Raw genomic sequence first — 132,890 nt, 5'->3', positions numbered from 1 at the left:
TGACCTCAGTCTTTTGTATCTTTTACCTGACAGAAAAAGGTGGAAGACAATATGTCTGGGGTGGGTGGGGTCCTTAATTATGCTGATTTATTTTCCGAGGTAGCGGGAAGTGTAGACAGAGTAACTGGATGGGAGGCTGGTTTGCGTGATGTATTGGGTTACATTGTAGTTTCTTGCAGTCTTGGGCAGAGCAGGAGTCATACCAAGCTGTGATACAATCAGAAAGAATGCTTTTTATGGTGCATCTATAAATGTTGGTGAGAGTCGTAGCTGACATGCCAAATTTCCTTAGTCTTCTCAGAAAATAGAGGCGTTGGTGTGCTTTCTTAACTATAGTGTCAGCATGGGGGAACCAGGACAGGTTGTTGGTGCTCTGGACACCTAAAAACTTGAAGCTCTCAACCATTTCTACTTCGTCCCCATTGATGTGGATAGGGGCATGTTCTCCTTTATGCTTCCTGAAGTCGATAACTATCTCCTTCGTTTTGTTGACATTGAGGGAGAGATTATTGTTGCCGCACCAATTCACCAGATTCTCTATCTCATTCCTGTACTCCGTCTCATCATTGTAAGTAATCTCACAACACCAGTCCAACAGGTTTATTTGGTAGCACGAGCTTTCGGAGCATTGCCCCTTCATCAGGTGTCTCATCTGTCTCATCATTGTTTGAGATCCGACTCACTATGGTGGTGTCATCAGCAAACTTGAAAATCGAGTTGGAGGGGAATTTGGCCACACAGTCATAGGTGTATAAGGAGTATAGTAGGGGGCTGAGAACACAGCCTTGTGGGGCACCGGTGTTGAGAATGATCGTGGAGGAGGTGTTGTTGTTTATCCTTACTGATTGTGGTCTGTGAGTTAGGAAGTTCAGGATCCAGTTGCAGAGGGAGGAACCGAGGCCCAGGCCACGGAGTTTGGAGTTGAGTTTCGTAGGAATAATGGTGTTGAAAGCTGAGCTGTAGTCAATAAATAGGAGTCTGACACAGGTGTCTATGTTATCTAGCTGTTCCAGGGTTGAGTGCAGGGAGATGGCTTCAGCTGTGGACCTGTTGCGGTGGTGGTGAACTGTAGTGAATCCAGGCAATCCGGGAGACTGGAATTGAGTTGCGCCATGCCTAACCTTTCATAATGATGGATGTCAGAGCCACCGGCCAATAGTCATTAAGGCACGCTGCCTGGCTTTTCTTAGGTAGTGGGATGATGGTTATCTTCTTGAAGCAGATAGGGACCTCAGACTGTTGTAAAGAGAGGTTGAAGATGTCTGCGAATACCCACACCAGCTGGTCCACACAGGATCTGAGTGCTCGTCCGGGTACTCCATCCAGGCCAGTCGCTTTCCGTGGGTTGACCTTCACGAAGGCTGCTCTGACATCTGCAATGGTGACCTCAGATACAGGTTCATCCGAGGCTTCTGGGGTGGAGGGCATGCTCTCATTGACCTCTTGTTCAAAACGGGCATAGAATACATTGAACTCATCAGGGAGGGGTGCGTTGGAGCCGGCGATTTTACATACCTGCATCTTGTAGCCTGTTATGTCTTGCAGACCTTGCCGTTGTCGGCAGGAGTCCTTGTGGCTAGCCTGGGACTCTAGCTTGGTCTGGTACTATCTTTTGGCAACTTTGATGGATCTTCTTAGATCATATCTAGCTTTCTTGTATAGGTCAGGGTCGCCTGACTTGAACGCCTCAGATCTGGACTTCAGCAAGCAGTGGATATCCCTGTTTATCCATGGTTTCCAGTTGGGGAACATATGGATTTGCTTTTTGGGCACACAGTCTTCTACACACTTACTAATGAAGTCAGTTACTGTAGTGGCGTACTCGTTCAGACTGGTGGCAGAGTTTTTAAATACTGACCAGTCCACTGACTCTAAGCAGTCCCATAGGAGATGATCCGATTCCTCAGACCAACATTGCACGACTTTCTTTGACAGAGCTCCCACTTCAGTTTTTGCTTATAAGCCGGGAGCAGGTCTGATTTGCCAAAGTATGGGTGAGCGATAGAGCGGTAGGCATGTCTGATATTTGTGTAGCAGTGGTCTAGAATGTTTGGGCCTCTGGTGGAACAGGAGACGTGTTGGTGGTAACTTGGTAGCTCTTGAGCTTGGCCTGATTGAAGTCTCCAGCCACAATGAACAAGACCTCGAGGTGTTTTGTCTCAAGGCTATTCGTAGTGGTGTATATTTCATCCAGCACAATGTTCACATCTGCATGGGGAGGGATGGAAACTGCAATCAGGATAACAGAGGTGAACTCCCACGGAAGCTAGTAGGGGCGGCATTTTAGCGTCAGGTTTTCTAGTTCCAGGGAGTAGAAACCCGCCAGTGATGCTATGCCTAGGCACCATGAGGTGTTGAATAGGAAGCAGACCCCACCTCCCCTCGCCTTGTATTGTAGTTGTTGCTATGAAAGAATGTTTCACTGAGAAGCAGGCATTCCAAGAGAGTTTTCTTAATGGTCAGAATTTTCCAGTCATTCCTGCTGGCAGATCTTCCGGCCCACTCCTGGAACATGCGAACACGCAGGTTTCCCAATGGTAATGGTGGTGGGTGTCCTTACAAGAGAAACCCCTGTTAACAACAGGGGGACCAGAAGATCCCACCACCGGCCAATGACGGGCCACCTCGGCTGTGGTGAAATATGTAGCAGGGGCGCAAGGAAAATCCTGCCCATGAGTGTAATGTTCAACATGTTTTTATCAATTACTAAACCATGCAACTAATCATGAGCTATTAATTACTATGTAGAGGTGATTAAAGGGAACTGGAATAACAATTTGTTTCCAGAAAACTAGTAACTAATTTGCTGCCAATTTAAGATAATAGACAAGAAAACCAGAGTGGAGCCAAGGATTTTTTTCATGCGGCAAGTACATTGCCTGAATGGATGGGAGAAGCTCATTCAATCGTAATTTTTGAACTAATTAGATAAATACTTGAAAAGGAAAACATTGCAGGCTACGGAGAAAGAGCAGGGCGATTTGGACTAATTGGATAGCTTTCTAAAAGAACAAATGCGGGAAAAATGGCCAAGTGGCCTCCTTTTCTGCTGTATTCCAGCTAATTGTTGCTTCCTATTATTGCTGCAGGATCATGTAGGCATATTTATACTTAATGAGGCAATTCTTCAGTGTAGTTTCGTTAATGCTGTTTGAATGATATTGAATCCCTTTGAAATGCTGTAACAAGTGTTTGCTTTCTTGTATTCTTTCATGTGATGTGAATGTCACTGGCAAGGCCAGCATTTGTTGCTCATCCATAATTCCCCTTGAGAAGGTTGTGGGTTTGGAAGGTGCTACCAAAGGAGCCTTAGTGAGTTGCTGTCGTACACACTGCTGCCACTGTGCTTCGGTGATGGAAGAAATGAATGTTTATGATGGTGAATGAGGTGCCAATCCAATGAGTTGATTTATGCTGGATTGCGTCAAGCTTGTTCAGTGGTGTTGTAGTGGTACTCAACCAGGCAAGTGTTTTATCACACACACAGTTTTTGCTTTGTAGATAGTGGACAGGTCTGGAGAGTCAGGAGGTAAGTAACTCAACACAGAATTCCTAACATATAACCTGCTCTTGTAGGTGTTGTCAGTAAAAGGGTGAGGATTGTCAGGAGATGGGTAAGTAGCAAGGCAACATTTGTTGAATGTAAGGGAAAGGTAGTCTTGTCAGGGATATGGGAAGAAGGTGAGCATCATCAGGTGGTGCAGGGGAGTGAGCATTGTCATTACAGCCCTGATTAAAACATGGGCAAAAGTGCTGAACTCCAGAGAAGAGGTGAGAGTGACAGCCATAGAACCATAGAAAATTACAGCTCAGAAACAGGCCTTTTGGCCCTTCTTGTCTGTGCCGAACCATTTTATGCCTAGTCCCACTGACCTGCACTTGGACCATATCCCTCCACACTCCTCTCATCCATGAACCCGTCCAAGTTTTTCTTAAATGTTAAAAGTGACCCCGCATTAACCACTTTATCCGGCAGCTCATTCCACACTCCCACCACTCTCTGCGTGAAGAACCCCCCCCTAATATTCCCTTTAAACTTTTCTCCTTTCACCCTTAACCCATGCCCTCTGGTTTTTTTCTCCCCTAGCCTCAGCGGAAAAAGCCTGCTTGCATTCACTCTATCTATACCCATCAAAATCTTATACACCTCTATCAAATCTCCCCATAATCTTCTACGCTCCAGGGAATAAAGTCCCAACCTATTCAATCTCTCTCTGTAACTCAGCTTCTCAAGTCCCGGCAACATCCTTGTGAACCTTCTCTGCACTCTTTCAACCTTATTTACATCCTTCCTGTAACTAGGTGACCAAAACTGTACACAATACTCCAAATTCGGCCTCACCAATGCCTTATATAACCTTACCATAACACTCCAACTTTTATACTCGATACTCCGATTTATAAAGGCCAATGTACCAAAGGCACTCTTTACGACCCGATCCACCTGTGACGTCACTTTTAGGGAATTCTGTACCTGTATTCCCAGATCCCTCTGTTCAACTGCATTCTTCAGAGTCCTACCATTTACCCTGTACGTTCTTCTTCGGTTTATCCTTCCGAAGTGCAATATCTCACACTTGTCTGCGTTAAATTCCATTTGCCATTTTTCAGCCCATTTTTCTAGTTGGTCCAAATCCCTCTGCAAGCTTTGAAAACCTTCCTCACTGTCCACTACACCTCCAATCTTTGTATCATCAGCAAACTTGCTGATCCAATTTACCACATTATCATCCAGATCATTGATATAGATGACAAACAACAATGGACCCAACACCGATCCCTGCGGCACACCACTAGTCACAGGCCTCCACTCAGAGAAGCAATCCTCCACAACCACTCTCTGGCTTCTTCCATTGATGTGGAGATGCCGGCGTTGGACTGGGGTAAACACAGTAAGAAGTCTCACAACACCAGGTTAAAGTCCAACAGATTTATTTGGTAGCAAATACCATAAGCTTTCGGAGCACTGCTCCTTCGTCAGATGGAGTGGAAATGTGCTCTCAAACAGTACACAGACACAGAAATCAAGTTACAGAATACTAATTAGAATGCAAATCTCTACAGCCAGCCATGTCTTAAAGGTACAGACAATGTGGGTGGAGGGAGCATTCAACACAGGTTAAAGAGATGTGCATTGTCTCCAGACAGAACAGCTAGTGAGATTCTGCAAGACCAGGGGCAAGCTGTGGGGGTTACTGATAATGTGACATAAATCCAACATCCCGGTTTAGGCCGTCCTCATGTGTGCGGAACTTGGCTATCAGTTTCTGCTCAGCGACTCTGCGCTGTCGTGTGTCGTGAAGGCCGCCTTGGAGAACGCTTACCTGAAGATCCAAGGCTGAATGCCCGTGACTGCTGAAGTGCTCCCCCACAGGAAGAGAACAGTCTTGCCTGGTGATATCACCTCTATCAAACATGACCTACCACGCACAAAGCCATGTTGACTCTCCCTAATAAGTCCCTGTCTATCCAAATATTTGTAGATCCTATCCCTTATCACACCTTCCAATAACTTGCCCACCACCGACGTCAAACTTACTGGCCTATAATTTCCCGGATTTCTTTTGGAACCTTTTTTAAACAACGGAACAACATGAGCCACCCTCCAATCATCCGGCACCTCCCCCGTGAATACTGACATTTTAAATATGTCTGCCAGGGCTCCTGCAAGTTCAACACTAGCTTCCCTCAAGGTCCGTGGGAATACCCTGTCCGGTCCTGGGGATTTATCCACTCTGATTTGCCTCAAGACAGCAAGCACCTCCTCCCCTTTAATCTGTAAAGGTTCCATGACCTCCCTACCAGTTTGCCCTATTTCCGTAGACTCCATGCCCGTTTCCTCAGTAAATACGGATGCAAAAAAACCATTTAGTATCTCCCCCATCTCTTTTGGTTCCATACACAGTCTACCACTCTGGTCTTCAAGAGGACCAATTTTATCCCTCACTATCCTTTTGCTCCTAACATACCTATAGAAGCTCTTTGGATTTTCCTTCACTCTGTCTGCCAAAGCAACCTCATGTCTTCTTTTAGCCCTCCTGATTTCCCTCTTAAGTAGCTTCTTGCACTTTTTATACTCCTCGAGTATCTGATCTGTTCCTTGCTGCCTGTACATTTCATACAACTCTCTCTTCCTCTTAATCAGTGTTACAATCTCCCTCGAGAACCAAGGTTCCTTATTCCTATTTACTTTGCCTTTAATCCTGACAGGAACATACAAACTCTGCACTCTCACCTGCCTATTTGGATGCAGCCCTTGACATTAAGGCAGCACTTGACTGAATGTGGGATCAAGGAGACCTAGCAAAATTTGAGTCAATGGGAATCAGGGGGAAAATTCTCTGCTGGTTAGACCCATACCTGGCACAAAGAAAGGGGTTGTGGTAGTTGGAGCTCAATCATTTTAACTCCAGGACATCACTGCAGGAGTCCCTCTGGGTAGTGTCCTCAGCCCAACCATCTTCAACTGCTTCATCAATGACCTTCCCTTCACCACAAGGTCAGAAGTGGGGATGTTCAATGATGACTGCATAATGTACAATATCATCCCTGACTCCTCTGAGACTAAATCAGTCCATGTCATGCAGCAAAACCTGGACAGTATCCAGGTTTGGGCTGAGAAATGGCAAGTACTTTTCATGCCACACAAATGCCAGGCAATGATCATCTCCAATAAGAGAGGATCTAACCATCACTCCTTGACATTCAATGGCATTACCACTGCTGAATTCTCCACTATCAACATCCTGGGAGGTTACCATTGACCAGAAACTGAACTGGACTCGTCATATAAATACTGTGGCTACAAAAGCAGGTCAGACGCTGGGGATTCTGTGGTGAATAACTCACCTCCTGTTTTCCCAAAGCCTGTCCACCATCTAAAAGGCACAAATCAGGTGTGGAATAGAATACTCTCCACATGCCTAGATGGATGCAGCTCCAACAACACTTGAGAAGCTTGACACCATCCAGGACAAAGCAGTCCATTTGACTGGCACTCCTTCCACAAACATTAACTCCCTCCACTATGGAAGAACAGTGGCAGCCTTGTGTACCATCTGCAAGATGCATTGCAGGAGTTCACCAAGACTCCTTAGGCAGTACGTCCCAAACCCACAACTGCTACCATCTAAAAGGACAAGGGCAGCAGATACATGGGAACACCACCACTTGGAAGTTCCCCTCCAAGTCATTCACCATCCTGACTGCGGTTCAAGAAGGCAGCTCACCACCACCTCCTGAAATGCAATTAGGCTTGGGCAATAAATGCTGGCTTAGCCAGCGATGCCAATATCCCCTAAATTATATATTTTTAAATCCTTTATCCCAAAACTCAGAAGAGACATGGGGTCAGTCTGCAGAGTTACACTGACAAGACAACAGCTGCAGAAAAAATCTGTGCCTCCTTTAACTTTAAGAACCTATGAAGCTCAAAATTCTTTCAAAAAGCTTCTTGGCCTGATTCTAAAGCTCCAGGTTTACCTCTAAAGAACTCGGACTTCCCGATATGATGGCCACAAGGGCCGCTCCACTCAATCAGCTGAACAATCTTCTCTTCAAAGGAATCCAGATATCCAATCCCAGCTATCTGAATTTATCTGACATACAAGTCAAAAGTTGGAAAAAGTTTCCTTCTTCACTGGACTCTCTGAGATATGTGAGCTATTGACTATTCATTTGGTTTAATACTTGTAGAAGTGCACTACCTTCTTTAATTTTAGTTTTATCTTTCTTGATTGTGTGGTGTGTGACTGATGTAGCATTTTGATTTTTCGGGGTGCATGTGTGAATAAATAATCCTTTGTTTAAACACACAAAGTCTGCTGGTACCTTTTTAAATTCACCACACACTAATGGGGCTTTAGAAACACACACACCTACATTTTCAAAAATGAAGCATATTGATTATGAACAGAAGAGGAGGGAATTGGGGGTATCAGGTTTTTTGATTTGATTTGATTTATTATTGTCACATGTATTAGTATTCAGTGAAAGTATTGTTTCTTGCACATTATACAAAGTATACCGTTCATAGAGAAGGAAAGGAGAGAGTGCAGAATGTAGTGTTACAGTTAGAGCTAGGGTGTAGAGAAAGGTCAACTTAATTCTTATGTTCTTATGTAATGCGAGGTAGGTCCATTCAAAAGTTTGATGGCAGCAGGGAAGAAGCCGTTCTTGAGTCAGTTGGTACGGGTCCTCAGACCTTTGTATCTTTTTCCCAACGGAAGAGGGTGGAAGAGAGTATGTCCAGGGTGCGTGGGGTCCTTAATTATGCTGGCTGCTTTTCTGAGGCAGTGGGAAGTGTAGACAGTGCCAGTGGATGGGAGGCTGGTTTGTGTGATGGACTGGGCTTTGTTCACAACCCTTTGTAGTTTCTTGTGGTCTTGGATAGAGCAGGAGCCATACCAAGCTGTGATACAACCAGAAAGAATGCTTTCTATGGTGCATCTGTAAAAGTTGGTGAGAGTCTTAGTGGACATACCAAATTTCCTTAGTCTTCTAAGAAAGTAAAGGCATTGGTGGGCTCTCTCCTCCCCTCTCAGTATCAGTCCTTAAACTCTTTTTTGCTTAGATGAAAAGACAATCTTTGAGATGTTGCAGAGATATGGAAGAAAGGGGATCACATTTGCTACTTTCCAATTCTCTGGCACATAAGTCATATCCAAGGAAGAATGGATGATTTATGATAAGCAGCTCAGCTAGGGGCAACATGGTGGCATATTACAGCGGTGCAGAGGGAGGACAATTCAGAGGGGTCGTGTAACGAGTCACTATGGGTGGAGCTCAGAAACAGGAAGGGCGCAGTCACTATGTTGGGGGTATACTACAGGCCTCCCAACAACCCAAGGGAAGTGGAAGAACGGATATGTCAGGAGATAATGGATAGGTGCAGGAAAAATAGGGTTGTTGTAGTGGGAGACTTCAATTTCCCTGGTATAGACTGGAAATCGCGTAGGGCTGGGAGTCTGAATGGGGAGGCATTTGTAAAATGCGTGCAGGAAGGTTCTTTGGAACAATATGTAGATAGCCCGACTAGAGAGGGGGCTATACTGGACCTAGTACTGAGGAATGAGCCCGGTCAGGTCTTCAAAGTTTTGGTAGGGGAACATGTGGCAAATAGTGACCACAATTCTGTTAGCTTTAGGATAGTGATGGAAAAGGATGAATGGTGTCCCAAGGGTAAGGTGCTGGATTGGGGGAAGGTTAACTTTAGTGGGATTAGGCAGAAATTGGCAGCTGTTGATTGGGAGAGGCTGTTTGAGGGTAAATCCACATCTGGCATGTGGGAGTCTTTTAAGGAACAGTTGTTAGAGCTGCAGGATAGGCATGTGCCTGTAAAAAAGAAGGATAGGAAGGGTAGGATTCGAGAACCGTGGATAACCAGGTCAAAAAGAAAAGAGTGGCGTACGTTAGGTCCAGGCAGCTAAAAATGGAGGGAGTTCTGGAGGAATACAAAGAAAGTAGGAAAGAACTCAAACAAGGAATTAGAAGGGCAAAAAGGGGTCACGAAATGTCCTTGGCAGATAGGATTAAGGAGAATCCCAAGGCATTTTATTCATACGTTAGGAACAAAAGGGTTGTCAGGGAAAAAATCGGACCACTCAGGGACAAAAGTGGGGAATTATGCTTCGAGCCCAAAGAAGTAGGGGAGATCCTAAATGAATACTTTGCGTCGGTATTCACAAAGGAGAGGCATGTGTTGACTGGGAGTGTCTCGGAGGGGAATGTTGATCCGTTAGAGAAAATCTCCATTACAAGGGAGGAAGTGTTAGGTTTTTTAGGGAATATAAAGACTGACAAATCCCCAGGGCCTGATGGGATCTATCCAAGGCTGCTCAGGGAGACGAGAGATGAAATCGCTGGGCCTCTGACGCAAATCTTTGTCTCATCACTGGACACAGGTGAGGTCCCAGAGGATTGGAGGATAGCTAATGTGATCCTGTTATTTAAGAAGGGTAGGAAGGATAACCCAGGAAATTATAGGTCGGTGAGCTTGACGTCCGTGGTAGGGAAGTTGTTGGAGAGGATTCTTAGAGATAGGATGTATGCGCATTTAGAAAGGAATAAACTCATTAACGATAGTCAGCGTGGTTTTGTGAGAGGGAGGTCATGCCTCACTAATCTGATGGAGTTTTTTGAAGAAGTGACCAGAATGGTTGATGAGGGAAGAGCCGTGGATGTTGTCTAAATGGACTTTAGTAAAGCGTTTGACAAAGTCCCTCATGGTAGGTTGGTGCAAAAGGTTGGATCTCATGGGATAAAGGGGGAGGTGGCTAGATGGGTGGAGAACTGGCTTGGTCACAGAAGACAGAGGGTGGTAGTGGAAGGGTCTTTTTCCGGCTGGATGCCTGTGACTAGTGGTGTTCCGCAGGGCTCTGTATTGGGACCTCTGCTGTTTGTGATTTATATAAATGATCTGGAAGAAGGTGTAACTGGGGTGATCAGTAAGTTTGCGGATGACATGAAAATGGCTGGACTTGCAGATAGTGAGGAACATTGTCAGAGGCTACAGAAGGATATAGATAGACTGGAAATTTGGGCAAAGAAATGGCAGATGGAGTTCAATCCAGATAAATGTGAAGTGATGCATTTTGGTAGAACTAACGTAGGGGGGAGCTATACGATAAATGGCAGAACCATAAAGGGTGTAGATACGCAGAGGGACCTGGGTGTGCAAGTCCACAGATCCTTGAAGGTGACGTCACAGGTGGAGAAGGTAGTGAATAAGGCATATGGCATGCTTGCCTTTATAGGACGGGGCATAGGGTATAAAAATTGGGGTCTGATGTTGCAGTTGTATAGAACGTTGGTTCGGCCGCATTTGGAATACAGCGCCCAGTTCTGGTCGCCACACTACCAGAAGGACGTGGAGGCTTTAGAGAGAGTGCAGAGGAGGTTTACCAGGATGTTGCCTGGTATGGAAGGGCTTAGTTATGAGGAGAGATTGGGTAAACTGGGGTTGTTCTCACTGGAAAGACAGAGGATGAGGGGTGACCAAATAGAGGTGTATAAAACTATGAAAGGCATAGATAGGGTGAACGGTGGGAAGCTTTTTCCCAGGTCGGTGGTGACGTTCACGAGGGGTCATAGGTTCAAGGTGAGGGGGGGGAGGTTTAACACGGATATCAGAAGGACGTATTTTACACAGAGGGTGGTGGGGGCCTGGAATGCGCTGCTGGGCAAGGTGGTGGAGGCAGACACACTGGGAACGTTTAAGACTTATCTAGATAGCCACATGAACAGAGTGGGAATGGAGGGATACAAAAGAATGGTCTAGTTTGGACCAGGGAGCGGTGCAGGCTTGGAGGGCCGAAGGGCCTGTTCCTGTGCTGTATTGTTCTTTGTTCTTTGTTCTATGGGTAACACTACTGCCTCATAGTGCCAGGGACCAATGTTCAATTCTAGCCTTGAGTGACTGGCTGTGTGGAGTTTGCATATTCTCCCTGTGTCTGCGTGGTTTTCCTCCGGGTGCTCCAGTTTCCTCCCACAGTCCAAAGATGTGCAGGTTACGTGGATTGGCCATACTAAATTGCTCTTTAGAGTCCAAAGATGTGTAGGTTAGGGGGACTAGTGGGGTAAATGTGTGGGGTTGCAGGGATAGGGCGCTTGGTGGATCTGGGTAAGATGTTCTTTTAGAGAGTCAGGGCAGACTCGATGGGCTGAATGGCCTACTTCTGCACTGTAGGGATTCTATCTGCACCCTCACTTCCTTTAGCAAACTTGGATTTAAGTCATCTTGGTCCGATGACTATTCCACTCTAAGCACTGCCAACCCTTTTAGTGTATCCTATCAATTTTCACATCTAAACCTATCCCTTGTTCTTCCTCAGTGTGGGAGACACTCTGCTACCTAATTAAGTGGTTGCTGTTTAGTCAGAAGTTTGCCTTGGCTCCTTGCATCACAGAAACCAATAAAAAATGGCAAGTCTGTTTATTTGGTCTGTGCAAGAGTGAATAGCTTAAGACTTTGCAGGACTCTACAAAACAACAGTTCTTGCATGAGTGTTGCAGATGTTTCAAAATTGAAACAGTGTATTTGCCCAAAATGAAACTGGAATGTTTGGCTACCAATTCTAGTTGGAGGCAGTTCCAGAAGTTTCATCAGCCAAGCTCCCAGGCCCAAACACCCCACCCAGTCACTCAGCCTTTTTGTTGCCCTTTTCTACTACTTTTCATTATCTCTAGTTATTAGTTAATAAATGTTTGAAGAAAATTAAAAATACACTTTTTTAAATGGCTTTATTGTTTTTCTCACGAGATTACTTACGGCAGGGTGCAAGAAGTTAATATTCAATTCCTGAAGATGCCAGGAAAATCTTGGAAGCTGGTAATTCTACTAGGAAGATGTCTTGGGCAAAAGTTCCAGATGAAGCAGTTTCTGTTGAAGGAAACATCTCAAAACAACATCAAATCTGCATAATCCATTGATGATGTGGCTGACCCATACTTTCTGCATTTAGTTACTGGTCTTAGGCATTATTAGGGAGCAGGTTAATGCTACTGTCTGAGAGAGAATGCTGGAAAATCTCAGCAGTCTGGCAGCATCTGTAAGGAGAGAAAAGAGCTGACGTTTCGAGTCCAGATGACTCTTTGTCAAAACTACAGATGCTGCCAGACCAGCTGAGATTTTCCAACATTTTCTCTTTTGGTTTTAGATTCCAGCATCCGTAGTAATTGGCTTTTATCTAATGCTACTGTCTGTCTGTGAGGATGTTCAACAAATAAATTTCAGGACTCATGTTTTACCAGAGGTACGTTTTATAGTAATCTTTTAGGAATCAACTTTCACCTCTAAATCTACCCCCTGCTCTTCCTCAGTGCAATGAGAGTTTTAACAACACCAGGTTAAAGTCCAACAGGTTTATTTGATAGCAAACTGACCAAGATGACTTAAATCCAAGTTTGCTAAAGGAAGTGAGGGTGTAGATGTTGGATGGCATTTGCTACCAAATAAACCTGTTGGATGGCATTTGCTACCAAATAAACCTGTTGGACTTTAACCTGGTGTTGTTAAAACTCTTACTGTGTTTACCCCAGTCCAACGCCGGCATCTCCATATCATGACTTCCTCAGTGCAGCAGCAACTCTGCAATCCACTGAAGTAATTGCTGATTAGTCAGGGGTTTGCCTCCTTGCATCATAGAAACCAATAAATGGCAAGTCTGCTTCACTTGGACTGTACAAGAGTCAATAGCTTGCAAGATTCTACACATTAATAATTCTAACTTGAGTGCAGCAGATTTATTTAAAATATGAAATAATTTTTTCATCCAAATGAAATTGGAATGTTTGGTTACCAACTGGTTGGATGCAGTTCTGGAGATTTCATCATCCAACCTCCCACGTCCAATTACCCCACCCAGTCAAACAACCTTGTTTACCCCTTTCCTACTATTTTTGTAACTAGAATCCATGCAGTGCAGGAGGAGGCCATTCGGCCCAACAGAGCATCCCACCCAGGTCCTAACCCCATAACCCTGCAACCCCACATATTTACCCTGCAAATCCCCCTAGCCTACACTCAGGGGCAATTTAGCATGGCCAATCAACATAACCTGCACATCTTTGGCCTGTGGGAGGAAACCGGAGCACCTGGAGGAAACCTAGGAAGACACAGGAAGAACATGCAAACTCCACACAGACAGTCACCCGAGGCCAGAACTGAACCTGGGTCTCTGGCACTGTGAGGCAGCAGTGCTAACCACTGTGCTAGTGTGCCATCCACTAATAATGAACAATAAACAAACGTGGTCGAAGAGAAAATACACTTTTTAAAAGACGCTTATATTATTTTTCTCCCAAGATTACTTAAAGCGGGGTACAAGAGACTAATCTTTAATTCCTGCAGAAGCCAGGACAAGCCCAGAATGTTGGCAACCCGACTAGGATGCTGTCTCTTGCACAAATTCCAGATAAAGAGGTTTCTGATTAAGGAGAAACCCCCTCAAAATGTTAGGCCCGGTCTTTCCTGTACAAGATGTGGAGATGTCGGCGTTGGACTGGGGTGCACACAGTAAGAGTTTTAACAACACCAGGTTAAAGTCCAACAGGTTTCTTTGGTAGCAAATACCATTAGCTTTCGGAGCGCTGCTCCTTCGTCAGATGGAGTGGAAATGTGCTCTCAAACAGGGCACAGAGACACAAAATCAAGTTACAGAATACTGATTAGAATGCGAATCCCTACAGCCAACCAGATCTTAAAGATACAGACAATGTGTGTGGAGGGAGCATTAAGCACAGGTTAAAGAGATGTGTATTGTCTCCAGACAGGACAGCCCGCAAGTCCAGGAGGCAAGCTGTGGGGGTTACTGATAATGTGACATAAATCCAACATCCCGGTTTAGGCCGTCCTCATGTGTGCGGAACTTGGCTATCAGTTTCTGCTCAGCGACTCTGCGCTGTCGTGTAGGCCGCCTTGGAGAACGCTTACCTGAAGGTCAGAGGCTGAATGCCCGTGACTGCTGAAGTGCTCCCCCACAAGAAGAGAACAGTCTTGCCTGGTGATTGTCGAGCGGTGTTCATTCATCCGTTGTCGTAGCGTCTGCATGGTTTCCCCAATGTACCATGCCTCAGGATATCCTTTCCTGCAGCGTATCAGGTAGACAACGTTGGCCGAGTTGCAAGAGTAAGTACCGTGTACCTGGTAGATGGTGTTCTCACGTGAGATGATGGCATCCGTGTCGATGATCCGGCACGTCTTGCAGAGGTTGCTGTGGCAGGGTTGTGTGGTGTCGTGGTCACTGTTCTCCTGAAGGCTGGGTAGTTTGCTGCGGACAATGGTCTGTTTGAGGTTGCATGGTTGTTTGAAGGCAAGAAGTGGGGGTGTGGGGATGGCCTTGGCGAGATGTTCGTCTCCATCAATGACATGTTGAAGGCTCCGGAGGAGATGCTGTAGCTTCTCCGCTCCGGAGAAGTACTGGACGGCGAAGTGTACTCTGTCCACCGTGTCCCGTGTTTGTCTTCTGAGGAGGTCACTGCGGTTTTTCGCTGTGGCGCGTCGGAACTGTTGATCGATGAGTCAAGCGCCATATCCTGTTCTTATGAGGGCACCTTTCAGCGTCTGGAGGTGTCTGTTGCGATCCTCCTCATCCGAGCAGATCCTGTGTATACGGAGGGCTTGTCCGTAGGGGATGGCTTCTTTAACGTGTTTAGGGTGGAAGCTGGAGAAGTGGAGCATCGTGAGGTTATCCGTGGGCTTGCGGTACAGTGAGGTGCTGAGGTGACCATCCTTAATGGAGATGCGTGTGTCCAAGAATGCAATCGATTCCGGAGAGTAGTCCATGGTGAGTCTGATGGTGGGATGGAACTTGTTGATGTCATCATATAGTTGTTTCAGTGATTGCTCACCATGACTCCAAAGGAAGAAAATGTCATCGATGTATCTAGTGTATAGCATCGATTGAAGGTCCTGTGCAGTGAAGAAGTCTTGTTCGCACCTGTGCATGAAGATGTTGGCATATTGAGGTGCGAATTTTGTCCCCATGGCTGTTCTGTGTGTCTGGATGACGAACTGGTTGTTGAAGGTGAAGACATTGTGGTCCAGGATGAAGCGGATGAGTTGTAAAATTGCATCTGGAAACTGGCAGTTGACGGTGTTGAGTACTGAGGCCGTTGCAGCAATGCCATCATCGTGGGGGATGCTGGTGTAGAGTGCCGAGACATCCATTGTGACGAGGAGTGCTCCTGGTTCAATTGCTCCACATGCGTTGAGTTTCTGTAGGAAGTCTGTAGTGTCGCGACAAAAGCTGGGGGTTCTTTGTACAATGGGTTTCAAGATGCCCCCGATGCAGCCGGAGAGGTTCTCGCACAGGGTCCCATTGCCCGATACGATGGGACGGCCGGGTGTGTTTGCCTTGTGTACCTTTGGGAGGCATAGGTAAGATCTGGTTGGTTGTAGGGATCCGCATTCTAATCAGTATTCTGTAACTTGATTTTGTGTCTTTGTATGCCCTGTTTGAGAGCACATTTCCACTCCATCTGACGAAGGAGCAGCGCTCCGAAAGCTAATGGTATTTGCTACCAAATAAACCTGTTGGACTTTAACCTGGCGTTGTTAAAACTCTTACTGTTTCCTGTACAATCCATTGATGATTTGGCCAATCTTTTTAATTCATTTTTGAGATGTCGGCATTGTTGGCTAGGCCAGCATTTATTGTCCATTTTATTGCCTTTGAGATGGTGATGGTGAGCTGCCTTCTTGAACCATCCACAGTGCTGTTAGGGAAGGAGTTCCAGCATTTTGACCCAGCAACAGAGCAGTAATTTCCAAGTTAGGATGGTGAGTAGCTTGGCAGAGTACTTCCAGGTGGTGGTGTTCCCACATGCCTGCTGCCCTTGTTCTTCTGAGTGATAGTGATCATGGGTTTGAAGATGGTATCTGAGAAGGCTTGGTGAGTTCCTGCGGTGTATCTTGTAGATGGCACACACAGCTGCCACTGTGTGTCAGTGGTGCATTTTGGTAGGAAGAGCATGGAGAGACAGGATATAAAATATGGGATAAAATTTTTAAGGAGTGCAGGAACAGAGGCACCTTGGTGTCTATGCGCATAGAGTACAAGAGCAAGGAGATTAGACTGAACTTATACAAGATACTAGTTAGACCTCAGCTGGAATATTATGTACAGTTCTGGGTGCCACTGTAGGAAGGATATGGATGCATTGGAAACAGTGCAGAAGAAGTTTACAAGAATCGTTCCAGGTATGAGAAACTTCAGTTACGAGGTTGGATTGGAGAGGTTGGAACTGTTCTCCTTGGAGAGAAGAAGGCTGAGAACAGATTAGATAGAGATGTTCAAAATCCTGAGGGGACTGGACAGAGTAGATAGGGAGAAAGTGTGCCATCTTGTAAAAGCACAGTAAGAAGTCTCACAACACCAGGTTAAAATCCAACAGGTTTATTTGGAATCACAAGTCCAATCACCTGATGAAGGAGCAGTGCTCCAAAAGCTTTAACCTGGTGTTGTGAGACTTCCTACTGTGCCCACCCCAATCCAACGCCAACATTTCCACATCATCTTGTAAAAGGATCAAGGACGAGGGGGTACAGAGTTCAAGTGATTTGCAAAAGAAGCAAATGCGATGTGAGAAAAAACTTTTTCACACAGTGAGCGGTTTGGATCTGGAATGCACTGCCTAGAAGTGTGGTTGAGGCAGATTCAATCAAGACATTCAAGAGGGCATTAGATGATTGTTTCTATTTAATGTGCAGGAGTATGGAGAAAAGGCAAGAGAATGGCACTAAGCCACGATGCTCATTTGAAGAGCTGGTGCAGACACAATAGGCCAAATGGCCTCCTTCTGTGCTGTAACAATTCTGTGATTCTGGAATTCCCCATCCCACCCTCTCTCTAAGAGCACTGTGGATGCATCTACACGATGTGGAGATGCGTTGGACTGGGGTAAACACAGTAAGAGTTTTAACAACACCAGGTTAAAGTCCAACAGGTTTATTTGGCAGCAAATGCCATTAGCTTTCGGAGCACTGCTCCTTCGTCAGATGGAGTGGATATCTGCTCTCAAACAGGGCATACAGAGACACAAAATCAAGTTACAGAATACTGATTAGAATGCGAATCTCTACAGCCAACCAGGTCTTAAAGATACAGACAATGTGAGTGGAAGGAGCATTAAGCACAGGTTAAAGAGATGTGTATTGTCTCCAGACAGGACAGCCAGTGAGATTCTGCAAGTCCAGGAGGCGAGCTGTGGGGGTTACTGATAGTGTGACATAAATCCAAGATCCTGGTTTAGGCCGTCCTCATGTGTGCGGAACTTGGCTATCAGTTTCTGCTCAGCGACTCTGCGCTGTCGTGTGTCGTGAAGGGACACACGACACACGACGTGGAGAACGCTTACCCGAAGATCAGAGGCTGAATGCCCGTGACCGCTGAAGTGCTCCCCCACAGGAAGAGAACAGTCTTGCCTGGTGATTGTCCCCCCACGGTACAGCTCGGGGTTAGATACAGAGTAAAGCTCCCTCTACACTGTCCCCCATCAAACACACCCAGGACATAGGGCGGCACGGTAGCACAGTGGTTAGCACTGCTGCTTCACAGCTCCAGGGTCCTGGGTTCGATTCCCGGCTCGGGTCACTGTCTGTGTGGAGTTTGCACATTCTCCTCGTGTCTGCGTGGGTTTCCTCCGGGTGCTCCGGTTTCCTCCCACAGTCCAAAGATGTGCGGGTTAGGTTGATTGGCCAGGTTAAAAATTGCTCCTTAGAGTCCTGGGATGTGTGGATTAGCGGGTAAATATGTGGGGGTAGGGCCTGGGTGGGATTGTGGTCGGTGCAGACTCGATGGGCCGAATGGCCTCCTTCTGCACTGTAGGGTTTCTATGATTTCTATGACATGTACAGCACGGGATTAGATGCAGAGTAAAGCTCCCTCTACACTGTCCCCATCTAACAATCCCAGGACAGTACAGCACGGGGTTAGATGCAGAGTAAAGCTTCCTCTACCTACTTCCACTCCATCTGACAATGGAGCAGCGCTCCGAAAGCTAATGGCATTTGCTACCAAATAAACCTGTTGGACTTTAACCTGGTGTTGTTAAAACTCTTACGATGTATCTACACCACAGGGACTACAGTGGTTCAAGTGGCAGCACACCACCATCTTCTGCTAGGCAATTCTGAATGGGCGATAAATGCTGGCCCTGCCAGTGATGCCCACATCCCGTAAATGAATTTTAAAAAACTGTGTTCCCAAAACATACATTGAGCAAAACGAAAATCACTCTCCCATAAAAAACACAAAATAAGGGTGGGTTGTGTTCAACTTGTAATTTTCCATTAAAACCTCTTGGCTGCCTTGTACTGATCGATTAACATCCTCTTCATATTTACTAATTCTACTTAGATCCTTCTGCTGCTTCCATCCTTTCCTCCCCTAAACTTCCCATTCGCTGCCTCCCCAACACACCAATTCACTGCTTCCCTTCTCTGACCCTCCTACTCACTGCATGCTCTCCTCACTCCTGCTGATTTCCCCTCTCTCCACCCCCGCCCCTCCCTTACTCCTTTGTATATTCCCTCCCATTCGCAGTCCCTCCCCTGAGCCCCTGCTCACAGCGAGAGGTTGGGACAAGGGCAGAGAGTGGGAAGCAACAAGGCTGCAGGACAGGAAAGTGGCGAGTGGGAAGGTACAAGAAAGGCAATGAGCAAGAGGGTAAGCGTAGGGAAGTGGCGAGTCGGAGGGTTGACAGAAGGATGCAGCGAGTAGGAAAGTAGGCAGGAGGAAGCTGTAAGCAGGAGGGTAGGCAGAGGGAAGTAGCGAGTAGGAGGATTGGGGAGGGAAGCAGTGGGTTGAAGAGGGTAATGGCAAATGGGCAGGACGGGTCAGCAGAGGGACGTGGCGAGTGGGCGTACAGAAGGAAGCGGCGAGCAGGAGGATCGGGGGAGGGAAACCGTGGGTCGGAGAGATAACTGGTGAGCAAGAGGGAACTAAGGGATGGGGAGAGTAGCAAGATGAGTCGCAGTGTCAGAGTCATAGAGGTGTATAGCACAGAAGCAAGTCTTTCGGCCCATCGCGTCGGCACTGGTCGAAGACAAACCACCCTAACTATTTTAATCCCATTTTTCAGCACTTGGCCCTTACTTAGCCTTGTCACCACAAATGCACATCTAAAAACTTATGAGGGTCACTGCTTCCACCACCCTTTCAGACAGTGAGTTCCAGGCAGACTCAGTTCCAGATTCAGACAAAGTTCTTTCTCATGTTTTTGATCATAATTCAAGTTATCCAAGTCTTGGGTTAGCTACAAATGAAATGCTGCAATTCCGTCAGGACTCTATGATTCGGATGGGAACATTGGTGGGAAATATTGAATCAAGCATCAGAGCTTATCGTGCTTTCATGTCAGGTCCTCCCCTTAGTTGGCCACTTGGCTGAACGCCAGCTCCCTCTGATCCTCAGTGCTTCCCAGGGTCCTGCCGTTCATCATGTTTTCCCTTGTCTTGTTTGTCCTACCCAAGTGCATCACCTCACACTTATGCGGACTGAATTCCATTTGCCATCAATCAGCCCCTCTGATCAGTCCCTCTATATCCTCCTGTAATCTATGGCTATCCTCCTCACTATTTACCATCCTACCAATTTTTGCATCATCCATGTGTTTGTTAAAAATAATGAGTACTTGTAGTAACTGCACTAAAACTAAAATGGAGTCAGTGTTATTTGAGGAAGTTTCCTTACTTAGCAATGAAAACATACCATTAAAACGTGCTTTAAACAGGAGATACCCAGACATGAGAAATGGGAGATGTACCAATGATGGATCCTTGAGAGGGATGGCAGGGAGATAACTGTCTTAAGAGTGGGGAAGAGAAGCCATTTCTCGAGCTAGAACTGAACGGAGAAGAATGGAGCCAGGTGAGTACACTCCCACCCAGTGGACAACAGGTGGAGAGGTATTGGAAGAGGATGGTGTGCTCAGGCAGATCAAGAATGACAAGACGAGAGAGTTAACTTTCGTTACAGCTGCATGGGATGTCATCTGTGGCAGGAATGTAACTTGATTGGGAGGAATTCAAACATAAGAATTCCATTAAAAATGTGCACAGATTTGTGAATCAACTGCACATTCAAGACCTTTGAAGAGAAAAGGAAGGTTGGAGAGGAAAAGAAGGTTGAAGATAGGACAGTAATTGCAAGGACAGAGAGATCTAAAGTTACGTTTTTTTGAGGAGAGGGAGTGCTAACAGCTGAAGAGCCAGACAGTACCTGAGGTGAGCAAAATATTAACAATATCAGCTAATATGGAAGATAGGAAGGAATGTTTATAGGGATAAATACTACTCTTGGAGATGCCAAATGAGCATCAGTGACTTCTATGTTTTCTCAATCAAACAACAATAGTACGGAATCAGCATGGTAAATAGCACAAAATCAACTGGAACACTTTTTATACTTTAAGGGGATTCTCACAGTAACTTCATTGCAGTGTGAATGTAAGCCGACTTGTGACTAATAAGTATACTTAACTTTATAAATACAAAACATAATTAAACAAATGATCTGAAAAGTTTTTATTTGTTTACACTGTCCTATTTCAGTAATATTTTATCTTGTAGTGTGTTTCCAAAGCCCAATGCAGAGACCTTGGTCGCACAATAGCAGAGACAAGCTGGCTCAGCACTGATCAGGAACCTGGAGTGTGTGGCTTAGTTCAACGTCTATCCACCGAGTCCTTATTGCAAAAAGGCTGTCAAGCAACATTCCTTCTAGGATGTGCTAGTGTATGGCTGCTCAGCCTTTCTGGTCAGCGGCAGGAGTTACAGTGTCAAATAAAATAACCTTTCCAACAAAAGGTTTTCGACCTGACACGTTTATTCTATTTCTGTCTCGACAGACATTCCCTGACTTGCTGAGCATTTCCAGCATTTTTGGTTTTCATTTCAGATTTCCAGCAATTTTCCTTCAACATAAAGTAACTCATTTTTAAGGGGGAATGAACGATAAAAGTCAAATTGTAAATTAAGAAAGGAATCTACAAAAATAAACATTATGTTATTTAATATTATTTCATCGAAGCATGCAACATTCTAACAGGGTAGAATGCAGGAAGGATGTTTCCCTTGACTGGGACGTCTACAACTAAGGGGCACAGTTTCAGAATAAGGGTTAGGCCATTTAGGACTGAGATGAGGAAGAATTTCTTTACTTGGAAGGCAGTGAATTTTTGAAAATCTCTACCCAGGTTCAGTCATTATGTTCAGGGTAGAGATCAATCGATTTTTAGATATTAAAGACATAAAAGGATTGTTGAGGTGGGTCCAAAGCGAATGCACCTGCAATATATATATTCTATTTCATACTAGTAGTATATGATACTAATCAAAATGGAGTATAACAGTTCGAAAAGCATCATGGGGCTAGCTGACTTGACCACATTCCGGGGGTATTCAGTAATACAGACACAGAAAACAGCTCACTCAACAGAGTCTCCAAATTTAGTTGACCACAGGCAACTACCTCTTTGTAACTGCTAACAATTACTAGGCAGGGATGAAGTTGAGACAAAGGAACCTATGTCTATGTATATAGAGAAGGCCCAAGGACAGTTGATAAGGGGGTGTGGGAAACATGAGATGACATCTATCTAATCATGAGCTGATCATGCAGCCTCATAATGCCCAGTTATTAATTTTATTGGATCTATATGTAATGTATGTAATCTGTAACCTTTATAATTTAATGGCGTGTCTAGCTGGGATGAGCTGAGTAACTGTATAAGATTTGACAATTTTCTTTGTTCAGTGGAGTTGCACACGGTCGGGTCCAGTGACTTCTCCCCACTGATGTAATTTAATAAACTGTTTGTCCATTGAATCAGGCTCAAGTGTTTAAGTTATTCATCTGAGTTCATCCTCCCTAACAAGGATACTGCAGCAAAATGATCTCAAGGTAGGGGATCAGCCACCATCTAGTTGAATGGCAGAAGAGACTGGAGACGCTGAATGGCCTTATCCTCTGTTCATGGTGGCCCGCCTCACAGCACCAGGGACCCGGGTTCGATTCCCGGCTTAGCTCACTGTCTGTGAGGAGTCTGCACATTCTCCCCGTGTCTGCGTGGGTTTCCTCTGGGTGCTCTAGAAAGACATGCTGGTTAGGTGCATTGGCTATGGTAAATTCTCCCTCAGTGAACCCGAACAGGCGCCAGAGTGTGGCAACTAGGGGATTTTCACAGTAACTTCATTGCAGTGTTAATGTAAGTCTACTTGTGACACCAGTAAATAAGATTATTTTCCCTGAAACCAAACCACCAGACAGCAAGTCATCTATAATCACACACTATGAGACATTGATCCTCCCCTTCTGTGCAGCACAATGGGATGCACTGACGCCTCGCGTGAGCCACGGAAGGCGTGGGTAGGTCGCAGCGCGCTGACGTCAGTACACCGGCGTGTTTTGGTCCCGCCGGAAGTGCGCAGACGTCAGTGCCCCGGCCTGCGTGGATCCCGCCGGCAGGCAGCGCGCTGACGTCAGAGCCCCGGCGTGCGTAGTTTCCGCCGGCCAGCAGTGCGCTGACGTCAGAACCCCGGCAGGCGTGGGTCCCGCCGGCCGGTAACGCGCTGACGTCAGCGGCGGCGTGCGTGGGCCCCTGCCGGCCGGCAGCGGGCTGACGTCATCACGCCGGCCTCTGGCGGGCGGCCATCTTTGCGAGTCGGAGCAACGACTGATGCGAGGGAAGTAGTGGAGCGGGGCAAAGAAGAAGGAGGAGGTATTGAAGCGGCGAGAGAGACTGACTGACAGCTTCTTCCATCGCCGGGCCTCGGGCCACATCTGCCTTCTTCACCGACACGCTTCTCACGACATTTTTTTCCTTCTGTGGGAGGGAGAATACAAGAAAGCGGGCTACCAGCGAGCGCCGAGGTAAGAAGGCGAATGCGGCCTGGGCCTTGGGCCAAGCGCCTGAGCCGAGTGCGGCGGGTGCCCCCAGACCCGCGCCCTTTCTCTCTCCCGCTGTGAGGCAGCGGGCATCTTATCTTCCCCGGGAGGGGCGGCCCCTGCTCCTTCCTTGGTTGTGTGCCCGCCGGTGGGCTGACCATCCATCCGCCCGCCCCGCTGCCGTGATTTCTGGTGCCGGAGGCCGGCGAGTTGCCGCAGTGCAGCTTTCGCGGCCCTCTTCAGCCCGCAGCAGCCGCCGGCCTCTCAAACTTTACACCGAGGCCTGCTCGGCTTTCGGCGGGGAAATTATATACCTGGGTTTCCTCCGGGTCTGCGTTTTCTACCCTCTGCTCAATTTCCAAGCGGCGGTGGGGCTAACAAACCCAAAAGGGCATTTCAGGTTACATAATCTTTGTGAGAGAGGAAGGAGGAAGATGGTTCTTTTTGTGTCTACCCCCCCCCCCCCCCATTGCAGCAATGCAGCAGAGTTTTAGATTGATTTTCTTTAACGATGGGCTTTATAATACAAATCTGGATGAAAGATCTTCGGTTGTAGATTTTGCCAATCGCTCGGTTCTAACGCTCCCATCATGTTGAGGATGCCTTTGTCCCCGAGGAAAGGCAGAGTTACGGAAGAGGAAGCGTGATTATGTTGGGGCCTTCTCAGCAGGATGCAGCATGCATCTGGATATTTTAGTTTGGGTGATCCAGATGTGCTGCATAACTGGATGAGGCAGAGGATATGACTTAGCCTTATTTTTAAGGGGTCTTTCTCTTAGTTGGTATTAATGTGCAATTTTGTACCGATTGTTGCTATCAATTGTTCTAGTGACTAACGTTTCCCTACAGTGATTATCCAATATCCTCTCTGAATCAGAAAAAACACTAAAAAAAAACCTGCTTGTGCGAGTGGAACTTTGAAAGATAAGATCTTTGAACTTTTGGTGCTTTGACGCAGCCACTAAAACATTGTGTACAGCATGTTGGCTTCAGAACTATTTTGGAAATCTTAGCGTATTTTTATTATTTCAATGGATAAGCTTATGAACAATGCCAATCCCAGTATCGGTGCTTAAAAAGATTGTTCTCTAAATTCTGCTGGAGTAAGCAATGGGGAAATAGTCCAGGAGGATTTTCTTTAGAAGACATTGGTAGAGTTCAGAATCGGACGCCATTGTGATGTTTTCTGGTTGAATGGTCTCGCTATCGAGGCACACATTTGGACGAAGAACGCTATTTGTTGCATCGAGTCTGGATCAACTCTTCTGTTTTTCTGCTCCTTGCCAATAGTATTTAATTTTTTTCAATGCTTTAATTTCTCCTTTGATGTCATGGTTTTATTTTTTAATACTTTCATGGGATGTGGGCATCACTGGTAAGGCCAGTGTTTGTTACCCATCTCTAATTATCCTTCAGCTCCATGACTTGCTGGGCAGTTGAGAATCAACCACTGCTGTGGGTCAGGAGTACATATAGAATCCCTACAGTGCAGCCCACCTAGCCTGCACCAACAGCAATCCCACCCCAGTCCTATCACTGTATTTACCCTGCTAATCCCCCTGACACCAAGGGTAGGTACATTTATGGCCAATCAACCTAACCCTCACATCTTTGGAGTGTGGGAGAAAACAGGAGCACCCAAAGGAAACCCACACAGACGCGAGGAGAACATACAAGCTCCACCCAGTCACCCAAGGCCGAAATTGAACCCAGGTCCCTGGCACTGAGGCAGCAGTACTAACCACTGTGCCACCGGTCAGATGGGTTTTTACAACAATCAATGATAGTTTTAATGCTCACCAGATTTTTATTCGTGGTTTTAATCCAGATTTGTGAATTCCACCAACTGCCATGGTGGGATTTGAAGATCTGGATTACAAGTTCAGTGACATTGCCACTATGCCACCATCTCTCCAAGGGAAATATTCATTTGTGATGATACATTCCTCATCATAATAATTAGACCAGGAGAAATTCATAACATCTGACTTTTTCTTCTGGAACAAATCTTGAGTGATGGTACTTTGTACATTTACTGACTATAGGAATGTTATAATTTTTACACATTTATCATGAAATGATACTGAACGATGCCATTTGGCCCATTATGCCTATGCCTATCCCCTGCCTTTATAGCCCTGCAAAATGTCCCCCCTTCAAGAATTTATTCAATTCCCTTTTGAAAGCTATACAGGTTCTCTTCCCTTTGTCTCCTGAAAACACAATTTTAGTTTTGAATGGTGATCATATTTGACTATTGTTCTAATGATTCTTATAATGCATCATTACAATCATTCTGTTTCCTTTATAGCATGAGTTGCCCTAAACTAAAACCTAGCCAACATATTCATTGTCACTTCTTGCTTTTGTATCTGCTTTTAAATATATTGATCCAATATCACTTCTTGCATTTCTTTGAACTGATTTTGAAGAATAAATCTGTGTCCATGGATCTTTTTTACTTCATATATTTCAGTTATGTTCCATTTTCTATTAATTCATATTCTCCATGCTTCTAAAGTGACCATAACCATCCCGTTAGCAAAAGTGCCTATAACCATCCCATTAGCAAACTGACATTGTATTTTGTATTGGGCATGGACCATGGGTATTTTTTGCATGATCATGTACCATATCTACTTCATTTTTACTGTAGGAACAGGCATTAGCTATTCAGCCCATTAATCATGTTCAGCCCCATTCAATTTGAGCTTAGATGATCTGTACTTTGTATTTGTACACCATTGTCCCACATCCCTGATAGTCTTGCCTTTCAAACCCTTATTGATCTCAATCTCCAAAATTTCAATTCACCCAGACTCAATGTCTTTGAGAGGTCAGTTTAAAGTTCCAAGTCCTTTGCTATAGAAAAATACCTATTTGAAAGAGCTATGTGTTCTCTGCTCATTTCTTGTAGCCTTCTCTTTTGAAAGTAATTATCCAATTTGCTTCCACCTCCTTTCAGGCTGAGCATTAAAGATCATGTTTAACCCACTGCATTTATTTAACAAGAAAATTCTCATCTCTCTTTTGGTTCTTTGCCAATTCTGTTAGATCTGTGTTCTCTAGTCGCCAGCAGCCTACTATTGGAAGCAATTTCTTGTTATTTACTCTGTATCAAAGCCCTTCATGGTTTTGAACACTAAGTTTAAATATCCTGTTCAGCTTCCCTGCTCATGGGAGAACCATTCCAGTTGCTTTAGTCTCTCCAGATAACTCCAGTCCCTCATCCCTTGTACTGTTTTAGTAAATATTCTTTGAACTTGCTTTAAGACTTTGCCATCCAAAATTATGATGCCAAGTGAGCATGTTACCCAGCTCAGATCTAAACAGTAATTTTATAAAGAATTAACATACATCCACTATTATGCTCTTTGCTTCAGTTTACATTGTCACTAGTACCATATGCTTTTATTAAACAGCCATTATGTGGGAAAAGTGCCTGCCTAATCCTGTAATTTGAGGTTAAGCCCCATTGTTCTGGATTCTCCTGCCAAACATTTTATCATATGTTTTTAAGCACCTCAAATAGATCAACCCGAGCCTTCTACAGTAAAGAAAATATGAGTCGTATTTATGGAGCCTGCCCTCGTATTTTAACCACTGGAATTTGCACTGTATCCCTTCCATGGGACATTTCCTGAGTGATCAAAATTGGAATCCACAAGATGCCAGATTTGGGGAGTGCAGAAATTTGGTGTAGATTATAGAGATAGAGGATTGAGGTCATGGACAAATTTGAAAATAAGGATGAAAAGTTTTAAATTGAGATATTGCAGGACTATGAACCAATGTAATTTAACAAGCACGGGTGATGGGTGAATAGAACTTGGTATGAGTTAAGAGAAACAAGGTTTGAATGAGCTTAAGTTTCTGTAAACTGGGAGGTGAGAGGGCAGCCAGACTAGCTTTGAAATATTGCAGTTAAATCTACAGATAACAAAAGGGCATTGATGAGGGTCGAAACAACTGATGGAAGCGGAGATGGGCGGTGTTATTGAGGTGTAAGAAAACACTTTTAGTGATGGCATAGATGTGTGGCCGCAAGCTCATTCTGAGGTCAAATACAGTAACAAAGTTGTGATCAGTTTGGCCCAGCCGCAGACAAATGATGGGAGAAGATTGGAGTCAGTGGCTAGAGAAGGAAGTTTGCGGTGAGACTAGATCCAATGGTTTCAGTCTCCCTAATATTTTGGAGGATATTTCTACTCTATCAATGTTGGACAAACAGTGAGACAGTGCAAGCAAGATGGTGGTGAGATAAAGCTGGGCAACATCACATGTATGCTGTTTTTGAATAGTGTCAAGACACAGCAAGAAGATGAGTGTTGATGATTGCAAACAGGTTGAGAAGAATGAGAAAGATTAGTTGCTATAGTCATAGTTATGCAGAATGTCTTTTTTGACTTTGATAGAAGCTATTTCAGGACATGGATTGAAACATGAATGTAGAATTAACAAATGAAATTGTTGCAAAGGTGGGCCCAAGTTTGGGAAGCATCGATACGTTCCAGAATTTTGATAAGGAAAGGGATGTTGGAAATGCGGGACATTAGTTTGTAAGGAAAATGATTCAAGGTAGATTTTTGAGGCAGGGTGATGATAGCCAATTTGCAAGAGTGGGGATTAGTATTTGAGGAGAGAGGAAACCATTAACATTGAACAGGGGCCTGGAAGGAAAGTTGTGTAGTGAGCAGTTCAGTGGAATTAGGGTCACGGGTGCAAGATGAGTTCAGAGAGCATTAGAGAAGGATGTGAAAGCAGGATGGGCAAGCCATGGGTTATTTTTGCAATCCATGATCATCCTTGGAATTTGAGTTTTGGCAAACAGTGACAGGACCTGGTGGTACTTCGTGTGGTCCAACCTGTTCTGGCAATGAATGGATAAGCCGTGTTTCCAGCATGGATTTTCAAGTCTGTTCACTTTGGATTTGAGAAACTGGAAATGAGGACCATATTCTGGGAAATGGTATGGTGAGAGAGAGTAACGATCTAAATGGTGACAGGGGTATCAGTGGTGAGGGTGTGATCGAGCAAAGCAGTAGCCATTATTCCAACCACTGATTGAAGATTTGCCAATGCAACACCCTGGACCTGTGGAATCATCCCTCCGACTGTCTCTACCTAACCTTTCACACGAAGACTGGTGTTATTAATAGACCAATACCCGCAGAAGCATACCTTGGGAATCACTGCCAATAATTCTAAAAGTTGCAGCTCTAGCCGCCATTGCTTAGAATGTCAAATTCTCCTATTTTATCACTAACCTTCAGTGTTACTTTTGTGCAAAGCATCCAAGCCTGATGAACTTTTTACAGCTGCTAGCCTTTTAATACATTTTCTATGCTCTTTTTGCTTGCTTCTGATGTAATGTAGGAGCTCCCTTCATACACCAAACCTTTGGGCCACATGCCATTGTTTTCTTTGTCCTGTAGCAGATCTTGTTAACTGTAATGTTGGCCATTGGTGTCTCTCCATATTTCTAATTCTTTGAACATGTTTCTTTGGTGTCCTTTGAATATTTCTCCTGCATTTCTTCTCTGTTACCCACATAACTTTATTATGTGCCCTAACTTTCAGATTTATTCTTTGTTTAATGTGGTACTCCAGCTCTTGATAGAACATCTTCAATCCTAGTTGAGATGTTTTTACTGTGTACTCTTTCTATTTCTCAGTATTTCTCACTGCTCTCCTTATCTTTTGCTTCTCTTTTATTTCTCTCAACTTTGTTTTCTTCCAGTTCAGCAATTTTGTTTTTGATTATTATATCCGGATACTAATTGATGTGCTTGGGCGTCCCTCAAGTGATTTACTTTCAGGTTGCTGACTTGCCCTGGTTTGTTCATCAAGATTAAAAAGAACAGTTTTCTGCAGTTACTCATTCACCCCTGGGCTATCTAGATCTTTTTTCCAAAAGTCTCCCTATTTCATGCCTTTACTAATCATGTGATTTATTGGTTCAATTTTGTTCTCTATTCCAGTTTCACTATTTCACTTGCTTCACTGGATTGTTGTTTATTAGTTTTGGGCACAAATAGGCCGCATAAATTGGAAGTCCCTGTTTGCTTCCACCTCATTGGCTGGCACAATGGTGTCAGCAGATACTCAATTTTTAATGTGCAGGAGTACAACTGGAGTTTAAGTAGATATAAACTGCAGTTTAATAACACTGCAATTTGTATTTATATAATGTCTTTAAAATAGAAAATATTGCATAGTACTCAGGGGAGAGAGATAAGACAGGTAATATTGGGATAGTTAAGGGGTGACCAGCAGTGGTTGGGAAGGCCTTTTAAAGGTGAGTGAAGTGATGAGGCAGTAACAAAGAGAGGGAACTCCATAGTACAATCCTGTGTTGACTGAAAGATCTGCCTGGGATGAAGGGAGTGCATGACATACCAAAGACTAAAGTTGGAGTTTGTAGCCATCATGTGATAGGGCTGTGAAGGGATTTGAAGAAGGGAATTGCAATTTTAAATTTGCATGCGTTGAGGGATGGGTTGTTGTTTGACTGGACTAAGTCCAGAACAAGAAACGAAAAATAGTTTTGACAAATTGGAGCTTTTGGGAAATCTGAAGCCAGTTAAGAAAAATATTGGAGCAATTAAGCTGAGAGGTGGCAAAGCATGGTTGAACACTTTAGTGTTGGCAGAAGTTGCGGGGGGGAGGTTAAGGTTTTTCCCTCCATAAGTGCTTACATTTCAAAACATATATTTATTGGGCTATGAAGCAGTGTTCCTTTCAAAATACTGGTGTTCTGTGCAACCAGTTTTTCAGTGTGCAGTCCCTTTATTTATTTATTTTTGCTTGGCCGTGCACATTCAGTATTTACATGAAACAAGCCGCTCAGTATCTTCCAGGCTGCTGCACGGTCATGTGCACTTTCATCTTGAGGACATGAAAGGACCTATGTAAATTCGTGTCTGCTCTTTTCTGCCATAGGAATTTGACTCTCTTCCAATTAATTATTCAATTTCAAGGAATTCAACTTGGAGTCTCACCTCTTCCTTCTTCCCTCCAAATTCCCAAATTTCATTTGTGGTTTGATCCAGAACTAACCAGGGCAACAAGTACCAGAAACTCCTCTTAAGTGGTAAGGAGTGTGATAAGAATGTACCATAAAATTAGTGTATTGATAGCATTTTTCTGACTACATCATGAAAGCAATACACTGCACAATGTGATGGTTTCAGCAGTAAGGGATCTAGACTTTAGCAATTGCTAGTTTTTCCTTGTGTAATCTGACCGTGGTGTATGATGTAACCCTGGATATGTGACTATTATTATCTACTCCTGCAGGTAATGCCTGTTATATTTCAGAAAGCTAGGTAGTGAAGAATATAACTTGAGCACTTCTTGTACAGTTTTATAAAACATTAATTTACAGAGAAACACAAGACAAATTTGCACCTCAAAAACCCAATCGCCAGTTTATTTCTTCCTATTTACAGCTCCAGTGAATCTCCAGGTAATGGCCACTACCTGGGTGCAGCTAAATACAATGACTATACAATTAGCAATGCCTCCAATGGCTGTCATCCCAATACTTGAATTTCCACATCAGCCATATGACGCATGTCAGCCTTAGCTTAATTGAAGGTCCCAAGCTGATCATGTCAACCTTTTTGATCTATAATTTCTAGGAAATGATTTGTGTTAATTATAAAAGGAGCATTTAAAAATTATATACAGCAGCACAAACTTCCATGTTTCCACACATAATTTTATCGACTCTGTCCCACATACCTCTAATTAGAATTATGCTGATGCCATTAATGTGCATACCTTATTCTGCAAATTAGAAAATTCATGCATGTAATAATTAACCTGATGTGAATTTTGATTAAATATTATTGCCGCTGGGAATTTTGATATTTTAAAACCTCACAGGAAATTAGTAGCCAATGAAAAGCTATTGTTAAAATCTTTTGGTTCATTATTTTGTCATAGCTTCAAACATTTTATTAAATCTAAACAATTTAAAATATTATTGATACAAAAAAGCTCAAAATAGCATTTTAGATTGGATCAATTTGCAGTTGCTGGTGAATTCTGAGCATTAAAATTGCACAGCAACATTTTCCATGGCTTTTTAGGTCAATACACTGGCATGGAGAAATCTAGTTTCCTGAAGTAAAGGTTTTCCATTAAAGTACAGATGGGCACAAAGCCAAAAGAAGTGCTACCTACCTCTGCTATCAATAGTGTGAGGACGTGGTAAGATCGCAAGTATTTTGATCTAGATCCTAGTCCAGGGGTGAGTAACTTTTTTTTACCCAAAATGCATTTTTAAAAAGAAATGTCCAAAATAAAAATATTGGCGTCTACAAGACAAAATGGCATTTCTAAACCAAATAGATGGCAAATTGTCAAGTGTCTTTGGGAAAATGCATATTTGCAGATATAAAATCATGTATTGATTTTGTACAGATTAGGAAAAAAATCAAAACTTAAGTTTGAGTTATTGTGTTTTGAGTTTTAAAACTCATTTGGTCAATTAAGTCTTTTAAAGCACTTTTAAATGTTTTTTAGAAACATTTAAGCGGTTATTGGATAGGCACATGGAGCACACCAGGATGATAGGGAGTGGGATAGCTTGATCTTGGTTTCAGATAAAGCTCGGCACAACATCGTGGGCCGAAGGGCCTGGTCTGTGCTGTACTGTTCTATATCAAGCATTAACTAAGTAGAATTGAGACATTTTTTAAAGCTATTCCTGTGACCTAATAGCACATTCAGAACAATCATCACGGCTATAAATCCTATTCCTCAACCAATTATGGTGTAGCTATACTGCTTGTGCAGGTTTGTTTAAATGATATTTTTAGTTAAAATTATTATTTGAAATCGTGAACTGCAGAACAATGATTAGCTTCTTAATAAAATCATGGCTCCTACTTTTCTTAACTTTTAGGCTTTTTTCATGTTAATGTGATCCAACTGGAAAAGGTTGGGAACCATAAATAAGATATTAAAGAGGTGCAAGTTGCAGACCCACATCCTAGTCATTTAAACATTATTTGATTTATTCTTGATTTATTAGCATATGGTGAAAAGTATTGTTGCGCACTATGCAGACAAAGCATATACCGTTCATGGAGAAAGAAACGAGAGAGTGCAGAATGTATTGTTACAGTCATAGCTAGAGAAAGATCAACTCAATGCAAGTTAAATTGAATTAAAGTATTGTTAGAGAGTTTAAAAGAATTGGTGAAGTTTTAAAAACATAGAAAGAGAGTACAAGATAGAATTGGAAGGTATGCTGGGCACAGCTTGCAAGAAGTCACCTCGTTCCGGTGCCACCTTGGAATCATGCTAGATGTTTTTTTGGACTATCCCCTCTTCACTATAGAATGGGGAAGACATTCTAAAAATTAAATTATGTTCCTCCTCTTTTATCATAAGCTTTTGTTGTTTGCAGCTGCTCAAATTCGTGGTGTTTCACTTCCAAGTACTAAGATTTTGCATGAAACTTTTTTATATTTTTCTATTACTGCATCTAATATTGTTTTCCTTTTCAACTCAAATTGCTTTCACTCATATTGTAATTTCTAATTGAACTAGGATGGTAATCCCTGAATTTGAGAAATTTGATTGATGTTTTCAAGATACGGGGGCCTGATGCAGTAGGCAGAAACTATTTCTGGTGGTTTCTTCCTAGCCCTAAACTACATATGGTCCAAAAATTCGAACCAGGTGTTTTGGGTGTGGAGTTAAACAATTCTACATGTAAAGGCTGCTCAAAGTTTGGAATTCATGGCAATTGGTGCTGGATTAATTGTTAATTCAAAAATTGAGATTAATAGATTATTGTTGACAAAAGTATTGAGGGATGTGGATCGAAGGTTAGATTCGGAAGTTGGGACAACGATCAGCCATAATCCCATTGAAAGTGTGAGGATCACGTGAGGAAGGGTGAAATGCCCCCCTATTCTTCTCCAGGTCTGACAGTAGCAGAGTTTTTTCATGTGAATTTAGAGAGGATGTGCTTTGCTAATACTACAGGAGTCCCACTAACCACACGTTCAGATTGCATAGGATTATAAAGATAGGCATTTTTAGGTTAGAGCAGCGGCATGAGAGGAGTAGCGTGAGGGGGGAGGGGTTATGGTCGCACGAGGAGTCCGGGGGGAAGGGGAGGGTCGTGCGAGGAGGAAGGGGTAGAGTTATGCGAGGAGGGGAGGGTAGCACGAAGAGGAAGGGAAGGGGGAGGGTCGTGTGAAGGGGGGGTGGGAGAGGAGGGAAGGGTCACCTGAGGAGGGGGGAGGGTCATTCGAGGAGGAAGAGAGGGAAGCGGAGCAGGGGGGGGGCTTGCAGAAGGAGGAGGAGGGTCGCGTGAAGAGGAGGAGGGGGGAGGAACACCAGTTGGGCGAAATGGCAAGGCCTGAGGGAAGGAAAATTACATCACACTTGGAAAATGACATTGCTGACAGGCAGATGATCAGTGGATGATTTGTGTTTCAGTTCAGAGTCTGGTGTCCAGTCGTTTCAGATTTCTCTGCCTCTGGGCCAAGACCTCACTCCGTTCGGACCTTTTGATGGTTGATGTGCAACGACTGCCCCGCATTAAAAAATTCCAAGCACGGGCATCTTCAACCACCCACCCACCCAAATGAATTTTGGGACCTGGAATGTCAGGACCCTTATGAACTATCCAAACAGCAACAGACCTGAACGTTGCACTGCCATCGTAGCCTGGGAACTCTGGTGCCACAGCATTCACATCACTGCCCTGAGTGAGATATGACTGGCAGGAGAAGGCCAGTTTAAAGAACAGGGTGGCAGATACACCTTCTTCTGGGAAAGGCAATGCAAAAGAAGAACATTGTCTCTATGGGGTTGGCCTTGTGCAAAAAACGAATTGGTTGAATGTCTCAATGAGCCCTCCCGCAGGGTGAGCGAACACCTCATCCTGCTTCAGAAGCAGCACATCAGTGCCTCTGCCCCAATCCCAGATGCAACAAGACAAAAGAGGCACTGTACTCCAGCCTCAACCTATCACTGTCCCGCATCCCAAAGGGAGATGAGCTAATTCTCCTCAGCGAGTTCAATGCTGAAGTCGGGAGGCACATGAACCTTTAGTGTTAGGCAGGGAAAGCATGGGGAAAACAAATGCCTATGGAGTGATCCTCCTGACAAAATGTCTAGAACACCTTGTTCTGCCAGAGGGACAAGCGGAAGACTTCATGGCAAGCACTGCGCTAAGCACTGGCATCTAATGGGCTATATCATCATCCAAGCAAGGGACCACAATTATGTCTGCATCACCTGTGCCATGACTGGAGCCAACGGCACCTGCTGGACTGACCACCGGCTAACCCACTCTACGATCTCCTTCACCCTGGCCCCAAACTGGCAGAGGCCAAAAAACCTCTGCTATGGGAGACTCAATGACGCTGGACTCAAAGACCCTGAAAAGAAAGACTTCCTCAATCGGTGCCTCACAACTAACCAACGGGCCAGAGCCACAGAGTGCCCACAGTGCCTAGTCCGCCTTAAAAGTCGCCATAATCAGCACCTGCGAGGTGACACCCAGGCCCCCGACCAGGAAATGCCAAGACTGGTTCAATGTGAACAATCAGGCATTCCTGAACTGGCAGCTCCACCAAAAGTCGAGTGAGAGGAAACAAGCCTACGGGCAAAAGAAGGCCAAGGTGCATCAAAGAACCCGATGGTGGGTGGAAAGAACACAGGAGATTCAGCAACAGGGCAACACTGAAGACGTGCGCAGCTTCTTCAAGTACCCAGGGACCCACATTTGACAAGAATCCATAGTTTGGTTACCCAGAGGGCATGCCAGGAGACCCCAGAGATGCCTTAATTGCGACCGTCTTCAAGACAAGGGTATGGGTCTGACTGCAGAAATTGCAAATTCCCTACTCTCCACCATGTGGAAAGGTCATCGTGAGAATCTTCCTCAACCGCCTCCTCCCAGTGGCTGAAGAGCTCCTCCCTGAATTTCTGTTCTGCTTCCACTCAGCAAGAGGCACAATGGACATAATCTTCAGTGAGCAACAAATCTAGAAAAAGTGCAGGGACCAGCTTCACCCTCTGTATATGGCCGCCTTCAATCTTGCAAAGGCCTTTGACTCTGTCACTTTTCAGGGTTAAGTTGATTTAAAAAGGTGATTTGACTTTGGCACCAACATGATGGGCCAAAGGCTACATTGCTCTGACTCTAAATTCCATCTGGCACTGATCTGCCCAACCCATCTATATTTTCCTGCAACCCAAGGCCATCTTCCTCACTATTAACCACCTTGCCGATCTTTGTGTCATCCGCAAACATATCATCCCCCACACATTCTTAGTTGTATCATTTTATATATAAATGATACAACTAAGAATATATTTAATCGTAAACAATAAGGTATCTCTGGGTTACCAGGGGTCATCTAATATGGGGCTCTCATCGGGTTCTTTGAGTGCCTCTGTTGCTTTTCCTGCGGAATTGTTTGTTGATGTTGATCATAGAGTGGGTTAGATGGTGGTCCATCCAGCACCTGTCAGCTCCTGTCATGCCATACTCCTGCCCCCAACTGAATAGAGACACCGAGAAATCAAGCCATCTCTGAATATAAATTAAACCTGTAACACTACATTCTGCACTCTCTAGTTTCCTTCTCTATGAACGGTATGTTTTGTCTGTATTGCACGCAAAAAACAATACTTTTCACTATGTTAATACATGTGACAATAATAAATCAAATCATCATGACATTAAAATTGAAGTACCAACAGTTGACCATGTTTGGTAGTTGGCCAAGAATCTCAAAACTAATGTGTACGTATCATTGAAAACCACTGAGATGCATGGGAGTATTGTTTTAGGCTGTAGGAGCTATGTAAAGTTTTCTTTGAGAGCATGAATAATTAGGCGTGGCTGTGAATGGTAAGTGAAATCAGGTGATGGACTTCATCTTCAGACTACTTGATATCTTTGTACTTCATATCTTAAAGATATTCTGAAGCAGAGTTATGTATAGAAATGGTGGATTTATTTTGACAGAGGCAGAGCAGTAGTTGGCAGCTGGGTACACTTCTAAAGAATTATCCTTTTTACAGCAAAACAACCCTGTATGGTCGTCATTCTGAACCTTGTTGGCTTATTTTTACTGGGTAAAATTGTACTTTTGATATATTCACTGGAATGGTTATAGATTTCAGCTATACAGAAAACAAAAATAAATAAATGATGTCAACACTCATAGCTAACTTTTCAAATAAACTTGCATTGAAGTGTTTGAATATGAATATGGTGTGGAAAAGATCACTATAGTTGGCATTACCACTGTGCTGAAATCTTTTCATCTTGAGGTAGAGAGCAACGAAAAACCATTTGACTTTTCTAGTAGATGTGTTCTCAAATATCTCACCATCTACTTATTGTTTCAGCTGTATTTGTGGAAATTACTCAAATCTTTAACAGGTGCAGATAGGCAAAATGTGTAGATATGCAAAATGTCACTGCAGTTTAAAACTGATAACTACCTACCTTTGATGAGCAGGTGTCTGATTTTTGGAGATTCACTATTGGCTTACAATGTAGCAATTCATAGTAAACATATTTGCTGCCCTGAGAAATTTTAATACAATTGGTGAGTTCCTTCGTAATGCATGGACTTGAGAGGACCTAAAGTGTCAGATTTCCAAGTACCTGAAAATATTTTTCTGAGACATTAAAATGATAGGAGACCGTGGTGGGTTTAGGAAAGGCAAAAAGGGAACATGCTTCATAAGAGCGCCATACCAGGCTTTCTTCTTTAGATCACAGTCACGTTAAATCCATTGTCAAAATACCATAAACGTATTAGCCAGAATTTTGCAGTCAGCAAAGTGCTTGTCACTGACTTCCAAGAAAGCTGCCAACAAAAATCTGATGATCTCTGGTATGGATTTCACCTTTCCTAAAATTAATTTGAATCTAGTGCCACATCAAAGTGGTCTGCAAGCCAGAAGGGATAGTGATGTTAACTAGCGTGGTAAGTGGCCATTCACATGAAAGTGTTTCCATAGATAGCAAACCAACAAATGAGTTGCACAAATCATCCTTCATGCTTTATAACTGTCATAGAGAGAAAAATAAATGATTATGGCAAGCACATTAAAAACTGAAATAACAAGCTTTTTAAAAAAATTTAAATTTGGAATTGTAGAGGTTGGGAAACAAAAATGGCCGTACAAAAATGTTTTCCAGAGCCAGAGTGTTTATTCGGCTTAAATTATGACTTGGTATATTATTAACAACTAGGTTGCACTTCATTAGCAGAGCACAACTATTTGGGGGAGGAGGCCTTGTTTAATTGTAATATTACAGCATGAAAGGAGATGTTCTCGTCAACTCAGTGATTTCTAATTGATTGCAGTCTGCGAAAGACTTCAGCTTACCATATGAGGAAGCATTGAATTGCTGTTTGCAACTTCTGGGTTTCCATGTTTAACTATGCATGTGTGGAATCCAAAATTTGCTGTCAATTTCAGGGGAGTAATGATGGTGCACAATGACAGTTTCATCAACATTACTACTGCAATGTCAGCCCTTCTTTTGATACAAATTCTAAAATTGTGTAAACAGTTTCCAGCAACTTCTGAAGCAGTTAAATTCTAATATTTATTGCTAGCTCTTCATAATGTTATTGTGCTAACTTGCCATTCAGCCAACATGAAACTGGAGATAGTGATTCATGGCTGCTTTGTGAAAAATGTTTTTGAGTAATAATTTGAAAAGTAGCAACAATCATTGCATTCCATTCATGTTTTAGGTGCAATTAAATATTTTATAGAGTCTTCTAATTAGTGGCATTTACAATTGCTGTAACCACTATTGTGAAGTGTCAGAACACAGCACAGGGAAGAAATAAAATGTGTGTAGCAGATTGGAAAGCAGCAACATTCCACCACATTTTTTTGACAGATATTGAGGATTGCTACATTATATAGAATTTGGGGGTCTCAATGGAATCTCCTGTAAAGGCAAGTTCCTAACAACTAATGCCAACTTGTATTTGTGTAGCACCTTCAGTGTAATATAACTTCTCAAGGTGCTTCTCAGGAGCGTTATAAAACAAAGTGTGATACTGAACCCCAAAGGAGGTATTAGGTCAGATGACTAAAAGCTTGTAAGTTTTGAAGAGTGTCTTTGAGGAAGAAAGTAAGGTAGAGAGGTTATAGGAAGCAAAGTAGGGAAGTTATTGGGGAATGAGTTGAAACTATAGTACCTGACGTAAAGCGAGTGCAGGAACTAAGTGACAGAAGCAAACTGGCACAAATCAAAAGCCTTCATGTACATCAAATATGTTGAGGCCAATCTAGTTTAATAAAAATGATGGCTTCTGATTTACAATGGTGCTGTCCCTTGATTTGAGAGCGTGGGGCCTAGACAACTGAAATATGACCACCAATTGTGGAGCAGTTATGATTAGAAATGTGTGCGAAGCCTGAATTAGAGGCGCACAGATATAATAAAGGGGTGTGGGTCTAGAAGTGCTTCATATATTAGCATTAAAACAGTATACCTAATTATTTTCAGAATAGATTCAAGAACATCCCAGTCACACTGTGGTATCACAAGTTGTATTTGAGCATATGAAACAACCTACCATTCAGGTTTATCAAAGAAATTGAACATGTAAATTTGTTAGTGTCAGATAGCCAAATTATATAATGCAATTGAACCTGAAGCCAGGTCATACAACCAAGATCTGCAGTTTGAGAATTGGCCTGTTGAGTCATATGAAGACCCATGACACAAACCCCCATCTCTGAATAGACATCACCCTTGAATCGAGAGACAGCACCGCTGTTGACCTCAGGCCATCTTTTTATTAAATTAGATTGGCCTCAGTATATTTAATATATATTAAGGCTTTTTTATTTGTGCCAGTTTGCTTCTGTCACTTAGCTCCTGTACTTGTTTTACATCAGGTACACTTCTATGGTTTCAAGTTGCTGTCCAATACCACCTTTAAGATTATTCCTGTGAGTTTAGTCCGAGTTGGCCAGCGCTTCCCTCAGCTGACTCCAGTTAAAGTTTTGCCTACAATTTATAGCTTGTACAAATGAAAAATGATCAAAGAAAACCTTTGGTCGTCTCTCCCTCAACTGACCATGCCTGCTAACAAGGTTGGTCATGTAGCAAAGGAAAGATTTCACTGTTTCAGAAATGTGAAACTATTTGAAATTCCAATTGGCCATTGGAGAGGAGGCAGTTTCTTCTCTGGTTGGCTGGCCCCACATGTGGTAATTTATTCTGCTGAGATTCAAAGTTTCTTACTGCAATTTTTGAAATTGTCAATCAGTTCTCCACTCCCCCACTCCAGCCCAAACTGCACCCCAGTACCACCAAAGTTCTCTAAAGACAGTGAATCATGCAGCTGTCTTTGCCTGGGAGCCAGCAGCTCACTTGTGGTGTTCACCCACCCAAGTCACCATATGTGAGCATACTTGTGTGTGTGTAAGCCTCAGTGGTGAAGATACTTCAACTGAGTTCCTGTTTCCGCTCCTAATCATTTTCCGGAAATTCATAGTGAAATGCAGATGTATCTGTTTGTTGAAGACAGGATTGGACTTGGTTGTGATTCATCCCGAGTTTCTGTTTGGTGAGGACAGGATTGGACTTGGTTGTGATTCATCCTTAGTTTTAGTTAAGTGAGGACAGAATTGGACTCGAGTTGTGATTCATCCTTAGTTTTGGTTTGGTGATGGCGGGGTTGGACGTGGCTGTGATTCACTCTAAGTTGGACAGCCTGACACGTGGTACCAGGGTCCATCCATACAGAATAACTTTTTGGCTGGGAGTCTGGAACTGTATCACAGCAAGAATTAAACACTTGCAAGATAGGTGGAGTATAGAGAAAGGTGGCTGAAAACCTTACGAATGAACTAGCACTCCTGCAGTATCTCTTCAAATAATTGCAAAATTTGCTGTTTATTCTTTATTTGTCCAAACAAAAGGGAACAAACTCCTTAAGTGCTGCAGAAAACTTTTTATTCAAAAGTACCAATACCTCATCCTTTTACTTGGTGTGCGGATAAGAAAAAAATGACTTCCTCAGAAATGATGACAACCCTCAATTCTTGTGTCTCTATTCCACTTGGGTCCAGACTAACATAAAAGTCTGCTCGAGTGCACATTCTAGCAGATAATTTCTTGCAACTTGTTTATCGTCCTTGCAGAGTCACTCTAAATAGCTTTCCCTTGATGAATGGCCTCTTTAGATGAATAATTAATTAAAGAAGTTGGTTTAATTCATAATGGTGGAACTGAGGCAGTCTGTGTGTTGACTGGAGTAACAGCGTGTTTCTGATTTGTAGTTGAGCTTGTGTCAAATGTAATTTCCTGTTAAATCTTGTTTTTAAAAAAACTGACTTTCCTTGCAGGAGGTGGCTGGTTCTGAGGGCGATCCAGGCTGTGCCAGACTCGATGAATTTCCATCGAAATGTCCGAGAGGTCAGGCCAGAGCACAAAGGCAAAGGATGGGAAAACTAAATATGCAACACTCAACCTCTTTAACACATACAAGGGGAAGTCAATAGAGACTCAGAAAAATTCAGGTGAGGCTATGCAGTTTTGTTCGTGCCGTTGTCAGTATTTTTGCCCTGTTTGCCTATGCTTTTTCTTGGGCTGTTGAGAGGATAGGTTGATAAGCTGCTCTCATATCTTATGGGTGCTGCTGTTCAATTGGACATCTGGACTATATTCATTCACCTACTCATTTCTACTTGGGCGAAGTACCTTTCTTCCCAGTTCTCCTGTTGCTACAGTGGAAATCGAGAATATACACACCATACTATGAAACCATATCTTCCTGTTACTTGAATTAACACATTGCAGCAGATGTGGTGTGCTGCCCAACAGTTTTCATAATTGGTACCTTAAGGCAGTTCATATAATTTCTTGAAAATTAAAAAGTAACTGAAAGCATTGGACCACAGTTCAACTTTTAGATTATGTTTAGATGTTATTCTTGATATGAAAGAATTATAAATTGTTGCAGAGCCTGACCTAAGTTCAGATTTTGCTAAAGAGAAGCATCAATTAACATTCTTGTGGCCAAATAATGCTGGCAGATACAACTAGTTCTGAGCAGAAGCCTGCACTCAGTTTACTAGTAATTTAGTTACGACACTAAGAGAAATTGTGTGAAGGTAGTTGTGTTTTATTACATACCGATTACAAATGTGAAGTCAGGAGTGCAAAATGAAGTCTCCCATCCTTTAGATCTTCAGTGCTATGCTCTTGTCCCAAACTATTATCTGGTCATTGTCCACAGTTGCAGCACGCCATGGGTTGCAGAGCCTGGGAAAGGTGGCAAGTTCACGACGCATACCGCCGCCTGCCAATCTACCAAGCCTCAAAGCAGAGAACAAGGGAAATGATCCCAATGTAAATATCATACCAAAGGATGGATCAGGTTGGGTCACCAAATCTGAACAGCAAGAGGAGAGGTACATGATGGTGTCTTCATAGAATCTTATTTCATGAAGTACACAAACTATAGAAATTAACGTGTATTCTTTTGATTCCAGTTTGTAAAGCATGCTAATCGATTTACTATCAAAAAGGTTTATTGTGCTTCATGTTACAAATGCAGTTGTGTATGCAGCCAAGTGTAGCATCCTTTAGGATAGGCCATTGCCACCTGAAGAAGGTATATCACTGACATCCACTATTTTGTTCACCTCAGAATAAATTAGTGGGATTGACAATAATTTTTAAGAAAAATCATGAATAATATTTTATGGTGCAGAGTAATCAAGAATTCTGACAAAGCTGTTATTTCAGGATGTTTTTAATCTGTAAATATGAACCTAGAGATTTTACTTTGAAGTAAGATAGTTGAGAAGTCATTTATTTGCGGCCAATACTATAAACGTTTTAAATTTGCCATTCTTAAGGAGAGCTTTAAATAAAACTAAAGGAAAATGGCATATTTGGCCAAAGCTATTGTAGTAATTGTCAGAATTAGTGTAATTTGTTAAATATTTGTCAAGCATTTAGTGGAATAGACTTGAAATTTCCCTGCTATCATTTGTTTTACATGAGAGAACTAATAATAAAAATTGTGATTTCAGTAACAGTACCACTGAAGCTCAGGTGCAAGAAACGCAGCCGCCTAGTTCAGAACCCCCAGCTCCAAGCGTACAGGAGGCACCTGTTGTGAAATCCTGGGCCCAGACCAATAACAAACACACTGGACAAGGAGACGGTAAGCATCTGCAAGTTGGAATGAGTCAATTGCTGACTTTGGATCGTGTATATTATGTTTGTTGATTAATGTGTTGAATAATATTAGGAGCTTGATGAGTGAATGCTTGTGTCAAAGTTTCAAAGTATTTGCAATGCTACAGTATTATTATTTGTGATATAGGGGTGGTGGAAGCAACCTCTTTCTCTCTTGCCCCCATCTAACTGATCAATTTGTTCTTGATCACCTGTCTCATTCTTCAATCAAGCACTGAGAAATGTACAGCAACAGCTGGTGGCACCTGTTCCTATTTTGCCTCTCTTATGCTCCTGTGGAAGTTGTCTGATTTCCACTGCTGAGTAGAACATCCTACATGGATCACCCCATTGATCCTTCATCAGCCTACATCACTTGTATTCCTCGCCATCTGTTTACCCTTGTAATATTGAAATGTTTGTTGTATGAGGTGTGGAAGAAAGTAAAACATTAATTGGCCTCCTCTTGCTCACATATGCAGTGTAATATCTTCCCCTGATTGACTCTCCCTATGTTTCAAACTAATCTTTTGACCAACTGTACATTGTTGTACACTCTCTTTTCATAACTAAACTGTACTAAAATCTTTTACCATTTCACATTAGGCTATTGCTTTCTGCAGAACCTGTCTATTAATTAAAGTTGTTTTCTTTCAATTGGGTTTCGAAACGGACCAATACTTTAAAATAAGTCTTAATTTAACAGACCACTAGTTATTGCATCTATGTTAGACATGCAGGCATGTAAAATAAACCAGACCTGTCTTATAACTGACTTCACAAGAATACCAATGTCAGGGGAAACAACAGTTTTATAGTGTGTGAGAAAACAGTGCTAATTAGTTAGCGAATGGACTCTGTTAGAGGATTGCCATGAACATTGGTGACTGAGAGTTAACTGCCAAGCATTGTTTGAAATTTGAACCAGGCAGCTTGACTCTTAATTGATCAAGGCATTGCCTTAAGGAATGAACCAGAAAATGGCTTTCATCTATTTTGATGATCTGAAACAGGCTAAATGTGTGTACATATTTTTTCTGTCTATAAAGAACAGAGACCTGTGAATTAATATACACAGCTTCCAGTATACGCACTCACGCCATACTGAGCCTGACTGACAATCTTAAATTGGATTTTAGCACAACTTTTAGCTCACTAAGGATTATTTGGCAAGTATTGTCCAATCGCATCTAATGTTGGACATTGTTTTGAGTCTTGCAAGTATGGACTGGTTGGATACAGTCTGTACCTTGCTTGCCCTTGAAGCATGGAAGGGACATGTTGCTTACGCCACCAATCTTTACAATGTACAGGTACCATACCTAGCCTGATACCGGCACCTAAATTCATATATCACATTCATTTCCGATATAAAGTCATAGATGTATACAACACGAAAAAAGGCCCTTTGGCCCATTGTGTCTGTGCTGGTTAAAGACAAACTAAGCTAACTATTCTAATCCCATTTTCCAGCATTTGGCCTATGGCTTTGTATGCCTAGATATCGCAAGTGCACTTCTGAACACTTAAGTGTTATGAGGACCTCTGCAACCACCACCCTTTCAGGCAGAGTTCCAGACTCCCCATCCTTTGGGTGAAAAAGTTTTTCCTCACATCCCCTCTGAACCTCCTGCCCCTTACCATAGATCTATGCCCCCTAGTCATTGATCCCTCTACCAAGGGGAAATTTTTCTCCTGTCTATCTATGCCTCTCATAATTTTATACATCTCATTCATGTCCCCTCAGTCTCCCCTGCTCCAAGGAAAATAACCCCAGTCTATCCACTCTCTTTTCATAACTAAAACTCTCCATCCCAGGCAACATCCTGATAAATCTCCTCTAAACCCTTTCCAATGCCATGTGGGTGATATGTTTGCTAGATTTAAATCCATAGCAACATGTAATAATTCCCTTGCATGTCTTAATGGGCTCTATCCTGCGCTCAATTTCACCTTTGAAATGGAGCAGTCAAATGAACTCCCTTTCCTTGACGTACCAGTTGAGGAATCTGCCAGGAGTTTCTGACCATGGTATACTGCAAGCTTACCTTCACTGGTCATTGTGCATATAGGGATTCCTACCATTCCATGCACTATAGAATTGGCCTTATTGGCAACTGTCTAAATAGGGCCTGAGCCATTTGCTCACCATGGAAGCTTGATGATAGGATGCATCAATGGCTACCCTGCTCCGATCATTTTGTGCTGTAAATCACATGAGCGGGCCTAAGACAATTACTTTTGGCCCTGGAAAGTGACCAGTCTACCTCAAATTAGCCTAGAAGGGCAAGGTATTAAAAAAATATGAGCAACAAGTGAAGCTGGCTTTTTCATGGTGCTGCTATACAATAGCAGCACAAGTGGTATTAGCCACTAACAGGATGCTACCTGTCAAGCCAAAAAAGCATTCTGCCTATCAGAAAGAAATGGGATAGGATCTGTATCCTTAAATATGTTGACGACCTAATTTTATCTGACCGGGCATCACCCACAATTCCACGGCTATTTATTCCATTGTGAACTTTTGACCCATTATCATAACAGGAGGAAAATAAGAGTCCCATCTTTTTAGATCCTGATATTCTTGCTCTAGGTTCCACCCATCTCCCTGCCTGTCCACTTCAGCTCGACCAAGCAGTTCATAATCTCGATATACTATTCAGTCTAAGCAGAGCATCAAGTTCTAAATCCTTGCTCCACAACTAGTCTGCCTTTTCCCAAGCAGACAAGACAAAGGAACTACACCACCTACATGCACACCAAGAACAGGAAACTTGAGAAACTCGGCATCACCACCAGCAGCAACCAAGCCTCCCCCGGTACCACAGTAGAACGGCATCTCCACATCTTTTCCCATCTAGCCCAAGTTGCAGATGAAATCCTTTTTTGTGCAGGTTTTCAAATCCTTTATGACCTCACGCCATGACTTTGTAAATCAGCTTCTATCTTTGATTCCATCCAGTAAACATTGGTCCTCCAAACACTGGGTTTTTTTGCATCTTCTCCTCAGCCTAACTCAGCATTCATCCACTTCAAAACAAGAAGTGCCTCCTAATTATCTTTACAATGTTACTTCTCACAACATATTTACAAGCTTCCTCCAAACTTCTCCTTTTTTGACTCCGTTCTAATCTTTCCCAACCTGTTTTTCTCCTCTGTGTTAATGGCAAATGCCTTGGGATATTTTGCTATGTTAAAGGCGGCTTGAAAAATGTTGTTGAATTTCAAGTTCACTGATATAAATTTTGCTGCACTTGCCTATTGGATCATGGAAATTGGAGAAAGTCTATGCAGAAATATGTGTGCTCCTGGCTCCTTATTCTGTGATTTTTTTTTTTTAAAATCAATTCAGGAATCCAATGTTTAAACACACACTTTCAGCATGAGTTCCCCAGCCTGCAGGCAGCTGGAGATCAAAAGGAGATACCTGATGACCCGCATGGATCTGGACCTAGCTTGCGTCCACAAAGTAGGTCTTCGATTTGTACCTTTTTGAACTGTGACCATTTGTTAAATCTCTCACTTGCAGTTTTCTATTGTTACATAGGTACTCTTAGCCAGTCGGTGCAGTATAGTCTCACATACCATCGTACCCTATGCCAGTTATCAATTTTTACGACTATAAAATGGGTGGGGGCCCTAAATTTAGATAGGATTTGTCTTTACTAGCGTGTTCCTGTGTTAGAGTTCCTGCAGCTGTTGGCCGAATATATAATAGATTTTGTTATCTGGCATTGCACCAATCATAATGTTCTATTAACTAGAATTTCTGATGAACACAAATCATCACTTTATCAACCAGAAGGGTTGGTAACTCCATCGAGGGCGGCACGGGTTAGCACTGCTGCCTCACAGCACCAGGGACCTGGGTTCGATTCCCTACTTGGGTCACTGTGTGGAGTCTGCACATTCTCCGTGTCTGCATGGGTTTCCTCTGGGTGCTCTGGCTTCCTCCCCAAGTCTGAAAGACGTGCTGTTTCGGCGCATTAGCCATGCTAAATTCTCCCTCAGTGTACCCAAACAGGCACCGGAGTGCGGCAACTAGGGGATTTTCACTTAATTGCAGTGTTAATGTAAGCCTACTTGTGACACTAATAAATAAACATTAAAAAGAAACCATTCTGAAGCTAGCCAGAACCCAAAGATTTTGCAGCACTGTTGGGTCACCTCAGTACGACTAACCGAGCTTTCCCACAGAGGTACTGGTAGTCCTTTTTGTTAGTAACCACCATTATAATTTGTGCATTTGATATTGTATTGTGCATTATTGTGAATTATAAACGCCATCCTGACATGGCATCCAATAAATCCATTGGTAAATATAACTCCCCATTAAACAACACTTTTGATCAACCAGTATTTCCCATTTTCATAGCATGCTGGATAACTGTTTTACTGTATGTCAAACTATGCCGAACAGGCGCCAGAGTGTGACGACTAGGGAATTTTCATAGTAACTTCATTGCAGTGTGAATGTAAGCCTACTTGTGACTAATAAATAAATAAACTTTAAACTTCAATAAACTATTGAAATGCAATGTAGGAGTGAAAACAGAGGAACAGGAGTAGGTCATTCAGACTCTCAAATCTATTCTATTCAACTGGATCATCAGATCTGTACTATACCTACATTCCTGCCTTTGGTCCATATACTTAGGATTTCAATTGACCCAGCATCCATAGCCTTATCCCAGAGAAAATTAGAGATTTCTATAATTCTTTATGTGGAGGCCATTATTTCCTTGTTTTACTGCCGAATGTCTGGTTCTCCTTATTTCCCCTTATCTAATCTTTCATTATTTCATTTTAAACTCAAAGAAATATAAGCAAATAGAAGAGCTCTGCACCAGACCATAAGGCCTTTGTCTTAAGCCAGGAAAGACTAAGTTGCAATATGTTTGCTTGGATTTAGGAGTGAATAGGTACGCTTTACAAAGTGACTTACAGCGCCAGGTACTGTACCAAAAGATTTTTGGGTTGGTGAATTGAAGATTATCAGAATAATGCCACCTGGTGGCCTGAAGCTTTAACAGCACATTTTAAAAAGCAATTTTCAATTTTAAATGCTATACAGTACAGGAAAAGGCCATTCTGCCAAACTTGTCTGGGTGGTGGTGTTAATCCACACAAGCCTCGTACCATGCAACTTTATCTAACCTTTACAGAATATTCTTTGTCTCCTATCTACCTCATGAAAGTTGCAGTAAGTCCTCCCAGGGATCAGTATTTGGACCATTTCTTATTTCATATAAATTACATAGGCTTTGGTACAAAGTGCACAATTTTGAAGTTTGCAAATGATTCAAAACTTAGTAACCTGAATAGAATGGGCCTCTATTCTCTGAAGGTTGCAATAACGAGGTGTGAACTTATTGAAACTTGGAAAATTCAGGGACGGCACTTGACAGTATAGATGCTAAGAAGCTTTTTCTTATTGGAGAGAAAAGAACTAGGGTTCATGGTCTCAGAGTAAGGGAGTGGCAGTGTGGATCTGAGATACCTCTGCACTCTGTTACAAATCCTTTATATTTTCTGCCTTGGAGATCTGAGAATGTGCTGTATATTGAAGACGGAGATTAACTGGTTTTTGAGCACTAAAGTAGTCAAGAAATATGGGGTTAAGGTGAGAACATGGAGTGTGAGTCAGCCATGATATTATTGAATGATAGAGCTAGCTCCTGTTATGATCTTCTGTCTTCTGTAGTCAATATTGAAAAGGATAGTAACAGACTTCATTTGGACAGAGATGGACTGATGATATGGACAGAACAAAGACAAATGCATTTAATGGGAATATATGCACTTCAGGAGGAAACAACATGGAGAGGCGCAGTAAAATCTAAATGGTATTATTTTGCAGGAAGGTGGAGGCAGTGAAGAGAGATTGGGGTACAGATTCAAAGTGGCAGGGAAAGTTAATAAATTGATTAAGAAATTGAATGGGATACTTAGTTTTGTAAGTGGGAGCATTGGATGCACAGACAAGGAAGTCATGCTAAAGCTTTCAAATTTCTGGTTTGGTCTCGGCTGGAATATTGTATACAATTGTGGGCGCCACAATTTAGGAAAGGATAAAGAGCTTTATTACCATTATACCAGAGAGAGGGACTTGGGTTATGTGAAGAAATTAGAGAAGATTGATCTCAACATAGCTCATCGAAGATCTAATAATGGTATTCAAAATTGGGGGGTTTTGTTAGAGCAAGTTGGGGGAAGACCGTTTCCTCTGGTCATCAGATAGTAAATTTAAAATAGCTGGCAAAAGTTCTAGCGGGGAAGTGAGTTTGTATTTTCAGGGTTAAGGTCCAGAACACTACCTGAAAGGGTGATGTCATTCCATAGGAACTTTCAAAATTCAGCTGGATGTGTAAATTATAATTTCCAGTGCTTTGGGGGAATAAACTGGGGTGTGGAACTAAATTGGACAACTCTTTCAAAGACACTCGCACGACAGACTGAATAGGTCTCAGTGTAAAAGATTAATGAATTCTTATCTCGCTACTCTTAAATATATCAATGCTATTTGCCTCACCTATTCTCTGTGGCAGCAAGTTCCACTTGCTAATTACGATCCTACAGATGTTTGCCTGAATATCTGAATGGTTTTATTATTCATTAATAATCATATATTTATAAACCTTCATTTTGAACTGCCCCCAATTCCTCATCTCCTCGAATTGGAAACAACTCCACACCTGCCCTTTCAAATATCTTCATAATTTTAGAGGCCAGGAGGTCACTCCTCAACCTTCTCTTCGAGAATAATGCCCCAGCCTATTTAATCCTTGTCTTGAAAAGTGCAACAGAACATATCGTCTATCGCTACATAATCTGACCTTTAAAAGTGGTCCACTGGCTTTGGGAGATACCTTATGGTTTGCATTAAGAAATCATGTAAATTTAAGCATGTTTCTTCTTTGATCATACCTTAAAGTAGGATAGTATATTAAAACGGAAGAAAATATGGCATCACTTCCAAAAAAATACTTTACTGTAGTGGTTTGTAGAATGTTGATTGCTAAAAAATGCAACATGTAAACCAGCTGCAAACTAAGCCTGTGTGTTGGCAATCCCGTTGATGTATTCTGAAGTAATTTAATATTTGCATTGCTTGAGGTACTTTGTAAAGCCCACACGTCAGATCTAACCAGACCATCCTGGACCATAGTAAATACTGACCTGATCAAAGACTTGGTCGTTGAAAACTTGATTAAACCTTCTCGAATGCAATTCTACACCAAAAGCATTATCGGAATTACAAATCTATCGCTGCCACTGTTGCCTTCACTTCTCATCGAGCGCCCCGAATGAGTGTTACAGTAAAGGTGGTTCTGATAGATTCACGCTATCACAACTGACAGGAGCTGAGAGTTGAAAAGAGCATGCCATTATATTTAAGGTTGCATAGACAGAGTACTGTTTATGTCAGAGCTGCTGCCTATGGAGAAGGATATGAAGGATAGGGGCTAGAATTCTGCCTTGGGAAGATCCAAACTTGGGAGACCTTTGTGGCTGGGATTGGTGGAGAGGACTGTCTAGAAAATCCATGGTATCGTTTTTGTTATGTCTGCTATTCCAACGAGTAATTTGTAGTTCATATCAACTGTGACTCAACTGTTAATTTATGTTCATTCTAATTCATTACAAAATAAGAGTTACACAAAGTTTTGTTTAGTAATTTCTTGATTTGGGCATCATTCAGTAAATTTGGTTCTTTTGGTTTGCGGAGTTCTGTGAGGACCATAACAAAACATTATTCCTGAAAATAATGTTTTGTGATACAGTACATGAAAGCTGCAGCATAACTGGGAGAGATGGTGATCTCGGACCAATGATTCATGAACCATTCTACCGCTGTTTCCTCATCGCATATTTGGATCTTTCCTATAACAATTGATAAAACATTGATCGCTGCAATTAATCACCGTTATTGCATCATGCAATGAGCAGGATGATGGTGGAAGATAAACTATATGAACCTTGGTCTTTTTGTTCTCATCGAGCAACTCCTATATTGCTTTTGAAACAACAAAAGTATTTGTATTTAATCTTTTAGATTGAGGCATGAAAATATTGAAAATAACCAAGTATTAGGGAGACAAAAAAGCAACTTACTTGTATTAAGTTTCCAAAACTGTAGTCATTAGAGAGTAAATTTTGTATGTGTAAAGGCCTGCAGTATCAGCAAAGTGTATCACTGCGTTGTCAGTCATGTTTCTGTAAATTCACAGCACAGCAATTGATTTAGAGTGGCATACCAGTTGGGATCAGGTACTGCTTCTGATTGCAAAAGAGGAAATGCTGGAAAATCTCAGCAGGTCTGGCAGCATCTGTAAGGAGAGAAAAGAGCTGATGTTTCGAGTCCAGATGATCCTTTGTCAAAGCTAAAAGGCAGAGAAAGAGGGAGATATTTATACTGTAGGGTGACGGAATGAAAGATGAGTCATAGCCACAAAAAGGGGAAAGGCTGCTAATGGCAGTTCCTTAGAGAGAATAAAAGGTGTGAATGGCCAAACGGCAGAGAAGCTGAAATCCGAGGGGGGGGGGGGGGGGGGGGGGAGAGAGGTGGGTGAGAGAGAGGTAAAATTGAGAAAAAGGGGGAGAAAAGGTAAAGTAAGGAAAGGGAGGATAAAATCAGGGGAAAGAGTGGGGGGGGGGGGGGGGCTGCTTCTGATTGACCCAACATGAAAGCATATATGTAAATATGTTTTTCGTTGAACTATACAGATGTTTCTAGCTGGCGAGATGGTGGTGGGAAAACTCTTCCCATTACGCCTGGTGGATCCCTGGACCAAGATGGTAAGCCTTTAGAAGATGGAGGGACTGCCACACCAGAACAGAATGAAAGCCACAAAGGTCATGAGAAGTTGCCTCTGACTAAGATAAATGGACAGCTGATTATTCCACCTGCACCACAATTTAGAGGAATATTGCCACCTTATGTAAGTAATTTATTCAGTTTTATATAGCACATTTCACATCCTTTTTACATTCCAAAGTTCATTGCTTGAATGTGCTTACAATTCCTGTGCCATGTGGGGACCTTAGGCTGTTTCATGTGACCTGCAAAACTGTGCATAGGAAGCACCTCAGATTGCTCAAACACAAGCAAAACACAGTGCCACGGGTGAGGGACTTCAATTATGAGGAAAGGTTTGGTGATTTGATAGAGGTGTTCAATATCCTGAAAGGTTTTGAGAGAGTAAGGACAAACTGGCTCTGGAGGCTGAAGCTTCAGCAGCAAGGCAATGATTTTTTTACACTTAGCAAATCAGTTTCTTTTTTGAGACTCTATTCAAAGCTGTTACAGACCACGAACATCTTCATAATTTGCCTTCATTGTTGCCTGAAGCTAACTCTTAACTTAGTGTGCATTTAGATTACTAGGCCCCAAGCTCTGAAATTTCTTCGCTAAACCTCTCCATCCCTGTCCTGCTTTAAGCTGCTTCAAGCCAGCCTCTTTGCAAACTCCTGGGCCCCACACTGTCATCCTCTGTCAGTTTTTGTCCATTTGCACTCCTGTGAAGTAGCTTGAAAGATTTTACCAAGTCTTAAGGCACTGTATAAATTCAACTCATTCTTGAAATCATCAGTTAAAGCCACTCGGGTAGCAATTTATAAAGGCAACCGTAAATGAATGCCATAGAAACTTGAAATTCTATGAAACAATTTGAAGAAAAAACTAAATTTCCTATCGAATTTATAAATCACGAGTCGATCAGTTACGTGTGCTTTTTTCCCCAATTTTCAGATGGCTCACTCTTCTAAAATGCAATTTCCACACCGACTACAATATCCTGCACCAAATATTAAGTAAGTACTATAAATTCTGAAAGTGATATATACTACACATTATCCAGATGTCTTCATGCTTCCATTGATATATATTTTCACTTATTTTCATAAATCCCTTTTAGGTCAGTTAATTTAGAGAACTATATTGTCTATTTGAACATTTCTGAAGTGTAACACGATGCTGGAATTGAAGTTGTAAAGAGTTATTTTCATTTGTAATGCGTCCTCACAGAAATGGCGTACAGTTGAAATTAAGTTTGAATAAGTGTCTGTTTTTAATGAGCACTATCTTATCCCCAGGCTGCACACAACTGAATACAATATAAACCTTTATATTAACAGATTCTTAACTTTTTCTTTTGGTTTGTATTTGAAAAACATTGTACAGCTTTTGGCTCTTCCCCCTTTCTGCTTTTGAGTTTTCATTTCTGTATTTTGCCTTTATGGTTGAAATTACTCCTAAATGTTATGTCTCCTTAATAATTTTTCCAATTAATCCATATTTTCTACTAATTTACTTTCTCCCAATCTTTCCAATACTGATTAGGAACCAAAGTAGTTCCTTAAGGCAACAACATTCTCAATGGTGTCAAGATCTTCTTGAGCGTCCCTCCATTATTAGTGCAAATGAATTGAAGGAGCTCGATAATCTGGACACAGAAACTGATGATGGCTGGGCAGGTAAAATGGAAAAATTTTAGAGTTCAGTTTTCATCGAAAGTTCAAATGGAGGCATTCAATTGAATGTTTTGTGCATTTCAGGAGCACAGTCGGAGGTGGATTATACAGAGAAACTCAATTTTAGTGATGAGGATGAAGGAGCATCTGCGCAGAAGGCAGATGGTGAAAGCTGGTATGGTTTAATTTTTAAGTGATACGTTATGCAATTGTCAAAGCTATAAAATCTGTTTGCTCGGCATTGACTTTCATTATATTAAAAGTTAGGGCATTTTAAAAAATAATTTGTCTCCAATTCCTGGTGTATCTAATGGTGTAGTCATTGACATCCAAAGTTTGAATCCTTGACTAATGTTTAAATTTGGCTACTTCTGCATCAATTTTCCTAATTTTGAAAGTACTAGGTTCGCAGTAGACCAACCTGTCAGTTAATTGCATTTCAGGCTTGCTTTCAGCAATTTTTCTTGTGCAGATAGCTTGATGTCTTCCAAACCTGTGTACTTTTCTTTTGTTTGTCTCAATATAGTCCAATCCTAACAGTTGACACTAATCAAAGTATCACTTGCTTGAAATATCACCTATAATAATAGAATATTGATCGAGTGTGGTAGGTAGTAGTCGTGTTTTCTTGTCCAAGTTTGACCTGATTCCATGAAACCTCAAGGGATCTAGAGTCAATGCTGAAGGCTCTCAGAGCCAGTCCCTGCTGACTCTCTCATTCAGCTGCCACCTTTGGCAAGTTTGTTGCCTGTGGGTTAGGGCATAAATGTTTAAGATGACACCCATTCTCAGCCCCAAAAATCATGTTTTTTCATTTACTTGGCATATAAATCAATCCTTTTCAGCCATGACATGCTATATTCTCATTAGTAATTCGCTTTGATTTTTCACCCCACAAATGGGTGTCTTGACTTGTAATTGGGTGCAAGGGCAATACGGGTAGTGTTGCAAAGATGCATGGGAATTTCAGACACATCAACAGAGATCAGATCCCGCATGGTCAGCAACAAAAGCGGCGTCCATCCATGCCTACACTGGCAGTTCACTTTTATACTCGGCGTATTAATCAACCTCTATTTATCGAAGCTTCAAAGGTCGACTTACATGCTAAAGTCTATAGATACCCAGGGTTGGTGATAGCAGAATCTGTGACAATGTCTGCAAGCAATGATTGAGTGTGTGAATATGTCAGACTATTGTGCTACTAGTCTATGGGACAGACTCTTGTTTTGGAACAAGTCCCCAGATGTTTGTGAAGATGTATGTGGATGTTTAATGTTCTGAGAGGGATTTGTAGTAAAAGTTCCCCAGGAGACCATGTTGGGACTCTTGCTTTTCCTGAGGTACATTAATGAACTGGATCTTGGCGTACAATGCCAAAGTTTGCAAATAATATGAAGCTTGGAAGCATTGTAAACAGTGAGCAAAATAGTGTAGAACCCCGGGGGCAAAAACAAGTTGGTGGAATGGGTGAACAATGCTCAATGTAGAGAAATGTGAAGTGACTCATTTTGCTGGGAAGTATGTGGGGAGACATTATAAAATAAATTGTACAACTCTAATGTGGGTGCAGGAGCTGAGGGACCTGGGTGTATATGTGCCTAAATCCTTGAAGGTGGCAGGATGAATTAAGAGAACAGTTAATAAAGCATAGAGTATCTTGGGCTTTATGAATTGGGGCATAGAGTACAAGAACAAGGAGGTTATGTTGAATTTGTATAAGTTATGCATTCAGCCTCTGCTAAAGCATTGCAGCCGGTTCTAGGCACTTCACTTGAGAAAGGATGTGATGCATTAGAGAGCGTGTAGAAAATGTTCACAAGAATGGTTCCAGTGAAGAGGAACTTCAGTTATGGAGATGGATTGGAGAAGTTAAGAATGTTTCCCTAGAGCAAAGAAGGCTGAGAGGCAATTTGATAGAAGTATTCAAAATCAAGAGGTGTCTGGACAGAGTAGATGGGGAGAAACTGTTCCCACTCGTGAAAGAATCAAGAAGACACAGGTTTAAAGTAAGTAGTAAAAGAAACAAAAGTGATAGGAGAAACCTTTTTACACAGCGAGTGGTTAGGGTTTGCAATGCACTGACTGAAAGTGTGGTGGAGGCAGTTTCAATTGAAGCAATCAAAAAGGGATTTGACAGTTATCTGCAAAGGAAGAATGTGCAATGTTATGGGGCGTGGGCAGGGGAATGATACTGGATGAGTTGCTCATTTGGAGTGCCAGTGGAGGCACAATGGGACAAATGAACTTCTGCACCATAACGATTCTGTGCTTTTGTGGGGACTTTGCAGGACCAACTGAATGGTATATCCTTGTTTCTGGTACTTGAGTCAATGCCAGGTCGTCTGTCCAGTCTTTTGATTTTTCAGATGCGGTTTGGTACAATCAGGTGCCCTGTGAGGCCATTTCAGTGGGCAGTGGGGCAGCTACTGTGGGCCTGGAGCCACATATAGGGCAGACCAAATTATCTTTGGAGGACATTATTGAACCTTGTGGATTGTTATGACAATCTGGTAGTGTCAAGGGGTCTAGTTTTTATTTCTGATTTATTTATTCATTGAATTTAAATTCTCCCAGCTGCCTTGGTGGAATTTGAACTTGTATCTCCAGAGCATTTGTATTACAATCCCATTAGAGACCAATAACCTAATTAAAAAGATGATTTTTCCAGTGACTGATGGAAATCATTGAAGTACAGGATTTCATGCTTTAAGACTTCTAATGTAACAAGCAAACTACAATCAACATATATCAAACATTACTTAACAGGCAACTGATACAACAAACTAAAAAGATACTTTTGTATTAACTAACTCAATCCTGTAACCTCTTTTGCAGTGCACTGCTGTTGGAAGTGTAGCATTACAAAAGCAGGTCCAAAGTTATTCCCAGCTTTCCAGCAACTGAATTCTCCCTGTTGAAACTTCCAGGGTCCTCTGAAAACCATTCCACTCAGCCCAAGCCTTCCAAATCTGACTCTCATTGGCATGGCTCATCCCTGTGACTTCCTGTTCCTTAAATCTCCAAGTTTCTTGTCAGTTTGGTCCCCTTTTTGACTAGAACACAACCCTCATCATTCTACTTGGTTGTTTACACATAACAATCATCTGCTCTTCACAGCAGCAGTTGTTTTGCTTCTTCACACAGCAGTAATTCCATTGTCGCTCTCGCTCCATTGTCTCTCTCGCACTCTCTCTCTCTCCCCTGCTCCCGTCTCATAAAACAGGTGTTCCAGGTGTGAAGACTGTGTCACTTGATATTCCAACAGGTTTCTATTGGAGTTTCTTTCCCTTTGGCAGCCAGATCACAGCAGAGGCCTTTAGTATGGCCTCATCGTATCCTTTTCCAGAACTTTCCATTCACCTCAAATTCAAGGAGACATTTTAAAGCATAACTGTCTTGTAAAGTCCAGCATTTGTAAAAATTATTTTGGGCCTCTGCGTTACTAGTCTAGAATCATTGCCACCAAACTACCATTCTCTATTCAACCTTTCCATAAGACATAGGAGCAGAATTAGGCCACTCGGATCATCGAGTCTGCTCCGCCATTCAATCATGGCTGATATTTTTCTCATCCCCCATTCTCTTGCCTTTTCCCCATAATCCCTGATCCCCTTATTAACCAAGAACCTTACTGTCTCTGTCTTAAAGACACTCAATGACTTGGCCTCCACAGCCTTCTGCAGCAAAGAGTTCCACAGATTCACCACTCTGGCTAAAGAAATTCCTCCTCATCTCTGTTTTAAAGGATCGTCCCTTCAGCCTGAGGTTGTGTCCACTGTTTCTAGTTTTTCCTACTAGTGGAAACATCCTCTTTACATCTACTCTATCGCAGTATCCTGTAAGTTTCAATAAGATCCCCCCCCCTCATTCTCCTGAACTCCAATGAATACAGACCCAGAGTCCTCAGCCGTTCCTCACATGACAAGCTCTTCATTCCAGGGATCATTCATGTGATCCTCCTTTGGACCCTTTCAAAGGCCAGCACATCCTTCCTTAGATATGGGGCCCAAAACTGTTTACAATACTCCAAATGGGGTCTGACCAGAGCCTTATACAGCCTCAGTACATCCCTGCTCTTGTATTCTAGCCCTCTCAACATGAATGCTAATGTTGCATTTGCCTTCCTAACTGCCGACTGAACCTGCACGTTAAAGACCCTTTTTAACCTTTTTAAACTCTTCCTCAATTGCCTGAGCTTTTTGTTCTCTTCTGGTTCTACTTTGAAGTTGCGAGGGTATATTACCTATAATATTTAAACCCATAGGTTATTGTTGGCAATATTAGCAGATAACTGAAGATATTCTTCTACAATTTTAACAAGGCTGTTGACCGATGTGTTGAACATTTGTTGTTGATACTGCAAACTGTAATTTCAGGCTTTAATACTGAATGCATTTAAGTACCATCTTTTCTAACTTGTATAGCTTAAGCTTTTCTATTCCATTTTCCCTTTTTGGTTGAAGTCTCTATTGCTGCTTTTTTGTGTGCCCTTTTTAAAGTAAGAACACATTTTTGTAATGTGAGTCCATCTTGTAATTTTGTGGCCTGTAATTTCTTTAACTTTTGTGAAACTTTGTCTAAAAGTTTCTGGAAGTCCAAGTAAGTTATATCATAAGGAATGGCACCAATGACTTTTTTCCTGTAATGTCCTTTAAGACTTGTTGATCAAGATCTTCTCCTTAAGCCCATGCACTGTTAATCAATTTTAACTGTTTTTGATCTCACTTGGAAAGGCTAAGTAAATGGGCTTGAGCATGGCAGATGAAATATAATGTGCAGATGGAGTGTAATGTAAGTGTGAAGTTATTCACTTTGGACAAAACAGACAGAATATTTCTTAACTGGTGAGAGGTTGGGAAGTGCAGGTGTGCAAAGGGAGCTGGGTGTCTTTGTTCATGAGTCACAAAGTTAGTATGCAGGTGCAGTAAGTAGTATGTGGGCCTTCATCACAAGGGGATTTGAGTATAGGAGTAATTACAGATGTTCCTTTATCGCCTGCATTTTTAATTTCCTGTTTAATGCCATTCCCAACATCACCACTACAGTTTGAGGGTCTATATACAACCTTCACTAACTTTTTGCCCTTGTGTTTCGCAGCTCTACCCAGACACATTCTACAGCATCGGAGCTAACATCTTTCCTCACTATTGTTAATTTCCTCTTTAACCAGCAATGCAACTCCACAGTCTTTTCCTTTTTGTCTGCCCTTCCTAAATACTGAATACCTGGATGTTCATTTCCCATCCCTGGTCACCCTGCAGCCATGTCTCCTTTAATTCCGACTATATGACACTTGTTTACATCTATTTGCGCAATTAATTGATCCGCTTTATTGTGAATGCAACATGCTTTAAGGCACAAATCCTTAAGGCTTGTCTTTTTAACATTGTTTGTCCAGTTTCCACTCATTTTCATGTGGCCCTGTTTGATTCTGGCCCTTGATTTCACTTTTCTTATTCCCCTTATTGTTTTTTTGTTCTTGTCCTCGATTCCCTCTCCGCTGACCTTTTGCATAGGATCCCATCCCCCTGCCATTTTAGTTTAAACCCTCCCCAACCACTCTAGAAAATACTCCCTTGAGGACATCAGTCCGGGTCCTGCCCAGGTGAAACCCGTCCAGTTTGTACTGGTCCCAATGTCCCAGGAATCTAAAATCCACCCGCCCCCGCCCACACACACACACACACACACCATCCCTTCAGCCACATATTCATCTGACATATCCTGCTATTCTACTCTGACTAGCATGTGACACTAGTAGTAATCCTGAGATCACTATCTTTGAGGTCCTATTTTTCAACTTACTGCCGAACTCCCTATGTTCTGCTTTTAGCACCTCGTCCTTTTTTACTGATGTCATTTGCACCAATATGTACCACGACCACTGGCTGTTCACCACCCCTCCAGAATGTCCTGTAACTACTTTTGAGGCATCCTTGAGCCAAGCACCAGGGAGGCAACATACCATCCTGGATTCTTGAATGAATCCATTCCCTGTGCAGTTGAATTCCCTATAACTATTACATTGCCATACTTCACATCCCTAGTTCAAGTAAGATGTTAATTTGTCTCATATCAATCATATATTTTGCTAACTCAAACTGTTGATTTACAGTTTTGACATTTCTTTCCCCCGACTTCTCATCCATTTTCTTCCCCCAATCAGTTAATCTGGGTTGGGCCTCATTTATTCCACAAAAATTGGCTAATGTTCGGCTCTGCATTTCATCTTGGAATTATTTTATCCTTTATTTTCAATGAAGCATGTTACAGTGAGCTTCATTTGGGTAAATTCCTTTACATTCAAAGTTTATCTTAGTTGAAAATCAAAAAGCAGTTACCAATATTTGGAATTGTAACTGATACACCATTGGAGGGGAAAGTTTGGATGTGAAATAGTCACATTACTTCAGTTTGTTGGGATGCCATGTTTTGGAGATTGCTGAAATTCACTTCTAATTTCTTTTGGTGGTGACAGTGAGCAAACCAACAAAGCTGAGCGCCTTGGGTCAAAAACTTCAGAGAGTTCTGACGGCCAAAAAGAAATCAATGAGTGTCCCAGCAATAAAGGTTCATCAGATGAGAGTGCAACATTGCAAGCAGCGCCGCAGTCACCGAACAAGAGCCCTTTGAACAGAGGCCTACACACTGACCGTCAGGTAGACTCTCAGTTTTGATCTCAATGTGACACTATGTTAACAATAGAGCACTCTTTAGAAAGAAAAATATGAATTTCATAGTGCTTTTCACAACTTCATGACATCCTCACAGCCAAGGAGACTTCATTGGTCATGACGTTGTTGAAGTAACTGTCAGTTGTTCTTGACTTGTAAAGTTTCTCTTTGTGTTTCCTTGTATTTACACTTTCCTGATTACATAAAATAAATTTGAAAAATCGTGTTAAATGTGGAAAATGCTGACGTGCTAATGGTTAATGATAGGTTGTTTCTCCACACATAAAATTGGTCTGATTAATTTTGACTTCACTGCTTTATTTTGTAAATCTCCCAGCACACTTCCATTTTTTTATGTTTCCAAATCAGGATGTTGAGGGGGAACTTGCAGGTGGTAGTGTTCCCACGTATCGGCTGCTGTTGTCCTTCAAGATGTTAGTGGTCATGGGTTTGAAATGTAGTGTCTAAGGAACCTTGGTGAGTTCCTGCAATGCTGCTTATAGAAGGTACACACTGCTGCCATTGTCCATTGGTGGTAGAAGGATTGACTGTTTGTGAAAGGGGTAGAATGCTAATGGGCTTCTTTGTCTGAGATGATAAACTTCTTGTGTTGTTGGAGCTGCACTCTTCCAAGCAAGTGGAGCAAGTCTTCCTCTACACCCCTGACTTGTGCCTTGTAGATGGTGGACAGACTCTGGGGAGTCAGGAGGTTGAATTACTCATCATAGGATTCCTAGCCTTTGTACTGCTCTGGTTGCAACAGTATTTATATGGCTAGTCCAGTTCCGTTTCTGGTCAGTGGTAACCCCAAGATGTTGCTAGTGGGGGATTCAGCGATGGTAATTTAATTGAATATCAAAGGGTGATGTTTAGATCCACTCTTGTTGGAGACGGTCATTGCTTGGCATTTGTAAGGTGCAAATATTACTTACCCCATGTCAGCCCAAGCCTGGATATTGCCCTCTTCCTGCTGCATTTAGAAATGAACTGCTTCATTATCTGAGGAGTCACGAATGGTGATAAACATTGTGCAATCACCTGCGAACATCCTCACTGGAAGGAAGGTGATTGATGAAGCAGCTGAAGATGGTTAGGCCTAGAACACTACCCTTTGGAACTCCCGCAGTGATGTCCTGGAGCTGAGATGACAGACCTCCAAACATCACAGCCATCTTCCTTTGTGTCAGGTATGACTCCAACCAGTGGAGAGTTTTCTCAAATTCCCATTGACTCCATTTTGCTAGGGCTCTTTGATGCCGTACTCGGTCAAATGCTACCTTGATGTCGAAGACAGTCACTTTCACCTCCCCTCCGGCATTCAGCTCTTTTGTCCATGTTTAAACCAAGACTGTAATGAGACAGGAGCTGAATGATCCTGGCGGAACCCAAACTCTGTCAGTGAGCAGGTTATTGCTGAGTAAGTGCTGCTTGATAGTACTATTGGTGACCCCCTTCCACCAGTCTGCTGAAGATCGAGAGTATCTGAGTGGCATGATTGGATTTCTCCTATTTCTTATGTGTAGGATATGTCTAGGCAATTTTCCACATTGCCAGCTAGATGCTAGGGCTGTAGCTGTACTGGAACAGCTTGGCTAGGGGCAGGGCTCAAGTCTTCAGTAATATTGCTTGAATATAGTCAGGACCTATAGCCTTTGCAGCGTCCAGTGCTTTCAGCCATTTGATATCGCGTGGAGTGAATCAAATTGGCTGAAGGCTGACACCTATGATTCTGGGAACCTCCGGAGGATGCCGAGATGGATTATCCACTTGAATTTGTTGCAAATGCTTCAATCTTATCTTTTGCACTGATATGCTGGTCTCTTCCATCATTGAGCATGCGGATATTTGTGGAGCCTCCTCCTCCAGTGAGTTGTTCAATTGTCCACCACCAATCCAAAAATGCGTGGTTTAGATGGATTAGCCATGGTAAATGTGTGGGGTTGCGGGGAGAGGCCTGGGTAAGATACTCTGTCAGAGATTCGGTGCAGACTCGATGGGCTGAATGGCCTCTTCTGCACTGTAGGGACTCTATGATTCAACGGTGGTTGTGATAGGACTGTAGAGCTTAGATCTGATTTATTGGTTGTGAAATTGCTTTTTATTACAATTTATTACATGCTGTTTATGCTGCATGTTTATTACATGCTGTTTATGCACGTGTGTAGTCCTATAGCAGTATTATTGTAGTATTATAGCTTCACCAGGTTGCACCTCATTTTTAGGTATGCCTGGTGTTGATCATGGTGTGCCCTCATGTCACTCTTCTTTGTGATGAATGAAACTTCTACTGTACAAAAGGAAATTGATTTTCCTCAACCTTGCCTCCCCAAAGATGCTCTGAATTTGTATTGTAAATTATACTTTAAGCATAAGACAGGGCTAAGGACATATTAACAAATGAGAATATACCCCCAGTTTCTCTCAAAATAAATTGGATGGTGTGTGGAAAAGTATAATTGGCACGCATAATTGTGTGTAATTGTTTGATATTGAATGCAAATACTCCAGTCTCAGTCCTAAAAGTCATTGCCGTTCTTGTAACAGACAATGAAGCAGTGGTTCCTTTCAGCTATGTATAAATTCTTGAATTGTTGGCCATGTTAATTGAAATTGCTTTGGGGTGTAAAGTTTAGAATAACAGGCTGATATCTGTTTACACTTTAGGATTCGGCAAGGGCATCAGTGCTAGCTGCGGTACGTGAATTGCGTGGAACAGGAAATGTTCCTGTGAATCAGAAACCAGCTCCCCAGGTAATTTAAACAACAAAAAAATCAGTTCAAGAAAGACTAAATTAACGCTACCTCACACCTTTATTTAGTATATCTTTTGGTAATTAGGTCAATTTATGTATATGATTAATAACTTGATCAAACAATTCTTTACTTTTCTATTCAATTAAATCATAGCATGCAACTCCAAATCGTCAGATTGGACCTGGAAAGTATGCTACTACCAAATCTATATTACCAAGTGAAGGTGATGAAGCTTGGAGGCAAAGAAGGAAGCCATCAATGTCTGATGTTTCAGCAGCTGTTGAAAGAGCTAGAAAACGGCGTGAGGAAGAAGAGCGACGCATGGAGGAGCAGCGTTTGGCAGCCTGCGCAGCAAAGCTGAAGAAACTTGATGAAAAGTATGGCACTCAATCAAAAGAAAGAAAGGAAAAAGCAAAAGAGAAGGAAAAGACAAAGAGCAATGAGGGAGTAAACACCAAGGAAATTGAGAAGGAAAATGCAGTAGCAAATGAGAATGAAAAAGCAAAGGAAAAAGAAAATGAAAAACCGAAAGAAACTGAGAAAGAACAGGAGATGGAGAAAGAACAGAAGATGGAGAAAGAACAGGAGATGGAGAAAGAACAGGAGATGGAGAAAGAACAGGAGAAGGAGGAAGAACAGGAGAAGGAGGAAGAACAGGAGAAGGAGGAAGAACAGGAGAAGGAGGAAGAACAGGAGAAGGGGAAAGAACAGGAGAAGGAGCAAGAACATGAGGGGGAGCAAGAACATGAGGGGGAGCAAGAACAGGAAAAGGTGAATGAACTGCAAAAAGAGAGGGAAAAGGAACAGGAGAAGGAGAAAGAAGAGGAGAAACTACAAGGACAAGAAGAGGAGAAGGAGAAAGAACAAGAAAAGGAAAATGAGGAAGAACTAGAACAAGAGCAAAAACAAGAACTGGAAAAGGAGAAGGAAGATGCAAATGAAAAAGAGCCAGAGATGGAGAAGAGCCAGGAGGAACCACGGAGTGAGTTTGATGATTTCAAAGGCCAAAATACGGAACGCAAGAGCAGCATTAAAACTGATGCAGGTATTTAATTTATGAGAAATAATTTTGTAGATAGCCAGATTATTCCCTGCAGAGGGTTTGGATTCTAACTTCAAGCTTTATTTCAGCCATATTCCAATTTTTACTAAGTCACTGCCTACTTATCATTAACTTTTAATCAGGAATATGATGTACAGGAGCAGTCTGAAGCTTAGCACTAAAAGTTTAAAAGTAGGTAATAGATTTAAAAACAATGCGTCAATGGTTCTTGTATTATTTTGAGAACTGTTTTATTTTTATATGTAATGCATACAGATTTTTCTCATTTTTGTGTTTAAATGCTTTTAGAATTGTGTGTAGATTATGTATTTGATCCAGTTAGAAATTGTATTGCTTGTATTTGCGGACACAAACATTGATATATTTAGTTTCCCAATAGTTAGACATATGCTTGTGGGACTGTGCATTGAAGAAATCAAGACAGTTTGTTGACTTTGAGGAAAGTAAGCAGTTCATTATCAGGGGAACTTGTGGGTTCTTTTGCAATGTGCTGGGTTTAATCATCATCCATTACCGAAAGTGTAGCTGGAATTGTAATTTACCTCTTTCCCCTCCACTCCTTGTTCTTCATTTATTTGTCTTTGGACAGGATGAAAGTATGTTGTATCTCAGACCTCCATGAAGTAGGCAAATTGGAGTTTTTATTCTCTAGGAGTGGCCATATATCATATCAGATTGGGAGATATTTCTTGTGTCAGGCCGAATATCTCTGCAACTGAAAGGAAAGTTGTCGCCTGCTGCTAGACCAGCACCAGTGCCTCTTGCACCTAGCTACCTAGAGTAGCATTTCCAGTTTGCTTTTAAAATGCAGGGAAGTTCTACATCCTTTCTATTCAAGGTAAATCTGGTCAGGAACAGAATAGGGTGGTCTGCACCCAGCACCCTTTCCCACTTCATAACGGTAAATGATAATGAGCTGATGTTTAGCATTACTGCACCTGTTGCGGTAATGGCTGTGGTGGGCTGAATGCTTTGGCAGCTTCTCTTAGCTGCTCCTTGAGAAGCGTGTGTCTGGATCTGTAAAGTTTTACTTCATAACCTGGTGTTTGAGTCAGAATGCTTGTTACCACTGTGACTTTCTGACCTTGTTGCTGATCCTGCTACATGTTAAAGTTGTGGTGTTTTATTTCTCTTTCTGTTGGTTTCCTTTGTTTTTGTTTCCAGTTGACTTCAGGACTTGCGTTCTCCACTTGCATAGTAGTAAACGGCCAACATCATTGCACTCCCAATTGAGGCCTCTTGCACATCCCAGAATTTAATTATTTCAACATTGATGCTCCACCATGCTTTCAGCTGCCTAGGCCCTAAGCTCTGGAATTCCCTTCCTAAATATCTCTGTCTTCCTTTAAGGCACTTGTTAAAATGTAACACTTTAGTCAATCTTTGGGATCTGTTATCTCTCTACGTGACTTGGTGTCAAATTCTGTTCCATGGCATTCCTGTGAAGCACCTTGGACATTTCACTGTGTAAAAGTCATTACGTGCATGCATGAAGGTATTTTAGTTTGTAGCTTTATGGTGGGGTTTCCATTTTGCCTTGAAGCTGTGGGCAGCCATTTAGGCAATTTGCCTTTCACAGATCCCTCATCAAACGCTGCCAAGAATCTAGAAGTGACCCTCAATGATACAGGCATATGGCAGCACCAACAGCGCTGTACAACAGTTCTATACTTAGCTGCAGGTTTTTATTTTAATTCTTCTAATTATTTTAACTCTCCTTATCTGAGCAGATGTATTCTATGGAGGAGTTTCATGATTCCTTTTCATGATTCCTTTTCATGATTCCTTTTCATGATTCCTTTTCATGATTCCTTTTCATGATTCCTTTTCATGATTCCTTTGCATGATTCCTTTGCGTTTTGTATGAAGTGTAAAGTGTATCTTTTTCTTTGTGTATACAAGAATACTATGCAATCAAAATGTTCTTCTGAAAAAAGAGTTGGTTTTGGCTTCTTGAATAGAACAGAGTACAAAATTCTAATTACCATCTGCCAGTCCAAATTTATTTTAATTTTTAATGTGTACCTACTACCTATTCATCATATAAAGATAGCTTTGTTATATCCAGGCTTGGTATTGTTACTACACAGCAAATTAGCAATAAAATTGAATTTCTATATTGACAGATGATGCTTCTCAGTCTATCAATCAATTGGACAGTACTTTCAACGAGAAGGAGGTTACTCAAGCACCAAATGACACTGATGGTGATTTGGCGTCCCAAACACGGCCTACTGTTCCCACAGGTTACTCCAAGCAGTTTCAGAAGTCATTGCCACCCCGATTCCAGCGACAGCAGGTAGGAAATAGGCTGGCACCTTGAGTGAGCTAAGGGATTGTGGAATTGGCTCAAAGGAAATTGATTCTTCATCAGCACACGACATTGATGTAATGTTTTTCTTAGCACAGTTAATCAGCACTCGTTAAATCAAGGGCTCTGCTCGTGCCAGGTATTAGCATGATAACCAGAGTTTTAATCTAGCACAAACCAATACTTGTAAGGTACCTGAAGCTTTCGTACAAATAAGTCCCAGTTTGTCTTTGAATTCTGGGGTCTCAACAAAATTTCAAATGCCTGTTTAATGATTTAGTAACAGTTTTATGTCAGGATCTGTGACATAAAGTTAGGCTGATTAATCGTGAAGTCTGCAGTTTGATTTGACCAATAAGAAGTCTCACAACACCAGGTTAAAGTCTAACAGGTTTATTTGGTATCACAAGCTTTTGAAGCGATGCTCCTTCATCAGGTGATGAAGGTAATCCCAACTCACCTGATGAAGGAGCAGTGTTCCGAAAGCTCATGATACCAAATAAACCAGTTGGACTTTAACCTGGTGTTGTGAGACTTCTTACTGTGCTCACTCCAGCCCAACGCCGGCATCTCCACATCATGATTTGACCAATAAGGGTGCCTAATCTATGAAATGGAAAACTCGTACTTCTATAAGAGATCCATTTTTGAGGTTGGGCTGGGTAAATGATGCAACACTTGTCTGGCTGTGCTGCACCTGACATGGAGGTTTTTGATTCAGACATTGAACACAAACAATTGGGAATATTGTACATCTGTTAATTTAAATGCAATTCTAAATGGTGCTGTCTGCTACTACTAAAACACTTTTAAGGCATTATAACTGTCTATACATTGGAATCTTTTGTTGAATTAAGTTTTTCTTCTTAGGAACAGATGATGAAGCAACAGCAATGGCAGCAGCAACCACCTAGCATTCATCAACAACAAACACAATCCCAAACTCCAACCCAACCTCAAGCCCAGTCCCAGCCTCAGCCATCTGGAACTCCTGTGCCTCCACCACAGCACAGGCCCTTGTATCAGACTCCCTTAGCCCCACCTCATCATCAGCACTTGGCTTCCATGGGATTTGATCCACGTTGGATTATGATGCAGTCCTACATGGATCCACGTATGATGTCTGGAAGGCCACCAATGGATATGACACAAATGCACCCTGGTTGGTAATTTTATAAGTAGCTGTGCTTGATGTGATATTTTTATCTTGAACTTCAGTGTGATCATAGTTTTCTTTTTAGTGCTGTGGGAGCAAAGAACAGTACAGCACGGGAGCAGGCCCTTCGGCCCACCAAGTCTGTGTCGACATAGATGCCCCTCTAATCTAATATTTTCTTACCTCTACTTGGTCCATACCCCTCTATTCCCTGCCTATTCATGTATCTATCCAGATGTCTCTTGAACATTATTATAGAATCTGCTTCCTCCACCACCACCTCCAGCAGCACATTCCATGCATTCACCACCCTCTGTGTGAAAAACTTGCCCCTTCCATCTCTTTTAAACTTTCCCCCTCTCACTCTTGAGTATTTGACCCTGGGAAAAAGACTCTGACTATCCACTCTATCCATGCCTGTCATTTTGTAGACCTCTTATCAGGTCCCCCCTCGTCCTCTGACGTTCCAATGAAAACATTCCAAGTTTGTTCAACCTTTCTTCATAGTCCATATCCCCCAAACCAGGCAACATCCTGGTGTAAATCTCCTGCACCCTTTCCAATGCATCAACATCCTTCCGGCAGTATGGCGACCAAAATTGTACACAACATTCTAAATGCGACCTAACCAAAGTCTTATACAGCTGCAACATGATTTTCCAATTCCTATACTCAACGCCCTGACCGATGAAGGCTAGCATGCCATATGCCTTCTTGACCACCTGAGTTGCCACCTTCAGGGAACTATGGATCTGCATGCCTCGATCCCTCTATGCTAATATTTCTAAGGGCTCTACTTCTGCAGTAGATCTTCCAAATCGCATCACCTCACATTTGCCCGGGTTAAATTCCATCTGCCATCTTTTGGCCCAGGTCTCCAGCTGATTTATATTCTGCTATATCCTCTAACAATCCTCCTCACTATCTGCTACTTCCCCAGTTTTTGTATCATCTGCAAATTTACTAATCAGACCAGCTACATTTTCCTCCAAATCATTTATATGGAGGCCCCAGCACTGATCCTTGTGGAACACCGTTTGTCACGGACCTCCAGTTTGAAAAATACCCTTCCACTGCTACTCTCTGCTTTCTATGCCCAAGCCAGTTTTGTATCCATCCTACCAGCTCACCTTAGATCCCATATGACTTTGTCTTCTGTATCAGTCTACAGAGGAACCTTAGCGAAGGCTTTACTAAAGCCCATCATACAACATCCACCGCCCTGCTCTGGTCAATTTTCTTCTGTCACTTCCTCAAAGAACTCAATCAAGTTTCTAAGACATGACCTCCCCTTCACAAAACTATGCTGCCTATTGCCAATAAGCCTATTCTCTGCCAGATGTGAGTACATCTGTCCTTAAGAATCTTCTCCAATAATTTCCCCACCACTGATGCAAGGCTCTCAGGCCTGTAATTTCCCGGATTGTCAACTCAAGAATACCTGCTGTTGCAGTGAATCATGCTGAAAATGAGTGTGTGGACTTGACGCAAGCGAGATTGAACTTAGTTTAATGCCCAGCTTCTGTGATTTTAGTTGTTGAGCACTGTCAGTATCTTAGCGTTCTCTGCATAGAATTGGAGAATGGTTACAACACAGATGAAAGTCATTCAGTTCATCATGCCTGCCAGCTCCCTCCAAGAGCAACTCAAGAGCCCTACCAATCGCAACTTTTCTTGCAACTTTTCTTTCTTCAGATACTTAAAGCTGTTTGGAAAAAATGTTATACAAGAGTCAACCAAGCAGTCACAAGTTCACCTTTTTCAAGAGAACTTTCTCAGTGCTCGACATAATTGATGCCCATTAAAACATCAGCATCTTGGGCATCAGTACATCAAAATCAAAATTTTTAAAGTTTCAAAATAGAATGCAGATATCTCATATTCACCATGAAGCATCTATAGGCTACAGAATGTGAATTTAAGTCTTCCAGAATAAGACTTGACTGTTGTTTCATAAGGTGGATTAATGCTTTTCATGCCCTACATATTGTTTCTTAAGATCTGTTTTTACTTCCATTTTGCTCAAATTAAACCTGTACTCTAATCTTTATAGGGATTCTAAGGGTCTTTGAATACCCCTTTCACGGATCAAGCTATTACTGTGACAATTTGTTTGAAAATCATTACTTCTGTCTTGTGTCTAATAGGTATGATGCCAACAAAACTAATGAGAAGAGATCAGATGGATAATTCTGGTTCAGGGCCTGAATCATTTGACCATCTGTCACGACCAGCCAGGGATCTCACCATTCAGTCTACAGAGCCTCGATTGGTATGGAACTCAGAACCATATCCTCATACAGAATCGCAGCAAGCTACAACGCCTCCAGTCGTGGTGGAAGAATCCAAAGATTCAAGGTGGGTTTTGTGGCATGACTTCTTTGAAGATGAGTGTTGATGAGAGTTATTTTGCTTGTTTCAAAGACCCTTGATCCATACAAGTCTGGTTCCTTCTCTGGTCTGTGCTAAATTTATTAATCTTAGCCAGACTAACAAAGTTGTTCTAATTTGATCTAGTGCCTTTTCCAGGGTAGGAAATATGGCCAGAGGGAAATAAAAATCTACCTGGCTATCTGCTCCTATTTGTTATTCAATATTGTCTGCTAGATATTTTGTGTGGATACTGGATGAAGACAAAATGGGGTTCAGATGCAATACCCTGTCACATTCAGATACCTTACTGGTGCTATTTAGGCTCACTAGCTGAGCAAGGGCTGCCTGTGCCAACCATGCATGGTGTAGCAGGAAGCCTGTTACGAAATCACGAGTTTATGTGATGCATTAAGAAACTGAGGTGGTGCTTCAATGATGAATGTGATTGCTGATTTTGTGGTGCATGATTACAATGTATGTATGTTCCACTGTTCAGGCACTCCGAAACATTGATGTTTAATTGTTTTGTTATGCCTTTAGGTCTGAGGTGACTGTTGAACAAGAGAGAAAGCCTGCTTACTCCACAGAAAAGAGGCAATTATCACCACATTTGAATCTATTGAACCAGGAACTCTTTAGGGAAAAGACAGATGACGAAAAGGGGAAGTTTACAAGCAAACCACTGGAAGACATGCAACCTGTTCAGACTGACAAGGTGGCTAACACTGTGAACTTAGAATCTGTGGATGCGGCTGTGACCCGGGGCTTGCAGGAGGAACCTACAATACAGGCAGAAACTCGAACAGTCTTAAAGAGAAGTCTATCCCATGGGTCAAACCACTCACTGAAGTTGGAGGATCAGAAGAGTGATCCTCTCCCAGTTGTAATTAAAATACAAAACCGGGCTACTGAATCAAAAGATCAGCAAGACAAACTAGAAGAAAAGTCAAAAAAAGAAAATAAAACATTTGAAGGAATGAGGAATGAAAAGCAATTTAGAAGAGAGTCCAGGTATGACACACGTTGGGGTCCTAGACCCGGATCTAGTAGGAGAGATGAAGGCTACATGAGGCCAGTGCGTCGTTCTGGCCCAATCAAAAAGCCAGTGCTAAGAGATATGAAAGAAGAACGTGAACAAAGAAAAGAAAAAGAGGAACGTCATTCCATTCCAATCAAAGGTAATAAAGCTGCAAAAACTGAAAAGAGAGAACCATCTCAGTCAATCAAAGCCATCAAACCCGAACCTGAAAAGACACTTCCAGATGGTTCTGCACCAGTAGTTAAAAAGGCCAGCCAGGATGTAAAGCCATTAATAGATAAAACTGAGACACTTGCTCCTGTCACGTCAGTTAGTAAAACTATAAGCCATCAAGCTACTTCAGTCCAAACACCAAGAGATGAGAAGCAGGAGAAACCACATGTTAAAAATCAGATCTCAGAAAGGCAGCGTATTGATAATAGGTTTCCTGTCAGGCGGGATTCTGGGTTACCCCCTCGTAACTATCGAAAAGATGTTAGGGAGCAACGTGACTGGTTCCCTGACCAGGGATATAGGGGAAGAGGTCGTGGAGAGTTTTATTCTCGAGGGCGCAGCTTTAGAGGGTCCTATAATGGTCGTGGGCGTGGAGGAAGAGGCCGCAGCAGAGAGTATCCTCGTTACAGGGAGCCAAGACCGAGGTCAGAGCATGTTACGAGTGTACCTTCATTTAGGCAAAGAGAAGAAAGCGAAACCCGTAGTGAGAGCTCTGATTTTGAAGAGATTCCTAAACGCCGCAGACAACATGGCTCGGAAACAGATTCTGATACTGAAGCTCATGAAAGTGCAAGTGATACAATTTCTGACAAAGAAAATCCAACTAAAGGGAAGCGTTTGAAGAAAGAAGGTCGGCCTGAGAATAAACCCATTCAAAAGTCCTTTAGATCTGAAAGCAACTTCAAGATTGATAATAGATCATCAGAAAAGCCCCCCTTAAAAGAAGATGACCCAAAGCCAAAACCTGGTTTTCTTCCCAGAGGTGAACCTTCAAGACGTGGAAGGGGAGGAATGTTTAGAGGAGGTGGTCGGGGTGCTGGAGGCCGTGGTGGTTCAAGATCTGCACCATTGAGGAAGCCAGGGCCTTCTAATTCAATGTGGCCTCCAAGGTTAGATACTCCCAGAAGAGATGATGGGGAACTGAAAAAGATGGACCATTTTGAAACGCTTCCTTTTGATAGGAGGCATGTTAAATCAGAGCGTAAATTTGACCACAGCAGGGAACGACTTCGTAAGCAAAGACCCACACGGCCACCAAGACAAGACAAGCCACCAAGATTCAGGCGTTTGAGAGAGAGAGAAGCTGCAGCTAAAGTGAATGAAACTGCTGCAAATGTAGTAACAAATGCAACGCCTAATAGCGGTGTGCAGGAACATGCACATTCCCTAGACGTGGCTGGGAGCAAGTCACCAGATTTGTCCAATCAAAACTCTTCTGATCAGGCTAATGAAGAGTGGGAGACTGCTTCTGAAAGCAGTGACTTCAACGAGAGGCGTGAAAGAGACGAAAAGAAAATGGTGGATGTCAACTTGCAGGCTTCAACAAAGTCTGGAGAAAATAGTCTCCTTCCGAAGAGGGATGCTGCAAAGAGAAGTTTTTCCAGCCAGCGTCCAGGTGCAGACCGACAGAATCGTAGAAGCAACGGTGGAACAAGCAAGCCGAACAGAAATTATTCTGGGAACAAGAATGAAAGACGAGGTGGACTGTCGTCGAAGCCTGGTAGAAGAGGGTACGTGAAAAGGCATGTTTTCCTATTGGTGATTTTAAGGGTATTTCTTTAACAGGATAGACTGTGCCACACATGGCTTTCCAATTCAATTTTTGGACAAGCCTGTTAAAACCATTTCTTTAGCAAGGCACAGTTTTGGGTGGTTTCTGACATCTTAAAGTACTTAAACTGCAATTTGTATTCCATTTGAAATTTGATCAGCGACATTTTTCAAAGTACTTGCCAGCAAACAATAACTTACCCAAATGAACTTGTGTGCCAAAAATATTGACTACACTTAACCTGTGGAAATTGATAAGCTATTTTTATCTTTTTAGATTGCCAAAGTTAGAAGAGCAACATTTTTTAAAATCATAATATCGATACAAAGAAACTGCACATTTTTCCCCTCCCATCCTCACTGAGCTGCCCATTTTTATCTTGTACTTTACACTTTTGTCACTGTCAGGAATTGCAGCATGTTTCCTAAATAGTTAAATATGGAGATTATTCTGGGGGATAAATGGATGATGCAGAAAAAAAAATTCTTCTGTTTTTAAGTTCACAAAATAGATGACTTCTGCAAGCTGTACTGGCTCTGTGCAAGGCACATATGCATGTGCACCATACAATTCCAAGTGTACGGGTAGCAACACTGATTGCATTTATAGTGCTTTAAACAGAACATTTCACAGTGTTTGAGGCATCATCAAAAAAGTAGATACAGAGCTAAGGAAGAATATATTGGGGGTGATAAAAAGAGGTGCATTTTAAGGAGGAGTGTGCAGTGCAGTTTAGTAGGGAAATTTAATTGTGAAGCCTAGGTATCTGAAGACATGGCTACAGGTGGTGGAATTAAGGGAGGATGCGCAAGAGACCAAAGAGGAATCGAGAGTTAAGGCATGGAACTGGAGGTTGTTACAGAGATGTAGAGGAGCAAGGCCATGAACAAGAGGGTTAAAATGTTCCAATCTGAGGTAATGGGAATGAGGAGTCAATGCACATAAATGAGGGCAGAATTTGACAAATGTGCAGGACTGGCTATTAGGTTGCAGACAATAGAGTTTTCATTGAGCTTAAGCACAGTAAGTAGTCTCACAACACCAGGTTAAAGTCCAACAGGTTTATTTGGTAGCACAAGCTTTCGGAGCGTTGCCCCTTTATCAGGTGAGTGAAGAGTTCAGTTCACAAAACCAAATGGTAGCGTGAGCTCCGAAAGCTCATACTACCAAATAAACCTGTTGGACTTTAACCTGGTGTTGTGAGACTACTTACTGTGCCTACCTCAGTCCAACACCAGCAACTCCACATCATTGAGCTTAAAGTTATGAGGATGTGGGTTGGAAGCATGGCCAGGAGATCATTGGAATAGTGGAGTCCAGAAGTGAATGCAATTTCCGTTGGAACATTAGCTGACAGTTATGTTCATTTAGTGGGAGCAGTATGCTTGTGAATTTGGGTGAAAGGCATATTGGAGTGGAGTAGAAGGGGCTTTTCTCTGCTTTCCTTGAAAGTGATTATTGCTGGTATCTACTGGTCAAATTGAGTGCTCTTTCACACAAATATCCCCATGAGCTCAAAATTAAATTTTTATTAAAAAGTCCACAAGCATTTGATACGTTTTCCAGTAAATACTGCTGCTGATGTCAGAGCATGTGTCACAGTGCGCTTCAATTTATATTATATCCACTGTGGCCATAATATTTTCTTCTTACGGCTTGTCATTTTTTAATGAAGAACTTAATTCAAGTTCTTGGAATTTAATGGGTGGATTTGTAATCAGGTTTTGGAGATCAGGTCCAACGAATACTGGATGAAGTGGTAACTGGTAGTATTTATCCAAAAAGAAAGAAGCATGAATAGGTTTCAATTATTTATTGAATCTTGCCCACTGTTTACGTTGTATTTTGCTGAGTATTATCACTAAAGTCAGCTGTACTTTTATAACATGGGTGATGTCTGAAATGAACATTGGACATTTAAGGGCTGAAGCACTTGGTTTCAGTGGAATCCACTAAGCACTGCCGTGCATCCAACTTGAGCTGGGAGTGATTAATGCTGGCATTTGAGTGCCTAGCCTAAGCAAATATTTAATTTCTGTCACCAACATCACTTTTTTTGTTCAGTGCAAAGTTCATAGAAAATATCACGATTGTTGGGGAAGACAGAACAAAAAAAGCCACCTTTATTTTAGAAAATGGGGTTTTTGTGTTTTTAACATGTAACTTTCAAAATGATTTGCAGGAATTAATCAATACATCCTCAGCTTAAGATAATCATCATGCAAAGTTGTTTTTGTACACAATTTTTTCCCATTTTCTTTTACCTGACTGGAGTGAAGGTTGAGGGCATGTAATGCACTGTGTTATCTTGAGGGGATGGTGGTTAGTTTCTTGTTTGTATGGTTTGTGTGATATAGGCCTTTTGAAGAGAGAACGGCAATGATTGGTATTGATCCCACCAGCAGTAATATGGCTCATCATCCAGGGGAAAGTAGCAATACAGGCACAGCTACAAAGTCTACTAAAGATGCAACTGGAAAGAAAAGAGAAGAATCCAAATCAGCTAAAAAACCAAAAGAGAAGCCTGATGCTCTGTCACAATTTGATTTGAACAACTATGCTAGTGAGTATTACTTCATTGTCAGCATTTGACTATAGATTATGTATAAACCGTAATTCAATTCTGACTTAATTGCCCCGTATTTATGAACAAACTCCTAAATGTAAGTTTAACTAACTGTTATAATGGTCTTATTAATCAAGTGAAGGACACATATCTTTCCTCAGATAATGAGTTGCCTCTGACCTTCCTTTGAAGGTGACTGCTATCAAATACCCAAATTAGGAAACCATATTAGAGCTCAGTTGATGCCGTAATGGGGGTGTGTGGGTTTATAATCTTTCAGACTGCTGAATTTTTAGTCTTGGCTGTACTGCCATAGAAGAGCATCACTTGGCCAGTGATTTCTCCATAAGGAAGAAGCATCAGGGAGAGTTATCCCTGGGTAACTGTCTCTCTGTGACTGGTTTAGATTGAATAAAGTGGTCTGATAACTGGTTTTTACCTCCCTCTAGCTTAGTTACATGATAATGTGTTTTGGAGTCCCTCTATTTTTTCAGTGAAAATAGATCTCCCTGCTTTTCCTATGTAAAATGCTTTTGTTTTTCTGGTGACTGGAAAATTCTTGCTTCTCTGTTTTGGTGAGCTGTTATTTTATTCTCATATTCTGGAGAATAATGTTTGGTGTTGCAAATACAAATCAAGGTGGTTATGCTGCTAATTTCATTTCTTGTTGTAGGTGTGGTGATCATCGATGATCACCCAGAAGTGACGACTGTTGAAGACTCGCAGTGTAGCACAACTGATGATGGATTTACTGAAGTTGTGTCAAAGAAACAGCAGAAACGGCTACAAGATGAGGAACGCAGAAAGAAGGAGGAGCAAGTTGTCCAGGTGACCGATTTGATGCGAAGAGTATTTACTTGAATATGTAGGGAGGAACATGCATGCTATGCCATGCAAATGTCAGGCAATTAACATTTGCAACAAGCGAAAGTCTTAGCCAGTACTGCCATAAAATGACATTACTCCCATTATCAAATCTATCATCATTGACTAGAAACTTAGCTGCATTAAAAAACATAAGAACTAGGAGCAGGAACGGGCAATTCGGCCCCTCGAGCCTGCTCCGCCATTCAATACGATCATGGCTGATCTCATCTCGGCCTCAACTCCACTTGCCTGCCCGTTCTCCATAATTCTTCAACTCATTAATTAAAAATCTGCCTATCAAATTTTTTCAACATCCTGGCATCCACCACGCTCTGGGACAGGGAATTCCACAGACCCATGCCCCTTGGAGAGAAATATTTTATCCTCATCTCCATTTTAAATCTACTACCTCATCCTAGAACTATGATCTCTAAATTGCCCCACGAGAGGAAACATCCTCTATATTTACTCTGTCAGTCCCATTTAGCATCTTGTATATCTCAATTAGATATCCCCTCATTCTTCTAAACTCTAGAGTGTTTAGCCCTAGACTGCTCAAACCTTCTTCATACAACAAACCTCTCATCTCTGGAATCAATCTAATGAACCTCCCCTAAACAGCCTCCAATACAACTACATCCCTCAAGTAAGGTATTATCCAAAGCTGTGCACAATACTCCAGATGCAGTCTCATTAATCTCTTGTACAGTTGCAGCAACACTTCTCGACTTTTATACTCTCTTCCTACAGCAATAAATGCCAAAAATGCATTTGCCTTCCTTATTACCTGCTGTACCTGCACACTAGTTTTCTGCGATTCATGCATGAGGACACCTAGATTCCTCTGCAGTGAAGCACTTTGATGTTTCTCTCCATTTAGATAAGAAATTACCTTTGTATTTTTCCAACAAAAATGGATAACCTACACTTATCTGCATTAATCTCCATCTGCCATGTTTTGGCCCACTCACCTAACCTATCCATGGCCACTTGTAAATGGCTTATTTCTTGATCGCAACTTACTATCCCACCAATTTTATTGTTGGGTAGTATTTATTATGATGGCTATAAGAGCAGACGAGAAGCTGTGCATTCTGTAACAAATGATTCGTATCTTGATGTCCCAAGGCTTGTCCACCATTATAGAATCCCTACAGAGGCCATTTGGCCCATCGAGCCTACACCGACAACAATCCCATCCAGATCCTATCCCTGTAACCTCTCGTATTTATCCTGCTAATCTCCTAAGGGGCATTAAGGGGCAATTTAACATGGCCATTCAACCTAACCTGCACATCTTTGGACAGTGGGAGAAAACCGGAGCACCCGGAGGAAACCCAGTCAGGCACAGGGAGAATGTGAAGCACTGATCTGAAATTGGCTCTGTCCATTCCTTTGATGGAATTTTTACATGTATTTGTGTTAATAAATGTTATTTACAATGCATTTTGGTGTTTTTGCAGAGCTGGAACAAAAAGAACGTGAATGAGAAAGGGAGAGGCCAGAGTTCTAAACTGCCTCCACGATTTGCAAAAAAACAGCAACAGGCAGCCCAACAAGCTCAAGTACAGACACCAACGTCAGTCCAGTCACAAGTTCAACCCCAGCAACAGGCTGGGACCCTGACTTCAGCTACTGTTGCAGCTCAAGAGCCAGCACAAATTCCAATCCCTGCACCAACAGCATCTCCAACTGAAGCTCCCATTACAGTTCAAGAACAGTCCAAGGTACAAGGAGGAAGCTGTGCATCAGGAAATAACACAGAGTGTTCAGTTTCAGGCAAGGCGATGGCTCCTTCACAGGCACACAGCACATCAGAAGCGGAGCTTTGGGACAACAAGATGAGTTCATCTGCTGTGCTTTCTGATATCACCACAAACTGTTAGTATGAGTTATGTTTTCTTTAAGCTATTCATTATTTAATTTCTATTTGCGTCCTTTTGCATGTGCCCCTTAGAATTGTAGGAAGCTCTTTGTTTTATTCATTTTCTCAAAAAGCCATTGTTACACCCTCATTTCTATATCTCCATATACTTCATATTTTTCAAATATTTATCCACTTTACTTTTAAAAAGTTTTTCTTGGTTACACTTCCAATATTTGTTTCTCTGCACAAGAGAATTTCTCCTAACCCAGTCATTTTTTCTCCTATTAGTCTTAAATTTATGCCTACTAGTTACTGCCTCAGTGACCATTGGAAATAGTTCTTCCTATTAAAAGTTCCCAGTGGACTGGTTATGTCCACTGTGGTAGTGACTGATCTTGATTCCTTCCTGTATCCTGACTGGCTTCCTAAGATGAAAACGTGCCTGTCAGGTAGTCATGATAGGAATAGACAGACATGCCTCTGAGTCATAATTGGCTGGTGCTTCATTTGTGTCTGACATTTCTTTGGCCTTTATATTCAGCAATTTATCATTATGCCTTTTGCAAATATGTATATGCAATGTCATTAATTATTCCATGCGATTACTGGCCGTAAACATTCAGAAGTTTTTAAGTTTATTTATTAATGTCACAAGTAGGCTTACATTAACAAGTGAAGTTACTGTGAAAATCCCCTAGTTGCCACACTCCGGCGCCTGTTTGGGTACGCTGAGGGAGAATTTAGCATGGCCAGTGCACCTAACCAGCATGTCTTTCAGACTGCCATCTGCCCACCCCTTGTAGGAACTTATTCTGCACTTGATTTGCATTGAATCTCTGACATGTTTTTTAGCACAAAGATTTAGTTTATGAAAATATTTGACAGAGAAGTTTCTGTTAATACTCTGATGGCCAATACTAGAAATTGGTTCAGAAGTTAGAGAATTACAGCTTATTTTTGTAAGTGTGATTAAAGTTGCTGGAATCCCAAAAACTCAAAGTGCATGTCTTCCTCTAATTGCAACATTTCATTTTGCATTCATGGATTTTTTAATTATTTGACCGTGACTGCATATAGTGGAGCAAATTTGAACAACCGTTAACGAGGTTACGGAACTGCTTATCTGGGAAGGATATTGCAACTCTGAGAAAAAACTAATTGCAAGTCTGTTATGCGTTTACAGCTGAAGATAGGAAATAGTGAAAAAGCTTTTCTTTAGAAACATGAGAAAAGACTTAGTATAAAGTAAAATTACTCTAATGACACTTCTTTTTGTAGTGGGACCCATTAGTTCTCCACAGCCTCCACCTGTCAGTGCATGGAATAAGCCGTTGACTTCTTTTGGATCTTCGCCAACACCTGAGGTAAGCGTAATTATTTGCAGAGTATTGAGATAGATTTTTTTAAATGCCACTCTTGGTGCTTCAGCCTGAGAGTTCGACTGCATCACCTCTGAACAGGCAGCACCTAATTTTTACTAGAGCAAAATACTGCAAATTCACAGAAAATGCTGGAAATACGCAACAAGTCAAGCAGCATTTGTGGAGAAAGAGAAACAGTTAATATGTCTGCCAGTGGCCTTTTATCAGAATTGGAAAAAGTTAGGTGTTACCGTTTTAAGCAGGTACAGGGGGAAGAGAAGAACAAAAGTGAAGGTCTGTGATACAGATTAAATTGGGTAATGGTGCAAGGCAAATGGAAATTGTAATGTGATGCCATGGATCAGGAAGTGTTATAATCAGGAATGGCAGAATTATCCGAAACAGTAGCTGATCAAAAATGGGTCAAATGAGGTTAACTGTAGCTGTTGAACTCATGACGTCTGGAAAGCTGAAAGGTGTGTAAGATGCTATTCCTCGAGCTTATGTTGAGCTTCACTGGAACAATGTAGGAGACTGAGAACGGAGGTGGGAGTGAAGCAGAGAATTAAGATGACAGATCACCACCAACTGGAGTTATGTTTGTGGACTGAATCAAGGTGTTCTGCAAAGCTGTCAGCCAATCTGCATTTGGCCTCTGCAATGTAAAGGAAACGCATTGTAAATAGTATATAAAGTACAAGTCATTCACTGTTCTGCCTGGAAGGAATGTTTGGGATCCTGGATGCGAAAGGGAAAGTGTTTGTGATGATTTTGCTATTGGTATTTACAGTTCCTCTAGACCCATTGTATCACATTCCCATCTTTTACCTTGCATTATAATCCCTTTGTCGTTTAGTCTCACTTTTGTTCTTTGCCCCATTTCCCTCCCTCATTACTTGTTTAATTTTTTCCAGTTCTGACTGAACGCTATTGACCTCACACAAACTGTTTCGCTCTCCAAATGCTGGCTAACTACTGAGTATTTCCAGCATCTTCTGTTTTACTCATTTCAACTATCTAGTTCAAGCTGCAGTTCACTTGGTCAGAAGCAAGCATTATCTTGTCTTGCATTCAAGAACAGAGTTCTTCTCTTTGCACATAAAATGCAAATTTTTAACAAAAACAGCTGAGAGTATCTGTATCAATGTTTTAATCAACTCCTGATGTCCCAAAACTTAATTGAGCATTTAACACTATATTGGATTTATACTCCATGCTACACTGAACAATCATTGCAAAACTGCTTGCACAAGGATTTTATCCCACCTGTCAACAAAGTCCAATTGGAATCCTCTGAAATTGCAATCTAAGCACCTTCCACTATTTTAGATTTGATGAATTTTATTCTTCTACAAGAGCTGAGTCAAGTAATAAAGTGAAGTAAAAATGAGGTTTGTGTCAGTTGTCCCATGGTACTCCATATGTACATGCACTCTTTTCAGAGGGGATCACAAGTAGTGATGAAAAGTGAGATCCCCAGCAGGTACTTTCTTCTACTCACACCTTCCCTGGTCACAAGCCCAGAGGACAATTATACAACCTTGGCTGAAACCAAAGGTCAATTGCTGGTCAGTAAAGCTCAGTACTACACTCAAAGGTGCATTCATCACTGCAGTACCTTGGAATGCTTTGTGTTAAACAGGGAGAACATGCATTCTTTAGTATTGAAATTATAACCCTTTAAAAGGACAAAACATTTCTCAATTGAGCCACTTAATTCATATTTGTACCATTCCAATTGAAGGTTTGGGGCACTTCAATTTCACATTTGGCTCAATATTTTACCTCTAAACATCACTATCCTTTATTGGTTGAGCTAAAACACTCAGGTATCCTAGAAACATTATCAAAACTTACTTTCTGTGAAGCGAATGAGTTGTTTCAAAATATTGGTTTGTTGCTTCTTGCCGTTTTGCATTTGTTTGCACTCAGCCAAAGGTTACAAGTTAGCAACGCCAAGAATTTTCTGAATCTATTTTTGCTCTAACATTTCTTGTCCTGGGTTTTACTTGCTGAGCTTCAAGTTAGAGGAAAATAAATCAGTTTGTTCTGGTCTTTTAAGTGGAATAATAAATACTTGCTCTTAAAGAACTTGTGCCATGTATCCATATGCCAAATATGAAGTGTAATTCAATAATATTCATTACTGTGATTTAGAATGTTGATCAGGAATTGCTGACTAATGCAGTTGTTCAATGTGACTGCATAATGTTGCTTTTCATTCTCTTTCTTAGGGAGCAACTTCCAGTCAGGAAAGTGGAATTGAGCTTGCCATTGATTCAGGTCAGTTGGCTGCACCAGAAAGTAACACCACCGTCAGCACCACCTCAACAGCCACTACCACTACTGCTACAGCTGCAACAGAATGTGAAGCGTCCCTGTCGGAAAAAGCAACTGAGAATAAGTTACTAGAACCAAAAGAGCAGAGACAGAAGCAGCCTCGTGCAGGTCCAATCAAAGCACACAAGGTAAGGCACTTTCACTGCGAATTTCTTTGGAAATTATGGAGAGTTAAAGCACGTGCCATTATTGGTGTCTAAATTGTCCAATTTGTGATGAGGAAGATCTACCCCCATGATTTGGTGAATTGCTGAATGATTTGTATCACTTCAATGTTAGCTTCATGAAAATGCAAACTCAACATCAGCCTTGCTGAGAGTTTCAAGAAATTGTTGCATTTGTACATCAATTAATCATTTAGCGCGCCATAGTAAGTTAGGGCTGATACTTAGCAGTTCAAGTACCTTATTAATGCCGAGATTTCCATTCCTGCAATGTTACTCAACCTCTTGAGCCCAGAAAAGGAACAATTGAAACTGGAGTCTCAATTCTGCAGTAGTAAATGGTTCTTGGATATTTTAAAATTAATTTCAAAAATTACTTTTGTAATTTTTCCCCTCAATCAGATTTTCTGTCTCCTGTACCTTAACTCTAATGCACACTCCTCTTCCTTTATTCCTGTGTTTCTTTCTCGTTCCTTAAACCTCATTGGCTAAGGTGATATATTATTGGTTTCACTGTTCACCAAGGTACCAGATACTGTATCCATTATCAGCTCACACATCCAACAGCATGCAGCAGAAATTGTTTTTGAGCTACAGGGTGAGAAAAAATGTCCAACGAAAGCAACATACCATGAGGTGCCAATAAGTATATATTGTACAGTCGATAGTTTGACTTGTAGCCAAAATATGGTGCTATCCTGAGATTGTTGCAGAAAAATAATTTACCGGCTCCCTTCATCCTACCAAACTGTGTGCACAAACTCAATGGGATCATGTTATCCAATAGGTGGTGTAAACCAACAGAATGGTGCATACCCAGATTGAAGTGCAACTTCCTGATTATGGAAGATGCCATTCAGGATTTGTAATATCCATTTGTTAGAAACTTGACTGCACGAACTAAGTGCTAGCCACTCAATTTACTGGAACTTGATTGGCGGGAGGGGGGAGTGCAGTCAAACTTGTATTTATGACTTGGTGACTTGTAACAGACCAGGCATATTTAGAGCTGTTTTAAGTTACCACTTACAATTCTGGATCCTATTCCTAGCTTCCAGACTTGAACCCAGTGGAGAACAAAGAGCATAAACCAGGTCCTATTGGTAAGGAGCGCTCGATGAAAAACAGGAAAGTCAAAGACATACAGCAAACAGAAACAGAAGGAAAAGATGAGCCTCCAGCTGCTCCTGTCGGGAGCCCAGAGCCTGCAGTAACACAAGAGCCTAACGTGGTAACTGAATTGAGCACTGAGGCAAAGACAATGATCGCTGTGCCAACACCAGAATTTGAAGAAAATTCAAAGGTAATTTAAAAATTAAGTTGTTCACAATTTGATCAACTGTTATCCATATCTGCCAAAATACTTTTTATTGTGCAACAAAACCTGTTAATGGCTTTATAAACCAAAGGCTGTCAGTTATTAAATATTTATGAATAATCATTTTCTCTTGTCACTTCTGTAGATATTTATCGACTAATTATATAGAATCAAAGCTTTTTTTATATACCATGTGCATGCATTTAAGTTTCTCAGATTAACTTGAAAAATTACAGTTTGATCTTTGGACTCTACTGAGTTAACTGATATCTGCCTGAGATGTTTATAGGGGTGCATTAGGTAGTTTGCCTTAAGAATCTTTGGGTTAAAAAGAAGAATGTCCCTTTATCACGATTCAATGAAAGCTGTGAGAACTAATCATTATTAGCTACTAGAACTATGGGACACAGTTTAAAAATTAGTCCCCGTTTAAGACAGATTTTTTTTCGAACGTTTGTAAACTTTTGAAACTTTTCCCCAGAGAACGGTGGAAATTTTTGGGGTTGTTAGATTCTGAACTAGCAGGGATGCCAAAGGTGGAATGTGGAGTTGAGGCTGCAATCCGATAAGCCATGATCCTATTGAATGGCAGAGCAGGCCTCGAGGGGTCAAATGGTCTACTCCTAACTTGTATGTTTGCATTAGAAATGCATGCATTTGGATGTTACTTCAGGGCACGATAAGACTCGTGATTTTTCCTCATGATCATGTAGCCTTGTAACATTCAACGTAAATGGTCACAAATAAATATAGCAACACATCAGCAAAGGTTCAGCATCCTGGGATGGAAAGAATAGAATATTGGTACAAAGAAATGTTGGAGGTTGCGACTTATTGTGACTTTTTAAAACATTAAGTCACTTACATCTGTGTTTGATTGACACACTATCAGCTGCTACTCAGACTGTCTGATCAGTATTGACTGTCCCACTGAAGTTTCTGAGATGAGAATTATACAACTTTATACAATGGAAAAAATGCAAGTGACGGGCATAGCACCGACATCAGAAGTCTTGTTGTAAAAGGGCATTCTCCAGTCAAACTAAACCACAAGCTCTTCGGCATTAGGGAGAATTTTATTTTGCCAGTCCTATTGAAGTAAAAATTGAGATCAATTTACAAACAAATATAAATTAACTTGGGTGTTTTTGTAAAATGGCAGCCACAAGTATCCAAAAGGAATGAAAGTCGAAATAAACCAAGGAAATATGTTTGCCAGTATATCATTGAGCAATTCAATTACATTTTAACCCCAAGTTAGCAGTTGATTTTGACTTTTTATTCCAATGAAAACTGTAATCTGCACTTTAAAATGGTTAATACAATGGAACAGAGTATGTACCTTTACAGTAAAATTAGATGTTCAACAAGGTCAGCATCAGGGGAGGTGATGGCCTAGTAGTATTATCGCGACACTATTTTAATCCAGAAACTCAGCAAATGTTCTGGGGACCCGGGTTCGAATCCCGCCACGGCAGATGGTAGAATTTGAATTCAATAAAAAAAATTCTGGAATTAAGAAACTAATGACCATGAAACCATTGTCGATTGTCGGAAAAGCCCACCTGGTTTATTAATTCATTAGGGAAGGAAATCTGTCGTCCTTACCTGGTCTGGCCTACATGTGACTCTAGAGCCACAGCAATGTGGTTGACTATTAACTGCCCCCTGAACAAGGGCAACTAGAGATGGGCAATTAATGCTAGTCAGCCAGCGACGCCCATGTCCCACGGATGAATTTAAAAAATGTAGGTTTTAGTCTTGTGGCTGATTTTCTTTTTAATAAGCAAAGTTATGTAACTGTATATAATCCTGGTTTATTTGTCATGTGGGTTGCCATTTGTACAGAGGTAGTTTCCCCGAAATGATTGGTCTCTTGAATGGGCTTCTAAATTACAGTAAATAACACAATCCTTAAAGTCTCACTGCTGTAACCTAATTTTAGTTTTAAATGGAAGCTAATTTATGCTGTAGCTCGGGTATGTTCAGACTTCCAATTGTAAACCACATGTTCCTCAGAGCTTCGCAGAAGGAGGCCATTTAGTTCATCATGTCTGCACTGGCTCTCCAAATGAGCATTATGACTTAGTGCCATTCTTCTGCTTTATCCCATACCCTAGTACATCTCTTCCATTCAGATAATCATCTAATGCCCTCGTGAATGCCTCTATTGAACTGGCCTCCACCACACTTCTAGGTGCATTCCAGATCTGAACCACTTTTTAAAATTTATTTTATTGGATGTGAGCATCACTGGCTAGGCCAGTATTTATTGCCCACTGGAGTGCCATTCAAACAGGCTGTCATATCCTGGATTGTCTTTAGTTTCTTGTGTTGTTGGAGCTGCAGTCATCCACGCAAGTGGGATTATTCCATCACACTCCTGACTTGTGCCTTGTCGATGGTGGTGAAGCTTTGGGGTTGCAGGAGTGAGTTACTTGCTGCAGAATTTCAATCTCTTCTAACCACAGTTTTTATGTGGTTGGTCCTACGTTTCTGGTCAATGGTAACCCAGGCCAATGCTGAAATTTCTTGGATGTGGCCCAAAAAAGAAGATTGGATATCTTGATTCTTAACTAAAACAATACAAGCTGAATTTCTAAAGTGGGAGTAATTTGATTTTAACAAAATGGTTGAATAGTCTAAATGATATTGGTGTATTTGGTGTAGCCAGTGTGATTTCAAGTGTATGGCATGGTCACATGAATAATTTTTAAAAATCTGAATATGTGCAAATTTAACTTGTAGGAATCCGTGACTGATTATACAGCGCCTTCCTCATCATTGTCAGATTCTGTGTCATCTGGCAGTAGCAAAATAGAGGACTCCCTGGCCACCAATGTAAGTAAGCCAAAATAGAACACGTTTTTTCTTGGACATCATGATGTGCAGTTCCACTTCACAAACATTTATGATTTGATGAACATTGTCTGAGTAATGTGCTTTAAACTGAAACCTGGGAGTGCCTTTTAGGTAATCTCATCGCCAGGTTAAATATATTATGGTTGTATATCTTTTAAAATTGGAATGGCAGAAATGTTTATACATTGGCTGCTTGCCCCTTTGAAATATTGACTTATTACTTATTTTACTTACTTGAACTAAAGCAGCCTAAATGCATTTTAAAACTTCCCACTCCCTAAGAACTTTTCAGAAACTTGGTGCACATGAAGTTGTCCAGAATTTTGAGCCATTAGAAATTAATCCTGAAGCCTGCATTGTTTTGTATCACCACAGTCCTCTTGTGTAAATGGGGATAAGGATCATTCTTGTAGTAATTTGCTAAATGTAATTATTAGTTCGGGATTTTTCTGAACATTTTTGGATACTGCAGTTTTTCTAGTTCTAGTGAGAGTGTGATGTGTGTTGCCTGCATTTCAGGTGCCCCTGCCCCACACCCTTCCCATCCCCAGGAGGGAGACTCTACAACAGAGCTCCAGCCTGACACCAGTTTCTCCCGCCACTGTCGACTTCACCCTCAAGGTATGTACTTGATCCCTCTAGGGGTATTTTGATGTGCAGGGAGAGAGCTGGGTGTGATGCATTTTATACATCGTTTTACCCTACATCTTACCTTCCATCACCTCTCTACCTGAATATCCCATGTCCATTAAACTTGTCATGGTCTGTAATAGTGGCTACTCCTTAATATATTTACTTATCTGGTGTATGCTTTATGGCTGAAGAACAGAAATATACATGGCAATCACACTTTATCCAAAGTAAAAATACTTTGTACCTGCAGTGCCATGGGTGCTCCAAGCTGCTATTTCAATTTAAACAATTTAAATTGCTATTGCAAGTGTTGTACAGTCTTCTATGAAGTGTCTTGTAAGTTTGCTTCTGTGTTGTCAACAATTGCCTAATAAGGTGCACTGCTTGTTGAACACCTCTGTCAGGCAGCTGTATTTGTTGTCTTCTATGAATTATTTTTCTCAAGAATGGCAGATGAAATTACATAGCTTGGCTATCAGTACCCCAGCAGTTGGTGAGAACTAATCATCTTGATTTCAAACTGGATAATGGCTTCGGAACCTACAAATTTCCAATATGATTGGGAGCAGGGTATGAGAATGAGGTGAAATGTAAAAGGAAAGTAATATATACATAATTCAAGTTATTATTTTTCACTAATTGAACAAGAAACTAGTGATGGAAAATATTGAAATGGTAAGCGCTTTCAACACAATCTCCAAGACTTCCATATCCATCCCAAAGTGTGCTCTCCAGAACAGTACATACTACTCCCAGCTGGGGCCTAAGATTTATCTTGAATTCCCTGTTTTTATATTCAGTGTCCCTGTTCAGAAAGCAAAGTATCCCATGTTTTCTTAACTGCCTTATCAGCTTGCACATTTACTTCAAACATTGTGAATATGTCCTCCAGGTCCTTAAAAATGCTGCAATTTGGATTGTGCTGCCTCTGTCGTGTCCCTCCCAAAGTGCACCACTTCATACCTACCTGCCTTAAATCACGTCTGCCCATTTCACCAGTCTGCTGCTATCCTCACCATTTGCTATGTTCAGAATTGTATTCTCTCTTCCCAAGTCCATAACCAGAAAAGCAATGGTCCTAATGTTGATGTAGCAGTTCTATAACATTGCAGGATTATTGGTGCTATGGAATTCTTCATATTTACCTTGGTGTAGAATCTGCGAAAATGTCTCAGTTGGAAGAATGGAGAATTTGGGGCAGGGCTTTAGGGCTGCACAAGGGTAGAGATGAGGAGGGATAATGCCACTGCCTGATTTAAACTTAAAACTGAGAATATTCAGTTTGAAACTTTGGGGGGGCTGGGAGCCAGTGAGAAAATAGGCGATGGGTGTGTATGAGTTGATGGGGAATTGGATACAAGCAATTGGTGAGTTGAAGTTTGGGGAGGTAGCAGATGCGAGACAAGCCAAGAGAACATTCGTATCGTCAAGATTGAAGGTGACAGAGATGAATGTTTCAGCACTATTCGGGCTGAGGTGGAAGTATCAATACAAAAGTGCAAGTAGGTGATCTTTGATGGAAAGAATATGGCGTCAGAAACTCAGCGTTGTATCAAATGGAACACCATGATTACAAACAGTTTGACTTAATCTGATTTAGTTTTCAGATGCAGAGTTTGGTTTCAGTCATCTTGATTAGAGAGAGGAAATTGCAGCTCATCCAAATCAGTACATCGGACAAACAATCTAGCAACAGAGGCAGTGGAGTAGTTGAGAGAAATAGTAGCAATATAGATCTGGGTGTCATCTGCATACATATGGAAGCTGAACAGTGTTTTCAGACGAGTACTGCAGATGTGACAATAGGTATTTAGGAAATTCCAGAAGTACTGTTATGCAGATGGTGGAGAAATGGCAGAATATGTTCTCTGTCCTGTTGGAGGGTTAGAATGGAACCATGGAAAAACAGTCTCTCTGATCTGGACAAAGTGCTTATTGAAAGCCTCTCCAGTGGGTGATCACATCAAATACTAGAAAGGGTGAGGCAGAATAACTTATTGGCAGGGCGACAATGGATATTATTTGTGACCTTGGGTTGTTTTGGTGCTGATTGGAGAGAGGTGAACAGAGTTTTTGAATTATAGGTAGGAATTAGGGAAAGACGGTTAATTATTTTGAAGAGTGAGAACACACTGATGATAGGGCAATCGTTTTCAAGGATGAAGGGGCCATTAGAGGCGAGGAACATTAATTGTTTTTGAAAGGGCAGGGGGCAGTAATTGAGTGGGAATCATTTGGAATGCCAGCCAAAACGTGTTTAGAAAGGGAAATTGGATAGACAATACAGTAGGGAAAATGTTGAGTTAGGAGATGAGCCTGGGTAGGGGAGAGGATCATGCTATTGCAGTAAATGTGAAATGATTTATTCTGAACCTGTGCTCAATCTAATTTACTATTCAACAACGTTGCAAATCCACTTATTCCCCTACTTTTAAAATGACTGCCTTTTGAGGACATTAGGAAAGGTTGATGGTCCTGATTCTATCCTGTGCTTTTCTAATTTGACTGAAAAGCATTTCACTTACTTATTCTGCGGTAGGGTGATAGTTGTATTACCCAGCTGTAGAATCCCTCGGGGACAGGAGCGGAGTCATGTGTAGGCCAAACAGGATAGAGATGGCAGTGTCATATCCCTGAAAGCGATTAGTAAAGCAGTTGGTTTTTACAACAGTTTGGCAACTATTATGGTTGTTTCTTTTCTGGTGTCAGCCTGCACATTGCCAGATTTGAGTTGAGTTTCACAACTTGTCATGCTGGGATTGGAGTGCTCAAAGTTTAGATTGTTAATCCCAATTCCATAAGCATTATGTGACCCTTGAGCACTTTGATGCTGGGTATAGCACACTGTGATCGTGGCATGACAAATGAAGGTGAGACAACAATGAGAGGGATAACTAAAGATGAGAGCACACAGTAAAGTTAACAATATGTTACATCACAAAACTTTAGCAATGATTCATGTTCTCTCACCTTGAATTTGTCCCCTCACTCACTTGGCACTGCAGAGGAATCTGCAGTCCGAAGACTGAAATGTTAATCATTTCTGTACATTCCTCCTCTTTTGCTTAACATCCATCTTTAAATGAATAAGCCTTCACTCGCGTGAGAAGCATGATCTTTTATATTTCCCTGCTGCATTTAATCTTTCCCAGCAGGTACTGCAATTTATATGTTCACAATGTGAATATTTCATTTCCTTTTGATATTGCTCCTGTTTTGTACCAGGAACAAGTTTTGAAGCTTTACCCGTTTGACATTATTCGTAAATCATGCAGTTAATAATTTAGCATTTGCAGCTGCATGCTTTCTTGGAATTCCCTGATAGCCAAGGAAGTAAAATGGCGCAACATTTGGCTCTAGTTTCAGGAAGGAAAAGTCAACCAAAGTTATTTTACTATATGGTGACTCATAGTGACTCATTCTGTAAGTACAAATGAATAATGGGTGTGGACAAAACTAGGATGCTCTGTGGTGTGCTCCACTACCAGCTAGCCTGCCAGCACTTGCTGCAGCTTGTGTATTTAATAGGGGGAGCCTATTAGCCTTTGTGAGGAGAAAAATAATAGAGCACAGCCAAATCTATGATTTTAGTGGATATTCACTGTTTTGGCACACAGTCCTTATTACAATTCCTTCAATCAAATTGAGAGATCCATCAGTGCCAGCAACTAGATTTAATGACTGTAAAACCTGCTACCATGCCTTTGCAACATTGGTGCACATGAAGTAATTGTGTCGACATCTTGCATGGCATGGCTTTTTTTTTTGCTAAACTAATTCTAGGCTTTCAGCGTGCTAACCAAGAATGCCTGGAATGTTGGATGATTCTAAAAATGGTGAAATGTCATTGGACTGTTGTGTCCTGCTTGCAAACTTTGTAGCAACCAAGGTGTGCTTTGTATCTGCTCAGGGCAGATGGTGAGGTGGTTGGATTCCTTGCGTGCAAAGCCAACCCCACCAATGCAAAACTAAGCAACTGTGTGTGTGGTGGGTGTGTGTTGGAATGGGTGATCTAGTTTTGTAGAGATTGAATTTCATTCAGCGAATGGAAAGTTCTTGTTGCAAAGGTAGGTGATATTTTATCCTTTGTAACTTTCTCGATCACATTTTAGAAAATGCAACACGTTTTATTTTGGATGTTTTGAGAGAAAATGTTGGGACATTTAAACCTTTTACTTATCAAAATGTTTTTTAAAACTTGCAATGTTTAGAGCTTTGGAACGTGTAATTGATTTAATGGGATGCAAGAATCTTGTAACGTTTTGAAAATATCAATGCGTTTGATGTAAATTAGCAGTGCAGATTTACATTGTCCCTCGGTTTGCTCAGATTTATCCACTGTTTCATGTTACACTGTATGATACTTAGGAAATGAAGTTGAAGGTGAGAGAGAAATTTTGTTCAAGCTTTTGAATGTTGAGGAAGCTAGTTGGTATACGAGATATGCTATTCTGTTATTTTGCATGTCAATACCTGTATATCATTCCCCTATTTACCTCGAGCTTAAATCATTTTTTCTAATCTTTTTGTATTATTTTTGAATTGTGAGTATTGTGACTTGGGATGCTAAATGTTAAAGCGCGATTGCGATGTTAAATTAAAACTTCCTAAGTAAGAAAGCCTAGTTTGAACAAAAGGCAAAAAAAAAAATGCTTCTTCTTTTTAAGATGGAATGTGCACGAAAGGCATGGGAGAATTCGCCAACAGTAGGTGAGAAAAGCTCTCCAGTGACTTCGACAGCATCACCAATCAGCAGCGGTAATGGAGGTAGCAGTAGCACTTACAGCTCCTTCTCCAGTGCATCCATGCCTCCTATCCCAGTAGCCTCAGTCACACCCACTACATCCTTGTCAGGTAACTACAAAGTAGTAAATCTGTTGTGCATCGTGTGAATGAAGATTTATCTGTGAAACGGCAAATTTAAGTACTCAACCTTAGCGTAGAAACTAGAAGCAGGAGTAGGCCATTTGTCCTTTGAGTCTGCTCCACAATTCATTTTGATCATGGCTGATCATATTCAATATACTAATCCTGCCTTTCCCCCATATCCCCTGATCCTTTTAGCCCCAAGAGATGTATCTAATTCCTTCTTGAAGTCTCACAATGTTTTCACCTTAACTACTTTCTGTGGTCGTGAATCCCACAGATTCACCACCCTCTGGGTGAAGAAATTTCTTCTCACCTCAAACTATGACCCCCTAATTCTTGACTCCCCCACCATTGGAAACATTCTTTCTGAATCTACTCTGTCTAATCCTGCTAGAATTTTCTAAGCTTTTATGAGATTTCCTCTCACTCATCTAAACTCCATAATAGAATATAATCCTAACTGGCTTAGTCTCTCCTCATATAACAGTCCTACCATCCCAAGAATCAGCCTGGTAAACTTTCACTGCACTCCCTCTATAGCAAAAACATCATTCCTCATATAAAGACACCAAAACTGATCACAATACCCCAAGTGTAGCCTCACCAACGCCATATACATTTGCAGTAAAACATCCCTATTATACTCACCCTCTCGCTGTGAAGGCCAACATACCATTTGCATTCTTTACTGCCTGCTGTACCTGCATGTTTACTTTCAGCGGCTGATGCATGAGGACACAGGGTCTCGTTGAGTACCCACCTCTCTCAATTTACACCCATTCAAATAATAATTTGCCTTCCTATTTTTGCTACCGAAGTGGATAACCTCACATTTATCCACATTATACTGCATCTGCCATGCATATGCCCACTCACTCAGCCTGTCCAAATCATGCTGAAGCATCTCGGCATCCTCCTCACAGTTCACCCTCCCACCCAACTTTGTATCATCTGCACATTTAGCAATAATACATTTAGTTCCCTCGTCCAAATCATTAATATATAATGTGAACAGTTAAGGTCCTAGCACAAATCCCTGTGGTCCCCCATTGGTCACTGTCTGCCGATCAGAAAAAGACTTATTTATTCCAACTCTTTGCTTCCTGTTTGCTAATCTGCTATGTGAGACCTTGTCGAAAGCTTCTGAAAGTTTAAATAAACCACATCCACCAGATCTCCCTGGTCAACTCTATTCGTTACATCCTCAAAGAATTCCAGTAGATTTGTCAAGCCCTTTCATAAATCCATATCTGATTATACCACTGCTTTTCAAATGCTGTGCAGTGAAATCCTTGATAATGGACTCTGGCAACTTCCCTACCACTGACATTCGGCTCACTGGTCTATAGTACCCTGTTTTCTCTCTACCTCCCTTTTTGAATAGCGGGCTTACATTAGCTACCTTCCAATCTGTAGAAATCATCCTGAGTTCAAAGAGTTTGGAAAATGGCCACCAATCAATCAACTATTTCAAGGGCCACTCTGGGATGAAGATTATCAGGCCCAATAAATCCAGTAAATTTGCTACTGGCTTTAGGAGAGAGTTGGCAATCCAATATAAAAGCAGGTCTGCTTTGTGCTGATGGTTCCCCAGCAGTTACGTTTTCAAATCATTTACATGTCCAGAATGAAAAAGTAAAACATCAGCAACTGCAAAACATCCCGTATTTAAATGAATATTTCTTCACCCAAAAGAGAAGCATGATCTTTTACATTTTCATAGCTGCATTTCATCTTTCCCAGCAGGTACTGAAATTTATATGTTTGCAACGTGAATATTTCAATTCCTTTTGATATCTTTCATGTTTTGTACCAGGAACAAGTTTTGAAGCTTTATCCATTCAATATTCTTACATCATGGAGTTAGAACATAGAACAGTACAGCACAGAACAGGCCCTTCGGCCCACGATGTTGTGCCGAGCTTTATCTGAAACCAAGATCAAGCTATCCCACTCCCTATCATCCTGGTGTGCTCCATGTGCCTATCCAATAAACGCTTATATGTTCCTAAAGTGTCTGACTCCACTATCACTGCAGGCAGTCCATTCCACACCCCAACCACTCTCTGCGTAAAGAACCTACCTCTGATATCCTTCCTGTATCTCCCAGCACGAACCCTATAGTTATGCCCCCTTCTAATACCTCCATCCACCCGAGGAAATAGTCTTTGAACGTTCACTCTATCTATCCCCTTCATCATTTTATAAACCTCTATTAAGTCTCCCCTCAGCCTCCTCCGCTCCAGAGAGAACAGCCCTAGCTCCCTCAACCTTTCCTCATAAGACCTACCCTCCAAACCAGGCAGCATCCTGGTAAATCTCCTCTGCACTCTTTCCAGCGCTTCCACATCCTTCTTATAGTGAGGTGACCAGAACTGCACACAATATTCCAAATGTGGTCTCACCAAGGTCCTGTACAGTTGCAAGCATAACCCCACGGCTCTTAAACTCCAACCCCCTGTTAATAAAAGATAACACACTATAGTTCTATCCACTTGAGTGGCAACCTTTAGAGATCTGTGGATATGGACCCCAAGATCTCTCTGTTTCTCCACAGTCTTCAGAACCCTACCTTTGACCCTGTAATCCACATTTAAATTTGTCCTACCAAAATGAATCACCTCACATTTATCAGGGTTAAACTCCATTTGCCATTTTTCAGCCCAGCTTTGCATCCTATCTATGTCTCTTTGCAGCCTACAACAGCCCTCCACCTCATCCACTATCTTGGTGTCATCAGCAAATTTACTGATCCACCCTTCAGCCCCCTCCTCTAAGCCATTAATAAAAATCACAAAGAGCAGAGGACCAAGCACTGATCCCTGCGGCACTCCGCTAGCAACCTGCCTCCAATCCGAAAATTTTCCATCGACCACCACCCTCTGTCTTCGATCAGACAGCCAGTTAGTTACCTATCCAATCGGCCAACTTTCCCTCTATCCCACACCTCCTCACTTTCATCATAAGCCGACCATGGGGGACCTTATCAAACGCCTTACTAAAATCCATGTATATGACATCAACTGCCCTACCTTCATCAACACACTTAGTTACCTCCTCAAAAAATTCAATCAAATTTGTGAGGCACGACTTGCCCTTCACGAATCCATGCTGACTATCCCGGATTAATCCGCATCTTTCTAAATGGTCGTAAATCCCATCTCTCAGGGCCTTTTCCATCAATTTACCAACCACCGAAGTAAGACTAACCGGTCTATAATTACCAGGGTCATTTCTATTCCCTTTCTTAAACAGAGGAACAACATTCGCCATTCTCCAGTCCTCTGGCACCATCCCCGTGGACAGCGAAGACCCAAAGATCAAAGCCAAAGGCTCTGCAATCTCATCCCTTGCCTCCCAAAGAATCCTAGGATACATTTCATCAGGCCCAGGGGACTTATCGACCTTCAGTTTATTCAAAACTGCCAGGATATCCTCCCTCCGAACATCTATTTCCTCCAGCCTATTAGCCTGTAACACCTTCTCTTCCTCAAAAACATGGCCCCTCTCCTTGGTGAACACTGAAGAAAAGTATTCATTCACCACCTCGCCTATCTCTACTGACTCCATACACAAGTTCCCACTACTGTCCTTGACCGGCCCTAACCTCACCCTGGTCATTCTTTTATTCCTCACGTAAGAGTAAAAAGCCTTGGGGTTTTCCTTGATCCGACCCACCAAGGACTTCTCGTGTCCCCTCCTAGCTCTCCTAAGCCCCTTTTTCAGCTCATTCCTTGCTAACTTGTACCCCTCAATCGAGCCATCTGAACCTTGTTTCCTCATCCCTACATAAGCTTCCCTCTTCCTTTTCACAAGACATTCCACCTCTTTCGTGAACCATGGTTCCCTCACTCGGCCATTTCCTCCCTGCCTGACAGGGACATACCTATCAAGGACATCCAGTATTTGTTCCTTGAAAAAGTTCCACTTTTCATTAGTTCCTTTCTCTGACAGTTTCTGTTCCCAACTTATGCCCCCTAATTCTTCCCTAATCGAATCATAATTACCTCTCCCCCAATTGTAAACCTTGCCCTGCCGTACGGCCCTATCCCTCTCCATTGCAATAACAAAAAACACCGTGGTCACAACTCCAAAGTGCTCTCCCACAACCAAATCTAACACTTGGCCCGGTTCATTTCCCAGTACCAAATCCAATGTGGCCTCACCTCTTGTCGGCCTATCCACATATTGTGTCAGGAAACCCTCCTGTACACACTGCACAAAAACTGCCCCATCCGAACTATTTGACCTACAAAGGTTCCAATCAATATTTGGAAAGTTAAAGTCCCCCATGACAACTACCCTGTGACCCCCACACATATCCATAATCTGCTTAGCAATTTCTTCCTCCACATCTCTCTTACTATTTGAGGGCCTATAGTAAACTCCTAACAACGTGACCGCTCCTTTCCTATCTCTAACCTCAGCCCATATTACCTCAGTGTGCAGATCCCCCTCGAAGTGCCTTTCCGCAGCCGTTAAACTATCCTTGATTAACAATGCCACTCCTCCACCTCTTTTACCAGCTTCCCTACACTTAGTGAAACATCTATACCCCGGAACGTCCAACAACCATTCCTGTCCTTGCTCTACCCACGTCTCCGTAATGGCCACAACATCGTAGTTCCAAGTACCAATCCACGCCCCAAGTTCATCTACCTTGTTCCGGATGCTCCTTGCATTGAAGTAGACACACTTCAACCCACTTTCCTGTCTACCGGTACCCACCCTTGACCCTGATAGTTTCCCCAATACCTCACCACCCTCACTGACTTCTGGACTACAACTCCCTTTCCCACTCGTTAATTTAGCATTTGCAGCTGTGTGCTTTTTCTGTAATCCCATGATAGCCAAGAAAGTAAAATGGCGCCACATTTGACTGCAATTCCTCTAGTTTCAGGAAGGATAAAGTCAACCAAAGTTATTTTACTATATGGTGATTCATGACTCATTCTGTAAGTACAAAGGGGTAATAGGTATGGACAAAACCAGGATGCCCTGTTATGTGCTCCACCACCAGTCAGCTTGCCAGCACTTGCTGCAGCTTTTATGTTTAATAACAGGGAGCACCTATTAGCCTTTGTGAGGAGAAATATAATAGAGCATAACCAAGTCTATGTGGATCTTCACTGTTTCAATTGCAGTTGTTGGCACACAGCCCTTATTGTAATTCTTTGGTATTCAATCTTTTAATCAAATTGAGGCCCATCAGTTCCAGCAACTAGAGTTAATGACTGCAAAACCTGCCATCGTGCCTTTCCAACATTGGTGAACATGAACAGTCATTGTGTCGCATCTTGCATGGCATGGCTTTTTTTTTGCTGAGCTAATTCTAGGCTTTCAGAGTGCTAACCAAGAATGCCAGGAATGTTGGATAATCCTAAAAAAGGTGAAATGTCATTGGACTGTTGTGCCCTGATTGCAAATTTTGCCTCCCTCACCAAAGCAAAGACTGAGTCTCCTGCAGGAATGTACCAACCAAGATGTGCTTTGCTTGGCTCAGGCAAAATGGAGAGATGTTGGATTTGGGTCTGTTTAGAATGGGAAAATTTCAGTTAGTAAAGCCAGAAATATTTTCACACTATTAGTTTTTTGGTTTGAAAATGCCTACAAGCTAGTTGTTGCAGGTAAACCTTGACAAAGCAAATTTCTGATCAGCTTTGCATTTTACATACTTTCTTTAATGCTCTATCTTAGCATTGGCTAGCGTAAATATAGATAATTGCTAAAATGTGCATTCAAATGGATTAGATTGCGATTGTGTAAGCTAAGCAATGTAATTTTTCTTGTTCTCAACAGGAACAGGAACATATACTACCTCCTCATTGAGTACAAAAGCAACCACAACTTCCGACCCACCCAATATTTGTAAAGTGAAGCCTCAGCAACTGCAGAACAGTAACATAGCCCCTGCAAGCCACTTCTCGCAGCTAGGCTGTGTAACCTCACTTATACCCCCTCAACAGCAAAGTCCACAGGTGTATGTCTCCCAATCTGCAGCAGGTATGCAGTGAAACATTTGGTCAGCAGATTTGAAGCTACCAAAGATTGCTTGGTACCAATCAAGTTTTTTTTTAAACTGCCCATGAATTTCACTTGAGCAGTTTTATAGTAGCTGCACTAATGATGTGGTGTTCGCTAGAAGGAATAGCATATTTCAAAATAAGTACAGTGATAGGGTAAATCTAACCTATTTGGAATTGTACCCAAAAAAATCAAGCTCGTTGAAAATTCATGTTCTTTGTGTTTATTTACATTCTTGTGATAGAAATACTAATTTAAGGAACACTAACATGGTTTCCTAGCTTTGAAATGCACTGTTTGTTCCTTCTACTGTGCATATTTATTACATATGAATTTGGGCCTGAGCAATTTAATCTGAATGCATCAAGCCTTGGTTTATTTCACTTAAAACAACTACTTATCTAGGAATTTTACAACAATGAAGATTAATAAAGCAGGGACCGGTATGAGCAGAGCTGAAAGAGATTTAATTGTAAAGCTAATATCAATATACGTAAAGTAGCCTAAAATTTCTTCAATTGAAAGGAAATGCTGTTTGTTTAGCAGGCACAAAAGCTTTTACTTAACTAAATTGCCTTTTGTTTTATCTATATGTAATTTGCTTTATGAAGACTGGTTTAAACGATGCAGTTTATATTGTATTACACTTCATGAAAAGTGCTTTTCGGAAAGTTGAAGCTCAGTGCACCCATGTGCTGGCCATTCTTGAGTCAGCATACAGAGGTTCTTTTTAAGGTCTTCTCCAAATTTGCATCTGTGAGCAATAAGTTAGTTTTCACTAAAAATTAATTTCTTGTCTTGACTGCTCCAGACTTTATTTTGCTTTTAACACCAGTTCAATTTGTCTTATTTTGAAAATGCTGGCAATGATGGAATTTTTTTATGGTGTGAAGAATAAAACATTTTTGATTTCATTCACAGGGCCTGCGGGACAGATCCCAACCTTTTATATGGATACCAGCCATTTGTTCAGTGCACAACATCCCCGCTTGGCTCCCCCATCTCTGGCGCAGCAGCAAGGCTTCCAGACCGGCCCTTCACAAGTATGCCTGTCAGAATCTCTCCGAGCATTTGTAAGATTTTTTGAGGATATTAAATTTCCTTTTGGCCAAAGTAAACCTACATGAGGACACTTCATAAACTGGGAGTTTCCAGTTTTATTTTATTTTCCCTTCAGTCCTGTTGCAAGGTTTGTGCTTCAGGGCCTTTCGTCTTTACCTACCCTTGAAGTGAATGAATACCTAAGTTGGGGAGATGCTGCTTTATGTTCTCAAATTGCTGGTGGGCCACCAGCTTCCTGCGTAAATCACCAAAGCAATATTTATGATAGTTGCCAGTTAATTTGTACATCACTTTAGTGTGACTTACCAGAGAAGATATCTAAAGAAAAAATATTTTGTACGAAGTAATATCATGTTCATAAATCTATTACTGATATTTGGATTACTCATATGCCTGCAGACTCCTATACTCAAATGCATTTCTGTGAATTCTGTTTGACAAGTGACATTGAAAGGTTCTTTGCTTAATTCAAGTTTCCGCAATGAACAATTATGATAAAAGGAGTACATTTAGGTACAGTCTTGAGTGAGGGCAGCATTAATCTCTCAACACTAGGCCCATCATGTTGAATTCAGAGAACCCGTTAACTGTTCCCCTTTTCCAAAAGGATAGTCACTATTGAGTACATGTATTACTGTTCTTGGGGAAGACTCTTGACTGTGGGAATTGAGTTATGGATTTACTTCCTGCAGTTGTATACTTAAGGCATCTCTATTTTCTTGTGGAAAATTTTATGTTGGGAGAATGTGATGTTTCTTGAACTAATTGCTTTCCTTTTTGTTTGCATTAGCCAACTGCAGTTCAACAGATCTCAATACCTATATATGCACCAATTCCGGGTCAACCACAGGCTCAACTGAGTTTAGGAGGGGGCCCTTCTGTCTCCCAAGCCCAGGAAATGTTCAACACATCTTTGCAACCTTTTAGGTAAAGTTGCTCCCAGCAATTTTTAATTTGTTACTGAATAATGGCAGTCACATATTCAACCTTCTGTTTCTCTTTGTTGTTAAGACTAGTGGTTTCTCTTGATAGGTACAAATCCTAACAAAGGCCTCGTGTAAGCCCAGCCCAGAAATAACTAAGTGTTCAGGGCAGTGGTAGCTCCCACTGATCAAAAAGAATACGAATTTTAACACTTGAATCAACATAATTTGCGTAGTTAATGCTACTATTTAAGCTTGCAAGACTTCCTATTTTTTTCTGTTCTGTTCTGGATACTTTGGTCTATGCTTAATTTTTTGATTTTTCCCAGAGGGTTTACTGTATAAATCAGCACAAATATTGTGATTCAGTTCTTGTCTTGCAGACCTTGGATTCCTTTCCAAAAATATCTAATGCTTTTAACACATTAAATTTGAATATTATTTGGGACATAACTTGAAAATATAATTTAAAGATCTCATCTTGCACTTATCTGTATCAATGCTGTTAACTTTTTGCTGCATTATTTCATCCTACAGGACCCAGCAGGCTTTCATGCAAAGCAACCTCTCCCAACCATCCCCTGTAGTTCTCTCGAGTACAGCTTTACACAACTTTTCTGCAGTTCAAGCCCAAGACCTAGCTAAGGCTCAATCTGGTTTAGCATTTCAACAGACTTCCAATGCACAGCCTATTCCTATCCTATATGAGCATTCATTAAATCAGGCGTCAGGTCTGGCTGGTTCTCAACTTATTGATACCCATCTGATACAGGTATGTACAAATAATTTACTCATTGGTTGAGGTTAATAAGGGCAATATTGTTTGCATTGAAACTTTTTCAGTCTGCATTTATGATCAAAAGTGTTGCATGGGTCTGCTTTTAAAGGGGAACTCTAATCAATGGCATGTGCAGGGTCTGAGAACAGGAGAGGCCGAGGCAGGCAACTACAATATATGCTACCATACCTTTCAACATTATCATAGGAAAGTAAGTACCCCCTCTAAAGAAATATTTTCAAAAGAAAACAACATGTACATTTTCTGTATTGCTAGTAATTAGTTTAATCAGAGAAATCATGTAAATTGATTTTCATGTCTTTGTTTTAAACCAGTACGAAAATACAGAATGATAAAGTAAATTAGGCTAAATATAAACTCTTGGGGGCAGGGATGCCACCCTTTTTGCACGCTTATGACTCTACTCTACTCAAAAATGAATCATTCCAATAAGTTATTCACCAATACAGGCACTGATCCTGCTTCTCCTAGTACATGCTGCTTTATTTTTGAGGAGTTCAGCTTGTTACAATACTGCTTTTTACTAAAGGAGCGTTATATTTATTTGGTTCTCATAGCTCAACATGGTCAGATTTCCTAGAAAACAAATGTATTTTTACCTCCGTTTACTGGTAAACCTAGCTACTGTTGAGTCACAAATATTGCCTAATTTACATAGTCATACAAGCTGAATTTCTCTGGGGCACAGGACTGTGATGGTGAGTAGCCTATCAGAAGTTTTACAGTTTTTAAATAGAGTAGAGTTCCCTTTTAATTAATCTTAAATGTGCCATTTAAAATAGTTATTCTTTCTACCAGTGTACTTAACGACTTGTTTCTATGTAGGCGAGGCCAGGTCTTACTCAGCCATCCAACCTCTACACAGGCCAGGTTCAACAACCTGGCCAAAGTAACTACTACAGCACAGCGCAGTCACCCAATGCTGCTCTTCAACAGGTAAAAGAACGTTGGGTGTCTTTGTGTCTAAGATATCAGAATAGTCTAAAAAGGCGGCTATGTATAAAAAATAATAAAATTGAGAGCATCCTCGTTAACACCCTGTGTACTTGCCATATATTCTGGTTATCAATTGTTTGACTAGCTCTTAATTTTTCTTGTAATGTATTTTCTTTTCATCACGGGCCCTGGCCATCTCCCTCAGAGGGAGGATTTTTTGGGAACTAACTGCCAGAGCTTTGTCCATCTCATCCTCTAGTTGATTGAGGTGGTGCTCCAGTGGAGCCTCAGAACTGGTCCTCTGAATTTGCATCCATGCTGTGGGACACTATCTGAGCTAAAGAAATGTTGCTAGCTTTTCTATTGTCACTGTTCGAGTAAATCAGTAGATTGGTATAATTATGTGTGCGACTGTCAGAGAAATTGAAGAACCTGGTGTTACCAGTGCTGACTGTTTTCATTTCCTCACAGGTGACTTTACCTCTTCCGGGTTCACAGCTTTCCTTACCCAACTTTGGATCAGCAGGACAGCCTTTGATTGCTTTACCCCAATCGCTACAACCTTTACAGCACACTCCAGCACAGGCACAGCCTCACAACCTGAGTAGGCCAGCACAGATCAACCAACCCTTTAGGGGACTAATTGCAACAGGAGCACAGGCTGGCATGATTCCTGCACCAGGCAAGGTAGGGATTTGAAAGGAATTGATCAGTAATTAATTGGAATTGTTTTTATTATCAAATTTGATATCAAAATGTGCTCAATTTGCAAATGTGCAGGAGTTTAGTTAACATTCAGTTTATAAAACATTTTTGTAAATGTTAAGCTTACAATATTCGTAGCTAGGATGCGTGAGTAAAAGTGAAATATTTTCTTATTTCAGATGCCTGAGATGGATCTAAAACCTTATGGATGTAGTGTAGATGTAAAGCCAGGTACACCACCAATCAGTGTACGAAGTATTACACCAACCTCCAGTCCTTTCAGGTAAATTCTGGACAATTGAGAGAAAATTAATTGTGACACCATGTAAGGATCCGCATGTACATTGATAATATCAAACTGTACCCCGCCACCATCTTTGTTAACCCCACTCTGTTGCCTGTTTTTTTTCAGACTGCTATTCCACATCCTAAGCACCATGTGGTCCCCATCACAATCTCTGTTCTCTCACTCTTGATTCCATCCCCACCTTAAGTTGCTTCTCAGGCTGAACCAAACCCTTCTGGCCCTTGTCCTCCTACTTGATCCATAGCTGAATTTCTGACTGCACATTCTCTCCCTCGCAAATAGTACCATCTCCTTCATACTGCGCATCACTGTAACTGCTGCTGGAACCCTCGTCCATGCTTTTGTTTCTTCCCAACTCATCTACTCCTGGCTGGCCACCCATCTTTCACCCTCCACAAACTTAAGCTCATCCAATTCACTGCAACTTGTTTTCCAGCTTGCACCATGTCCAATCTAAAACTAATCCTTATTCAAGTCCCTCCATAATTTTTCCCCATCTCACCTCTATCACTTCCTCATTTTTACAATGCTTCAAGAACTTTGCATTTCTCCAGCTCTGACCAATGATCAACCCCCACTTCCTTCGTCTCACTGTTGGTGGCCATGCCTTCAGCCATTTAGGCCCTTATTTTTGGAATTCCCAGCTGCATTACTCCTTGTCCCATGTTGTTAGCCACCTGATCTGACCCTATTCCTTTGCTTGGTGTCAGTTTTTGTCCTCTTAGTTTCCTGTAAAGTGCCTTGAGACTTGTTCCCTCATTAGAGGTGCTATATTAATATAAGTTGTGTTGCTGGCACTCAATAAGAATATTGATCGGCCTGTACATAGTATTCCTGATTATCTATTTGCTTGTTGAGGCCAGTTGTTTAGCTGAACAAGAGTCACAGTCACCCATGCAACTTGATCGCACTAAAGTTAATTCATTGAGATGTAGTAGATACATGGTACATTTTAAAATGTTAGCAATATAATAAGACAAGGGGGCATTAATCTACTTTTTAACTATTCGATTTTGAAAAAAGCAATGCTCTGTAAAGGGGTTGTCCTTTATCATCTGTTAAGTGATATATGTCATACCTTATTTTATCCTATAACTGCAGACAAATAGATTTATTTTTGTAAACTTGCATTTTGTGATTGATTTTTCATTTTTAGAGCCAGTTCTACGAGTCCAAACAGTCAGTCCAGCAAGATAAACAATATGGTCTATCAGAAACAATTTTCCTCTGCAGCAGGGGTTCGGATTGCACAACCATTCCCAGCACAATTCCCACCACAGGTGCGTATTTTTAAAACACAAACTGAAGACCCTTTGGCACTAATACCTTCATAACACTTTACTTTTGGGTTGCATACCTTCAGATAACAGCAACATCTCAGCATTTTTGAAGAGCATGCAAAGGTTTTTAATCGTCATCTGTCATCATGACTGGCTCATAAAATATTTTGTAACTAATGTCTTTTTTTCTTGTGATGTAGAAGGGAAAAGAGATTCTTGGGGCTAAGTGACAAAGTTTAAAAACTCCAAAGTCCATATAGTGATTGCTTCGCCAGGCTGGAGTTTCAGCTTGCAGTCTGTGCTTCTAAGCATTCGGCTTCCTTAATCTTCTTATTCCTTCTGCCTGTGACTTATTTATCTGTAAAATTTAGTATTTTATACCAATATTTTGTGGCACTTTATCCCTTAAAAGCCAAAATTTATAATTTTATTTCTGAGAAAATTGTGTTTTTGATTGTAAACTGGTGTCAAAGAATAAAGACGCTAGACATCGTCATTGTAAACACAGCCTAAAATGTCTATTGTGTAAATATACATTAAACAGGAATGACAGGTACATGAGCAAGCAGTACTTAATAACATACCCAGGTGAATAAACTTGTTTGATAGCAGGTTAGAAGTTAACGCTGGTTAGGCCACATTTGGAGTACTGCGTCCAGTTCTGGTCGCCGCACTACCAGAAGGACGTGGAGGCGTTAGAGAGAGTGCAGAGAAGGTTTACTAGGATGTTGCCTGGTATGGAGGGTCTTAGCTATGAGGAGAGATTGGGTAGACTGGGGTTGTTCTCCTTGGAAAGACGGAGAATGAGGGGAGATCTAATAGAGGTGTACAAGATTATGAAGGGTATAGATAGGGTGAACAGTGGGAAGCTTTTTCCCAGGTCGGAGGTGACGATCACGAGGGGTCACGGGCTCAAGCTGAGAGGGGTGAAGTATAACTCAGATATCAGAGGGACGTTTTTTACACAGAGGGTGGTGGGGGCCTGGAATGCGCTACCAAGTAGGGTGGTGGAGGCAGGCATGCTGACATCGTTTAAGACTTACCTGGATAGTCACATGAGCAGCCTGGGAATGGAGGGATACAAACGATTGGTCTAGTTGGACCAAGGAGTGGCACAGGCTTGGAGGGCCGAAGGGCCTGTTTCCTGTGCTGTACTGTTCTTTGTTAACACTGTTCCTGCCATTTCTATTTTCTGAATAGTCTCTTGAAACGTTAAAGCCAACCCAATAGTGTGACCTTTAATTTTTTTCATGTTTGTGAAGGTGCAACTGCAGAAGGAGAGTACGGTAATTGTGAATGACCGTACTGTAATCAAATAGCTGTGATTGTTTTAAAAAATCTTTGTATCTTTAAATTCTGAAGAGTCTTCAGTGTTGATAGGAATGTGTCTTTGTTATCGATATAGTTTACTTATCGTAACACCAGTTTTTATGCTTAATTTACCGGAACCTTTTCTACTCAAATGTTTTACCACGACAATGAGATTAGATTGCTTCTATGTCATTTAATTCAGACCATCAAGTAATTGGGTTAGTTATTGGGTTAACTATTGGAAGTCTACATTTGTGCCTCCTTGCCTCAATATGCTGACTGAAGCTGAAAGATACGCATATAAACAGCTCTCGTGTATCTTAACAATGTGGCCATTCTTTGTGTGTGTGTGTGTATATAGAATCATAGAATCCCTACAGTGTGGAATGGGGCCATTCGGCCCATCAGGTCTGCACTGACAACAATCCCACCTAGGCCCTACCACTGTAACCCCATGTATTTACCCTGCTAATCCCCCTGACACTAAGGGACAATTTAGCATGGCCAATCCAGCTAACCACATCTTTGGAGTGTGGGGGGAAACTGGAGCACCCAGAGGAAACCCACACAGACATGGGGAGAATGTGCAAACTGCACACAAAGCCACCTGAGGTTGGAATTGAACATGGTTCCTGACGCTGTGAGGTAGCACTGCTAACCACTGTGCCAGGCTTTTGATTGAAGGGAGCATCCAAATTTGGAACCCAGTTTGATGAACGTTTAACATCCACAGACAGAAACTTTACAGCGAGAGCCACTGGGCGATGTTCAGGATCAAAGAACTAGACTGAATTGCTGTCTCTTTTGCTTTTTACCAATTGGAACATTGACCGTTACTGCATCCCCAGTGCTAACGCATCAATTCTCAACCTAAATAAAATGCATCTGATATGAGAATCCTGTTTTGCCTTCAACCGTTGTGTTTTATGTAGCTTCCACTTGTGTTAAAATGATACTGCTGATTATAATGCAGGCGTCACAGTCCGGACATGAGAGGGGAATTACATTCCATTCTAATTGTTTTCACCAGATGCTTTCCCAACCTAACCTGGTCCCTCCATTGGTAAGACCTCATGGAAATACTTTTTCAGCTCCTGTTCAGAGGCCTCCAATGCCCCTGGCAAATCAGATGCAACCTCAAATGACCACAGGTATCATCTGCCATACTCGTCCTCAGCATACACCAAGGGTTCCTTCAGGACCTACACAGGGGATCCGTGGAAACCAGGCCCAAGCGGCAATGATGGCTGAACAGGATTTGAAGGTTAGCATTACTGGCAGTTATCTAGAAAAATTAATTACATAAATTATACCTGTTAAAAACCTTGATACCAAATGCGACTGTGGTCCTAACCAGAACATGAAATGTGGACAGTCAAGATTCTGCATAAAGATAGATGTACATTGTTCCTATAGTGGCTTATTTATTAATTAATTGATCTGGAACATTAAAGAATGCCACTATTTTTATTAAGTTGGGAAAGTACGTTAACCATCAATGCTGGCAGGTATATTGTAATCAACCTATTCCTGCCGCAGTTCTTAAATTTCTAACTTTCCACTTGCATGAGGAGTGTGAATTACCATCGACCCTGGGGATAATGAAAGAGAATTATATTTTTCTGCCAATAATATTTCATTATGATGTCCACACGTTAATTTTCCAATACAAAGAGAATAAATCCAACCTACAAAATATAAATAGGATGTGATATCAATTAGTTTTCTTGGAGGAACAGATTTGACACCCATCCATCCCCCAATTATTCGAACTTGACAGCTTGCAAGCATATCAGCTTTGTAGCAGCTTTACAGTATAAACATGTTGGAAGCCTGCTATGAATTTTTCAGGCATTTGAATTATCACAGCCATGTTGTCTTGTTGGGCATTTGCATTCGTTAAGCAGGGAGGTTTAACAATTTTGAACATGTGTTTCTGTATACTATACTATGTAGAGGATAGTATCAAAAACCTGTTTCAGAGATGCTTATATCTTTGCAACCAGTTACTGCCTGTGTGCTGTCTTTGCGTTGGTTTCCAGCACGCCTTGAAAGAGAGAGAATTTCTGTGAATGTTTTCCAGCTCTTTGCCACATTACTAGATATTTTTTTTAGTGCGTGCCTCCAGTTCATGTCCAAAAGGTTCATCAAAACACTCATTTGTTTACCCCTTTATGTTTAAGGCTAAGCAGCGAGCTGAGGTGCTCCAGTCCACACACAAGTTCTTCTCTGACCAGCAGCAGCAGCAGCAAATCAAACAGCCAATGAGCAAGGTTCACAAAAATGAGAGCAATGGGAGTAAACCGACTGAGAGCGGAGCAGGCGTTACGAGCACTAGAGACGAGAAGGTGGAAGAAAAACCCAACTCGAGTCAGCCGGCCATGTCAAAACCCGTTCGAACTGGACCAATCAAACCTCAGGCAGTTAAAACAGAAGAAACAAAGTCCTAAATTGCTGATAGAACAGAGTAGGTGTTCTAAACATCCTCGGGTGTAATGGGAGCTCTTCTCTGTGAGATAAGAGCAGAAGAATAGAGCTCAAAACATGAAATTTCTTTTATAACAAAGAAGTGAGATGTGAAGTAGTTAAGTGAAAACTGAACTATCTCGAGATATGCAGAATCAAATGGATCATTATTTTGAGCAACAGTAAAGCCCAGATGTGTAAACTAATCCTATGATGAACATTTAGTGTTGACTTCTGAATCTTGAAAATTTGAAAAGGCAATGTCTGACTTGTGTGGCATTTCCTTTCCATGAGATAATCACTGAAATTAAGTAAAAATGGCCAAGCCGGTGGAGGCTGACCAGTTTTACACTTTTAAAGACAGCAATTTAATAATCCTCTTGTTAAAATGTATCATTAAAAAATTTTCATAAGCTTAATTACAGTAAAGTCTACAGTGATTCACTTATGACTGAGTTCAGCTCCCTTTTTGAACCTATTAAATTCCAATTGTGTTTACGCATACACCATTTTAATCACAAGTCTAATATTGCCTTTTTTGATTGTATGCTAGTATTATAGTTTTAGGATGTACTGTATTATACTACGTGAATGTAAGATATCTTGTCTATCTGCTTATGATCAATCATTAATTAGTGACTGTGCTAGCAACACAGCTGTTTTTATTACAGAAATCTTACCCAGGTTTGATACAAATAAGGTTCTGATGAAGGTACAAAACAATAGAGAATTGCTGTTATTGGTATTCGGAAACCTTGGCACAAAGCGTGAGCTGAAAGATTGATTTATTGATGTGTATATTTTTGTCACATGGCTGGGGTGGCACTGGGGAAGCTACACTGCTGAAAAGGCTGCTTACCATCAGTAATGTGTTTTGGCACTCAGTTTTATTTGCTTACTTTGAAAATTCAGCTGTGATGTCTGACTTTTGAGATTTGTATTCCACCTGTACTGTGTATTCGTTTGGCATTGTACAGAAGTTAACAGCCATATTGGTATAGAAATATTATACTTTAATTTTTTTTCATTTGTACAGGGTTAACGCACTATTAAATATGTACGATCTTATTTACGATTAATTTGGTTTGGTTACATAACTAATAAAAATATGCTCTGAAATTTTTCAGATTCTTTTACCTTGTTTAATAGCAATTCATATTTCTTTCCTCCACTTATAGAGTACTTCTCATCACGCTGCCAGGTGCAGTGTGTGGTATATTTTGCATTATCAAAACTTTCATGTTGGATGGAGAAACACTGACTCAGCTTATGACCATGGATTTGCTTTTCTTTCCCTTGCCCTACTTCCCCTGACCCTTTCCAGATTTTACTTTTTTCTTAAAGCAAATGAACAGTGGGATGTGTGTGTTTGAAACTTCGGGGCCAAAGTGACAACATTGGCTAGCTGCGTATTCTAGGGTTACATAGGATAGGATATACGACACAGAAACAGGCCATTCGGACCAACCAGTCCATTGCTGGTGTTTGTGCTCCACTTGAGCATCCTCCCATCTTTTTTAATCTAAACCTATAATCATCTCTTTCTTTTTCCCACAAATGCTCATCAAGATTCCCCCTTAAATGCATCTATGCTAATTGCCTCAAATACTCTTTGTATTCCGTAATCCTGGGGAGAAGTTTCTTTTTAATTCCCCCATTGGATTTCTATTTTATATTGGTGGTCTCTAGTTAAGCTCTTCCCCACAAGAAGAACCATTCTCACTTAGCCAGGCTATCAAAACATTTTATAATTTTAAAGACCTTTGAAGTCACCCCTCAGCCTATTTTCAAGGGAAGAAAAACCCAGTCTGTTAATTATTTCTTGATATGTATACTCATGCACATCTGGCATCATCCTTGTAAATCTTCTCAGTACCCTCTCCACTGCCTCTATATAGTTTCTATAATATGGCATCCAGACTCCCAAGTCTGGTTTAACTAAGGTTCAATACAGGTTTAGCATAACTTCCCTACCTTTCAATTCTGATGATGGTTCCTATTGAAGACTCTCATTTCAACACTTTCCATATGCTCACAGCCCAAGTGTTTTCCATAAACAATGCTGATTGATATTATTTGCGCTTGTATGAGAAAAGAATGTACATAAAGTTCTATACCAACTTCAACCTTTATTTTACAAAAAGCAAAAGAAAATCCAGTGCTGGTACTTTGAAAAGTGGGAATACATTAGGTACTGGGTGCAGAGAATCCAGTCCTGTGGGTGCACATCTCTCACTTGGTAAATTTGAATTCTTAACTCAGTCCAACTGTACAGCTTGAAACACTGTTAGTGATTTGAAAGCACATTCTTTTTGTGTTCCAGCACACATACAAGGACCTTGTTTTCTCATGTCTAATGAAAATAGTACAGATTCATGTTTGAATAATTCTCTTCACGATTTTTTACATTTACTAACAAAGTGCAGTGATTATTTTTTAAACGTATATTTGCGTGTATTATTTTTGGTCTAGAGATGACTGAAGCAGTAGAAAGTACGAAAGGTGTTAACTTCAAAAGTGCAGTCTGACACTTGTATATGCTCACCTAAAGAAAAGGTCAAACCATTTGAGTTGGACTAGGTTTTTCTTTAAAGCAAGTATTGAATTAATTGAGCCAATTTTGGATTCCTTCCACGTTTTCTTTCCCCCGCAAACCTTTAATTTTTGACCATGAAGGAAACAAAAGGATTGAACAGCCATCAGTAAACCAACTAAACTCCTATTCTCAGCTGCACTGAATGCTGTCAGATTATATTGGGACTGTGGTTAAGAATGAGGAATGATTTTGCATGCATAATCTAACAATCAAGTTATAAATTTTTAAGAATTTTTAATTAAATTGAGCATCATCTGAGTCACGGCTATTCAAAACATTTAATGTTGAATTACTTTAACATTTTCTTCACTCTTAAATGATAAGCTGGTCCCTGCTCTGAAATTAGTGCTCAAATTACTGCGGTGCTATAATTAGCCATTATATACATTTTTAAAAAGAGAGAAAATAACAGTTTGTTTCCAGTCCATCGAAGATATTTTGGAGGCCTTCATACTTTTGAAAGCCTAATGTCATACATGACCATGTTAAAATTGTCCCAAACCAGGATTTTCTTTTCTGCTGGGTTGTAGTCAGTCATGCTGTTGTAACGGTAACGGTTTTCAAATGGGATATTCAGCACCTTGCTGCTGTTAGTGTTGGTGTTGTAGGCAAAATTGATGATGGCGTTGTGATTGGAATAACTGTTCAGTGTGTAGAGAGTCCCGCAAATCATGAAAGAATTAGCAACTGATCTTCTGCGTATAGATGTTGTCCAGGTTTGCTGCGTTTCCAGGGTGTTTGGATCCAATTTGGAGATCACAATGGCTCCTTGAGCCTGATTGGTGCTGTAGGTTACCCAAAGCCCCAGCTCATCTACAGCAAAATCAATGTCTGTATAACCACCCCAGGAGTATGGGTAGACTCCTCGGTAGCCTGCATTGGGCAAGTCCTTGCGAACTAAAATGGTCTCTGTTTTCATCTCGTATCTCAATAAGGTTCTTGACCTGCGTTTCTGGTAATATAAGGACCCTCGGTAAATGACACTCCCTGTGCTTTCTACTGGTTCAGGTAACAGATAAACTTTGTTGGGGTGGCCCCTCATGAACTGATCTAAGTCATGATACTCGTATAGCTGCCGAATGTCAGTGCCAACTGTGTTGATTCTCCAGATGGACTCCCTGGTGTAAGGTGGCACTGGCTCGGGATCTTTCATCCAAACTCCGTACTTGCCTATGATGTTGTCTGCCTTTTGGAAGGTAACTGGTTCTCCTACCCATTCTAGCATTCCACAACCTGCCGGGGCAAGATTAAGAAACAAGTTGATTCAGGCACTGCATTTAACTTCCTTGTACCACACAAGCAGGGACTTAGTTCCAATGTCAGCAAACTGAATCTGAGAGCCGGCCCCCTGATTGAAAGGCTGCACTACATGCAAGCATGGTGGCACAGTGGTTAGTACTGCTGCCTCACAGCACCAGGGACCCAGGTTCAATTCCCAGCTTGGGTCACTGTCTGTGCGGAGTCTGTACGTTCTCCCCGTGTCTGCATGAGTTTCCTCCAGGTGCTCTGATTTCCTCCCTCCCATAGTCCAAAAGATGTGCTAGTTAGGTGCATTGGTCATGCTAAATTCTCCCTCGGTGTACCCAAACAGGCGATGGAATGTGGTGACTTGGGGATTTACGCAGTAACTTCATTGCAGTGTTAATGTAAGCCAAGCCTACTTGTGACACTAATAAATAAATTTTAAAAGACTAAACTCTTGGGTGCCTTGACGTTTTACCCTTTGTGTCTCCTTGTTCTGGATTACTCCACAATCTAGAGCTAGGCCATTCATGACTGAGAACAGAGTGCAGTGGAAATGTGTAATTCTCTTCCCAAAATTGGGGATGTTGGGTCAATTGAGGTGTGCAAGATAGATCAACAGGTTTTTATTGAGTTGGTATCAAAAGAAAATGAATCAAAAGTGGATAAATGAAACTGAGGTACAGATCTGAAACAATCTAATAGAACGATAGAACAGACTCGAAGGACTGGGTTGTTATATTCCTGTTCCTTAGTTTATAGTTTAGCACCAAAAATTATTGTTCAAAGATTTGCAGCAGGAAACTTGTTTAAAAAAAGAAAACTTTGCAAAGTGGAATTATTGTTTTTGTTCTTTAAATTTAAAAAATCCTGTTACTTTATCATCCTGGGAATTTTTGTGAATCGTCCCATGGGCAACTTTAATATATTAACCTCAATATAAATTGGAATCTTTATGATCTGGACATGTTTTGATCACCCCTAAGGGATCAGGAATTGTCAGATATTTTTTGACCCTGATTTGCCTGGGATTTTGAGCTGGTTTTTCACCTCCCAAGGAGCTTATGGGTGGGATTTTCCAGTTTCGGGGTGAGTGCGGCTGGAAAATACCGCCCAACTGGGGTGAGGAGTGTCCATGCTGAGCTCACAGGGTATCAACTATCTAGGATAGGCCTGAATGGGCAGGAGGATTTATTTCCTGTCAATCGTTTTTGGATGTTTCTCATTCTTTTGACTTTGGTTGCAAGGTACCTATTTACATTGGTATGGTAGCACAGTGGATAGCACTGCTGCTTCACAGCGCCCTGGACCCGGGTTCGATTCCCAGCTTGGGTCATTGTCTGTGTGGAGTTTGCACGTTCTCCCCGTGTCTGTGTGGGTTTCCTCCCACATTCTGAAAGACGTGCTGGTTAGGTGCACTGACCCAAACAGGCGCCAGACTGTGAAGACTAGGGGAATTTCACAGTAACTTCATTGCAGTGTCAATGTCAGCCTTATTTGTGACTAATAAATACTTAAAAAAACTTTACATCCTGTCTCATTTTATATTCCCTTTCCAACCTTACTAAATTTGACCATCGTCTGTAAAACTCTGATGAGGCTAACTGAAATATACTGAAACTGTGAACTATTGGGTCGCACAATGGTTAGCCTTAGTGCCAGGGACTGGGGTTCGATTCCTGGCTTGGGTCACTGTCTTTGCAGAGTCTGCACGTTCTCCCTGTGTCTGCGTGGGTTTCCTCTGGGTGCTCTGATTTCCTTCCACAGTCTGAAAGGCGTGCTGGTTAGGTGCATTTGGCCATGCTAAATTCTCCCTCCGTGTACTTGACAGGTGCTGGAGTGTGGCGACTAGGGGATTTTCACAGTAATTTCATTGCAGTGTTAATGTAAGCCTATTCGTGACACTAATAAATATACTTAACTTTTTAATTTAGTAATAACTACACCAGAAGGTTGACCGCAATCGCTCTTTGTGTAAATCTCGAGTAACTTCCCGAAACCTCTTCGTGACTCTTACTCTCTAAGTCGCTCCTTAAAACGAAGCTTTTGGTCACCTCATCTGTGATTGTTCTGTGAGGCATTTACTAAATTCAATGTAGGGAATACAAGTTGCTCCAGAAGCTGAAGTCAGTGGTGCCCTTTCGCCATCTGCCGGCCACTTCAATAAATTGAGCATTTTGACATCGAGCCCTAAGTGGTCAATGAAATCGCCTTGCACAATGTATCTCACCCACAGCTGCCTGCGTCCCGGGATTTCTGCTACAATCGGTCGAGCAGGGGAATTTTCAAATGCACGCACTTCATTTGCAACTACCTGAACTGTGCAGTGTTGTGGCCGGGCTGCCAGCATTGCTCCGCTGTATGAGCCTGGAAGCTGGGATCTCTGTGATCTCCGATTTCAGCTCCTGGTATCCAGCATTTTCGAAGCTCCAGTTATAGGCTGGGGATAGAAAACATTATTCTCGACTTTGTCATTAGAAAAAAAAACACAGAAATGTTGTCGACATTTAATAGCGTGTGAATTATTTTTTTCTACAAACAGTTTTGCTCTTTAATCAAAACTTTCCAGGCAGAATATTGGAGAAACTTTTATTTTTGAAGAATCCTTGGAATTGGACTCACCGCCTTGGTCAGGTTGTGTTTTCTGTCGAGATGATAAACTGGAGAAACCCTGTCTCCCTGAAAGAAGACAAAATAGGAACAGTTTTTGTCCGGTCTCTTAGTCCCACTAATGTCTCTCCTACTCTGTGTCCTGTTGCTTTGTATCATTTATAAACAAATCGAAGGGTGGCTGGACAGACCCGTCATTGAGTTTACAAATACTAATTTGAGAATTGGCACGCATAGAATTTTTAAAGTACTGGAAATGCCCAACTGGATTTTTCCAGGAATCTTCGTCCCAGCTGGTAGGTTAATCCTCTCTGCATTTACAGCGAGGATTCATCCTTAGACTGGGGTAGTGTTTAATTTATTCATCACGGCAGTTGATGTTGAATATAAATAAGAGGATGATTTTTTTTACATTGCTCAGAGTGGACCGGGCAAACCTTTAGTTCCTGAGGTTTGACAAAGGGTCATCCCAGGGGGCGGCACGGTAGCACAGTGGTTAGCACTGCTGCTTCACAGCTCCAGGGTCCCAGGTTCGATTCCCGGCTCGGGTCACTGTCTGTGTGGAGTTTGCACATTCTCCTCGTGTCTGCGTGGGTTTCCTCCGGGTGCTCCGGTTTCCTCCCACAGTCCAAAGATGTGCGGGTTAGGTTGATTGGCCAGGTTAAAAATTGTCCCTTAGAGTCCTGGGATGCGTAGGTTAGAGGGATTAGCGGGTAAAATATGTGGGGGTAGGGCCTGGGTGGGATTGTGGTCGGTGCAGACTCGATGGGCCGAATGGCCTCCTTCTGCACTGTAGGGTTTCTATGTTCTATGATCTGCACTCAACGTCAGCTCTTTTCTCTCCTTACAGATGCTGCCAGATCTGCTGAGATTTTCCAGCATTTTCTCTTTTGGTTTCAGATTCCAGCATCCGCAGTAATTTGCTTTTATCCATTCCTCCAAAAACCAAATTTAAATTCCAATTGAATCCAATTCAAGGTCCCCACAAGGGAGACAAACACGATCCAAGCTGACAGGATAAGGCATTTTTAAAAATCCAATTCAATCAAATCAAGTCCAATTCAGAGTCTCAACAAGTTGAGACATTCCCAATCCAAGCTGACAAGACAGGGGTCTCACCACCTGTCTTGGGCTTGATCTACATGATCCAAGCTGATTGGAGTAGGCATTGCACCTCCTCCAAGGTTTGATCTCATTTGCATCTTAGCCAAAAGGCCGAGTTGCCGCTTTTAAAAATTGCTTCAAATGAAGCTAAAATGTAACCTAATGACTTCAACCACGCACGGCATGTCGATACTACACTTGATCTTAGCCAAAAGGCCGAGAAGCCAAAAGAAGAGGATGATATTCTTAGTTAAATTACTGGTGTGTTTATAGCTGCCAAGGAAATGAATCTTGAGCTGCTGAAAGGCCATCTTTCACTTTTACTGACTAAACCATTAAAATAATTTAAAACTATTACTCGATCCCACAGATGAGAGGGCAAGAACAATCCTGGAGTCTAATCCTGATCTTAGGGTGTGAATATTTCTGGGAGTCTGATCCCGGGTCAGAGGGTGAGAGCTTTTCTGGAATCGATCACAACTGTGGTAGACCCATTGCTGGTTCAGGAAGTGCTTACTGATACCCTCTCCCACCCAGCTGCCACCACCACCTTTGGGCTATTTCTTAACAACATAATGGACAAACTCACATTCCACTGACAACAACACCATGAACAATGGGTAGAACTTAGAAATAAAAAAGGGGCAATCACATTGCTGGATGTGTACTACATGCCCCCAAACGGTCAGGGAGAAATGGAAGGGTAGATATGTAGACAAATCTCAGAATTGTAAGAATAATAGGTAATAATAAGGGATTTCAACGTTCCCAGCATTAACTGGGATAGTCAAAGTGTGCAAGGCTTAGAGGGGGCAGAATTCTTTAAATGCATTGGCTTTTTATAGCAATAAATAGAAAGACCTACAAGAAAGGGATGGTGCTGGACCTCGTTTTATGGAATGAAGCTGGACAAGTGTTGGAAGTTTCAGTGGGGGAGCATTTGGTGACAGTGACGATAACTCCGTAGGATTTAAGGTGGAAAGATGGAAAGGGACAAGAATGGACCAGAAATAAAAGTTCTGAATGGGGGAGGGAGGGGCTAATTTTAATAGGATAAGACCGGATCTGGCCAAAGTTAACTGGGAACAGCTACTTGTAGGAAAATCTACATCAAAGCAGTGGGATTCATTCAAAAAGGAAATCGAGTACAGGGCCAACATGTTCCTGTGAAAGTGAAGGGTGGGAGCAATGAGTCCAGAAAACTCTGGATGTCAAGGGATACTCAGGGTTGGATATGGAAAAAAGGAGGCTTATGGCAGTACCGAGGGCTCAAAACAGTGGAAGCTCTGGAGGAGTATAGAAAGAGTAGGGAGTTACTTAAAAAATAAATTAGGAGAGTTAAGAGGGGGCATGAAAAAACACTGGTGGGCAAAATAAAGGAAAATACAAAAGTGTTTTATATTAAGGGCAGGAGGATGAGCAGGAAAGGAATAGGGTCCATTAGGGACCAATGTGGCAATAGGTGTGTGGATCCTAAAGACATATCATAGAAATCATAGAAACCCTACGGTACAGAAAGAGGCCATTCGGCCCATCGAGTCTGCACCGACCACAATCCCACCCAGGCCCTACCCCCATATCCCTACATATTTACCCACTAATCCCTCTAACCTACACATCTCAGGACACTAAGGGGCAATTTTTTAGCATAGCCAATCAACCTAACCCGCACATCTTTGGACTGTGGGAGGAAACCGGAGCACCCAGAGGAAACCCACGCAGACACGAGGAGAATGTGCAAACTCCACACAGACAGTGACCCAAGCCGGGAATCAAACCCAGGTCCCTGGAGCTGTGAAGCAGCAGTGCTAACCACTGTGCTACCGTGTCGCCCAAGGTGAGGTTTTAAATGAGCACTTCGCATCTGTGTTCACAATGGAAAAAGATGGGTGGCACTGCTGCCTCACAGCACCAGGGACCCGAGTTCGATTCCTGGCTTGGGTCTCTGTCAGTGTGGAGTTTGTACATTTTCCTCGTGTCTCCGTGGATTTCCTCCGGGTGCTCCGGTTTCCTTCCACAGTCCAAAGATGTGTGGGTTAGGTTGATTGGCCATGCTAAATTGCCCCTTAATGTCAGGGGAGTTAGCAGGGTAAATATGTGGGACTACGGAGATAGGGGTTGGGTGGAATTGTGGTCAGTGCAGCCTCAATGGGCCAAATGGCCTCCTTCTGCACTGTAGGGATTCTATGATGATGATGTAGGTATAGAAATCAGGGAGGGGCATTGCGATTTAACTTAACATTGAGAAGGGAGGGGTATTAACAGTTTTAACGGGCCTAAAAGTGGATAAATCCCCAGGCCCAGATGAGATGCATCCCAGGCTGCTGTGGGAGGCAAGGGAGGAGGTTATCGCGGCTCTGACAATTTTTGAATCTTCTCTGGTCATAGGAGAGGTAAACGCAGTAAGAAGTTTAACAACACCAGGTTAAAGTCCAACAGGTTTATTTGGTAGCAAAAGCCACACAAGCTTTCGGAGCTCCAAGCCCCTTCTTCAGGAGAGGTGCCAGAGAACTGCAGGACAGCTAATGTGGTACCATTATTTAAGAAGGGAAGTAGGGAAAAACCAGGAAATTACAGGACAAGCAATTCTAATTTCAGTGGTAGGAAAACTATTGAAAAAAATTCTGAGTCACAGACTTAATCTCCAGTTGGGGAGGCAAGGATTAATCAAGGACAATCAACGTGGTTTTGTCAAAGGGAGATCATGTTTTACAAATTTGACTGAATTTTTCCAGGAGGCAACTGGATATGTAGATGAGGGTGATGCAGTTGATGTAGCCTACATGGACTTCAGTAAAGCTTTCGACCAGGTCTCACATGGGAGGCTGATGAAGAAGGTAAGAGCCCATGGGATCCAAGGCAATTTGGCAAACTGGATCCAAAATTGGCTTACTGGTAGGAGGCAGAGGGTGATGGCCGAAGGTTGTTTTTGTGACTGACGCTTGTGTCTAGTGGTGTTCCACAAAGACCAGTGCTGGGTCCCTTGTTTGTACATTAGTGAACTGTAGGAGGTAGGATAAGTAAATTCATCGATGACACAAAAATTGGTGGTTGATAAATAGTGAGGAGTAAAGCCTTAGATTACAGGACAAAATAGACGGGCTGGTTAGATGGGCAGAACTGTGGCAAATGGAATTCAACCCTGACAAGTGTGAGGTGATGCATTTTGGGAGGACTATTCAGGCAAGGGAATACACAATGAATGTTCAGACTCTAGGAAGTATAAAGGATCAGAGGGACCTTGGTGTGCATGTCCATAAATCCCTGAAGACAGCAGGACAGGTAGATAAGGTGGTTAAGAAGGCATACAGGATATTTGCCTTTATTAACCAAGGCATGAATATAAGAGCAGGGAGATTATGATGGAACTGTATAAAATGCTGGTTAGGCCACAGCTAAAGTACTGTGTGCAGTTCTGGTCCACACATTATAGGAAGGAAGTGATTGCACTAGAGAGGGTGCAGAGGAGATTCACCCAGATGTTGCCTGGGCTGGAGTGTTTCGGCTATCAAGAGAGGATGGTTAAGTTAGGGTTGTTTTCCTTGGAGCATTGAAGGCTGAGGGGGGCCCTGATTGAGATGTATAAAATTATGAGGGACATAGACAGGGTGGATAGGAAGGAACTTTTCCCCTTAGCAGAGGGGGCAGTAACCGTGAACAAACTCTCACTCCACTGTTAACACCACCCAGAACAAACTCTCACTCCACTGTTAACACCACCCAGAATAAACTCTCACTCCAATGCTAACACCAGGAACAAACTCTCATTCCAGGGTTAACACAATGAACAAACTCTCATTCCAGGGTTAACACAATGAACAAACTCTCATTCCAGGGTTAACACAATGAACAAACTCTCATTCCAGGGTTAACACCATGGACAGACTCTCATTCCAGGGTTAACACCATGGACAGACTCTCACTCCAGGGTTAACACCATGGACAGACTCGCACTACAGGGTTAACACAATGAACAAACTCTCACTCCAATGCTGACACCACCATGGTCAACCCCTCTGGTCAGTGGCTGGAGCGGGGATCGCTTTGTTCTTACCACCTTGATGTGAGTCCTGTAGAGTTTCTGTGCTGGGACACTGCCTGGCTCGGAGGTGCATGTTCTCCTGCTTCATGCTCTCCAGCCGCCTGAGTAAGTCCAACTTCTCCATCTGCAGCCTGCGGACATCCCCCTGCTGCCCGGGGGCTGGGCTCAGGCTCTCCCCCTGGGATTTCGTCTCTAGCAGCCGCAGCCTGTCGCCCAGGGACTCCAGCTGTCTCTGCTGGGCAGCCCTGTCCCTCTGCAGCTCCCGGACAGCGGCCAGAGCCTCCCCGGGCTCCGAGCAACTGGCCTCTTCATGCGGGCTGGCCACGGTGAAGGAGTAAATGCATCGACCATCCCGGCTCAAAGTGCGGGAGAAAGTGGGTGACAACTGGCCGGAGGCTGTCAGGAAGGAGGCGAGAGTGAGCAGGGAGGTGGCGATCATTGCGACTGCTTTTCCCGGGACTGTGTGCTTGCAGCTCAGCAGTCCCGGGCTATTTATAAAGAGCTTGTACAGGGGCGGGCATCAAACTCTCCACACCTCCCACATCTGGAGCCTCTTATCCATCACCTCGGGAATGAGAGGATCCCGATTTTATCGAACTCTGGAGGGGGAGAAAGAGCAGGAAAGTTGGGAGTAATTGCTGTGGGAGCTAGCAAAAAGGGGCCGAATGGCCTCAGGGACGTGCTTTCTTTCCCATGCTGCAATCAGTTGTCAGGGAGTAGATACTTTTTTAAAAATCAGTCACAAGTAAGGCTTACATTAATACTACAATGAAGTTACTGTGAAATTCCCCTAGTCACCACACTCGGGCGCCTGTTCGGGCCAATGCACCTAACCAGCATGTCTTTTGGACTGCGGGAGGAAACTGGAGCATCCGGAGGAAACCCACACAGACACAGGGAGAACGTGCAAACTCCACACAGTCACCCAAGCCGGGAATCGAACCTGAGTCCCTGGCGCTGTGAAACAGCAGTGCTAACCACTGTGCCACCGTGCCGCCTGTATACTTTAAAACAAAACACCAGTAAACACTGGGAAATAAGAAACAAAAACAGAAAATGCTGGAAAATCTCAGCAGGTCTGACAGCATCTGTGGGGAGAGAATACAGCCAACGTTTCGAGTCGAGATGACCCTTCGTCAAATAAGAATACTGGTCCGAACTGCTTTTTTCTTCCTGAGAGCCGCTGGAAGTCAAACACCGTGCGCAGTAAGCAGGGAGTGGAAGATTTCATTCCCAGTGTGATAACTGCTCTGGTCAAACCTCATCCCAGAGACAAATCACCTGTGTTGTTGTTTGCGCTTGTAATAGGATCGAGCCATTTAAAGGTCTTGTTGGGGTTTTCCACAGTCTCAGCTACCCCCACCTTCCCCCAAACCCACTCCCCACCCTCCCCCAAACCCACTCCCCGCCCTCCCCCAAACCCACTCCCCACCCTCCCCCAAACCCACTCCCCACCCTCCCCCAAACCCACTTCCCGCCCTCCCCCAAACCTACTTCCCGCCCTCCCCCAAACTCACTCCCCGCCCTCCCCCAAACCCACTCCCCACCCTCCCCCAAACCCACTCCCCGCCCTCCCCCAAACTCACTCCCCGCCCTCCCCCAAACCCTCTCCCCACCCTCCCCCAAACCCACTCCCCACCCTCCCCCAAACTCACTCCCCGCCCTCCCCCAAACCCACTCCCCACCCTCCCCCAAACCCACTCCCCACCCTCCCCCAAACCCACTCCCCACCCTCCCCCAAACCCTCTCCCCACCCTCCCCCAAAGCCACTCTCCGCCCTCCCCCAAACCCACTCCCCACCCTCCCCCAAAGCCACTCCCCACCCTCCCCCAAAGCCACTTCCCAACTCCCCCAAACCCACTCCCCGCCCTCCCCCAAACCCACTCCCCGCCCTCCCCCAAACCCACTCCCCACCCTCCCCCAAACCCACTCCCCGCCCTCCCCCAAACCCACTCCCCACCCCACCACTCCAGTCCAACCAAACACTTGTAGTCAGTCCAACCTTGGAGACCAGGGGAAATATGATGTGAATGGAATAGTATCCCAACAGTGCAGAAGGAGGCCATTCAGCCCATTGAGTCTGCATAACACCATAAGACATAGGAACAGAATTAGGTCATTCAGCCCATCGAGTCTGCTCTGCCATTCAATCATGGCTGATATTTTCCTCACTCCCATTCTCCTGCCTTATCCCCATAACCCCTGATCCCCTTATTAATCAAGAACCTATCTATCTCTATCTTAAAGACACTCAATGACCTGGCTTCCACAGCCTTCTGCGGCAAAGAGTTCCACAGATTCACAACTCTGTGGCTGAAGAAATTCCTCCTCATCTCTATTTTAAAGGATCGTTTCTTTCGCCTGAGGTTGTGCCCTCTGGTTCTAACTCTCCAAAAGAGCATCCCATCCAGGCCCTATCCCTGTAATCCCATGCATTTACCATGGCTAATCCTTCCAACCTACACACCCTTAAACACTAAGGGGCAATTTAGCATGGCCAATCCACTAAACCCACACATGTTTGAACTGTGGGAGGAAACTGGAGCACCCGGAGGAAACCCACGCAGACACGGGGAGAATGTGCAAACTCCACACAGACAGGCACCCAAGGTATGAATTGAACCCGGGTCCCTGGTGCTGTGAGACAGCAGTTACAACCACTGAGCCACCGTGCCGCCCTAAGGCCATCCATATCCTTCCACTGAAGCAGATAGATGCGAGTTTGTTACTAGTGTGTGTGTGTGTGTGTGGTCAAACAGCCTTTCATTCTCTCAAACCCCAGCTGAAGTTAAATAAACGCCTTGAGTTATGTGAATCCCTGGAGTGCTCTGTGGGGAATGTCTGTACCTCGTTCTGACCAGGTGAATGTAGAAACTTCAGTCAGTGTCTGCAACGTTTTTTTTTGCTGAGCCCCCGGCGTCTGACTAGCAAATAAACCTCGAAATCCACGTTAAGTAAAACACTGCGGATGCTGGAATTCTGAAGAAAAAAACAGAAAATGCTGGAAAAACGCACCTATGGAACTGCTTACGGCAAAGGGCTTTGAAGACTGAGTCGTTAGGCATGTTCAATGCTGAGATAGGTTTTTCTGTTTTTAACCCACATTAAGTTATCGACCTGACCTGAAGTGTACCCCTCCCCCCCACCCCTGCCCCTCCTCATCTGGTCAGAGACACATCAGATCCAGCACCTCTTCCAGGGAATGTAGACACCAGTGGATAAGGACCCAACCTTAGCTACCAGCCGTGACTCAGTTGTCCCTCATTTGTCTCAGAGTTAGAAGGTCCTGGGCTCAAGTGCCTCTCCAGAAAGCTGAGAACATAATGGAAGCTAATACTCCAGTGCTGTATGGGGGGGAATGCTGCACTACCCCTCCAGCCCATTCAGGTGGACCATTGAGGCCTCAACTGCTCCCTCCAGTGGATATAAAAGATCCCACAACTCCAGTTGAAAAGACGCAAGGGAGTTCTCTCCCCTGTTTGGCCAATGTTTATTCCTCAGCCATTCTCTTTAAAACAGATGATCGAATTATAGTTGTTTGTGGGAGCTTTGCGCAGTTTGACTTCTATATCTCCTACATTACAACAGTGACTACATTGTTGGTACTTCATTTACTGTGAGGCCATATATGTTATATAAATAAAAATATTTTCCTTTTTTCCCCTTCAATTTAGCTCCTACCTGGCTAAATAACACCATTATAGTCACTGCTGCTCCTGCAGCCATCATTCTAGGGCCATTGGTTGGTTGGTTGGTTGGTTTAGTTAGATTCTCTTAAGGTTAATGTGCAGGATCAGTCGGTAGTTAGGAAGGCAAATGCAGTGGACTAGAATACAAGTAAGAAGTTTAACAACACCAGGTTAAAGTCCAACATGTGTGGCTTTTGCTACCAAATAAACCTGTTGGACTTTAACCTGGTGTTGTTAAACTTCTTACTGTGTTTACCCCAGTCCAACGCCGGCATCTCCACATCATGACTAGAATACAAGAGCAGGGATGTAATTCTGAGGCTGTATAAGGCTCTGGTCAGACCCCATTTGGAATATTGTGAACAGTTTTGGACCCCATAACTAAGGAAGAATGTACTGGTCTTGGAAAGGATCCAGAGGAGGTTCACAAGAATGATCCCCGGAATGAAGAGCTTGTCATATGAGGAACGGTTGAGGACTCTGGGTCTGTACTCGTTGGAGTTTAGAAGGATGAGGGGGGTTCTTATTGAAACTTACAGGATACTGCGAGGCCTGGATAGAGTGGACGTGGAGAGGATGTTTCCACTAGTAGGAAAAACTAGAACCAGAGGGCACAACCTCAGGCTAAAGGGATGTTCCTTTAAAACAGAGATGAGGAGGAATTTCTTCAGCCAGAGAGTGGTGAATCTGTGGAACTCTTTGCCACAGAAAGCTGGGGAGGCCAGGTCATTAAGTGTCTTTAAGTCAGAGATAGGTAGGTTCTTGATTAATAAGGGGATCGGGGTTATGGGGAAAAGGCAGGAGAATGGGGATGAGAAAAATATCAGCCATGATTGAATGGCGGAGCAGACTCCATGGGCCGGGTGGCCTAATTCTGCTCCTACGTCTTATGGTCTTATGGTTTTAGAACTGAGACCAAATAATCCCAACTTAATCTCAGAGTAAAGGGTCGCCCATTTAAGCAGAGATGAGAAGGAATTTCTTCTCTCAGAGGGTAGTGATTCTGTGGAATTCTTTACCCAGAGGGCTGTAGAGGCTGGGTCATTAATGTTAATTTCAAGGCTGAGATAGACAGATTTTTAATCAGTGAGGGAGTCAAGGGTTATGGGGATAAGGCAGGAAAGTGGAGTTGAGGATTATTACATCATCTCGATGGGCTGAATGGCCTCTTTCTGCTCTGTAAGGATTCTATGATTCCATGAACAGGCCATTTGGCCCATCGAGTTTGCACCAACCACAATCCCACCCAGGCCCAATCCCTTTAACCCCATGTATTTACCCTGCTAATCCCCCTGACACTATGGGCAATTTATCATGGCCAATCAACCTAACTTGCACATCTTTGGACTGTGGGAGGAAACTGGAGCACCCAGAGGAGACTCACACAGATATGGGGAGAAATTGCAAACTCCACACAGACAGTGACCCAAGCTGGGAATCGAACCCGGGTCGCTGGTGCTGTGAGGCAGCAGTACTAACCACTGTGCCACTGTGCCGCCCTGCTTCTACATCTTATGGTCTTGGCCTGAGCTATTACAGCTCCCTGGCATGCTCTGCCAGGAGTGTCTGTGCTGTGTCTGGAGGCAGGACTACAGACAATAGCAAGGGAGTATTGTGTGTGTCAGATGCTTTGACTTTCCTGATGTAGTGTGAAGCACATCACGATTCGATGCATGGTTATGTGTCAGACCCAGTCAGAAGTCTCACAACAACAGGTTAAAGTCCAACAGGTTTATTTGGTAGCAAAAGCCACTAGCTTTCGGAGCTAGAGGATTTTGCTACCAAATAAACCTGTTGGACTTTAACCTGGTGTTGTGAGACTTCTTACTGTGTTTACCCCAGTCCAACGCCGGCATCTCCACATCATGTGTTAGACAGGCAGTCACAGAGGTACAACCGGGATATCAGCAGGGTACACATGGAAGTTGGCTCTGCATTCACAGACATTGTCATGGAAGTCAGCCTGTAAATGAGGAAGAGGAGGAAAAGAATATTTTTGTGGTCTCCCAAGGCAATGGTACAGCAAGAGGAAGAAAAAAGCATTTGCTCAGATGTGTGGATTACATTCATTACAGGTAGTAAAAGGTAAAGACGCCATTCTCCCAGATGACCATAGACTACTGAAAGCATTCATTTTGATGACCCAAGTTTAGATGGATTGGGATATCATAGAATCCCTACAGTGCATAAGGAGGCCATTTGGCCCATTGAGTCTGCACTGACTCTCTGACAGAGTGTCTTATTCAGGCCCTCTCCCCCACCCTAGCCACATAAACCTGCACATTTACCATGGCTAATCCATTTCACCTACGCATCGTGGGACATTAAGGGACAATTTAGCATGGCTAATCCACCTAACCTGCATATCTTTGGACTGTGGGAGGAAACCGGAGCACCTGAAGGAAAGACATGCAGACATGAGGAGAACGTGCAAATTCCACACAGACTGTGACCCAAGTTTGGAATCAAACCCAGGTCCCTGGCGCTATGAGGCAGCAGTGCTAACCACTCTGCCTATCTCACAGCCCTCCCATTAATTAGACTTGCTTATGCATGTTTTGAGTTTCCACATGTTTTCTATCCACGATGTTGTTGGGAGTGCATGTTAATAACAGCATAGCAAGAGTAACTGTCTGCTGATAAATGATGCGACAAAATATATTTCCTCGATCAATTAGATCATAATAAGAAATAAACAGGGAAAGGAGTGAGGAGGAAGGTGAAATCAGGCACATGAGGTACTGAAAAAGAAGTGAAGAGGGGGAAAATAATAAAAACAGAAAATTCTGGAAAAACAGGCAGCAGTTGTGGAGAGAGAAACAGAGTTATGTCCAATTTCACATCCAATATGACTCGTCCTTGGAACTTAAGAAAGGCAGAAATATAATGGATTTTATGCTGTTAAAAATGGGGTGAGGGTAAGATGGGGTAAAAGGGGAAGGTCAGGGATAGGTTATAGGGTGAGAAGATTACATTACCAAGATATCATGGAACAAAAGGCAGAGAGAGTGGGAGTAGTATCAGTCAAGGAAGAGTGCAGTGGTCCAGAATAGGTGTTAGTAGCAGAATAAAGGTCAGTGTTGCCTTAAAGCAAAATAGCAGAATGTGTTAATAGCAGAATACAGGTCAGTATTGTCTGAAAGCAAATGTGGTAGGGAAGATAAACTGGATGAAGAGAGAGAAAAATAAAAGAAGATAAAGTGTGATGTTAAAATCTCCAATTCACTATTTGAAAGAATGAGGTTCTACTCTTCTACTTATTCACTTTCTAGGTAATGGAACCTGATTTACAGTTATTAACAATCATAACATAGTTTAAGGGGTAATTACTGGTAAATTTAATTGGTAATTAATGTACAAATGCAGAAATTTCATGAAAATCCCATGATGGGTAAAACTGAGATGATGTTGTAAGCTGTAAGATCATTGACCTGAAAGTTTAACTCTGTTTTTCTTTCTCTACGGATGCTGCCAGATCTGCTAAGTATTTCTAACATTCTCTTTTTTCATTATGGCACTAGTTCCTTGCTTTTGAACATTATGCTTCTATTAATAAAACCCAGGATACCAAATGCATTTTAACAGCCTTCTCGATGTGCCACCTTCAAAGATATGCGCACAAACACCCCTAGGGCTCTCTGTTCCTGCATCCTCTTTAAAATTGTACCACTTGGCTTACGTTACCTCTCTTAATTCGATCTATTAAAAAGCGCCATTTTATTGTTCTCTGCTTCAAATTTCATCTGCCATATCCACTCACTTCATAGTTTATGTCCTTCAGAATTACGTTACTAAGCTCTTCACTGTTTACTGCATTTCCAAGTTTTGTGTAATCTGCAAAATGTGGAATTATATCCTGTATACCCAAGTTCTAGTCTTCGATATATACCAAAAAGAGCAGTGCTCGTAATACCTCCCTCTGGAACCACCTGGAACTCCGCTAGTTTGAAAAAACAACTAACTGTTTGTCACTACTCTTGCTTTCCATCCCTTAGCCAACTTGGTATTCATGTTGTGAATATCCATTTAATCCCTTTGCTTAACAAATTTATAATGGGTTACTTTAACAAATGTCTTTTCAAAGTCCATAGACACAACAATCGCTGTTGCTTCATCAAAGAACTCAATCAAAAACAAATTTCCTTTGCCAGATCAGGTCATCCAGGTGTGTCGATGAGGGTAATGCAGTGGGTGTAGTTTATATGAATTTCAGCAAAGCCTTTGACAAGGTCCCACATGGGAGACTTGTAAAGGAGGTAAATTCACATGGGACACAGGGCAATTTGATAAAGTGGATTCAAAATTTGGTCAGTTTTAGGAGACAGAGGGTGATGACAGAAGGCTGCTTTAGTGACTGGAAGCCACAGGGATCCGTGTTGGACCCCCTTTTTTTTGTCATTTATATAAATGACATAGATTACTATGTGGGGGATAGGATTAGTAAGTTTGCAAATAACACAAAGATTGGCTGCGTGGTGAACAGTGGGGTGGAATGTCTTTGGCTACAAGAAAATATAAACAGAATGGACAACTGGGCAGATAAGTGGCAGATGGAATTTAACTCTAAAAAGTGTGATGCGATACATTTTCGAAGGAGTAATTTGACAAGGAAGTATTCAATGAATGGTAGGACACTAGGAAGTTCTGTGGAACAAAGGGACCTTGGCGTGTTTGTCCACAGATCTCTGAAGGCAGAAAGGCATGTTAGTAGAGTGGTGAAAAAGGCAAATGGGACATTTGCCTTTATCAGTCAAGGCACAGATTACAAAAGCAGGGAAGTCATGTTGGAATTGTATAGAACTTTGGTGAGGCCACAGCTGGAATACTGTGTGCAGTTCTGGTCGCCACATTATTGGAAGGATGTGATTGCACTGGAGGGGTTGCAGAATAGACTCACCAGGATGCTGCCTGGGATGGGACATTTAAGTTATGAAGAGAGGTTGGGTAGGCTTGCGTTATTTTCATTGGAGCAGAGAAGACTGAGGGGTGACCTGATCGAGGTGTACAAGATTATGAGAGACATGACAGAGTGGATAAGGAACAGCTGTTCCCCTCAGTTGAAGGGTCAGTCACGAGAGGACATAGGTTCAAGGTGAGGGGCAGAAGGTTTAGGGTTGACGTGAGGAAAAACCTTTTTACACAGAGGGTGATGATGGTCTGGAATGTGCTGCCTGGGAGGGTGGTGGAGGTGGGTCACTTCACATCCTTTAAAAAGTATCTGGATGAACATTTGGCATATCATAATATTCAGGGCTATGGGCCAAGTGCTGGCAGATGGGATTAGGTGGGGGTTCATGTGTTTACAATGTGTCAGTGCGGACTCAATGGGCTGAAGGCCTCTTCTGTGCTGTACGATTCTATGATTCTATGATCTCTGCTGGTTTTCATTTTACTATCCCATTTTTTTATTTGGTTATTATTGCTCAGACTTTCCCCATCAGAAATATTGGGCAGACTGGCCTGTGATCGCTGGGTATATTCCTCTCCCCCTTTTTTGAAAAGGGCTGTAACATTTTCAATCTTCCAACCTCACACCACGACCCCAATTCTCAAAGAGAGTTGTGACCAATGCCAAGAATCAATTCAGTCTTTGGCTCAGTCCCTTCCTGTGGTGAACCATAGTTGGTTACCACTATGAGTGCTGAGCCATGGATGGTCAGCACTATGGGGTTTGTAGATATGTTACTGTTGTCACTGTTGGTGTTAGGGTTGGGCTGTTCTACCTGTTGATATTGTTCTGTGGTACACTCCAGTTGGCTCCACCTACCAGGGGAAGTATAAAGGTCACTGCACTGCCTGGAGACCCTTTAGTCTGGGATTGTATTGTATATAGTGTGCTCCATTCTTGTCAGTAATAAAAGCCTTTATTTCCCGGGTACAATCTAGCCTCCCGAGTGATTTAATCGCGCATCAATTTTATTACTGACAAAATTTTGAAAACCATGGAGCAAATGTTGAAACCCGATCAGCTTACTTTAGATCCACGTGCGGCAGGAGCGTCGAACACTTTCGACCATTGGTTAAAGTGTTTTCAAGACTACATCGATGCCTCAACAGCCATTCAAAACGACGCCGATAGACTGCGGGTCCTCCACGCGAGGGTAAGCGACACCGTATACTTAGCAATCTGCGATGCCCAAGACTACAAAGGGGCCATCGAACTACTTAAGAAACGGTACAACAAACCACCAAACGAGATCCATGCTCGACACCTTCTAGCCACTCGACGGCGGCAGCCCGGCGAAACGACAGGACAGTACCTGTGTGAACTCCAGCAGCTAGCCAGAGCCTGCAACTGCAAGCCAGTGTCGGCGGCCCAGTATACGAACGACTTGATCCGCGATGTGTTCGTGACGGGAATCGGCTCATCGTATATTCGCCTCTGGCTGCTAGAGCAAGGTAACCTAGACCTCGCTAAGACAGTAGAATTGGCCGACGCTATGGAGATGGCCTCCAGAAGCCTAGAAACGTACCCCACCAACCACGTGGGAACATCGTGGCAAGTACAGCCACCGACTCTACTTTATTCAGCGGCTCCGAAAAACTGCGCGATTGTGTTCCCAACCTCGGACCTGACGACGGCGGCAGCTCCAGGAGGCCCGCGGTGTTACTTCTGTGGATTGGTGAAACACCCTCGGCAGCGATGTCCAGCTAGAACGGTACTGTGCTCCGCGTGCGGAAAGAAAGGGCATTATGCCAAAGTCTGCAGGACCAAACCACCCTCCAAACATAGCAGTGTGGCGTGTGATTCTCCTGAGCCTGTCTCCTTGTCTCCAGCTTCTTCGAGGTCTTCCACCACGTGCAATTCCAGAGCGCCGCCATTCCTGACGACGGAGACACAAGACACGTGCGACCTGCAGGGGCCGCCACTTTTAGCGCCACCGACCACGTGCGATCCATGGGCGCAGCCATTTTGGTCGGCACCGACCGCGGACGACCAGCAGGGGTCATCATCATCAACCATCTCAGCTGCCTGCAGTGGCACCCAAGACCCAACGGTGGCGTCAATCATCCTGGACCAGGCCAAGCCTCACAGACTCAACAAGTCCATGATGGACATAGAGGTAAATGGACGCCAAATTCATTGTTTGTTTGACAGCGGGAGCACGGAGAGCTTCATTCACCCTGATACCGTGAAACGGTGCAGTCTCCGAGTACGGACTGTCAGACAGACAATTTTGATGGCGTCGAGGTCCCAGTCTGTTACCGTGCTAGGGAGCTGCGTGGTCAATCTGACGGTGCGGGGCACAGTTTACAAGAACTTCAGGCTCCTTGTGTTACCACACCTTTGCGCTCCGATGCTCCTGGGACTAGACTTTATGGTCCACCTGAGGAGTGTAACCCTGCAGTACGATGGACCACTCCCTCCACTTTCAGTGGGAGCACAGCAGCCTCCAAATTGCCCAGCGCGCTCCACGTGTAGCCTCTCGACACTCAGAATCACTTCACCATCTTTATTCGAGAATCTAGTGCCAGGCTGAAAGCCCATCGCAACCAAGAGCAGGCATTACAGCGCTGAGGATCGGATCTTTATTCGATCTGAAGTTCAGCGGCTCCTCAGGGAAGGGATCATCCAACCTAGCTCTAGTCCATGGAGAGCGCAAGTAGTGGTGGTTAAAACTGGAAACAAACCCCGGATGGTCATAGACTATAGTCAGACCATTAATAGATACACACAGCTGGATGCGTATCCTCTCCCGCGCATATCTGACGTGGTCAACCAGATTGCGCAGTACCGGGTGTTCTCCACCATTGACTTGAAGTCAGCTTACCACCAGCTCCCCATTCGCCCAGAGGACCGAAAATACACGGCCTTTGTGGCGGATGGTCGTCTTTATCACTTTTTAAGGGTTCCCTGTGGCGTCACGAATGGGGTCTCGGTCTTCCAGCGTGCAATGGACCGAATGGTGGACCAGAACGGGCTGGGGGCTACCTTCCCGTACCTGGACAACGTCACCATCTGCGGCCATGACCAGCACGACCACGATACCAACCTTCGTGGATTCCTACGCACTGCATCTCGCCTGAATCTGACCTACAACAGGGAGAAGTGTGTATTTCACACGTACCGCCTAGCTATCCTCGGATACGTGGTGGAAAACGGGGTCATTGGCCCTGATCCAGACCGTATGCGTCCCCTCCTCGAACTCCCCCTGCCCACTAGCGTAAAAGCACTGAGAAGATGCTTAGGCTTCTTCTCTTACTACGCACAGTGGGTTCCCAATTACGCGGACAAAGACCGTCCGCTCATCAAGTCTACCTCTTTTCCCCTAGCACCAGTGGCTCGTTTGGCGTTTGATAAACTAAAAGCCGACATCGCGAAAGCCACGATGCACGCTATCGATGAGTCCATCCCCTTCCAGGTGGAGAGCGATGCATCTGATTTCGCCCTGGCCGCCACGCTTAACCACGCGGGCAGGCCCATCGCCTTTTTCTCTCGCACCCTCCAAGGCCCCGAAATTCGACATTCAGCGGTGGAAAAGGAGGCCCAGGCCATTGTGGAGGCCGTCCGGCATTGGTGCCATTACTTGGCGGGAAAACGGTTCACCCTGCTCACGGACCAGCGGTCCGTGGCGTTCATGTTCAATAACACGTTACGGGGCAAGATCAAGAACGATAAGATCTTGAGGTGGAGAATCGAACTCTCCACCTATAATTACGACATCATGTATCGTCCAGGGAAACTCAACGAGCCCTCGGATGCCCTGTCGCGTGGAACATGCGCCAGTATGCAGGAGAATCGTTTGCAGGCTCTCCACAATGACCTCTGCCATCCAGGGGTCACTCGGCTCTGCCACTTCGTAAAAGCCCGGAATCTACCCTACTCGGTGGAGGATGTCAGGTCCATAACTAGAAGCTGCCGGGTATGCGCGGAATGCAAACCGCACTTTTACCGACCTGACAGGGCACAACTCGTTAAGGCCACTCGTGACTTCGAAAGACTGAGTGTGGACTTTAAGGGCCCCCTTCCCTCGACAGATCAGAATGTGTACTTCCTCAATATCATTGATGAGTACTCACGATTCCCTTTTGTCATTCCCTGTTCTGATACGACCGCTGCCACGGTTATCAAGGCATTTCGTGATCTCTTCACCCTGTTCGGTTACCCCTGTTACATCCACAGCGATAGGGGCTCGTCATTCATGAGCGATGACTTGAGGCAATACCTGCTCTCATACGGGATTGCCTCTAGTAGAACCACGAGCTACAACCCTAGGGGTAACGGACAGGTGGAACGTGAGAATGCTACAGTCTGGAAGGCTGTCTTACTGGCGTTGAAGTCAAAAGGCCTTCCAGTCTCCCGTTGGCAAGAGGTGCTCCCTGATGTGCTCCACTCCATACGCTTACTCCTGTGTACGGCAACCAACGCTACTCCCCATGAGAGACTGTTTTCATTCCCTCGGAAGTCTTCCTCTGGGACCTCATTACCGTCTTGGTTGACGTACTCAGCACCTGTCCTCATGTGGCGACATGTTAGGACCCGCAAGTCCAACCCTTTGGTTGAACAGGTCCATCTCCTCCACGCCAACCCTCAGTATGCCTATGTGGCATACCCTGACGGGCGAGAGGACACGGTCTCGATTCGAGACCTGGCGCCAGCAGAGGGCTTGGAAACCCCTGTCGCTCCCATACCTCCTGTTAGAGACCCCCCAACTATTGTTTCCCCTCCTGACACGGCGCGGGCAGCATCGGGACCATCACTTAACCCTTTTACTCCCGTGTACAGCTTGCCTGAGTCCAGGAGATGGTCGCCACTTCAAGGCGTGCCCGAGTTCAGCGGATTGTCACCACCTCGGGGTCTACCGGCCCGTGAGACATTGGAGGAGCCGTTGGACACCGCCTTGGGGAGAACGCCACCGCGAGTGCCTACACCGGTGTCATCGCCGGTGTTGAGGAGGTCACAACGACGGTGCGGTCCCCCTGACCGTCTGAACTTATAGACTGATGACCAATTGTTCTGTGTTTTTTTTGTACCCCGCCGGCCTTTGTCTTCAAAGGAGGGGTGAATGTGGTGAACCATTGTTGGTTCCACCAGGTAGTACTGAGCCAGGGTCTGGCCAGTACTATGAGTCTGTATATATGTTACTGTTGGGGTTAGGGTTGGGCTGTTCTACATGTTACTGTTGGGGTTAGGGTTGGGCTGTTCTACCTGTAATATAATTATTATGGTACATCCCAGTCGGGCTCCGCCTCCTGGGAGAGGTATAAAGGTCACTGCTCTGTCTGGGACCCTTCAGTCTGGGATCGTGTATTATATATGGTAGCTCTATTGTAGTAGTCAATAAAAGCCTTTATTTCCTCGAGCATCTCTAGCCTCGTGAGTTATATCGCGCATCACTGTTCTGATATGACCACTGCCACGGTCATCAAAGCATTACGGGATCTTTTCACCTTGTTCGGTTACCCCAGCTATATCCACAGTGATAGGGGCTCGTCATTCATGAGTGACGACTTGAGGCAATACCTGCTCTCAAAAGGGATTGCCTCAAGTAGAACTACGAGTTACAACCCTAGGGGTAACGGACAGGTTGAACGAGAAAATGCTACAGTCTGGAAGGCTGTCTTACTGGCGTTGAGGTCTAAAGGTCTTCCAGTCTCCCGTTGGCAAGAGGTACTCTCTGATGCGCTCCATTCTATCCGCTCACTCGTGTGTACGGCAACCAACGCTACTCCACATGAGAGGATGTTTTCCTTCCCTAGGAAGTCTTCCTCTGGGACCTCATTAC

At 42.5% G+C, this 132,890-nt stretch overlaps 2 protein-coding genes and 1 non-coding gene across 10 annotated transcripts; 1 reads left to right on the top strand and 2 right to left on the bottom strand.

Moving 5' to 3' along the window:
* The first annotated feature begins 23,148 nt into the window (after positions 1-23,148).
* prrc2c (proline-rich coiled-coil 2C) lies at positions 23,149-108,016 on the top strand. Of its 6 annotated transcripts, none has more exons than XM_078218093.1 (35): positions 23,149-23,372; positions 40,767-40,940; positions 41,660-41,834; positions 42,462-42,595; positions 45,962-46,078; positions 51,337-51,551; positions 52,361-52,422; positions 52,952-53,085; positions 53,167-53,257; positions 59,564-59,744; positions 62,424-62,510; positions 62,667-63,558; positions 65,703-65,875; positions 66,758-67,049; positions 69,191-69,401; positions 69,957-72,179; positions 74,626-74,783; positions 75,460-75,614; positions 77,117-77,534; positions 78,799-78,884; positions 81,116-81,349; positions 82,437-82,688; positions 85,452-85,544; positions 90,866-91,052; positions 96,867-97,070; positions 98,013-98,134; positions 98,944-99,080; positions 99,614-99,848; positions 99,964-100,065; positions 100,701-100,811; positions 101,283-101,498; positions 101,696-101,799; positions 102,980-103,103; positions 105,445-105,678; positions 106,598-108,016. In XM_078218093.1, exons 2-35 carry the CDS (start codon positions 40,826-40,828, stop codon positions 106,862-106,864), a joined length of 8,541 nt encoding a protein of 2,846 aa, XP_078074219.1. In that variant the 5' UTR covers positions 23,149-23,372; positions 40,767-40,825; the 3' UTR covers positions 106,865-108,016. The 6 variants fall into 6 exon arrangements, with proteins under 6 accessions (XP_078074219.1, XP_078074218.1, XP_078074217.1 ...); XM_078218092.1 differs by having other exon boundaries at positions 74,623-74,783; XM_078218091.1 differs by having other exon boundaries at positions 74,578-74,783.
* Positions 108,017-108,989: 973 nt separating this feature from the next.
* myoc (myocilin) lies at positions 108,990-118,935 on the bottom strand. 3 transcript variants are annotated; one of them, XM_078218096.1, is made up of 4 exons: positions 118,487-118,935; positions 113,341-113,397; positions 113,033-113,158; positions 108,990-110,709 (listed from the first exon to the last, which is right to left on the bottom strand). In XM_078218096.1, the coding sequence occupies exons 1-4, from the start codon at positions 118,911-118,913 to the stop codon at positions 109,925-109,927; spliced, it is 1,395 nt and encodes a 464-aa protein (XP_078074222.1). In that variant the 5' UTR covers positions 118,914-118,935; the 3' UTR covers positions 108,990-109,924. The 3 variants fall into 3 exon arrangements, with proteins under 3 accessions (XP_078074222.1, XP_078074223.1, XP_078074225.1); XM_078218097.1 differs by having other exon boundaries at positions 118,490-118,925; XM_078218099.1 differs by lacking the exon at positions 113,341-113,397.
* On the bottom strand, positions 114,478-114,660 carry LOC144498084 (U2 spliceosomal RNA). The gene has a single exon (XR_013498640.1). It is a non-coding gene; the product is annotated as a U2 spliceosomal RNA (small nuclear RNA).
* Positions 118,936-132,890: the final 13,955 nt, after the last annotated feature.

The sequence above is a fragment of the Mustelus asterias genome, chromosome 8 (genome assembly GCF_964213995.1).
Source record: "Mustelus asterias chromosome 8, sMusAst1.hap1.1, whole genome shotgun sequence".
In the NCBI taxonomy this organism is placed as follows: Eukaryota; Metazoa; Chordata; class Chondrichthyes; order Carcharhiniformes; family Triakidae; genus Mustelus; species Mustelus asterias.
This window is presented reverse-complemented; position numbering and strand designations above follow the sequence as displayed.

Excerpts from the sequence above, each read along its gene's own strand:
- prrc2c (XM_078218090.1), top strand. The coding sequence starts at position 40,826 with ATGTCCGAGAGGTCAGGCCAGAGCACAAAGGCAAAGGATGGGAAAACT. Across the intron at positions 52,423-52,951 it reads TATCCTGCACCAAATATTAA|GAACCAAAGTAGTTCCTTAA; the intron begins GTAAGTACTATA and ends AATACTGATTAG. Across the intron at positions 65,876-66,757 it reads CCCGATTCCAGCGACAGCAG|GAACAGATGATGAAGCAACA; the intron begins GTAGGAAATAGG and ends TTTTCTTCTTAG.
- myoc (XM_078218096.1), bottom strand. The coding sequence starts at position 118,913 with ATGATCGCCACCTCCCTGCTCACTCTCGCCTCCTTCCTGACAGCCTCC. Across the intron at positions 113,398-118,486 it reads ACAGGACTCACATCAAGGTG|GGAGACAGGGTTTCTCCAGT; the intron begins GTAAGAACAAAG and ends GTCTTCTTTCAG. Across the intron at positions 113,159-113,340 it reads AACACAACCTGACCAAGGCG|CCTATAACTGGAGCTTCGAA; the intron begins GTGAGTCCAATT and ends TTCTATCCCCAG.